Source organism: Aristolochia californica, unplaced genomic scaffold (genome assembly GCF_029961685.1).
Source record: "Aristolochia californica isolate CCGP_79_NKW_82.1479 unplaced genomic scaffold, dmAriCali1.0.hap1 SCAF_5, whole genome shotgun sequence".
Taxonomy (NCBI): domain Eukaryota; kingdom Viridiplantae; phylum Streptophyta; class Magnoliopsida; order Piperales; family Aristolochiaceae; genus Aristolochia; species Aristolochia californica.
This window is the reverse complement of record NW_027182214.1, coordinates 13,538,405-13,682,583: the sequence shown is the minus strand read 5'-3', so window position 1 is coordinate 13,682,583 and position 144,179 is coordinate 13,538,405.

The following is a 144,179-nucleotide window of genomic DNA, read 5'->3' as shown; positions in this document are numbered from 1 at the left end:
AAAGAGATAAAAGGCAAATAGATCACATCAAAATGAAAATTTTAAAGTTTATGTATGGAAAAAATTTAATGCTATAGAAAATGTAAGTAAAGAAAATTTATCCACATACCACAAAAGAACAAAAAAGTTTTGTTATCCGACTTTGGGAAATTCCACTAGTTCATCCCTAATAGCTTGGAATTTTACAAGAAAGAGATTTTTCTACACAATTTTTAAAAAATGGATTTGCATGCTAGAAACATGTTAAAGATGCAAATGACCTATGGATCGAAACCTTTTAAAGAGAATTACATTAAATTCTCAAATGAACTTGCGGTGGGATATTTACCTGAGTGAAACAAGTCATTATTTTTCCCATTTACAAAAAGCTGACCTAACGATTGTAGATGATTGTAAAGTGATTTATATTGCATAACGGGCTATATTTTTGTAAGGAATGACTTATGGATTGGGAGTCAACAATCCCCCGCCACTATAAAAACTAAAAAGAGTTTACAATCCCTAAAAATTACAGACACTTTTTGTAATTATCCCTTTGTACATTTGTCCATTGTGCATTTCCATTTTAGATGTTTACTTTTTTTCTTCAGTCAAATCTTGAGTTTTCACTTTCCCTTCATCTCGTAAACAAAAAAATAGATAAAAGTCAAAAAGATAAAAACAAAATGAAAATTTTAGAGTTTATGTATGGAAAATTATTAAAGAAATAACAAATGTAAGTAAAGAAAATTTAATCACACACCACAAATGAACACAAAAGTTTTGTTATCCGAGTTTGGGAAATTCTACTAGTTCAACCCTAATAGCTTTGAATTTTATAAGAATGAAATTTTATACTCATGTTTTAAAAAATGGATATGCATGCTTGAAACATGTTAAAGATGGAAATGACCAATGATCTAAATGATTTAAGGAGAATAACATTAAATTCTAGTGTGAACGTGCGGTGGGATATTTACCCGAGTGAAACAAGCCTTTATTTTGCCCATTTACAAAAAGCTAATCTAACTATCATAGATGATTTTAAAGTGGTTTATCATGTGTAACGGCTATATTTTTTAAAGGAATGACTTATGGGTTGGGAGTCAACACTTGGTCAACAATCCCCCGCCAACCCCCTTTTCCCGACGATTGCAAAACCTGATATATAAAAACTAAAAAGAGTTTACAATCCCTAAAAATTACATACACTGTTTGGAATTATCACTCTCTAGATTTATGCATTGTGTATTTCAATTTTAGAAGTGAACTTTTTTTTCTTAAATCAAAACTTGAGTTTTCATTTTCCTTTCATCTCGTAAACAAAAAAAAGAGAAGAAAACCAAATAAATCACAACAAAATGAGAATTTTAGAGTTTATGCATGGAAAATTTTAAAGCAATAAAAAATGTAAGTAAAGAAAATTTATTCCACACCACAAAAGAACACAAAATTTTTGTTATCCAAGTTTGGGAAATTCCTCTAGTTCAACCCTAATAGCTTGGAATTTTATTAGAAAAAGATTTTTCTGCACATGTTTTAAAAAATGGATATGCATGCTTGAAACATGTTAAAGATGCAAATGACAAATGGATTCAAACCTTTTAATGAGAATAACATTAAATTCTCAAGTGAACGTGCGGTGGGATATTTACCCAAGTCAAAGAAGCCATTATATTGCCCATTTACAAAAAGTTGACCTAATGATCATAGATGATTGTAAAGTGATTTATCATGCATAACGGGCTATATTTTTGTCAGGAATGACTTGTTTATTGGGAGTCAACACTCGGTTAAAAATCCCATGCGTCCCCTTTTTCCCGACGATTGCAAAACCTGATATATAAACATTAAAAATAGTTTACAATCCCTAACAATTACTGACACTTTTTTAAATTATCCTTCTCTGTATTTTTTCATTGTGCATTTCCATTTCATATGTGTACTCTTTTTTCTAAAATATAAACTTGAGTTTTCACTTTCCCTTCATCTCCTAAATAAAAAAAGTGATAAAAAGGCAAATAGATGACATCTAAATGAAAATTTTAGAGTTTATGTATGGAAAAAATTTAAAGAAATAACAAATGTAAGTAAAGAAAATTTATTCACACACCACGAAGGAACATAAAGGTTTTGTTATCCAAGTTTGGGAAATTCCACCAGTTCAACCCTAAAAGCTTGCAATTTTAGAAGAAAGAGATTTTTCTACACATGTTTTAAAAAATGGATATTCATTCTTGAAACATGTTAAAGATGAAAATGACCTAAGGATCCAAACCTTTTAAATGGATTAACATTAAATTCTCAAGTGAATGTGCAGTGGGATATTTAACCGAGTCAAACAAGCCATTATTCTGCCTATTTACAAAAAGCTGACCTAATGATCATAGATGATTGTAAAGTGATTTATCATGCGTAACGGGATATATTTTTATAAGGAATGACTTATGGATTGGGAGTCAACACTCGGTTAAAAATCCCCCACCTCCCTTTTCCCGATGATTGCAAAGCCTCATATTTAAAAACTAAAAAGAGTTTACAATCACTAAAAATTGGAGACACTTTTTGGAAGAATCACTCTCTACATTTGTGCATTGTGTATTTCCCTTTTTTATGTGTATATTTTTTTCTTAAATCAAAACTTGAGTTTTCACATTCCCTTCATCTCGTAAACATAAAAAGAGATAAAAGGCAAATAGATCTCAACAAAATGAAAATTCTAGAGTTTATGTATGGAAAACATTTTAAGCAATCACAAATGTAAGTAAAGAAAATTTATTCACACACCATAAAATTAACACAAAAGTTTTGTTATCCAAGTTTGGGAAATACCACTAGTTCAACCCTAATAGCTTGGAATTTTATAAGAAAATGATTTTTCTACACATGTTTTAAAAAATGGAGATGCATGCTTGAAACATGTTAATGACGCAAATGACCTATGGATCCAAACCTTTTAAAGAGAATAACATTAAATTCTCAAGTGAACGTGCGGTGGGATATTTACCCGAGTCAAACAAGCCTTTATTTTGCCCATTTACAAAAAGCTGACCTAACAATCATAGATGATTGTAAAGTGATTTATCATGCGTAAAAGGCTATTTTTCTAAGGAACGACTTATGGATTGGGAGTCAACACTCGGTTAAAAATCCCCTGTCTCCCCCTTTTCCCCACGATTGAAAAACCTGATATATAAAAACTAAAAAAAGTTTACAATCTATAAAAATTACAGACACTTTTTGGAAGTATCACTCTCTACACTTGTGCATTGTGCATTTCCATTTTAGATGTGTACTTTTTTTTATTCTATCAAAACTTGAGTTTTCACTTTCCCTTCATCTCGTAACAAAAAAAAAGAGATCAAAGGCAAATAGATCACAACAAAATGAAAATTTTAGAGTTTATGAATGGTAAAAATTTAAAGCAATAAAAAAATTAAGTAAAGAAAATTTATTCACACACCTCAAATGAACAGAAAAGTTTTGTTATCCGAGTTTGGGAAATTCCACTAGTTCTTCACTAATCGCTTTTAATTTTATAAGATAGAGATTTTTTTACACATGTTTTAAAAAATGGATATGCATGCTTGGAACATGATAAATATGCAAATGACCAATGGATCCAAACCTTTTAAAGAGAATAATATGAAATTCTCAAGTGAAAGTACGGTGGGATATTTACCCGAGTCAAACAGGCCTTTATTTTGCCCATTTACAAAAAGCTGACCTAGCGATCATAGATGATTGTAAAGTGATTTATCAGACGTAATGGGCTATATTTTCGTAAGGAATGACTTATAGATTGGGATTCAACACTCGGTTAAAAATCCCCCGCCTCCCCTTTTCCCCACGACTGCAAAACCTCATATATAAAAACTAAAAAGAGTTTACAATTCCTGAAAATTACATACATTTTTTGGAATTATCTCTCTCTACATTTCAGATGTGTACTTTTTTTGCTTAAATCAAAACTTGAGTTTTCACTTTCCCTTTATCTCGTAAACAAAAAAAGAGATAAAAGGCAAATAGATCACAGAAAAACGAAACTTTTAGATTTTATGTGTGGAGAAAATTTAAAGCAATAGAAATTGTAAGTAAAGAAAATTTGTTCACAGCCTACAAATAAACACAAAAGTGTTGTGATCCAAGTTTGGCAAATTCCACTAGCGCAACCCTAATAGCTTGGAATTTTATAAGAAAGAGATTTTTTTACACATGTTCTAAAAAATGGATATGCATGCTTAAAACATATTAAAGATGCAAATAACCAATGGATTCAAACCTTTTAAAGAGAATAACATTAAATTCTCAAGTGAGTGTGCGGTGGGATATTTACCCGAGTCAAACAAGCCTTTAATTTTCCCATTTAAAAAAAGTTGACCTAACAATCATAGATGATTGTAAGGTGATTTATCATGCGTAACAGGCTATATTATTGTGTGGAATGAGTTATGGATTGGGTGTCAACACTCGATTAAAAATCCCTCGCCTCCCCCTTTTCCCCATGATTGCTAAACCTGATATATAAAAACTCAAAAGAGTTTACAATCCCTAAAAATTACAGACACTTTTTGGAATTATCACTCTCTACATCTGTGCACTGTGCATTTCCATTTTAGATGTGTACTTTTTTTGCTTAAATCAAAACTTGAGTTTTCACTTTCCCTTTATCTCGTAAACAAAAAAATAGATAAAAAGTAAAGAGATTAGAAAAAAATGAAAATTTTAGATTTTATGTATTTAAAAAAAATTTAATGCAATAACAAATGTAAAGAAAGAAAATTTATTCAAACACCACTAATGAACATAAAAGTTTTGTTATCCAAGTTTGAGAAATTCCACTAGTTCAACCCTAATAGTATGGAATTTTATAAGAAAGAGATTTTCTACACATGTTTTAAAATATGGATATGCCTACTTGAAACATAAAAAAGATGCAAATGACCTATGGATCTAAACCTTTTAAAGATTATAACATTAAATTCTCAAAGGAATGTGGGGTGGGATATTTACTCGAGTCAAACAAGCCATTATTTTGCCCATTTACAAAAAGCTAACCTAATGATCATAGATGATTGTAAAGTGATTTATCATGCGTAACGGGCTATATTTTTTTAAGGAATGACTTATGGATTAGGACTTAACACTCGTTTAAAAATCTCCCACCTCCCACTTTTCCCGACGATTGTAAAACCTGATATATAAAAACTAAAAAGAGTTTTCAATCCCTAAACATTACAACAACTTTTGGGAAATATCACTCTCTACATTTGTGCATTGTGCATTTCCATTTTAGATGTGTACTTTTTTTTCTTAAATCAAAACTTGAGTTTTCACATTCCCTTCATCTACTAAACAAAAAAAGAGATAAAAGGCAAGTAGATCATAGCAAAATGAAACTTTTAGAGTTTATGTATGGAAAAGATATAAAGCAATCACAAATGTAAGTAAAGAAAATTTATTCACACACCACAAATGAACTCAAAAGTTTTGTTATTCGAATTTGGGAAATTCCACTAGTTCAACCCTAATAGCTTGGGCTTTTATAAGAAAGAGATTTTTCTACACATGCTTTAAAAAATTGATATGCATGCTTGAAACATGCTAAAGATGCAAATGACCTATGGATACAAAACTTTTAAAGAGAATAACTATAAATTCTCTAGTGAACGTGCAGTGGGTTATTTACCCGAGTCATACAAGCCTTTATTTTGCGTATTTACAAAAAGATGACCGAACGATCATAGATGATTGTAAAGTTATTTATCATGTGGTACGGGCTATATTTTTTTAAGGAAAGACTTATGGATTGTGAGTGAACACTCGGTTAAAAATCCCCTGTCTCCCCCTTTTACCCACTATTGCAAAACTTTATATATAAAAACTAAAAATAGCTTACAATCCCTAAAAATTACAAACAATTTTTTGGAATTATAACTCTCTGCATTTGTGCATTGTGCATTTCAATTTTGGATGTGTACTTTGTTTTCTTAAATTAATACTTTAGTTTTCACTTTCCCGTGATCTTTTAAAAAAAAAAGAGATAAAAAGGCAAATAGATCACAACAAAATGAAAATTTTAGAGTTTATGTATGGGAAAAATTTAAAGCAATCACAAATGTAAGTAAAGAAAATTTATTCACACACCACAAATGAACACAAAATTTTTGTTATCCGAGTTGGGGAAATTCCACTAGTTCAACCTTCCTAGCTTGGAATTTTATAAGAAAGATATTTTTCCACACAAGTTTTAAAAAAAGGATATGCATGGAATTTTATTAGAAAGAGATTTTTGTACACATGTTTTAAAAAATGGATATGCATGCTTGAAACATGTAAAAGATGCCAATAACCAATGGATCCAAACGTTTTAAAAAGAATAACATTAAATTCTCAAGTGAACGTGCGGTGGGATATTTACTCGAGTCAAACAAGCCATTATTTTGCCCATTTACTAAAAGCAGAGCTAACGATCATAGATGATTTTAAAGTGATTTATCATGTTTAATGGGCTATATTTTTGTAAGGAATGACTTATGGATTGGGAGTCAACACTTAGATAAAAATCCCCCGCCTCCCCCTTTTCCCGACGATTGCAAAACCTGATATATAAATACAAAAAAGAGTTTATAATCCGTAAAGATTATAGATACTTTTGGGAATTATCACTCACTACATTTGTGGATTGTGCATTTCCATTTTAGATGAGTTTATTATCACTCACTACAAAATGAAAATTTTAGAGTTTATGTATGAAAAAAATTTAAATTAATCACAAATGTAAGTAAAGAAATTTTATTCACACATCACAAAAGAACACAAAAGTTTTGTTATCTGAGTTTGGGAAATTCCACTAGTTCAACCCTAATAGCTTGGAATTTTATAAGAAAGAGACTTTTCTAGACATGTTTTAAAAAATGGATATGCATGCTTGAAACATGTTAAAGATGCAAATGACCTATGGATCCAAACCTTTTAAAGAGAATAACATTAAATTCTCAAGTGAACGTGCGGTAGGATATTTACCAGAGTCAAACAAGCCTTTATTTTGCCCATTTACTAAAAGCTGAGCTAATGATCCTAGATTATTGTAAAGTGATTTATCTTGCGTAACGGGCTATATTTTTGTAAGGAATGATTTATGGATTTCGGAATAAAAAGTGTTTACAATCCCTTAAGATTACAGATACTTTTTGCAATTATAACTCTCTACATTTGTTTATTGTGCTTTTCCATTTTAGATGTGTACTTTTTTTCCATAAATCAAAACTTGAGTTTTCACTTTCCATTCATCTAGTGAACAAAAAAAGAGATAAAAGGCAAATATATCACAACAAAATGAAAATTTTAGAGTTTTTGTATGGAAAAAATTTAAAACAATAACAAATGTAAGTTAAGAAAATTTCTTCACACACAAAAAATGAACACAAAAGTTTTGTTATCCAAGTTTGGGAGATTCCACTAGTTCAACCCTAATAGCTTGGAATTTTATAAGAAAGAGATTTTTCTACACATGTTTTAAAAAATGGATATGCATGCTCAAAACATGTTAAAGATGAAATTGACCTATGGATCCAAATCTTTAAAAGAGAATAACATTAAATTCTCAAGTGAATGTGTGGTGGGATATTTACTCGAGTAAAAAAAGCCATTATTTTTCCCATTTACAAAAAGCTGACCTAACAATCATAGATGATTGTAAAGTGATTAATCATGCATAACGGGCTATTTTTTTGTAAGGAATACTTTATGGATTGGGAGTCAACACTCGGTTAAAAATCCCCTGCCTCCTTTTTTCGACGATTGTAAAACCTGATATATAAATACTAAAAAGAGTTTACAATCCCTAAAGATTACAAACACTTTTTGGAATTATCACTCTCTATATTTGTGCATCGTGCATTTCCATTTTAGACGAGTACTTTTTTTTCTTAAATCAAAACTTAAGTTTTCACTTTCCCTTCATCTCGTAAAATAAAAAAAGAGATAAAAGGCAAATAGATCACAAAAAAATAAAAATTTTAGAGTTTATGTATGGAAAAAATTTAAAGCAATCAAAATGTAAGTAAAGAAAATTTATTCCACACCACAAATGAACACAAAAGTTTTTTTATCCGAGTTTATGAAATTCCTCTAGTTCAACCCTATTAGATTGAAATTTTGTAAGAAAGAGATTTTTCTTCACAAATTTTAAAAAATGGATATGCATGCTTGAATCATGTTAAAAATGCAAATGACCTATGGATCCAAACCTTCTAAAGAGAGTAACATTATATTATCAAGTGAATGTGCGGTGGGATATTTACCTGAGTCAAATAATCCATTATTTTTCCCATTTACAAAAAGCTGACCTAACGATCATAGATTATTGTAAACTGATTTATCATGCATAACTGGCAATATTTTTGTAAGGAAATACCTATGGATTGGTAGTCAGCATTCGGTTAAAAATCCCCCGCCACCCCCTATTCCCGACGATTGTGAAACTTGATATATAAAAACTAAAAAGAGTTTACAATCCCTAAAGATTACAGACACTTTTTGGAATTATCACTCTCTACAATTTTGCATTGTACGTTTCCATTTTAGTTGTGTACTATTTTTTCTTAAATCAAAACTTGAGTTTTCACTTTCCCTTCATCTCGTATACAATAAATGAGATAAAAGGCAAATAGATCACAACAAAATAAAAATTTTAGAGTTTATGTATGGAAAAAATTTAAAGCAATCACAAATGTAAGTAAAGAAAATTTATTCACACACCAAAAATGAACACAAAAGTTTTGTTATCCGAGTTGGGGAAATTCCACTAGTTCAACCTTCCTAGCTTGGAATTTTATAAGAAAGATATTTTTCCACACAAGTTTTAAAAAAAGGTTATGCTTGTTTGAAACATGTTAAAGATACAAATGACCTATCGATCCAAACCGTTTAAAGAGAATAACATTAAATTCTCAAGTGAAAGTTCGGTGAGATATTTACCCAAGTCAAACAAGCCTTTATTTTTCCAATTTACAAAAAGCTGACCTAACCATCATAGATGATTGTAAAGTGATTGATCATGCGTAACGGGCTATATTTTTGTAAGTAATGACTATTGGATTGGGAGCCAACACTCAGTTAAAAATCCCTCGCCTCCACTTTTCCCGACGATAGAAAAACTTGATATAGAAAAACTAAAAATAGTTTACAATCCCTAAAAATTACAGACACTTTTTGGAATTATCACTCTCTGCATTTATGCATTGTGCATTTCCATTTTAGATGTGTACTATTTTTTCTTGAATCAAAAAATGTGTTTTCACTTTCCCTTCATCTCGTAAACAAAAAAAGAGATAAAAGGCAAATAGATCAAAACAAAATGAAAATTTTAGAGTTTAAGTATGGAAAAAATTTAAAGCAATCACAAATTTATGTAAAGAAAATTTATTCACACACCACAAATGATCACAAAAGTTTTGTTATCCGAGTTTGGGAAATTCCACTAGTTCAACCCTATTAGCTTGGAATTTTATTCGAAAGAGATTTTTCTACACATGATTTAAAAAATGGATATGCATGCTTTAAACATGTTAAAAATTCAAATGACCTATGGATCCAAACCTTTTAAAGAGAATAAAATTAAATTCTCAAGTGAATGTACGGTGGGATATTTACCTGTGTCAAACAAGCCATTATTTTGCTCATTTAGAAAAAGTTGACCTAATGATCATAGATGATTGTAAAGTGAATGATCATGCGTAACGGGCTATATTTTTTTAAGGTATCACCTTTGGATTGGGAGTCAACACTCAGTTTAAAATCCCCCGCCTCCCTCTATTCCCGACGATTGTAAAACCTGATATAAAAAAACTAAAAAGAGTTTACAATCCCTACACATTACAGACTCTTTTTGGAATTATCACTCTCTAGATTTGTGCATTGTGCATTTCTATTTTAGAAGTGCACTAGTTTTTCTTAAATCAAAACTTGACTTTTTTATTTCGCTTCTTCTTGTAAACAAAAAAAGAGATAAAAGGCAAATAGGTCACAACAAAATGAAAATTTTAGAGTTTATATAAGGAAAAAATTTAAAGCAATCACAAATGTAAGTAATAAATTTATTCACATACCACAAATGAACACAAAATTTTTGTTATCCGAGTTTGGGAAATTCTACTAGTTCAACCCTAATAGCGTAGAATTTCATAAGAAAGAGATTTTTCTACAGATGTTTTAAAAAATGGATATGCATGTTTGAAACATATTAAAGATTCAAATGACATGTGGATCCAAACCTTTTAAAGGGAATAATATTAAATTCTCAATTGAACGTGCGGTGAGGTTTTTACCCCAGTCAAACAAGCCTTTATTTTGCCCATTTACAAAAAGCTGACCTAACGATCATAGATCATTGTAAAGTGTTTTATCATACATAACATGCTATATTTTTGCAAGGAATGACTTATGGATTGGGAGTCAACACTCTGTTAAAAATCCCCCGCCTCCCCCTTTTCCCGACGATTGTAAAACCTGATATAGAAAAACTAAAAAGAGTTTACAATCCCTAAACATTACAGACACTTTTGGAAGTATCACTCTCTACATTTGTGCATTGTGCATTTCCATTTTAGATGTGTACCAGTTTTTCTTAAATCAAAACTTGAGTTTTCAATTTCCCTTCTTCTCGTAAACAAAAAAAGAGATAAAAGCTAAATTGGTCACAACAAAATGAAAATTTTAGAGTTTATGTAAGAAAAAAATTTAAAGCAATCACAATTCTAAGTAATAAATTTATTCACATACCACAAATGAACACAAAAGTTTTGTTATCCGAGTTTGGGAAATTCTACTAGTTCAACCCTAATAGCGTAGAATTTTATAAGAAAGAGATTTTTCTACAAATGTTTTAAAAAATGGATATGCATGTTTGAAATATGTTAAAGATTCAAATGACTTGTGGATCCAAACCTTTTAAAGGGAATAACATTAAATTCTCAATTGAACGTGCAGTGAGATATTTACCCGAGTCAAACAAGCCTTTATTTTGCCCATTTAAAAAAAGCTGACTGAACGATAATAGATGATTATAAAGAGATTTATCATGCATAACATGCTATAATTTTTTAAGGAATGACTTATGGAGTCAACACTCTGTTAAAAATCCCCCGCCTCCCCCTTTTCCCGACGATTATAAAACCTGATATATAAAAACTAAAAGAGTTTACAATCCCTAAAAATTACAGACATATTTTGGAATTGTCACTCTGTACAACTCGGCATTGTGCATTTCCATTTCAGATGTGTACTTTTTTTTATTAAATCAAAACTTGAGTTTTCACTTTCACTTCATCTAGTAAACAAAAAAAGAGATAAACGGAAAATAGATCACAACAAAATGAAAATTTTAGAGTTTATGTATGGAAAAGAGATAAAGAAATCACAAATGTAAGTAAAGAAAATTTATTCAAAAACAACAAATGAACGCAAAAGTTTTGCTATCCAAGTATGGGATATTCCACTAGTTCAACCCTAAAATGGATATGCATGCTTGAAACATGTTAAAGAGGCAAATGACCTATGGACCATACCTTTTAAAGAGAATAACATTAAATTCTCAAGTGAATGTGTGGTGGGATATTTACCCGAGTCAAACAAGCCATTATTTTGCCCATTTACAAAAAGCTGACCTAACGATCATAGATGATTGTAAAGTGATTTACAATGCGTAACGGGCTATATTTTTGTAAGGAATGACTTATGGATTGGGAGTCAACAATCGGTTAAAAATCCCATGCTTCCCCCTTTTCCCGATGATTGTAAAACCTGATATATAAAAACTAAAAAGAGTTTATAATCCCTAAAAATTAAAGACACTTTTTGGTATTATCTCTATCTACATTGGTTCCTTGTGTATTTCCATTTTAGATATGTACTTTTTTTTCTTAAGAAATAAACATGAGTTTTCACTTTCCCTTGATCTCGTAAACAAAAAATGATATAAAAGGCAAATAGATCACAACAAAATGAAAATTTTAGAGTTTATGCATGGAAAAAATTTGAATTAATAAAAAATGCACGTAAAGAAAATTTATTCACAAATCACAAAAGAACACAAGTTTTGTTATCCGAGTTTGGGAAATTCCACTAGTTCAACCCTAATAGCTGGGAATTTTATAAGAAAGAGATTTTTCTACCCATGTTTTAAAAAATGGATATGCATGCTTGAAACATGTAAAAGATGCAAATGACCAATGGATCCATACCTTTTAAAGTGCATAACATTAAATTCTGATGTGAACGTGCAGTGGGATATTTACCTGAGTCAAAAGCGCCTTTATTTTGCCCATTTACAAAAAGCTGACCTAATGATCATAGATGATTGTCAAGTGATTTATCATGTATAACGGGCTATATTTTTTTAAGGAAAGACATGTGGATTTGGAGTCAACACTCGGTTAAAAATCCCCCACCTCCCCATTTTTTCGACAATTGCAAAACTTGATATATAAAAACTAACAATAGTTTACAATCGCTAAAAATTATAGAAGCTTTTTGGAATTATCACTTTCTACATTTGTGCATTGTGCATTTCCATTTTAGATTTGTACTTTTTTTCTTAAATTAAAACTAGAGTTTTCACTTTCCCTTGTTCACGTAAACAAAAAAAACAAATAAAAGGCAAATAGATCACAACAAAATGAAAATCTTTGAGTTTATGTATGGAAAAAATTTTAAAAAATCACAAATGTAAGTAAAGCAAATTTTTTCACACACCACAAATGAAAACAAAAGTTTTGTTATCCGAGTTTGGGAAATTCCACTAGTTTAACTCTAATAGCTTGGCATTTTATAATTAAGAGATTTTTTAACACATGTTTTAAAAAATGGATATGCATACTTCAAACATGTTAAAGATGCAAATGACCAATGGATCCAAACCTTTCAAAGAGAATAAAATTAAATTCTCAAGTGAACGTGCGGTGGGATATTTACCTGAGTAAAAAATGCCTTTATTTTGCCCATTTACAAAATGGTGACCTAAGGATCATATATGATTGTAATGTGATTTATCATGCGTAACGGGCTATATTTTTTTAAGGAATGACTTATGGATTGGAAGTCAACACTCGGTTAAAAATCCCCCGCCGATTGCAAAACCTGATATAAAAAAACTAAAAAGAGTTTACAATCCATAAAATATACAAACACTTTTTTGAATTACCACTCTATAAATTTGTGCATTATGCATTTCCATTTTAGCTCTGTACTTTTTTTTCTTAAATCGAAACTTCAGTTTTTAGTTTCCCTTCATCTCATCAACAAAAAAAAGAGATAAAAGGCAAAAGGATCACAACAAAATGAAAATTTTAAAGTTTATGTATGGAAAATATTTAAACAAATAACAAAATAAATTAGAGAGAATTTATTCACACACCACAAATGAACACAAAATTTTTGTTATACGAGTTTGGAAAATTTCAGTAGTTCATCCCTAATAGCTTGGAATTGTATTTGAAAGAGAGTTTTCTACACATGTTTTAAAAAATGGATATGCATGCTTAAAACATGTTAAAGATTCAAATGACCAGTGGATCCAAAACTTTTAAAGAGAATAAAATTAAATTCTCAAGTGAACGTGCGGTGGGATATTTAAAAGAATCAACCAAGCCATTATTTTGCCCATTTAAATATAGCTTACTTAACGATCATAGATGATTGTAAAATAATTTTTCATGCATAACGGGCTATAGTTTTGTAAGGAATGCTTTTTGGATTGGGAGTCAACACTCGGTTAAAAATCCCCCGCCTCCCCCTTTTCCCAACGATTGCAAAACCTGATATATAAGAACTAAAAAGAGTTTACAATCCATAAAAATTACAGAAACTTTTGGAATTATCACTCTCTAAAATTGTGCATTTTTCTTTTCCATTTTAGATGTGTACTTTTTTTCTTAAATCAAAAGTTGAGTTTTCACTTTCCCTTCATGTCGTAAACAAAAAAAGAAATAAAAGGCAAATAGATCACAAAAAAATAAAATTTTTTGAGTTTATGTATGGAAAAAATTTAAAGCAATCACAAATGTAAGTAAAGAATATTTGTTCACACTCCACAAATGAACAAAAAATTTTGTTATCTGAGTTTGGGAAATTCAACTAGTTCAATCCTAATAGCTTGGAATTTTATAAGAAAGAGATTTTTTAACACATGTTTTAAAAAATGGATATGCATGCTTTAAACATGTTAAAGATGCAAGTGACCTATGGATCCAAACCTTTTAAAGAGAATAATATTAAATTCTCAAGTGAATGTGCAGTGGGATATTTACCCGAGTCAAACAAGCCATTATTTTGCCCCTTTACAAAAAGCTGACCTGCCGATCATAGATGATTGTAAAGTGATTTATCATGCGTAACATGCTATATTTTTGTAAATAATGACCAAGGGATTGGTAGTCAACAATTGGTTATAAATCCATCGCCTCCTCCTATTCCTGACGTTTGTAAAACTTGATATGTAACAACTAAAAAGAGTTTACAATCCCTTAAAATTACAAACACTTTTTGGAATTATCACTTTCTACAATTGTGCATTGTGCATTTCCATTTTACAAGTGTACTTATTGTTCTTAAATCAAAACTTGAGTTTTCACTTTACCTTCATCTCGTAAACAAAAAAGAGATATAAGGCAAATAGATCACAACAAAAAGAAAATTATAGAGTTTATGTATGAAGAAAATTTATTGACACACAACAAATGAACACAAAAGTTTTTTTATCCGAGTTTAGGAAATTCCACTAGTTCAACCCTCCTATCTTGGAATTTTATAAGAAAGAGATTTTTACACACGGGTTTTAAAAAATGGATATGCATGTTTGAAACATGTTAAGACTCAAATGACCTATGGATCCAAACCTTTTAAAGAGAATAACATTAAATTCTCAAGTGAACGTGCGATGGGATATTTTCCAGAGTCAAACAAGCCCTTATTTTGCCCATTCACAAAAAGCTTACCTAACGATCATAGATGATTCTAAAGTGATTTATCATGTATAACGGGCTATATTTTTGTGAGGAATGACTTATGGATTGGGAGTCAACACTTAGTTAAAAATCCCCCGCCTCCCCCTTTTCCCGACGATTGCAAAACTTGATATAGAAAAACTAAAAAGAGTTCACAATCCCTAAAAATTACACCCTTTTTGGAAGTATCTCTATCTACATTTTTGCATTGTGCATTTCCATTTTACATGTATACTATTTTTTCTTAAATCAAAACTTGAGTTTTCACTTTCCTTTCAGCACGTAAATAAAAAATGTGATAAAAGGCATATAGATCACAAAAAAAATGAAAATTTTAGAGTTTATGTATTGAAAAAATTTAAAGCAATCACAAATATAAGTTAAGAAAATTTATTCACACACCACAAATGAAAACAAAAGTTTTGTTATCAGAGTTTTTGAAATTCCACTAGTTCAACCCAATTAGATTGGAATTTTATAAGAAAGAGATTTTTCTACACATGTTTTAAAAAATGGATATGCATGCTTGAAACATATTAAAAATGCAAATGACCTATGGATCCAAACCTTTTAAAGAGAATAACATTAAATACTCAAATGAATGTGCGGTGGGATATTTACCTGAGTCAAACAATCCATAATTTTGCCCATTTACAGAAAGCAGACCTAACAATCATAGATGATTGTTAAGTGATTGATCATGCCTAATGGGCTATATTTTTGTAAGAAATCACCTATGGATTGGGAGTCAACACTCAGTTAAAAATCCCCCGCCTCCCTCTATTTCCGACGATTGTAAAACCTTATATAGAAAAACTAAAAAGAGTTTACAATCCCAAAAAATTATAGACTATTTTTGGAATTATCACTCTCTACATTTATGCATAGTGCATTTCCATCTTAGATGTGTACTTTTTTTTCTTAAATCAAAACTTGAGTTTTCACTTTCACTTCATCTAGTAAACAAAAAAAAGAGATAAAAGGCAAATAGATCACAACAAAATGAAAATTTTAGAGTTTATGTATGGAAAAAATTTAAAGCAATCTTAAATGTAAGTAAATAAAATCTATTCGCACACCAAAAATGAACACAAAAGTTTTGTTATCCGAGTTTGGGATATTCCACTAGTTCAACCCTAATAGCTTAGAATTTTATAAGAAAGTGATTTTTCTACACATGTTTTAAAACATGGATATGCATGCTTGAAACATGTTAAAGATGCAAATGACCTATGGATCCAAACCTTTTCAAGACATTAAATTCTCAAGTGAATGTGTGGTGAGATATTTACTCGAGTCAAATAAACAATTATTTTGTCCATTTACAAAAAGCTGACCTAACGATCATAGATGATTGTAAAGTGATTTATCATCCGTAACGGGCTATATTTTTGTATGGAATGACTTATGGATTGGGAGTCAACACTCGGTTAAAAATGCCCCCCTCCCCCTTTTCCCGACTATTGTAAAACCCGATATATAAAAACTAAAAAGAGTTTACAATCCCTAAAAATTACAGACACTTTTTGGAATTATCACTTTGTACATTTGTGGTTTGTGCATTTCCATTTCAGATGTTTACTTTTTTTTCTTAAATCAAAACTTGTGTTTTAACTTTCACTTCATCCAGTAAACAAAAAAAGAGGTAAAAGGCTAATAGATCACAACAAAATGAAAATTTTAGAGTTTATGTATTGAAAAGACATAAAGCAATCACAAATGTAAGTAAAGAAAATTTATTCAAACACAACAAATGTACGCGAAAGTTTTGTTATTCGAGTTTGGGAAATTCCACTAGTTCAACCCTAATAGCTTGGAATTTTATAAGAAAGAGATTTTTCTACACATATTTTAAAAGATGGATATGCATGCTTGAAACATGTTAAAGATCGAAATGACCCATGGATCCAAACCAATTAAAGAGAATAAAATTAAATGCTCAATTGAACATGCGGTTGGATATTTACCCAAGTCAAATAAGCCTTTATTTTGCCCATTTACAAAAAGCTGACCTAACGATCATAGATGATTGTAAAGTGATTTATCATGCGTAATGGGCTATATTTTTCTAAGGAAAGACTTGTGGATTTGGATTCAACACTTGGTTAAAAATCCCCCGCCTTCCCATGTTCTTGACGATTGCAAAACTTGATATATAAAAACTAAAAATAGTTTACAATCGCTAAAAATTATAGACACTTTTTGGAATTATCACTCTCTATATTTTTGCATTGTGCATTTCCATTTTAGATTTGTTCTTTTTTTCTTAAATTAAAACTTCAGTTTTCACTTTCCCTTGATCTCGTAAACAAAAAAAGAGATAAAAGGCAAATAGATCACAACAAAATGAAAATTTTTGAGTTTATGTATGGAAAAAATTTAAAACAATCACAAATGTAAGTAAAGAAAATTTATTCACACTCCTCAAATGAACACAAAAGTTTTGTTATCCGAGTTTGGGAAATTTCACTAGTTCAACTCTAATAGCTTGGAATTTTATAAGTGAGAGATTTTTCAACACATGCTTTAAAAAATGTATATGCATGCTTGAAACATGTTAAAGATGCAAATGACCAATGGATCCAAACCTTTTAAAGAGAATAACATTAAATTCTCAAGTGAACGTGCGGTGGGATATTTACTAGAGTCAAACAAGACTTTATTTTGCCCATTTACAAAAGGGTGACCTAACGATCATATATGATTCTAAAGTGATTTATCATGAGTAACGAGCTAAATTTTTGTAAGGAATGACTTATGGATTGGGAGTCAACACTCGGTTAAAATTCCCCCACCTCCACCTTTTCCCGACGATTGCAATACATAAAAACTAAAAAGAGTTTAAAATCCCTTACATTTACAAAAACTTTTCTAAATTATCACTTTCTACATTTGTGCATTGTGCATTTCCATTTTAGATGTGTACTTTTATTTCTTAAATCAAAACTTGAGTTTTCACTTTCCAATCTCGTAAACAAAAAAAGAGATAAAAGGCAAAAAGATCACAACAAAATGAAAATTTTAGAGTTTATGTATGGAAAAATATTTAAAGAAACAACAAAACAAAGTAAAGAAAATTTATTAACACACCACGAATGAACAAAAAAAATTTGTTATACGAGTTTAGAAAATTCCAGTAGTTCATCATCCATAACAGCTTGGAATTTTATTTTAAAGAGATTTTTTCTACACATGTTTTAAAAAATGGATATGCATGTTTGAAAAATGTTAAAGATGCAAATGACCAATGGATCCGTACCTTTTAAAGAGAATAACAATAAATTCTCAAGTGAACGTGCGGTGGGATATTTAACCGAGTCAAAGAAGCCATTATTTTGCCCATTTACAAAAAGCCTACCTAATGATCATAGATGATTGTAAAATAATTTATCATGTGTAGCTGGCTATATTTTTTTAAGGAATGACTTATGGATTGGGAGTCAATGCACGGTTAAAAATCCTCCGCGTCCCCCTTTTCCCGACGATTGCAAAACCTGATATATAAAAACTAAAAAGAGTTTACAATCCATAAAAATTACAGACACTTTTGGAATTATCACTCTGTACATTTTTGCATTATCCATTTCCAATTTACATGTGTACTTTTTTTTCTTAAATCAAAACTGAGTTTTCCCTTTCCCTTCATCTCATAAACAAAAAAAGAGATAAAATGCAAATAGATATAAAAAAAATTAAAATTTTAGAGTTTATGTTGAAAAAATTTAAATCAATCACAAATGTAAGTAAAGGAAATTTATTCACACACCACAAATGAACACAAAAGTTTTGTTATCCGAGTTTGGGAAATTCCACTAGTTCAACCCTAATAGCTTGGAATTTTATAAGAAAGAGATTTTTCTACACATATTTTAAAAACTAGTTATGCATGCTAGAAACTTGTTAAAAATGCAAATGACCAATGGATACAAACCATTTAAAGAAAATAACATTAAAATCTCATGTGAACGTGCGATGGGACATTTGCCAGAGTCAAACAAGCCTTTATTTTGTCCATTTACAAAAAGCTGACATAACGATCGTAGATGATCCTAAAGTGATTTATCATGCATAACGGGCTATATTTTTGTGTGGAATGACTTATGGATTGGGAGTCAACACTCGATTAAAAGTCCCCCGCTTCCCCCTTTTCCCTATGATTGCAAAAACTGATATATAAAAACTAAAAAGAGTTCACAATCCCTAAAAATTACAAACACTGTTTGGAATTATCACTCACTACATTTGTGCACTGTGCATTTCAATTTTAGATGTGTCCTTTTTTTTCTTAAATCAAAACTTGACTTTTCAGTTTCCCTTGATCTCGAAAACAAAAAATGGTATGAAAGGCAAATAGATCACAACAAATTGAAAATTATAGAGTTTATGTATGGAAAAAATTTAAAGCAATCACAAATGTAAGTATAGAAAATTTATTCACACACCACAAATGAATACAAAAGTTTGGTTATCCGATTTTGGGAAATTCCACTAGTTCAACCCTAATAGCTTGGAATTTTAAAAGAAAGAGATTTTTCTACACGTGTTTTAAAAATTGGGTTTGCATGTTAGAGACATGTTAATGATGCAAATCACCTATGGATCCAAACCTTTTGAAGAGAATAACATTAACTTCTCAAGTGAACGTGCGGTGGGATATTTACCTGAGTCAAACAAGCCTTTATTTTGCCCATTTCCAAAAAGCTGACCTAACGATCATAGATGATTGTAAAGTGATTTCTCATGTGTAACGGGCTACAATTTTGTAAGGAATGACTTATGGATTGGGAGTCAACACTCGGTTAAAACTCCCCAGCCTCCCCCTTTTCCCCACTATTGCAAAACCTGATATTTAAAAACTAAAAAGAGTTTACAATCCCTAAAAATTACAGATAATTTTTTGAATTATCACTCTCTACATTTGTGCATTGTGCATTTTCATGTTAGATGTGTACTTTTTTTTCTTCAATCAAAACTTGAGTTTTGACTTTCCCATCATCTCGTAAACAAAAAAAGAGATAAAAGTCAAAAAGATAACAACAAAATAAAAAATTTAGAATTTATGTATGCAAAATATTTAAAGAAATAACAAAATAAAGTAAAGAAAATTTATTAACACACTACAAATGACAACAAAAGTTTTGTTATCCGAGTTTGGCAAATTCCACTAGTTCATCCGTTATAACTTGGAATTTTATTTGAAGGAGATTTTTCTACACATGTTTTAAAAAATTGATATGCATGCTTGAAGCATGTTAAAGATGCAAATGACCAATGGAACCAAACCTTTTAAAGAGAACAAAATTAATTTTGCAAGTGAACGTGTGGTGGGGCCCGAGTGAAACAAGCCTTTATTTTGCCCAATTACAAAAAGCTGACCTAACGATCATAGATGATTGTAAAGCGATTTTTCATGCTTATCTGGCTATATTTGTGTTGCAAGGAATGAATTATGGGTTGGGAGTCAACACTCGGTTAAAAATCCCCAGCCTCCCCCTTTTCCCCACGATTGTAAAACCTGATATATAAAAACATAAAAGAGTTTACAATCCCTAAAAATTATAGAAAATTTTTGGAAATATCACTCTCTACATTTGTGCATTGTGCATTTCGATTTTAGATGTGTACTTTTTTTCTTAAATCAAAACTTGCGTTTTCATTTTCCCTTCATCTCGTAAAAAAAAAGAGATAAAAGGCAAATAGATCACAAAAAAATGAAAATTTTAGAGTTTATGTGTGGAAAAAAATTAAAGCAATAACAAATGTATGTAAAGAAAATTTATTCACACAACACAAATGAACACAAAAGTTTTGTTATCCAAGTTTGGGAAATTCCACTAGTTCAACCCTACTAGCTTGGAATTTTATAAGAAAGAGATTTTTCTACACAAGTTTTAAAAAATGGATATGCATGCTTGAAACATGTGAAAGATGCAAATGACCTATGGATCCAAACTTTTTATAGAGAATAACATTAAATTCTCAAGTGAATGTGCGGTGGGATATTTACCCGAGTCAACAAGCCATTATTTTGCCCATTTACAAAAAGCTGACCCAATGATCATAGCTGAATGTAAAGTGATTTATCATGCATAACGGGCTATATTTTTTTAAAGAATGACCTATGGATTGGGAGTCAACACTCGGTTAAAATCCCCCTCCTCCCCTGTTCCCGACGATTGTAAAACTTGATATATAAAAACTACAAAGAGTTTACAATCCCTAAAGATTACAGAAAGTTTTTGGAATTATCACTCTCTACATTTCTGCATTGTGCAATTCCATTTTAGAGTTTCACTTTTTGTTCTTAAATCAAAACTTGAGTTTTCACTAATCCTTCATCTCGTAAATTAAAACAGAGATAAAAGGCAAATAAATCACTACAAAATGAAAATTTTAGAGTTTAGGTATGGAAAAACTTTAAAGCAAGAAAAAATGTAACTAAAGAAAATTTATTCACACACTTCAAATGAACACAAAAGGTTTGTTATCCAAGTTTGGGAAATTCCACTAGTTCAACCCTAGAAACTTGGAATTTTATAAGAAAGAGATTTTTCTACACATGTTTTAAAAAATGGATATGCATGCTTGGAACATGTTAAAGATTCAAATGACCTATGGATCCAAACCTTTTAAAAAGAATAACACTAAATTCTCAAGTGAACGTGCGGTGGGATATTTAACCAAGTCAAACAAGCCATTATTTTGCCCTTTTACAAAAAGCTTACCTAATGATCATAGATGATTGTAAAGTGATTTATCACGTGTAACAGGCTATATTTTTGTAAGGAATGACTTATGGATTGGGAGTCAACACTCCGTTAAAAATCCCCCGCCTCCCCATTTTCCCGAAGATTTTAAAACTTGATATATAAAGACTAAAAAGAGTTTACAATCCCTCAAAATTACAGACACTTTTTGGAATTATCATTCTCTACATTTGTGCATTGTGCAATTCCATTTTAGATGTGTACTTTTTTTTTTCAGAAATCAAAACTTGAGTTTTCACTTGCTCTTCATCTCGTAAACAAAAAAAGAGATAAAAGGGTAATAGATTGCAACAAAATAAAAATTTTAGAGTTTATGTATGGACAAAATCTAAAACCAAAAAAAAATGTTAGTAAATAAAATTTATTCACATGCTACAATTGAACACAAAAGTTTTATTATCTAAGTTTGGGAAATTCGACTTGTTCAACCCTAATAGCTTCGAAGTTTTTAAGAAAGAGATTTTTCTACAAATCTTTAAAAAAATGGATATGGATGCTTGAAACATGTTAAACATGCAAATGACCAATGGATCCAAACCATTTAAAGAGAATAACATTAAATTCTCAAGTGAACGTGCGGTGGGATATTTACTTGAGTCAAACAAGCCTTTATTTTACCCATTTACAAAAAGCAGACCTAACGATCGTAGATGATGGTAAAGTGATTTTTCATGCATAACGGGCTATATTATTGTAAGGAATGACTTATGGATTGCGAGTCAACACTTAGCTAGAAATCCTCCACCTCCCCCTTTTCCCGATGATTGCAAAACCTGATATATAAAAACTAAAAAGAGTTTACAATCCTAAAAATTGAAGACACTTTTTGGAATTATCACTCTATTCAATTTTGTATTGTGCATTTCCATTTTAGATGTGTACTTTTTTTTCTTAAATAAAAACTTGACTTGTCACTTTCCCTCCATGTCATACACAAAAAAAGAGATAAAAGGCAAATAGATCACAACGAAATGAATATTTTAGAGTTTATGTATGGAAAAAATTTAAAGAAATAACAAATGTATGTAAAGAAAGTTTATTCACACACCACAAATGAACAGAAAAGTTTTGTTATCCAAGTTTGGGAAATTCCACTAGTTCAACCCTAATAGCTTAGATTTTTATAAGAAAGAGATTTTTCTACACATGTTTTAAAAAATGGATATGAATGGTTGAAACATATTAAAGATGAAAATGACCTATAGATCCAAACCTTTTAAAGAGAATAACATTATAATTTTAAGTTAACATGCGGTGGGATATTTACCCGATTCAAACAAGCCATTATTTTTTCCATTTACAAAAAGCTGACCTAACGAACATAGATGATTGTCAAGTGATTTATCAAGTGTAATAGGATATATTTTTGTCAAGAATGACTTATGGATTGTGAGTCAACACTCAGTTAAAAATCCCCCGCCTCCCCCTTTTCCCGACGATTGCAAAACCTGATATATAAAAACTAAAAAGAGTTTAAAATCACTAAAAATTACAAATTTTTTTAGGAATTATCACTCTCAACATTTATGCATTCTGAATTTCCATTTTAGATGTGTATTTTTTTCTTAAATCAAAACTTTATTTTTCACTTTCCCATCATCTCGTAAACAAAAAAAAGGAGATAAAAGGCAAATAAATTACAACAAGATGAAAATTTTAAGAGTTTATGTATGGAAAAAATTTGAAACAATCAAAAATGAAAGTAAAGAAAATTTATTCACACACCACAAATGAACACAAAAGTTTTGTTATCCGAGTTTGGGAAATTCCACTAGTTCAACCCAACTAGCTTGAAATTTTATAGGAAAGAGATTTTTCTTCATATTGGTAAAATATCCCCCGCCTCCCCTTTTTCCCGACGATTGTAAAACCAGATATATAAAAACTAAAAAGAGTTTAAATCCCTAAAAATTACAGAAAATTTTTGGAATTATCACTCTCTACATTAGTGCATTGTGCATTTCGATTTAAGATGTGTACTTTTTTTTCTTAAATCAAAACTTGAGTGTTCACTTTCCCTTTATCTCGTAACAAAAAAAGAGATAAAGGCAAACAGATCACAACAAAATGAGAATTTTAGAGTTTGTGTATGGAAAAAATTTTAAGCAATAACAAATGTAAGTAAAGAAAATTTATTCACATAGCACAAATGAACACAAAAGTTTTGTTATCCAAGTTTTGGAAATTCCCCTAGTTCAACACTAATAGCTTGGAATTTTATAAGAAAGAGATTTTTTGACACATGTTTTAAAAACTGGAAATGCATGCTTGAAACATGTTAAAGATGCAAATGACCTATGGATCCAAACCTTTTAAAGAGAATAACATTAAATTCTCAAGTGAACATGCGGTGGGATATTTACCCGTGTCAAACTAGCCATTTTTTTGCCCATTTAAAAAAAACTGACCTAATGATCATAGATGATTGTAAAGTGATTTATCATGCGTGACAGGTTACATTTTTGTAAGGAATGACTTATTGATTGAAAGTCAACACTCGGTTAAAAGTCCCCTACCTCCCCCTTTTCCTGACGATTGCAAAACCTGATATATAAAAACTAAAAAGATTTTACAATCCCTAAAAATTATAGACACTTTTTGGAATTATCACTCTCTACATTTGTGCATTGTCAATTTCCATTTTAGATGTGCACTTTTTTTTCTTAAATCAAAACTTGAGTTTTCACTTTCCCTTCATCTCGTAAAAAAAAAAACAGAGAGATAAAAGGCAAATATAACAGAACAAGAAGAAAATTTTAGAGTTTAGGTATGGAAAAATTTTAAAGCAATTAAAAATTAAAGTTAAGAAAATTTATTCACACACCACTAATGAACACAAAAGTTTTGTTATCCAAGTTGGGAAATTCCTTTAGTTCATTGCTAATGACTTAAAATTTTATAAGAAAGTGATTTTTCTCCACATGTTTTAAAAAATGGATATGCATGCTTGAAACATTTTAAAGATGCAAATGACCTATGGATCCAAACCTTTTAAAGAGAATAACATTAAATTCTCATGTAAACGTGCGGTGGGATTATTACCCAAGTCCAACAAGCCATTATTTGGCCCATTTACAAAAAGTTGAACTAATGATCATAGATGATTGTAAAGTGATTTATCATGCGTAACGGGCTATATTTTTGTGAGGAATGACTTATGAATTGGGAGTCAACACTCGGTTAAAAATCCCCCGCCTCCCCCTTTTCCCAACGATTGCAAAACCTGATATAGAAAAACTAAAAAAGAGTTTACAATCCCTAAAAATTACAGACACTTTTTCGAATTATACATGTCTACATTTGTCCATAGTGAATTTCCATTTTAGCTTTGTACTTTTTTTCTTAAATCAAAACATGAATTTTCACTTACCCTTCATCTCGTAAAAAAAATAAAAAAATCAAAGGCAAATAGATCACAACAAAATGAAAGTTTTAGAGTTTTTGTATGGAAAACATTTCAAGAAATAACATATGTCTGTAAAGAAAGTTTATTCACACACCACAAATGAACATAAAAGTTTTGTTATCCAAATTTTGAAAATTCCACTTGTTCAACCCTAATGGCTTAGAATTTTATAAGAAAGAGATTTTTCTGCACATGTTTTAAAAAACGGAAATGCATGCTTGAAACATGTTAAAGATGCAAATGACCTTTGGATCCAAACTTTTTAAAGAAAATAACATTAAATTCTCAAGTGAACGTGCGGTGGGATATTTACCCAAGTCAAACAAGCCATTATTTTGCCCATTGACAAAAAGATGACCTAAGGATCATAGAAGATTGTAAAGTGATTTATCATGCATAACGGGCAATAATTTTGTAAGGAATGACTCATGGACTGAGAGTAAACACTTGGTAAAAAATCCCCCGCCTCCCCCTTTTCCCTACAATTGCAAAACCAGATATATAAAAACTAAAAAGAGTTTAAAATCCCTAAAAATTACAGAATTTTTTTGGAATTATCACTCTCTACATTAGTGCATTGTGCATTTCGATTTAAGATGTGTACTTTTTTTTCTTAAATCAAACTTTGAGTGTTCACTTTCCCTTTATCTCGTATAAAAAAAAGAGATAAAGGCAAACAGATCACAACAAAATGAGAATTTTAGAGTTTGTGTATGGAAAAAATTTTAAGCAATAACAAATGTAAGTAAAGAAAATTTATTCACATAGCACAAATGAACACAAAAGTTTTGTTATCCACGTTTTGGAAATTCCCCTAGTTCAACACTAATAGCTTGGAATTTTATAAGAAAGAGATTTTTCGACACATGTTAAAGATGCAAATGACCTATGGATACAAACATTTAAAGAGAATAACATTAAATTCTCAAGTGAACGTGCAATGGGATATTTACCCGAGTCGAACTAGTCATTATTTGGCCCATTTTAAAAAAGCTGACCTAACGATCATAGAAAATTGTAAAGTGATTTATCATGCGTAACGGTCTATATATTTTTAAGGAATGACTCATGGATTAAGAGTAAACACTTGGTTAAAAATCCATCGCCTCCCCCTTTTCTCGACGATTGCAAAACCAGATATACAAAAACTAAAAAAAGTTTACTATCCCTAAAAATTACAGAAACTTTTTGGAATTATCACACTCTACATTTGTCCATTGTGCATTTCCATTTAAGATGTGTACTTTTTTTTTCTTAAATTAAAACTTGAGTGTTCACTTTCCCTTTATCTCGTAAACAAAAAAAGAGATAAAAGGCAAACAGATCACCACAAAATGAAAATTTTAGAGTTTATGTATGGAAAACATTTAAAGCATTAACAATTGTAAGTAAAGAAAACTTATTCACACACCACAAATGAACACAACAATTTTGTTATCCAAGTTTGGGAAATTCCACTAGTTCAACCCTAATAGCTTGTAATTTTATAGGAAAGAAATTTTTCTCCACGTGTTTTAAAAATTGGAAATGCATGCTTGAAACATGTTAAAGATGAAAATGACCTATGGCTCCAAAACTTTTAAATAGAATAACATTAAATTATCAAGTGAACGTGCGGTGGGATATTTACCCGACTCAAACTAGCCCTTATTTTGCCCATTTACAAAAAGCTGACCTAACGATCATAGGTGATAAAGTGCTTTATCATGCATAATGGTCTATATTTTTGTATGGAATTACTTATGGATTGGGAGTCAACACTCGGTTAAAAATCCCCCACCTCCCCTTTTTCTCGACGATTGCAAAACCTTAGATATAAAAAGTAAAAATAGTTCACAATCCCTAAAATTACAGACACTTTTTGGAATTATCACTCTCTACATTTGTGCATTGTCAATTTCCATTTTAGATGTGTACTTTCTTTTATTAAATCACAACTTGAGTTCTCACTTCCCTTCATCTCGTAAAAAAATAAAAAACAGATAAAAGGCGATTAGAAAACAACAAAAAGAAAATTTTAGAGTTTAGGTATGTAAAAAATTTAAAGGAATAAAAAGTGTAAGTAAAGAAAATTTATTCACACACCTCTAATGTACACAAAAGCTTTGGCATCCAAGTTTGGGAAATTCTTCTAGTACAACCCTAATAGTTTGGATTTTTACAAGAAAGAGATTATTCTACACATCTTTTATAAAATCGATATGCATGCTTGAAACATGTTAAAGATGCAAATGACCTATGAATCCATACCTTATAAAGAGAATGACATTAAATTCTCAAGTGAACTGCGGAGGGAAATTTACCCAAGTCAAACAAGCCATTAGATGATTGTAAAGTGATTTATCATGCATAACAGGCTATATTTTTGTAAGGAATGACTTTTGGATTGGGAGTCAACACTCGATTAAAAATCCCCCACCTCCCTCTTTTCCCGACGATTGCAAAACCTGATCTATAAAAACTAAAAAAGAGTTTACAATCGCTAATAATTAAAGACACTTTTTGGAATTATCACTCTCTACATTTGTGCATTGTGCATTTCCATTTTACATGTGTACTTTTTTTCTTAAATCAAAACCTGAATGTTCACTTTCCCTTCAACTCGTAAACAAATAAATAGAGATAAAAGGCAATTAGATCACAACAAAAAGAAAATTTTAGAGTTTATGTATGGAAAAAAATTAAAGTAATAACAAATGTAAGTAAAGAAAATTTATTCACACACCACAAATGAACACAAAAGTTTCGTTATCCAAGTTTGGGAAATTCAACTAGTTCAACCCTAATAGTTTGGAATTTTATAAGAAAGAGATTTTTCTACATATGTTTTAAAAAATGGAAATGCATGCCTTAAAAATGTTAAAGATGCAAATGACCTATGGATCCAAACATTTAAAAGAGAATAACATTAAATTCTCAAGTGAACGTGCGGTGGGATATTTACCTGAGTCAAACAAGCCATTATTTTGCCCATTTACAAAAAGTTGACTTAACGATCATAAATGATTGTAAAGTGATTTATCATGCGTAATGGGCTATATTTTTTGTATGGAATGACTTATGGATTGGGATTCAACACTCGGTTAAAAATCCCCTGCCTCCCCCTTTTCCCGATGATTGCAAAACCTGATATATAAAAACAAAAAAGGAGTTTACAATCCCTAAAGCGTACAGAAACTCTTTGGAATTATCACTCTCTATATTTGTGCATTGTGCATTTCCATTTAAGATGTGTACATTTTTTCTTAAATCAAAACTTGAGTTTGCACTTTCCCTTCAACTCGTAAACAAAAAAAGACATCAGAGGCAAATAGATCACAATAAAATGTAAATTTTAGAGTTTATGAATGGAAAAATTTTAAAGCAATAAAAAATGTAAGAAAAAGAAATTTAATAACAAACCACAAATGAACATAAAAGTTTTCTTATCCAAGTTAAGGAAATTCCACTAGTTCAACCCTAATAGCTTGGAATTTTATTTGGAAGAGATTTCTCTCTGCGTGTTTTAAAAAATGGAAATGCTTGCTTGAAACATGTTAAAGATGAAAATGACCTATGGATCCAAACCTTTCAAAGAGAATAATATTAAATTCTAAAGTGAACGTGAGGTGGGATATTTACTCGAGTCAAACAAGCCATTATTTTGCCCATTTACAAAAAGCTGACCTAACGATCGTAGATGATTGTAAAGTGTTTTTTCATGTGTAACGGGCTATATTTTTGTAAGGAATGACTTATGGCTTGGGAGTCAACACTCGATTAAAAATCCCCCACCTCCCCCTTTTCCCGATGATTACAAAACCTTATATGTAAAAACTAAAAAGAGTTTACAATCCCTAAAAATTACAGACACTTTTTGGAATTATCTCTTTCTACATTTGTGTGTTGTGCATTTCCATTTAAGATGTATACTCTTTTTTCTCATATCAAAACTTGAGTGTTCACTTTCCCTTTATCTCGTAAACAAAAAAAGAGATAAAAGGCAAAAAAATCACAATAAAATGAAAATTTTAGAGTTTATGTATGGAAAAATTTTAAAGCAATAAAAAGTGCAAGTAAAAAAATTTATTCACACCCCACAAATGAACACAAATGTTTTCTTATCCAAGTTTAGTAAATTCCACAAGTTCATCCCTAATAGCTTGGAAATTTATAAGTTAGAGATATTTCTACACATGTTTGAAAAATTGGAAATGCATGCTTGGAACATGTTAAAGATGAAAATGACCTATGGATCCAAACCTTTTAAAGAGAATAACATTAAATTCTCAAGTGAAGGTGCGGTGGGATATTTACCCGTGTCAAACTAGCCATTATTTTGCCCATTTAAAAAAATCTGACCTAATGATCATAGATGATTGTAAAGTGATTTATCATGCGTGACAGGCTAGATTTTTGTAAGGAATGACTTATGGATTGAAAGTCAACACTCGGTTAAAAATCCCCTACCTCCCCCTTTTCTTGACGATTGCAAAACCTGATATATAAAAACTAAAAATATTTTACAATCCCTAAAAATTACAGACACTTTTTGGAATTATCACTCTCTACATTTGTGCATTGTCAATTTCCATTTTAGATGTGCACTTATTTTTTTTTAATCAAAACTTGAGTTTTCACATTCCCTTCATCTCGTAAAAAAAAAAAAGACTGATAAAAGGCAAATAGATCACAACAAGAAGAAAATTTTAGAGTTTAGGTAGGGAAAAATTTTAAAGCAATTAAAAATTTAAGTAAAGAAAATTTATTCACACACCACTAATGAACACAAAAGTTTTGGTATCCAAGTTGGGAAAATTCTCTAGTTCATTGCTAATGGCTTAAAATTTTATAAGAAAGTGATTTTTCTACACATGTTTTAAAAAATGGATATGCATGCTTGAAACATTTTAAAGATGCGAATGACCTATGGATCCAAACCTTTTAAAGAGAATAACATTAAATTCTCATGTAAACGTGTGGTAGGATTATTACCCGAGTCCAACAAGACATTATTTGGCCAATTTACAAGAAGCTGAACTAATGATCATAGATGATTGTAAAGTGATTTATCATGCATAATGGGATATATTTTTGTGAGGAATGACTTATGGATTGGGAGTCAACACTCGGTTAAAAATCCCCTGCCTTCCTTTTTCCCAACGATTGCAAAACCTGATATATAAAACCTAAAAAAGAGTTTAAAATCCCTAAAAATTACAGACACATTTTTGAATTATCCCTGTCTACATTTGTGCATAGTGAATTTAAATTTTAGATTTGTAATTTTTTTCTTAAATCAAACATGAATTTTCACTTTCCCGTCATCTCGTAAACAAAAAAAAATATCAAAGGCAAATAGATCACAACAAAATGAAAGTTTTAGAGTTTGTGTATGGAAAAAATTTCAAGCAATAACATATGTCTGTAAAGAAAATTTATTCAGACACCACAAATGAACATAAAAGTTTTGTTATCCAAATTTTGAAAATTCCACTTGTTCAACCCTAATAGCTTGGAATTTTATAAGAAAGAGATTTTTCTACACATGTTTTAAAAAACGCAAATGCATGCTTGAAACATGTTAAAGATGCAAATGACCTATGAATCCAAACATTATTAAGAGAATGACATTAAATTCTGAAGTGAACGTGCGGTGGGATATTTACCCAAGTCAAACAAGCCATAATTTTGCCCATTTACAAAAAGTTGACCTAATGATCATAGATGATTGTAAAGTGATTTATCATGCATAACGGGATATATTTTTGTAAGGAATGACTTTTGTATTAGGAGTCAACACTCGGTTAAAAATCCCCCGCCTCCCCCTTTTCACGACGATTGCAAAACCTGATCTATAAAAACTAAAAAAGAGTTTACAATCGCTAATAATTAAAGACACTTTTTGGAATTATCACTCTCTACATTTGTGCATTGTGCATTTCCATTTTAGATGTGTACTTTTTTTGTTAAATCAAAACCTGAATTTTCAGTTTCCCTCCAAGTCGTAAACCAAAAAATGGAGATAAAAGGCAATTAGATCACAACAAAAAGAAAATTTTAGAGTTTAGGTATGGAAAAAATTTTAAGCAATAAAAAATGTAAGTAAAGAAAATTTATTCACACACCACTAATGTACACAAAAGCTTTGTTATCCAAGTTTGGGAAATTCTTCTAGTTCAAACCTATTAGTTTTGAATTTTAAAAGAAAAAGATTTTTCTACACATCTTTTAAAAAATAGATATGCATGCTTGAAACATGTTAAAGATGCAAATGACCTACGAATCCAAACCTTATAAAGAGAATGACATTAAATTCTCAAGTGAACGTGCGGTGGGATATTTACCTGAGTCAAACAAGCCATTATTTTGCCCATTTACAAAAAGTTGACCTAACGATCATAGATGATTGTAAAGTGATTTATCATGCATAACGAGCTATATTTTTGTAAGGAATAACTTATGGATTGGGAGTCAACACTCGGTTAAAAATCCCCGCCTCCCCCTTTTCCCGACGATTGCAAAACCTCATCTATAAAAACTAAAAAAGAGTTTACAATCGCTAATAATTCAAGACACTTTTTGGAAGTATCACTCTCTACATTTGTGCATTGTGCATTTCCATTTTAGATGTGCACTTTTTTTCTTAAATCAAAACCAGAATTTTCACTTTCCCTTCATCTCGTAAACAAAAAAATAGAGATAAAAGGCAAATAGATTACAACAAAATGAAAAATTTAGAGTTTATGTATGGAAAAAATTTAAAGCAATAACATATGTTAGTAAAGAAATTTTATTCACACACCACAAATGAAATAAAAGTTTTGTTATCCAAATTTTGGAAATTCCACTTGGTCAACCCTATTAGCTTGGAATTTTATAAGAAAGAAATTTTTCTACACATTTTAAAAAAAATGGAAATGCATGCTTGAAACATGTTAAAGATGCAAATGACCTATGTATACAAACATTTTAAAGAGAATAACATTAAATTCTGAAGTGAACGTGCGGTGGGATATCAACAGTCGGTTAAAAATCCCTCACCTCCCCCTTTTTTCGACGATTGCAAAACCAAATATATAAAAAGTAAAAAAGAGTTTGCAATCCCAAAAAATTATAGACACTTTTTGGAATTATCACCCTAAATTTGTGCATTGGGAATTTCCATTTTAGATGTTTACTTTTTTTTCTTAAATCAAAACTTGGATTTTTACTTTCCCTTCATCTCGTAAACAAAAAAAGAGATCAAAGGCAAATAGATTACAACAAAATGAAAATTTTAGAGTTTATGTATGGAAACAATTTAAATCAATAAAATATGTAAGAAAAGAAAATTTATTCACACACCACAATTGAAAACAAAAGTTTTGTTATCAAAATTTTGGAAATTCCACTAGTTGAATCCTAATAGCTTGGAATTTTAAAAGAAAGAGATTTTTCTAAACATGTTTTGAAAAATGGAAATGCATCCTGGAAACATGCTAAATATGCAAATGACCTATGGATCCAAACCTATTAAAGAGAATAAAATTAGGTGGGATATTGACCCGAGTCAAACAAACCATTAATTTGCCCATTGACAAAAAGCTGACCTGACGATCATAAATGATTGTAAAGTGATTTATCATGCGTAATGATCGATATTTTTGTAAGGACTGACACATGGATTGAGAGTAAACACTCGGTTAAAAATCCACCGCCTCCCCCTTTTCCCGACGATTGCAAAACCAGATATATAAAAACTAAAAAGAGTTTACTATCCCTAAAAATTACAAACACTTTTTGGAATTATCACACTCTACATTTGTCCATTGTGCATTTCCATTTAAGATGTGTACTTTTTTTTCTTAAATAAAAACTTGAGTATTCACTTTCCCTTTATCTCATAAACAAAAAAAATAGATAAAAGGCAAACAGATCGCCACAAAATGAAATTTTTAGAGATTATGTATGGAAAACATTTAAAGCAATAACAAATGTAATTAAAGAAAATTTATTCACACAGCACAAATGAACACAAAAATTTTGTTATCCAAGTTTGGGAAATTCCACTAGTTCAACCCTAATAGCTTGAAATTTTATAAGAAAGAGATTTTTCTCCACGTGTTTTAAAAATTGGAAATGCATGCTTGAAACATGTTCAAGATGAAAATGACCTATGGATCCAAAAATTTTAAAAACATTTAATTCTCCAGTGAACGTGTGGTGGGATATTTACCCGAGTCAAACTAGCCCTTATTTTGCCCATTTACAACAAGCTGACCTAACGATCATAGATGATTGTAAAGTGATTTATCATGCGTACAGGCTATATTTTTGTAAGGAATGACTTATGGATTGGGAGTCAACAATCGGTTAAAAATCCCCCGCCTCCCCCTTTTCCTGACGATTGGAAAACCCGATATAAAAAAATTAAAAAGAGTCTACAATCCCTAAATGTTATAGTCACTTTTTGGAATTATCACTCTCTACATTTGTGTATTGTGAATTTCCATTTTAGATGTGTACTTTTTTTTCTTAAATCAAAACTTGAGTTTTCACTTCCCCTTCATCTCGTGAACAAAAAAATAGAGATAAAAGGCAAATAAATCACAAAAAAAAAGAAAATTTTAGAATTTAGGTATGTAAAAAATTTAAAGCACTAACATATGTAAGTAAAGAAAAATTTTTCACACACCACAAATGAACACAAAATCTTTTTTATCCAAGTTTGTGAAATTCCACTAGTTCAACCCTAATTGCTTGGAATTTTATAAGAAAGAGATTTTTTTACAGATGTTTTAAAAAATGGAAATGCATGCTTGAAACATGTTAAAGTTGCAAATGACCAATGGATCAAAACCTTTTAAAGAGAATAACATTAAATTCTCAAGTGAACGTGCGGTGGGAAATTTACCCGTGTCAAACAAGCCATTATTTTTCCCATTTACAAACAGATGACCAAACGATCATAGATGATCGTAAAGTGATTTATCATGCGTAACAGGCTATATTTTTTTAAGAAATGTCTTACGGATTGGGAGTCAACACTTGGTTAAAAATCCCCCGCCTCGTCTTTTTCCTAATGATTGGAAAACCTGATATATAAAAACTAAAAAGACTTTACAATCCTTTAAAAGTACAAACACTTTTTGGAATTATCACTCTCTACATTCGTGCATTGTGAGTTTCCATTTTAGATGTGTACATTTTTTACTTAAATCAAAACTTTTGTTTTCACTTTACCTTCATCTTGTAAACAAAAAAAGAGTTAAAAGGAAAATAGATCACTAATAAATGAAATTTTAGAGTTTATGTATGGAAAAAATTTTAAGTAATAACAAATGTAAGTAAATAAAATTTATTCACACACCACAAATGAACATAAAAGTTTTGTTATCCAAGTTTGGGAAATTCCACAAGTTCAACCCTAATAGCTTGGAATTTTATAAGAAAGAGATTTTTCAACACAAGTTTTAAAAAATGGAAATGCATGCTAGAAACATGTTAAAGATGCAAATGACCTATGGATCCAAACCTTTTAAAGAGAATAACATTAAATTCTCAAGTGAACGTGAGGTGGGATATTTACCCGATTCAAACAAGCCATTATTTTGCCCATTTACAAAAAGCTGACCTAACGATCGTAGATGATTGTAAAGTGATTTATCTTGCGTAACGGGCTATATTTTTGTAAGGAATGACTTATGGCTTTGGAGTCAACACTTGGTTAAAAATCCCCCGCCTCTCCCTTTTCTAGAAGATTGCAAAACCTTATATATAAAAACTAAAAAGAGTTTACAATCCCTAAATATTACAGACACTTTTTGGAATTATCACTTTCTACATTTGTGCGTTGTGTATTTCCATTTAAGATGTATACTTTTTTGTCTTAAATCAAAATTTGAATGTTCACTTTGCCTTTATCTCGTAAACAAAGAAAGAGATAAAAGGCAAACAGATCACAACAAAATGAAAATTTTATAGTTTATGTATGGAAAAAATTTAAAGCAATAAAAAAAGTAAGTAAATAAATTTTTTTCTCACCCCACAAATGAACACAAATGTTTTCTTATCCAAGGTTGGGAAATTTCGCCAGTTCATCCCTAATAGCTTGGAAATTTATAAGAAAGAGATTTTTCTACACATGTTTAAAAAATTGGAAATGCATACTTGGAACTTGTTAAAGATGCAAATGACCTATGGATGCAAACCTTTTAAAGTGAATACCATTAAATTCTCAAGTGAACATGCGATGGGATATTTACCTGTGCAAACTTGCATTATTTTGCCCATTTAAAAAAGCTGAACTAATGATCATAGATGATTGTAAAGTGATTTATCATGCGTGACGGGCTATATTTTACTAAGGAATGACTTATGGATTGAAAGTCAACACTCGGTTAAAAATCCCCTACCACCCCCTTTTCCAGTCGATTGCAAAACCTGATATATAAAACTAAAAAGATTTCACAATCCCTAAAAATTACAGACACTTTTCTGAATTATCACTCTCTACATTTGTGCATTATCAATTTCCATTTTAGATGGGCACTTTTTTTCTTAAATAAAAACTTGAGTTTTCACTTTCCCTTCATCTCGTAAACAAAAAAACAAAAAAGAGATAAAAGGCAAATAGATCACAACAAAAATAAAATTTTAGAGTTTAGGTATGGAAAAATTTTAAAGCAATAAAAAATGAATGTAAAGAAAATTTATTCACACAACACTAATGAACATAAAAGTTATGTTATCCAAGTTGGGAAATTCCTCTAGTTCAAAGCCAATGGCTTAAAATCTTATATGAAAGTGATTTTTCTACACATGTTTTAAAAAATGGATATGCATGCCTGAAACATTTTAAAGATGCAAATGACCTATGGATCCAAACCTTTTAAAGAGAATAACATTAAATTCTCATGTGAACGTACGGTGGTATATTTACCCGAGTGAAATAGACCATTATTTGGCTCATTTACAAAAACCTGACCTAATGATCATAGATGATTGTAAAGTGATTTATCATGCATAACAGGCTACATTTTGTGGAAGAATGACTTATGGATTGGGAGTCAACACTCGGTTAAAAATCCCCCGCATCCCCCTTTTCCCAACGATTGCAAAACCTGAAATATAAAAACTTAAATAAGAGTTTACAATCCCTAAAAATTATAGACACTTTTTGGAATTATCCCTGCCTATATTTGTACATTGTCCATTTCCATTTTAGATGTGTACTTTTCTTCTTAAATCAAAACTAGAATTTTCACTTTCCCTTCACCTCGTAAACAAAACAAAAAAAAGATCACAAGCAAATAGATCACAACAAAAAGAAAATTTTAGAGTTTGTGAATCAAAAAATTTCAAGCAATAACATATGCTTGTAAACAAAATTTATTCACACACCACAAATGAATATAAAAGTTTTGTTATCCAAATTTTGGATATTCCACTTGTTCAACCTTAATAGCTTGGAATTATATAAGAAAGAGATTTTCAACACATGCTTTAAAAAACGGAAATGCATGTTTGAAACATGTTAAAGATGCAAATGACCTATGGATCCAAACCTTTTAAAGAGAATAACATTAAATTCTCAAGTGAACGTGCAGTGGGATATTTACCCAAGTCAAACAAGCCATTATTTTGCCCTTTGACAAAAAGCTGACCTAACAATCATAGATGATTGTAAAGTGATTTATCATGTATAACGAGCTATATTTTTGTAAGGAATGACTCATGGATTGAGAGTAAACACTTGGTTAAAAATCCCCCGCCTCCCCCTTTTCCCGACGATTGCAAAACCTGATATATATAAACTAAAAAGAGTTTACAATCCCTAAAAATTACAGACACTTTTTTGAATTGTTACTTTCTAAATTTGTGTATTGTGCATTTCCATTTAAGATGTGTACTTTTTTTTTAAAATCAAAACTTGAGTGTTCACTTTCCCTTTGTCTCGTAAACAAAAAAAAGAAGTAAAAGACAAACAGATCACAACAAAATGAAATTTTTAGAGTTTATGTACTGAAAAAATTTAAAGCAATAACAAATGTAAGTAAAGAAAATTTATTCACACAGCACAAATGAACACTGAAGTTTTGTTATCCAAGTTTGGCAAATTCCACTAGTGCAACACTAATAGCTTGGAATTTAATAAGAAAAAGATTTTTCTACACATGTTTTAAAAATTGAAAATGCATGCTTGAAACATGTTAAAGATGCAAATGACCTATGCATCCAAACCTTTTAAAGAGAATAACATTAAATTGTCAAGTAAACGTGCGGTGGGATATTTACCCGAGTCAAACAGACCATTATTTGGCTCATTTAAAACAAGTTGACCTAACGATCATAGATGATTGTAAAGTGATTTATCATGCATAACAGGCTACATTTTGTGGAAGAATGACTTACGGATTGGGAGTCAACACTCGGTTAAAAATCCCCCGCCTCCCCCTTTTCCCAACGAATGCAAAACCAGATATATAAAATCTAAAAAAGAGTTCACAATCCCTAAAAATTACAGACACTTTTTGGAATTATCAGTCTGTACATTAGTGCACTGTGCATTTCAATTTTAGATGTGTACTTTTTTCATAAAAAAACCGGAATTTTCACTTTCCCTTCATCTTGTAAACAAAAAAAAAGAGATCAAAGGCAAATAGATCACAAAAAAAAGGAATATTTTAGAGTTTATGTATGGAAAAATTTTCAAACAATAACATATGTATGTAAAGAAAATTTATTCACGCACTACAATTGAACATAAAAGATTTTTTATCCAAATTTTGGAAATTCCACTTGTTCAACCCTAATAGCTTGGAATTTTATAAGAAAGAGATTTTTCTACACATGTTTTAAAAAAAAGGAATGCATGCTTGAAAGATGTTAAAGATGCAAATGACCTATGGATCCAAACCTTTTAAAGAGAATAACATTAAATTCTTAAGTGAACGTGCGGTGGGATATTTACCCGAGTCAAACAAGCCATTATTTTGCCCATTGACAAAAAGCTGACCCAACAATCATAGATGATTGTAAAGTGATTTATCATGCATAACGGGCTATATTTTTGTAAAGAATGACTCATGGATTGGGAGTAAACATTTGGTTAAAAATCCCCCGCCTCCCCCTTTTCCCGACGATTGCAAAACCTGATATATAAAAACTAAAAAGAGTTTACAATCCCGAAAAATTACAGACACTTTTTTGAATTGTCACTTTCTAAATTTGTGCATTGTGCATTTCCATTTAAGATGAGTACTTTTTTTTTCTTAAATCAAAACTTGGGTGTTCACTTTCCCTTTATCTCATAAACAAAAAAAAGAGATAAAAGACAAACAGATCACAACAAAATGAATTTTTTAGAGTTTATGTATGGAAAAAATTTAAACAAATAACAAATGTAAGTAAAGAAAATTTATTCACACAGCACAAATGAACACTGAAGTTTTGTTATCCAAGTTTGGGAAATTCCACTAGTTCAACACTAATAGCTTGGAATTTTATAAGAAAGAGATTTTTCTACACATGTTTTAAAAATTGGAAATGCATGCTTGAAACATGTTAAAGATGCAAATGACCTATTGATCCAAACCATTTAAAGAGAATAACATTAAATTCTCAAGTAAACGTGCGGTGGGATATTTACCCGAGTCAAACAGACCATTATTTGGCTCATTTACAAAAAGGTGACCTAACAATCATAGATGATTGTAAAGTGATTTATCATGCATAACAGGCTACATTTTGTGGAAGAATGACTTATGGATTGGGAGTCAACGCTCGGTTAAAAATCCCTCGCCTCCCCCTTTTCCCAACGATTGCAAAACCAGATATATAAAATCTAAAAAAGAGTTCACAATCCCTAAAAATTACAGACACTTTTTGGAATTATCCGTCTCTACATTAGTGCATTGTGCATTTCAATTTTAGATGTGTACTTTTTTCATAAAAAAAAACCTGAATTTTCACTTTCCCTTCATCTCATAAAAAAAAAAAAAAGAGATCAAAGGCAAATAGATCACAAAAAAAATTAATATTTTAGAGTTTATGTATGGAAAAATTTTCAAGCAATAACATATATATGTAAAGAAAATTTATTCACACAGCACAATTGAACATAAAAGATTTTTTATCCAAATTTTGGAAATTCCACTTGTTCAACCCTAATAGCTGGGAATTTTATAAGAAAGAGATTTTTCTACACATGTTTTAAAAAACAGGAATGCATGCTTGAAAGATGTTAAAGATGCAAATGACCTATGAATCCAAACCTTTTAAAGAAAATAACATTAAATTCTCAAGTGAACATGCGGTGGGATATTTACCCGAGTCAAACAAGCCATTATTTTACCCATTGACAAAAAGCTGACCTAACGATCATAGATGATTGTAAAGTGATTTATCATGCATAACGGGCTATATTTTTTGTAAGGAATGACTCATGGATTGAGAGTAAACACTTGGTTAAAAATCTCCCACCTCCCCCTTTTCCCGACGATTACAAAACCAGGTATATAAAAACTTAAAAGTGGTTACAATCCCTAAAAATTACAGACACTTTTTTGAATTATCACTCTCTACATTTGTGCATTGTGCATTTCGATTTAAGATGTGTACTTTTTTTTCTTAAATAAAAACTTGAGTGTTCACTTTCCCTTTATCTCATAAACAAAAAAAGAGATAAAAGGCAAAGAGATCACAACAAAATAAAAAATTTAGAGTTTATGTATGGAAAAAAATTTCAGCAATAACAAATGTAAGTAAACAGAATTTATTCACACAGCACAAATGAACACAAAAGTTTTGTTATCCAAGTTTGGTAAATTCCACTAGTTCAATCCTAATAGCTTGGAATTTTATAAGAAAGAGATTTTTCTTCACATGATTTGAAAAATGGAAATGCATGCTTGAAACAGGTTAAAGATGCAAATGACCTTTGGATCCAAACCTTTTAAAGAGAATAACATTAAATTCTCAAGTGAACGTGCGGTGGGATATTTATCTGAATCAAACAATCCATTATTTTGCCCATTTACAAAAGGTTGACCAAACAATCATAGATGATTGTAAAGTGATTTATCATGCGTAACAGGCTATATTTTTTTAAGGAATGACTTTTGGATTGGGAGTCAACACTGAGTTAAAAATCCCCCGCCTCCCCCTTTTCCCAACGATTGCAAAACCTGATATATAAAAACTAAAAAAGAGTTTACAATCCCTAAAAATTAAAGACACTTGTTGGAATTATCACTCTCAACATTTGTACATTGTGCATTTCCATTTTAGATGTGTACTTTTTTTCTTAAATCTAAACTTGAATTTTTACTTTCCGTTGATCTCATAAACTAAAAAAGAGATAAAAGGAAAATAGATGACAACAAAATCAAAATTTTAGAGTTTATGTATGGAAAAAATTTAAAGAATTAACATATGTAAGTAAATAAAATTTATTCACTCACCACAAATGAACACAAATTTTTGTTATCCAAATTTTGGAAATTCCACTAGTTTACACTAATAGCTTGGAATTTTATTAGAAAGAGATTTTTCTACACATGTTTTAAAAAATGGAAATGCATGCTTGAAACATGTTAAAGATGCAAATGACCTAAGGATCCAAATATTTTAAAGAGAATAACATTAAATTCTCAAGTGAACGTGCGGTGGGATATTTACCCGAGTCAAAGTAGCCATTATTTTGCCCATTTAAAAAAAGTTGCCTAATGATCATCGATGATTGTAAAGTGATTTATCATGTGTAATGGGTTATATTTTGGTAAGGAATGAGTAATGGATTGGGAGTCAACACTCGGTTAAAAATGCCTCGCCTTCCCTTTTTCCCGATGATTACAAAACCTGATATATAAAAACTAAAAAGAGTTTACAATCCCTAAAACTTACAGACACTTTTTGGAATTATCACTCTCTATATTTGTGCATTGTGAATTTCCATTTTAGATGTGAAATTTTTTTGTTAAATCAAAACTTGAGTATTCACTTTCCCTTCATCAGGAAAAAAAAAAGGAGATAAAAGGAGAGTAGATCACAACAAAAAGAAAATTTAGAGTTTAGGTATGGAAAAAATTTTAAGAAATAAAAATATAAGTAAAGAAAATTTGTTCAAACACCACTAATGAACACAAAAGCTTTGTTATCCAAGTTTGGGAAATTCCTCTAGTTCAACCCTAATAGCTTGGAATTTTATAAGAAAGAGATTTTTCTAAACATAGTTTAAAAAATGGATATGCATGTTTGAAACATGTTAAAGACGCAAATGACCTATTGATCTAAACCTTTTAAATAGAATAACATTAAATTCTCAAGTGATCGTGCGGTGGGATGTTTACCCGAGTCAAACAAGCCATCATTTTGCCCATTTACAAAAAGTTGACCTAACAATCATAGATGATTGTGAAGTGATTTATCATGCATAACGGGCTATATTTTTGTAAGGAATAACTAATGGATTGAGAGTAAACACTCGGTTAAAAATCCCCCGCCACCCCCTTTTCCCGATGATTGCAAAACCATATATATAAAAACAAAAAAGAGTTTACGTTCCCAAAAAATTACAGACTCTTTTTGGAATTATAACTCTCTACATTTTTGCAATGCACATTTCCATTTAAGATGTGTTCTTTTTTTCTTAAATCAAAACTTGAGTGCTCACTTTCCCTTTATCTCATAAAAAAAAAAAGAGATAAAAGGCAAACAGTTCACAACAAAATGAAAATTTTAGAGTTTATGTATAGAAAAATTTTAAAGCAATAAAAAATGTAGGAAAAGAAAATTTATTCACATACCACAAATGAACACAAAAGTTTCGTTATCCAAGTTTGGGAAATTCCATTAGTTCAACCCTAATAGCTTGGAATTTTATAAGAAAGAGATTTTTCAACGCTTGTTTTAAAATTTTGAAATGCATGCTTGAAACATGTTAAAGATGCAAATGACATAAGGATCCAAATTTAAAGAGAATAACATTAAATTCTCAAGTGAACGTGCGGTGGGATATGTACCCGAGTCAAACTTGCCATTATCTAGCCCATTTACAAAATGCTGACCAAACGATCATAGATGATTGTAAAGTGATTTATCATGCGTAATGGGCTATATTTTTGTAAGGAAAATGTGGACTGGGAGTCAACACTCGGTTAAAAATTCCCGTTCCCCTTTTTCCCAACGATTGTAAAACCTGATATATAAAAACTAAAATAAGTTTACAATCCCTAAAAATTATAGACATTTTTTCGAATTATCACTCTCTACAATTGTGCATTGTGAATTTCCATTTTAGATGTGTACCTTTTTTTCTTAAATCAAAACTTGAGTTTTCACTTTCCCTTCATCTCGTAAACAAAAAAAAAGATGAAAAACAAATAGATCACAAAAAAATGAAAATTTTAGAGTTTTGGTAAAGAAAAAATTTTAAGCAATAAAAAATGTAAGTAAAGAAAATTTATTCACACAGCACTAATGTACCCAAAAGTTTTGTTATCCAATTTTGGGAAATTCCTCTAGTTCAACCCTAATGACTTATGGATCCAAACCTTTTAAAGAGAATAACATTAAATTCTCAAGTGAACGTTCGATTGGAAATTTACCGGAGTCAAACAAGCCATTATTTTGCAGATTTACAAAAAGTTGACCTAACAATCATAGATGATTGTAAAGTGATTTATCATGCGTAACGGGTTATATTTTTGTAAGGAATAACTTATGGATTGGGAGTCAACAATCGGTTAAAAATTCCTCGCCTCCCCCTTTTTCTGACGATTGCAAAACCTGATATAGGAACTAAAAAGAGTTTACAATCCCTAAAATTTACTGACACTTTTTCAAATTATCACTCTCTACATTTGTGTGTTGTGCATTTCCATTTTAGATGTGTACTTTTTTTTCTTAAATCAAAACTTGAGTTTTCACTTGCCCTTCATCTCGTTAATAAAAAAAGAGCTAAAAGGCAAAGGGATCAGAACAAAATGAAAATTTTAGAGTTTATGTATGGAATAAATTTAAAGAAATAACAAATTTAAGTAAAGAAAATTTATTGATGCACCACAAATGAACACAAAATTTTTGTTATCGTAGTTTGGGAAATTCCACCAGTTCTACCATAATAGCTAGGAATTTTATATGGAAGAGACTTTTCTACATATGTTTTAAAAAATATATATGGAAGCTTGAAACTTGTTAAAGATGCAAATGACCTATGAATCCAAACCTTTTAAAAAGAATAACATTAAATTCTCAAATGAACGTGCAGTCAGATATTTACCCGAGTCAAACAAGCCATTTTTTGCCCATTTAGAAAAAGCAGACCTAACGATCATAGATGATTGTAAAGTTATTTATCAAGCATAACTAGCTATATTTTTGTAAGGAATGACTTATGGATTGGGAGTCAACACTCGGTTAAAAATCCCCCGCCTCCCCCTTTTCCCTTCGATTACAAAACCTGATATATAAAAACTAAAAAGAGTTTACAATCCCTAAAAATAACAGAAACTTTTTGGAATTATCACTCTTTACATTTGTGCATCGTGCATTTCCATTTTAGTTGTGTACTTTTCTTTCCTAAATCAAACTAGAGTTTTCACTTTCCCTTCATCTCGTACCAAAAAAAAGAGATAAAAAACAAATAGATCGCAACACAAAGAAAATTTTAGGGTTTAGGTATGGAAAAAATTTAAACCAATAACAAATGTAAGTAATGAAAATTTATTCACACACCACAAATGAACACAAAATTTTTGTTATCCAAGTTTGGGAAATTCAACTAGTTCAACCCTAATAGCTTGGAATTTTATAAGAAAGAGATTTTTCTTCACATGTTTTGAAAAATGGAAATGCATGCTTGAAACAGGTTAAAGATGCAAATGACCTTTGGATCCAAACCTTTTAAAGTGAATAACATTAAATTCTCAAATGAACGTGCGATCGGATATTTACTCGAGTCAAACAAGTCATTATTTTGCCTATTTACAAAAAGCTGACCTAACGATCATAGATGATTGTAAAGAGATTTATGTTGCGAAATGTGCTACATTTTTGTAAGGAATGACTTATAGATTGGGAGTCAACAGTCTTTGAAAAATCTCTCGCCTCCCCCTTTTCCCTACGATTGCAAAACCTGATTTATAAATACTAAAAAGTGTTTACAATCCCTAAAAATTATAGACACTTTTTGGAATTGTCACTCTATACATTTGTGCATTGTGCATTTCCATTTTAGATGTGTACTTTTTTTTCTTCATTCAAAACTTGAGTTTTCACTTTTGCTTCATCTCATAAACAAAAAAAGAGATAAAAGGCAAATAGATCACAGCTAAATGAAAATTTTAAAGTTTCTGTATGGAATAAATTTAAAGCAATAAGAAATGTAAGTAAAGAAAATTTATTCACACACAAGAAATGAACACAAAAGTTTTCTTATCCAAGTTTGGGAAATTTCACTAGTTCAACCCTAATAGCTCTGAATTTTATAAGAAAGAGATTTTTATACACATGTTTTAAAAAATGGATATGCATGCTTCAAACATGTTAAAGACGCAAATGACCTATGGATCCAAACCTTTTAAAGAGAATAACATTAAATTCTCAAGTGAACGTGCTTCGGGATATTTACCCGAATCAAACAAGCCATTATTTTTCCCATACTTCAAAAAGCTGACCTAACGATCATAGATGATTGTAAAGTGATTTATGATGAGTAATGGTCTTTATTTTTGTAAGGAATGACTAATGGATTGGTAATCAACACTCGGTTAAAAAATCCCCCGCAACCCCTTTTCCCAATGATTGCAAAACCTGATATATAAAAAATAAAAAGATTTTACAATCCCTGAAAAGTATAGACACTTTTTGGAATTATCACTCTCTAAATTTTTGTGTTGTGCATTTCCATTTTTTATGTGTACTTTTTTTTCTTAAATCAAAACTTGTGTTTTCACTCTCCCTTGTTCTCGTAAACAAAAAAAGAGATAAAAGGAAAATTGATCACAACTAAATAAAAATTTTATATTTTATGTATGGAAAATATTTAAATCAATAACAAATGTACGTAAAGAAAATTTATTCACACACCACAAATGAACACAAAATTTTTGTTATTCAAGCTTGGGAAATTCCCCAAGTTCAACCCTAATAGTTTGGAAGTTTATATGAAAGAGATTTTTCTACACATGTTTTTAAAAAATGGAAATACATGCTTGAAACATGTTAAAGATGCAAATGACCTATGGATCCAAACCTTTTAAAGAGAATAACAATAAATTTTCAGTTGAACGTGCGGTGGGATATTTATCCGAGTAAAACAAGGCATTATTTTACCCATTTACAAAAAGCTGACCTAACGATCAAAGATGATTCTAAAGTGATTTATCATGCGTGATGGGCTATATTTTTGTAAGGAATGATTTATGGATTGGGAGTCAACACTCAGTTAAAAATCCCCCGACTCCCTCTTTTCCTGATGATCACAAAACCTGATATATTAAAACTAAAAAGGGTTTACAATCCCAAAAATTTACTAACACTTTTTGGAATTATCACTCTCTACATTTTTGCATTGTGCATTTCCATTTTAGATGTGTACTTTTTTTTCTTAAATCCAAAATTGTGTTTTCACTTTCACTTCATATCGTAAACAAAAAAAGAGATAAAAGGCAAATAGATCACAACAAAATGAAAATTTTGGAGTTTTATGTATGGAAAAAATTTAAACCAATAAAAAATGTAAGTAAAGAAATTTTTTTCACACCACAAATGAACACAAAAGTTTTGTTATTCGAGTTTGGGAAATTCCACTAGTTCAACCTTTTTTGCTTGGAATTTTATAAGAAAGAGATTTTTCTACACATGTTTTAAAAAATGGAAATGCATGTTTGAATCATGTTAAAGATGCAAATGACCTATGGATCCAAACCTTTTAAAAAGAATAACATTAAATTCTCAAGTGAACGTGTTGTGGGATATTACCCGAGTTGAACAAGCCATTATTTTGCCAGTTTACAAAAAGTTGTTCTAACGATCATAGAAGATTGTAATGTGATTTATCATGTGTAACAGGCTATATTTTTAGTAAGGAATGACTTATGGATTGAGAGTCCACACTCGGTTAAAAATGCCCAACCTCCCCCTTTTCTTGGCGATTCCAAAACCTGATATATAAAAATTTACAAGAGTTTACAATCCCTAAAACTTACAGACAATTTTGGGAATTATCACTCTCTACATTTGTGCATTGTGCATTTCCATTTAAGATATGTATTTTTTTTCTTAAATCAAAATTTGAGTTTTCACTTTCCCTTCATCTCGTAAACAAAAAAAGAGATGAAAGGAAAATAGATCACAACAAAATGAAAATTTTAGAGTTTATGTTTGGAAAAAATTTAAAGCAACAACAAATGCAAGTATAGAAAATTTATTCACACACCACTACTGAATACAAAAGTTTTGTTATCCAAGTTTCGTAGATTCCACTAGTTCAACCCTAATAGCTCTGAATTTTATAAGAAAGAGATTTTTCTACACATGTTTTAAAAAAAGGATATGCATGCTCGAAACTTGTTAAACATGCAAATGACCTATGAATCCAAACCTTTTAAAGAGAATAACATTAAATTCTCAAGTGAACGTGCGGCGGGATATTTACCCTAGTCAAACCCGCCATTATTTTGCCCATTTACAAAAAAGATGACCTAACGATCGTAGATGATTGTAAAGTGATTTATCATACGTAACGGGCTATATATTTTTTAACTAATGACTTATGCATTGGGAGTCAACACTCGGTTAAAAATCCCCCGCCTCTCTCTTTTCTCCACGATTGCAAAACCTGATATATAAAAACTAAAAAGAGTTTACAATCCCTATAAATTATAGAAAATTTATGCATTGGAAAATTTTTTAAGCAATAACAAATGTAAGTAAAGAAAATTTATTCACACACAAAAAATGAACACAAAAGTTTTGTTATCCAAGTTTGGGATTTCCACTAGTTCAACCCGATTAGCTTGGAATCATGTTTTAAACAATGGAAATGCATGCTTGAAACATGTTAAAGATGCAAATGACCTAAAGATCCAAACCTTTTAAAGAGAATAACATTAAATTCTCAAGTGAACGTGAGGTGGATGTTTACCTGAGTCAAACAAGCCATTATTTTTCCCATTTAAAAAAAGTGGACCTAACGATCGTAGATGATTGTAAAGTGATTTATCGTGCAAAAAGAGCTATATTTTTGTAAGGAATGACTTATGGATTGGGATTCAACACTCGGTTAAAAATCTCACGCCTCCCTCTTTTCTCCATGATTGCAAAACCTGATGTATAAAAACTAAAAAGAGTTTACAATCCCTATAAATTGTAGACATTTTTTTGGAATTATCTCTCTCTACATTTGTGCATTGTGCATTTCCATTTTAGATGTGTACTTTTTTTTCTTAAATCAAAACTTGAGTTTTCACTTTCCCTTCGTCTCGTAAAAAAAAAGAGATAAAAGGCCAATAGATCACAACAAAATGAAAATTTTAGAGTAGACGTATGGCAAAAATTTAAAGAAAAAACAAATTTAAGAAAATAAAATTTATTCACACACCACAAATGAACACAAAAGTTTAGTTATCCAAGTCATGGAAATTCCACTAGTTCAACCCTAATAGCTTGAAATTTTATAAGAAAGAGATTTTTCTACACATGTTTTAAAAAATGGAAATGCAAGCTTGAAACATGTTAAACAATCAAATAACCTATGGATCCAAACCTTTTAAAGAGAATAACATTAAATTCTCAAGTGAATGTGCGGTCGAATATTTTCCCGAGTCAAACAAGCCAGTACTTTGCCCATTTACAAAAAGCAGACCGAACGATCATAGATGATTGTAAAGTGATTTATCATGAGTAACAAGCTATATTTTTTATAAGGAATGACTTATGGATTGGGAGTCAACACTCGGTTAAAAATCCCCCGCCTCCCCCTTTTCCCGACGATTGTAAAACCTGATATATAAAATCTAAAAAGAGTTTACAATCCCAAAAAATTTCAGACACTTTTTGGAATTATCACTCTCTACATTTGTGCATTGTGCATTTCCATTTTAGATGTGTACTTTTTTTTCTTAATTCAAAACTGGAGTTTTCACTTTTCCTTCATCTCGTAAATAAAACAAGAGATAAAAGCCAAATAGATCACAACTAAAAGAAAATTTTAGAGTTTATGTATCAAAAATATTTAAAGCAATAACAAATGTAAGTAAAGGAAATGTATTCACACACCACAAATGAACACAAAAGTTTTGTTATCCAAGTTTGGGAAATTCCACTAGTTCAACCCTAATAGCTTGGAATTTTATAAGAAAGAGATTTTTCTACACATGTTTTAATAAATGGATATGCAAGCTTGAAACATGTTGAAGATGCAAATGACCTATGGATCCAAACCTTTTAAAGAGAATAACATTAAATTCTCAAGTGGACGTGCGGTGGGATATTTACCTGTGTCAAACAAGCCATCATTTTGCCCATTTACAAAAACCTGACCTAACGATCGTAGATGATTGTTAAGTGATTTATCATGCGTAATATGCTATATTTTTGTAAGGAATGACTTATGGATAGGAAGTCAACAGTTGGTTAAAAATCCCCCCCTCCCCCTTTTCCCGACGATTGCAAAACCTGATATAGAAAAACAAAAAAGATTTTACAATCCCTAAAAATTACAAAAACTTTTTCGAATTACCACTCTCTACATTTGTGCATTGTGCATTACCATTTTTTATATGTACTTTTTTTCTTAAGTATAAACTTGAGTTTTCACTTTCCCATCATTACTTAAACAAAAAAAAGAGATAAAAGGCAAACAGATCACAACAAAATGAAAATTTTAGAGTTTATGTATGGAAAAAATTTAAAGCAATAACAAATGTAAGAAATGAAAATTTATTCTCACACCACAAATGAACACAAAAGCTTTGTTATCCAAGTTATGGAAATTCCACTAGTTCAACCCTAATATCTTGGAATTTTATAAGAAAGAGATTTTTCTACACATGTTTTAAGAAATGGATATACATGATTGAAACATGTTAAAGATGCAAATGACCTGTGGATCCAAACCTTCTAAAGAGAATAACATTAAATTTTCAAGTGAACGTGCGGTGGAATATTTACTTGAGTCAAATAAGTCATTATTTTGCCCATTTACAAAACGCTGACCTAACGATCTTAAATGATTGTAAAGTGATATGTCAAGCGTAACAGGTTATATTTTTGAAAGGAATGACTTATGGAATGGGAGTCAACACCCGGTTAAAACCCCCCGCCTCCCCCTTTTCCCCACGATTGCAAAACCTGATATATAAAAACTAAAAAGAGTTTACATTCCCAAAAAATTACATAAAATTTTTGAAATTATGACTCTAAAAATTGGTGCATTTCCATTTTAGATGTGTACTTTTTTTTCTTAGATTAAAACTTGAGTTTTCACTTTTCCTTCATCTCGTAAAAAAAAAAGAGATAAAAGCCAAAATGATCACAACTAAATGAAATTTTAGAGTTTATGTTTGGAAAAAATTTAAAGCAATAACAAATGTAAGTAAAGAAAATTTATTCACACACCACAAATTAACTCACAAGTTTTGTTATCCATGTTTGGGAAATTCCACTAGTTCAACCTTAATGGCTCGAAATTTTATAAGAAAGAGATTTTTCTACACATATTTAAAAAAATGGATATCGATGCTTGAAACATGTTAAAGATGCAAATTACCTATGGATCCAAACAATTTAAAGAGAATAAGATTAAATTCTCAAGTGAACGTGCTGTGGGATATTTACCTGAGTCAAACAAGCCATTATTTTTCCCATTTACAAAAAGCTAACAAAACAATCATAGATGATTGTAAAGTGATTTATCTTGCGTAACGGGCTATATTTTTCTAAGGAATGACTTATGGATTGGGAGTCAACACACAGTAAGAAATCCCCCACCTCCCCCTTTTCCCAATGATTGCAAAACCTAAAATATAAAAACTAAAACAGAGTTTACAATCCCTAAAAATTACAGACACTTTTTGGAATTATCTCTCTCTACATTTGTGCATTGTGCATTTCCCTTTTAGAAGTGTACTTTTTTCTCTTAAATCAAAACTAGAGTTTTCACTTTTCCTTGATCTTGTAAAAAAAAGGAGATAAAAGGCAAATAGATCACAACATAATGAAAATAATAGAGATAATCTATGTGAAAAATTTAAAGCAATAAAAAATGTAAGTAAAGAAAATTTATTCACACACCTCAAATGAACACAAAGTTTTGTTATCCAAGTTTAGGAAATTCCACTAGTTCAACCCTAATAGCTTGGAATTTTATAAGAAAGAGATTTTTCTACACATGTTTTAAAAAAGTGAATGCATGCTTGAAACATGTTAAAGATGCAGATGACCTATGGATCCAAACCTTTTAAAGAGAATAACATTAAATTCTCAAGCGAACGTGCGGTGGGATATTTACCTGAGTCAAACAAGTCATTTTTTTCCCATTTAAAAAAAGCTGACCTAACAATCAGAGATGATTGTAAGGTTATTTATCATGCGTAACGGGCTATATTTTTGTAAGGAATGACTTATGGATTGGTAGTCAACACTCCGTTAAAAATCCCTCACCTCCCCCTTTTCCCGACGATTGCAAAACCTGATATATAAAAACTAAAAAGAGATTACTAACCCTAAAAATTACAGACACTTTTTGGAATTATAACTCTCTACATTTGTGCATTGTGCATTTGTTTTTAAGATGTGTACTTTTTTCTTAAATCAAAACTTGAGTTTTCACTTTCCCTTCATCTTGTAAACAAAAAAAGAGATGAAAGGAATATAGATCACAACAAAATGAAAATTTAAGAGTTTATGTATAGAAAAAATTTAAAGCAATAACAAATGTAAGTAAAGAAAATTTATTCACACACAACAAATGAACACAAAATTTTTGTTCTCTAACTCTTGGATTTTCCACTAGTGCAACCCTATTAGCTTGGAATTTTATCAGAAAGAGATTTTTCTACACATGTTTTAAACAATGGAAATGCATGCTTGAAACTTGTTAAAGATTCAAATGACCTATGGATCCAAACCTTTTAAAGAGAATAACATTAAATTCTCAAGTGAACGTGCGATGGGATATTTACCCGAGTCAAACAAACCATTATTTTGCCCATTTACAAAAAGTTGACCAAACGATCATTGATGATTGTAAAGTGATTGATCATGTGTAACAGGATATATTTTTTTAAGGAATGACTTATGGATTGGGAGTTAACAGTTGGTTAAAATTCCCCCGCCTCCCCTTTTCCTGACGATTGTAAAACCTGATATATAAAAACTAAAAAGTGTTTACAATCCCTTAAAATTACACACACTTCTTGGAATTATCACTCTCTACTTTTCTACATTGTGCATTTTAATTTTAGATGTGTACTTTTTTTCTTAATTCAAAACTCGATTTTTCACTTTCCCTTAATCTCGTAAACCAAAAAAGATATAAAAGGCAAAAAGATCACAACTAAATGAAAGTTTTAGTGTTTATGTATGGAAAAACTTTAAATCAATAACAAATGCAAGTAAAGAAAATTAATTCTCACACCACAAATGAACACAAAAGTTTTGTCATCCATGTCTGGCAAAATTCCACTAGTTCAACCCTAATAGCTTAGAATTTTAAATGAAAGAGATTTTTCTACACATGTTTTAAAAAATGGAAATGCATGCTTGAAACATGTTAAAGTTGCTAATTACCTATGGATCCAAACCTTTTAAATAGAATAACATTAACAACTCAAGTGAACGTGCGGTGGGATATTTACCCGAGTCAAACAAGCCATTATTTTGCCCATTTACAAAAAGCTGACCTAACGATCATAGATGATTGTAAAGTGATTTATCTTGCGTAATGGGCTATATTTTTATAAGGAATGACTTATGCATTGGGAATCAACACTCGGTTAAAAATCCCCCGCCTCCCCCTTTTCATGACGATTGCAAAACTTGATATATAAAAACTAAAAGGAGTTTACAATCCCTAATAATTAAAGACACTTTTTGGAATTATCACTTTCTACATTTGTGCATTGTGCATTTCTATTTTATATGTGTACTTTTTTTTCTTAAATCAAAACTTGAGTTTTCGCTTTCCCTTCATCACGTCAACCAAAAAAGAGATAAAAGGCAAATATATCACAACAAAATAAAAATTTTAGAGTTTATATATGGAAAATATTTAAAGAAATAAAAAATTTATGAAAATAAAATTTATTCACACACCCCCTAATGAACACAAAAGTTTTTTTATCTGAGTTTGGGAAATTCCACTAGTTCAACCCTAATAGCTTGGAATTTTAAAAGCAAGAGATTTTTCTACACATGTTTTAAAAAATGGATATGCATGCTTGAAACATGTTAAAGATGGAAATGACCTATGGATCCAAACCTTTTAAAGAGAATAACATTAAAGTCTCAAGTGAACGTGCGGTGTGATATTTACCCGAGTCAAACAAGCCATTAATTTGTGCATTTACAAAAAGCTGACCTAACGATCATAGATGATTGTAAAATAATTTATCATGAGTAACGGGCTATATTTATTGAAGGAATGACATATGGATTGGGAGTCAACACACAGTTACAATTCCCCCGCCTCCCCCTTTTCCCGACGATTCTCAAACCTGATATATAAAAACAAAAAAGATTTTACAATCCCTAAAAATTATAGACACTTATTGGAATTATCACTCTCTACATTTGTGCGTTGTGCATTTCCATTTTGAATGTGTACTTTTTTTCTTAAATCAAAACTTGACTTTTCACTTTCCCTTCATCTAGTAAAAAAGAAAGTGATAAAAGGCAAATAGATCACAATAAAATGAAAATTTTAGAGTTTATGTATGGAAAAATTTAATGAAATAATAAATGTAAGAAAATAAAATTTATTCACACACCCTAAATGAACACAAAAGTTTTGTTATCCAAGTTTTGGAAATTCCTCTAGTTCAACCGTTATAGTTTGGAATTTTATAAGAAAGACATTTTTCTACACTTGTTTTAAAAAATGGTTATGCATGCTTGAAACATGTTAAAGATGCAAATGGCCTATGGATCCAAACCTTTTAAAGAGAATAACATTTAATTCTCAAGTGAACATGCAGTGGGATATTTATCCAAGTCAAACAAGCCATTATTCCTCCCTTTTACAAAAATCTGACGAAACAATCATAGATGATTGTAATGTGATTTATCATGCGTAATGGGCTATATTTTTGTAATAAATTAGTTATGGTTTGGGAGTCCACACTCAGTTAAAAATCCCTCGCCTCCCCATTTTTCCCGACGATCGGAAAACCCTGATATATAAAAACTAAAAAGAGTTTACAATCCCTAAAAATTACAGACACTTTTTCGAATTATCACTCTCTACATTTGAGCATTATTCATTTCCATTTTAGATGTGTAATTTTTTTTCTTAAATAAAAAATTGAGTTTTCACTTTCCCCTCGTAAACAAAAAAATGAGAAAATAGGCAAATAGCTCACAACAAAATGAAAATTTTAGAGTTTATGCATGGAAAAAATTTAAACCAATAACGAATGTAAGTAAAGAAAATTTATTCCACAAATGAGTGATAGATGCCATATTCTAACATGAGAACTAGGTTAATTATAATAGAATAACCTTTATAATTGTGTTATAGGTGGTTATTTATCGGTTTTCAAATGAAATGAGCATTTATTGAATTTGGCATTAATCACTGTCGATATTGCATATTTTTCTCTCCTGAATTATATTTCATTGTTTTTAAGGTTTATTTCTTCCTGAAATGCTTTTTATAGATTTAATTATGGAATTTCAGGAGAATTTTGGTGGAGAAGGAGATATTTACCAAAATGCCCTTAGTGAAATGGAGGTGATTTTTAGGTCAAATCATTTTAAAATAAATAAGAAGGTATTAAAGAAGAGAGGAGGCATCGAACGAAGGGAGGGGAGCGTGAAGAGAAAACAGGGTCCTCGACCAAAACAGAGGACCGAAAACAGGGGAGGACCCGAGAGGAGTCTCCCACTGTCGTTCGCCGGGCCACTGCCTTTCGCCGCGCCACCGTCGTCCACCACCGTCCACCGCCGTCCAGCAACCGAGAACAAACCCGAGGAGAGCTCGAGAGAGTCTCCATCGAGGTGATTTCGACAGTGCTATTTTCTGCTCGCCAAGTCGGGAGGGGATCCGAGAGGGCTTCTCCGGTGCCAATTCCGCTTTCCGACCATCCTCCGGCGTCTATTACATATTTTCGACCATTCCCGGAGCTATTCTGACTCCGACCGAGACTCGAGAGAGCCGGTTAGAGAACGTCAGCTTTGTTTCATTCTTCATCGGACATTACCTCCATCTGTCGGCTTCTATCCGTCGTCACCAGCGTCGTCTCTACCTCCGGCCACTCACTCTTGTCAACCCGAAGCCATTAATGTCGGGAAATTTCAGCACCCGTGAGAACGAGTTGCTGCCCGAGCGAGAGGAAGGAGAAGGCGAGTAATTCGTCATTTTTGAATTTTATTTTTTATATAGTTTGAACTTAGGTTTTGAATGTTTATTGAATCTGATTTGATAATTAATGTTTATTGAATATTTGTTTTCCGGATATTTGATTAAATTAGCTAATTAGGGTAGGATTATAATTGAGGTTGGATTTTGGTATTTTAATCCGATTTTTGTCTTTCACTCTATGCGCCCGAGAGGGGCTAGACGCAAGGATTGAGAAATCGGATCCGTGGTTACGTGGCGCTCGTGAGAGGCATGACTCACCGTAAAATTCAGAATTGACGTTTCCTATTGTGCAAGTAGTTAACCAGATGATTGCTTGATAATTTAGGATATAATTAGTGTTGAGTTCATATTAATTCATCATATTTAGTTAGGCTAGTTCACTGAAGAATACACAAAATTCAGTCGTCCTTGTGGATATGACCCTCGCTTCCCGCAAAATTAGATGAATGATTCATACGCTTGCGAGGTATTAAAGCTGATGTAACTAAATTCTACATCAATGAGCACAAAAGATTTTTTATCCAAGTTTGGGAAATTCCACTAGTTCAACCCTAAGAAAGAGATTTTTTTACACATGTTTTAAAAAATGGATATGCATGCTTGAAACTTGTTAAAGATGTAAATGACCTATGGATCCAAGCATTTTAAAGAGAATAACATTACATTCTCAAGTGAACATGCGGTGGGATATTTACCCGAGTCAAACAAGCCTTTATTTTGCCCATTTACAAAAAGTTGACCTAACGATCATAGATGATTGCAAAGTGATATATCATTCTTAACGGGCTATATTTATGTAAGGAATGATTTATTTATTGGGAGTCAACACTCAATTAAAAATCCCCCGCCTCCCTCTTTTCCCAACGATTGCAAAACCTGATATATATAAACTCAAAAGAGTTTACAATCCCTATAAATTACAGACACTTTTTGAAATTATTACTCTCTACAATTGGGCATTGTGCATTACCATTTTAGATCTGTACTTTTTTTTCATAAATCCAAACTTGATTTTTCACATTCCCTTCATCTCGTAAACCAAAAAAGAGATAAAAGGCAAATAAATCACAATAAAATGAAATTTTTAAAGTTTATGTATGGAAAAAATTTAAAGCAATAACAAATGTAAGTAAAGAAAATTTATTCACACACCCCAAATGAACACAAAAGTTTTGTTATTCAAGTTTGGAAAATTCCACTAGTTCAACCCTAATAGCTCGGAAATTTATAAGAAATAGATTTTTCTACAAATGTTTTAAAAAAATGGATATGCATGCTTGAAACATTTTAAAGATGCAAATGACATATGGATCCAAACCTTTTAAAGTGAATTACATTAAATTCTTAAGTGAATGTGCGGTGGGATATTTACCTGAGTCAAACAATCCATTATTTTGCCCATTTACAAAAAGCTGACCTAACGATCGTAGATGATTGTAAAGTGATTTATCATGTGTAACAGGTAATATTTTTGTTTGGAATGACTGATGGATTGGGAGTCTACACTAAGTTAAAAAAAAGCCTGCCTCCCCCTTTTCCTGACAATTGCAAAAACCTATTTATAAAAATTATAAATAATTTTTAATCACTAAAAATTACAACCACTTTTTGGAATTATCTCTCTCTACATTTTTGTATTGTGCATTTCCATTTTAGATGTATACTTTTTTCTTAAATCAAAACTTGCGTTATCACTTTCCCATCATCTCATAAACATAAAAAGAGATAAAAGGCAAATATATCACAAAAAATGAAAATTTTAGAGTTTATCTATGGAAAATTTTTAAAGCAATAACAAATGTAAGAAAATAAAATTTATTCACATTCCAAAAATGAACACAAAAGTATTGTTATCTATGTTTGGGAAATTCCACTACTTCAACCTTAATAGCTCGAAGTTTTATAAGAAAGTGATTTGGGCTCCACATGTTTTAAAAAAAGGATATGCATGCAAGAAACATGTTAAAGATGCAAATGACCTACGGATCCAAACTTTTTAAAGAGAATAACATTAAATTCTCAAGTGAACATGAGGTGGGATATTTGCCAGAGTCAAACAAGCCATTTTTTTGCCCATTTACAAAAAGCTGACCTAATGATCATAGATGATTGTAATGTGATTTATCATGCATAACATGCTATATTTTAGTAAGGAATGACTTATGGATTGAGAGTCAACACTCGGTTAACAATCCCCAGCCTCCTCCTTTTCCCGACGATTGGAAAACCTAATATATAAATACTTAATAAAGTTTAAAGTCCCTAAAAATTACAGAAATGTTTTGTAATTATCACTCTCTACATTTGTCCATTGTGCATTTCCATTTTACATGTATACTTTTTCATAAATCAAAAATTGAATTTACACTTTCCCTTCGTCTCTTAAAAAAAAAAAGAGATAAAAGGTAAATAGATCACAACAAAATAAAAAATTTAGAGTTTATGTATGGAAAAAATTTAAAGCAATAACAAATGTGAGTAAAGAAAATTTATTCACACACCAAAAATGAACACAAAAGTTTTGTTATCCAAGTTTGGGAAATTCCACTATTTCAACACTAATAGCTCAAAATTTGTAAGAAAGAGATTTTTCTACACATGTTTTAAAAAATGGATATGCATGCTTGAAACATGTTAAAGATGCAAATGACCTATGGATCCAAACCTTTAAAAAGAGAATAAAATTAAATTCTCAAGTGTACGTGCAGTGGGTTATTTACCCTAGTAAAACAAGCCATTATTTACCCCATTTAGAAAAAGCCGGCTTAAACATCATAGATGATTGTGAAGTGATTTATCATGCATAATGGGCTATACTTTTGTAAGGAATGACTTATGGATTTGGAGTCAACACTCAGTTAAAAATCCCCCGCCTCTCCCTTTTCTTGACGATTGCAAAACCTTGCATATAAAAAGTAAAAAGAGATTACAATCCCTAAAAATTACACATTTAAAAATCCCCCGCTTCTCCCTTTTCCCAACGATTGCAGAACCTGATATATAAAAACTAAAAAGAGTTTACAATCCCTAAATATTCTAGAAATTTTTTGGAATTATCTCTCTCTACATTAGTGCATTGTGCAATTCCATTTTAGAAGTAAACTTTTTTCTTACATCAAAACTTGAGTTTTCACTTTCCCTTCATCTCGTAAAAAAAAAAAAGAGATAAAAGGAAAATAGATCACAACAAAATGAAAATTTTAGAGTTTATTTATAGAAATTTTTTTAAGAATTAACAAATTTAAGTGAAAAAAATTTATTCACACACCACAAATGAACACAAAAAATTTGTTATCCAAGTTTGGGAAATTCCACTAGTTCAACCCTTATGGCTTGGAATTTTATAAGAAAGAGACTTTTCCACACATGTTTTAAAAAATGGAAATGCATGCTTGAAACATCATAAAGATGCAAATGACAAATGGATCCAAACCTTTTAAAAAGAATAACATTAAATTCTTAAGTGAATGTGGCGTGGGATATTTACCCGAGTCAAACAAGCCATTATTTTGCCCATTTACAAAATACTGACCAAATGATCATAGATGATTGTAAAGTGATTTATCATGCGTAACGGGCTATATTTTTGAAAGGAACGACTTATGGATTGGGATTCTACACTCAGTTAAAAATCCCCCACCTCCCCTTTTCCCGACGATTGCAAAACCAAATATATAAAAACTAAAAAGAGTTTACAATCCCTAAAAATTACAGATACATTTATGAATTATCTCTCTCTGCATTTGTGCATTGTGTGTTTCCAATTTAGATGGATACTTTTTTCTTAAATCAAAACTTGAATTTTCACTTTCCCTTCATTTCGTAAACAAAATAAGAGATAAATTTCAAATAGATCACAACAAAATGAAAATTTTAGAGTTTATGTATGGAAAAAATTTAAAGCAAAAACAAATGTAAGTAAAGAAAATTTATTCACACACCACAAATGAACACAAAAGTTTTCTTATCCAAATTTGGGAGATTCCACTTGTTCAACCTTAATAGCTTAGAATTTCATAAGAAATAAATTTTTCTACACATGTTTTAAAAAATGGAAATGCATGCTTGAAACAAGTTAAAGAAGCAAATGACCTAAGAATCCAAACCTTTCAAAGTGAATCACATTAAATTCTCAAGTGAACAGGCGGTGAGATATTTACCCGTGTAAAACAAGCCATTATTTTGCCCATTTACAAAAAGGTGACCTAACGATCGTCGATGATTGTAAAGTGATTCATCATGTGTAACAGGCTATATTTTTTTAAGGAATGACTTATGGATTGGGAGTCTACACTCAATTAAAAATTCCCTCGCTCCCCCAATTCCCGATGATTGCAAAACCTAATATATAAAAACTAAAAAGAGTTTACAATCCCTAAAAATTACAAACACTTTTTGGAATTATCTTTCTCTAAAATTGTGCAGTGTGCATTTCCATTTTAGATGTATACCTTTTTCCTCAATCAAAACTTGAGATTTCACTTTCCCTTCAACTCGTAAACAAAAAAAGAGAGAAAAGGCAAATAGATCACAACAAAATCAAAATTTTAGAGTTTAAGTATGGAAAAAATTTTTAGCAATAACAAATGTAAGTAAAGAAAATTTATTCACACATCACAAATGAACACAAAAGTGTTGTTAGCCAAGTTTGGGAAATTCCACTTGTTCAACCCTAATAGCTCGGAATTTTATAAGAAACAGATTTTTCTACACATGGTTTAAATAATGGATATGCATACTTGAAACATGTTAAAGATGTAAATGACCTAAGGATCCCAACCTTTTAAAGAGAATAACATTAAATTCTCAAGTGAACGTGCGGAGGGATATTTACCTGAGTCAAACAAGCCATTATTTTGATCATTTACAATAACCTCACCTAATGATCATAGATGATTGTAAAGTGATTTATCTTGCATAACGGGCTACATTTTTGTAAGGAATGACTGATGGATTGGGAGTCAACACTCAGTTAAAAATCCCCTGCCTCCCCCTTTTCCCAATGATAACAAAACCTTATATATAAAAACTAAAAAGAGTGTACAATCCCCAAAAATTTCAAATTTTTTTTGGAATTATCTCTTTCTATATTTTTGCATTGTGCATTTGCATTTTAGATGTATACTTTTGCTTAAATCAAAACTTGAGTTTCACTTTCCCTTCATCTCGTAAACAAAAAAAGAGATAATAGGCAAATAGATCACAACAAAATAAAAATTTTAGAGTTTATGTATGGAAAAAAATTAAAGCAATAACAAATCTAAATAAAGAAAATTTATTCACACACCACAACTGAACACAAAAGTTTTGTTATCCAACTTTGGGAAATTCCTCTAGTTCAACCCTAATAGCTCGGAATTTTATTAGAAAGAGAGCTTTCTACACATGTTTTAAAAAATGGATGTGCATGCATGAAACATGTTAAAGATGCAAATGACCTATGGATCTAAACCTTTTAAAGAGAAAAACATTAAATTCTAAAGTGAATGTGCGGTGGGAGATTTACCCGAGTCAAACAAGCCATTACTTTGCCCATTTGCAAAAAGTAGACATAACAATCGTAGATGATTGTAAAGTGATTTATCATGCGTAATGGCTATACTTCGGTACGGAATGACTTATGGGTTGGGAGTCTATACTCAGTTAAAAATCCCACGCCTCCCCCTTTTCCCGACGATTGCAAAGCCTAATATATTAAAACCAAAAAGAGTTTACAATCCCTAAAAATTACAACCACTTTTTGAAATTATCTCTTTCTACATTTGTGCATTGTGTATTTCCATTTTAGATGTATACTTTTTTCTTAAATCAAAAATTGAGTTTTCACTTTCCCTTCATCTTGTAGACATAAAAAGAGATAAAAGGCAAATAGATAACAACAAAATGAAAATTTTAGAGATTATGTATGGAAAAAATTTAAAGCATTAACAACTGTAAGTAAAGAAAATTTATTGACAAACCACAACAATAAAGAAAATTTATTCACAAACCACAACAAAACACAAAAGTTTTGTTATCCAAGTTTAGCAAATTCCACTAGTTCAACCCTAATACCTCGGAGTTTTATAAGAAAGAGATTTTTTTCCACATGTTTAAAAAAATGGATATGCATGCATGTAACATTTTACAGATGCAAAGGACCTACGACTCCAAACTTTTTAAAGAGAATAACATTAAATTCTCAAGTGAACATGCGGTGGGATATTTACCTAAGTCAAACAAGCCATTATTTTGGCTATTTAAAAAAGGATGACCTAACGATCATAGATGATTGTAAAGTGATTTATCATGCATAACGAGCTACTTTTTTTAAAGGAATGACTTATGGATTTGGTGTCAACAACTAGTTAAAATTTCCCCGCCTCCCCGATTTCCTAACGATTGCAAAACCTGATATATAAAAACTTAAAAGAGTTTAAAATCCATAAAAATAACAGACACTTTTTGAAATTATCTCTCTCTACATTTGTGCATTGTGCAATTCAATTTTAGATGTATAGTTTTTTCTTAAATTAAAACTTGAGTTTTCACTTTCCCTTCATCTCGTAAACAAAAACAGTGATAAAAGGCAAATAGATCACAACAAAATGAAAATTTTAGAGTTTATGTATCAAAAAAATTTAAAACAATAACAAATGTACGTAAAGAAAATTAATTCTCATGCCACAAAAGAACCCAAAAGTTTTGTTATCCAAGTAAGGAAAATACCACTAGTTCAGCCCTAAAAGCTCGAAATTTTATAAGAAAGAGATTCTTCCACACATGTTTTAAAAAATGGATATGCATGCTTGAAACAAGTTAAAGATGCAAATGACCTAGGGATCAAAACCTTTTAAAGAGAATAACATTAAATTCTTAAGTGAATGTGCGGTGGGATATTTACCCGAGTCAAACAAGCCATTATTTTGCCCATTTACAAAAAGCTGACATAGCGATTGTAGATGATTGTAAAGTGATTTATCATGTGTAGTGGGCTGTATTTTTTTAAGGAATGACTTATGGATTGGGAGGCTACACTCACTTAAAAATCCCCCACCTCCCCCTTTTCTCGACGATTGTAAAACCTGATATATAAAAGCAAAAAAGAGTTTACAATCCCAAAAAAATACAACCACTTTTTGGATTATCACTCTCTACATTTGTGCATTGTGCATTTCCATTTTAGATGTATACTTTTTTTTTAAATCAAAACTTGAGTGTTCACTTTCCCTTCATCTCGTAAACATAAAAAGAGATAAAAGGCAAATAGATCACAACAAAATAAAAATTTTAGAGTTTATATGTGGAAAAAATTTAAAGCAATAACAAATGTAAGCAAAGAAAATTTATTCACACACCACAAATCAACAAAAAAGTTTTGTTATTTAAGTTTGGGAAATTCCACTAGTTCAACCCTAATAGCTCGGAGTTTTATAAGAAAGAGATTTTTCTCCACATGTTTGTAAAAATGGATATGCAGGCAGGAAACATGTTCAAGATGAAAATGACCTATGGATCCAAACCTTTTAAAGAGAATAACATTAAATTCTCAAGTAAACATGCGGAGGGATATTTATCCGAGTTAAAAAAGCCATTATTTTGTCCAAAAAAAAAAGGTGACCTAACGATCATAGATGATTGTAAAGTGATTTATCATGCATAACGGGCTATGTTTATGTACTGAATGACTTATGGATTGGGAGTCAACACTCAGTTAAAAATCCCTCGCCTCCCCCTTTTCCCAACAATTTCAAAACCTAAAATATAAAAACTTAAAAGAGTTAACAGTCCCCAAAAATTACAGACACTTTTTTTAATCATCTCTCTCTATATTTGTGCATTGTTCATTTCCATTTTAGATGTATACTTTTTTCTTAAATCAAAACTTGAGTTTTCATTTTCCTTTAATCTCGTAAAAAAAAAAGAAATAAAAGGCAAAAAGTTCATAACAAAATGAAAATTTTAGAGTTTATGTATGGAAAAAATTTAAAGCAATAAAAAATATAAGTAAAGAATATTTATTCACACACCACAAATAAGCACAAAAGTTTTGTTATCAAAGTTTGGAAAATTCCACTAGTTCAACACACTGAATTTTATAAGAAAGGGATTTTTCCACACTTGTTTTAAAAAATGGATATGCATGCTTGAAACATGTTAAAGATGCAAATGACCTATGGATCCAAAACTTTTAAAGAGAATGACATTAAATTTTTAGGTGAATGTGCGATGGGATATTTAACCGAGTCAAACAACCCCATTATTTTGCCCATTTACAAAAAGATGACCTAACGATCGTAGATGATTGTAAAGTGATTTATCATGCGTAATAGGCTATATTTTTTGTAAGGAATGAGTTATGGATTGGTGTGTCTACACTCAGTTAAAAATCCCCACCTCCCCCTTTGCCGACGATTGCAAAACCTGATATATAAAAACTAAAAAGAGTTTACAATCCCTAAAATTACAGTAACCTTTTGGAATTTTCTCTCTCTTCATTTGTGCATTTTTCATTTCCATTTTACATGTATATTTTTTTCTTAAATGAAAACTAGATTTTTCACTTTCCCTTCATCTAGTAAACAAAAAAAGAGGTAAAAGGCAAACATATCACAACAAAATGAAAATTTTAGATTTTATGTATGGAAAAAATTTAAAGAAATAACTAATGTAAGTAAAGAAAATTTATTCACAACCACAAATGAACACAAAAGTTTTGTTATCCAAGATTGGGAAATTCCACTAGTTCAACCCTAATAGCTCACAATTTTATTAGAAAAAGATTTTTCTACATATGTTTTAAAAAATGGATATGCATGTTTGAAACATGTTAAAGATGAAAATGACCTATGGATCCAAACATTTGAAAAGAGAATAATATTAAATTCTCAAGTGAATGTGCGGTGGGATATTTATCTGAGTCAAACAAGCCATGATTTTGCCCAGTTACGGAAAGGTCACCTAAAGATCATAGATTGTTGTAAAGTGATTAATCATGCGTAATGGGCTATATTTTTTTACGGAATGACTTGTGGATTGGGAGTCAACACTCAATTAAAAATCCCTTGGCTCCCCCTTTTCCTGACGATTGGAAAACCAGATATATAAAAAATAAAAAGAGTTTACAATCCCTAAAAATTATAAACACTTTTTATAATTATCTCTCTCTACATTTGTGCATTGTGCATTTCCATTTTACATGTATACTTTTTCTTTAAATCAAAACTTGAGTTTTCACTTTCCCTTTATCTTGTAAATCAAAACAGAGATAAAACGCAAATAGATCACTACAAAATAAAAATTTTAGAGTTTAAGTATGGAAAAAATTTAAAGCAATAAAAAATGTAAGTAAAAGAAAATTCACACACCACAAATGAACACAAAAGCTTTTTTATCCAAGTTTGGGATATTCCATTAGTTCAACACTAATAACACTAAATTTTATAAGAAAGAGATTTTTCTACACATGTTTTAAAAAATGGATATGCATGCTTAAAACATCATAAAGATGCAAATGACAAATGGATCCAAACCTTTTAATGAGAATAACAATAAATTCTCAAGTGAATGTGCTGTGGAATATTTACCCGATCCAAACAAGCCATTGTTTTGCCCATTTACAAAAAGCTGACCTTACGATCGTAGATGATTGTAAACTGATTTATCATGTGTAACGGGCTATATTTTTGAAAGGAAAGACTTATCGATTGGGATTCTACACTCAGTTAAAAATCCCCTGCCTCCCCCTTTTCCTGACGATTGCAAAACCTGATATATAAAAACTAAAAAGAGTTTACAATCCCTAAAAGTTGCAGACACTTTTTGGAATTATCTCTCTCTACATTTGTGCATTGTGCGTTTCCATTTTAGATGTATACTTTTTTCTTAAATTAAAACTTGAATTTTCACTTTCCCTTCATTTCGTAAACATAAAAAGCGATAAGTTGCAAATAGATCACAACAAAATGAAAATTTTAGAGTTTATGTATGAAAAAAATTTAAAGAAAAAAAATTTAAGTAATGAATATTTATTCACACACCACAAATGAACACAAAAGTTTTATTATCCAAGTTTGGGAAATTCCACTTGTTCAACCCTAATAACTCGGAATTTCATAAGAAATAAATTTTTCTACACATGTTTTAAAAAATGGAAATGCATGCTTGAAACATGTTAAAGATGCAAATGATCTATGGATCCAAACCTTTTAAAGAGAAAAACATTAAATTCTAAAGTGAATGTGCGGTGGGAGATTTACCCGAGTCAAATGAGCCATTACTTTGCCCATTTGTAAAAAGCTGACATAACGATCGTAGATGATTGTAAAGTGATTTATCAAGCGTAACGGGCTAAATTTTGGTAAGGAATGACTTATGGATTGGGATTCTACACTCAGTTAAAAATCCCTCGCCTCCCCCTTTTCCCTACAATTGCAAAGCCTTATATATAAAAACTGAAAAGAGTTTACAATCCCTAAAAATTACAACCACTTTTTGGAATGATCTCTTTGTACATTTCTGCATTGTGCATTTCCATTTTAGATGTATACTTTTTTCTTAAATAAAAAATTGAGTTTTCACTTTCCCTTCATCTCTTAGACATAAAAAGAGATAAAAGACATAGATAACAACTAAATGAAAATTTTAGAGTTTATGTATGGAAAAAATTTAAAGTATTAATAAATGTAAGTAAAGAAAATTTATTCACAAACCACAACAGAACACAAAAGTTTTGTTATCCAAGTTTACAAATTCCACTAGTTCAACCCTAATAGCTTGGAGTTTTATAAGAAAGATAATTTTCTCCACATGTTTTAAAAAATAGATATGCATGCATGTAACATGTTACAGATGCAAATGACCTACGGATCAAAACTTTTTAAAGACAATAACAATAAATTTTCAAGTGAACATGCGGTGGGATATTTACCTAAGTCAAACAAGCCATTATTTAGGCTATTTAAAAAAAGGTGACCTAACGATCATAGATGATTGTAAAGTGGTTTATCAAGCAAAATGGGCTATATTTTTGTAAGGAATGACTCGACGATTGCAAAACCTGATATATAAAAACTTAAAAGAGTTTACAGTCCCTAAAAATTACAGACACTTTTTGAAATTATCTCTCTCTACATTTATGCATTGTGCAATTCCATTTTAGATGTATACTTTTTTCTTAAATTAAAACTTGAGTTTTCACTTTCCCTTCATCTCGTAAACAAAAACAGTGATAAAAGGCAAATAGATCACAAGAAAATGAAAATTTTAGAGTTTATGTATGAAAAAATTTAAAACAACAACAAATGTTAGTAAAGAAAATTAATTCTCACATCACAAATGATCAGAAAAGTTTGTTATCAAAGTTACGAAAATTCCACTAGTTCAGCCCTAATAGCTTGCAATTTTATAAGAAAGAGATTTTTCCACACATGTTTTAAAAAATGGATATGCATGCTTGAAACATGTTAAAGATGCAAATTACCTAGGGATCCAAACCTTTTAAAGAGAATAACATTAAATTCTTAAGAGAATGTGCTGGGGGATATTTACATGAGTCAAACAAGCCATTATTTTTCCCATTTACAAAAAGCTGACATAGCGATTGTAGATGATTGTAAAGTGATTTATCAAGCGTAACGGGCTATATTTTTGAAAGGAACGACTTATGGATTCAGGTTCTACACTCAGATAAAAATCCCCTGCCTCCCCCTTTTCCCGATGATTGTTAAACCTGATATATAAAAACTAACAAGAGTTTACAATCCCTAAAAATTATAGACACTTTTTGGAATTATCTCTCTCTAAAGTTCTGCATTGCGCATTTCCATTTCAGATGTATACTTTTTTCTTAAATCAAAACTTGAATTTTCACTTTCCCTCCATCTTGTAAACATCAAAAAGGGATAAATTGCAAATAGATCACAACTAAATGAAAATTTTACAATTTTTGTATGGAAAAAATTTAAAGCAATAACAAATGTAAGTAAAGAAAATTTATTCAGACACCACAAATGAAGACAAAAATTTTGTTATCCAAGTTTGGGAAATTCCACTTGTTCAACCTTAATAGCTCGGAATTTCATAAGAAATAAATTTTTCTACACATGTTTCAAAAAATTGATATGCATGTCTGAAACATGTTAAAGATGCAAATGACCTATTGATCCAATCCATTTAATGACAACAACATTAAATTCTTAAGTAAATGTGTGGTGGGATATTTACCCGAGACAAACAAGCAATTATTTTGCCCATTTACAAAAAACTGACCTAACGATCGTAGATGATTGTAAAGTGATTCATCATGCGTAATGGGCAGTATTCTTTTATGGAATGACTTATGGATTGGGAGTCGACAGTCAGTTAAAAATCCCCTGTCTCCCCCTTTTCAGATGATTGCAAAACCTTATATATAAAAGAAAAAAAGAGTTTACAATCCCTAAAAATTACAAACACTTTTTGGAATTTTCTCTCTTGTGCATTGTCCATTTCTATTTTAGATGTATACTTTTTGCTTAAATCAAAACTTGAGTTTTCACTTTCCCTTCATCTCGCAAACAAAAAAATAGATAAAAGGCAAATAGATCACAACAAAATGAAAATTTTAGAGTTTATGTATGGAAAAAATTTAAAGCAATAACAAATGCAAGTAAAGAAAATTTATTAATACACCACAAATGAACACAAATTTTTGTTATCCAAGTTTGGGAAACTTCACTAGTTCAACCCTAATAACTCGGAATTTTATAAGAAAGAGATTTTTCCACACATGTTTTAAAAAAGGATATGCATCCTTGACATATGTTAAAGATGCAAATGACCAAAGGATCAAAACCTTTTAAAGAGAATAACATTAAATTCTTAAGAGAATGTACGATGGGTTATTTACCCGAGTCACACAAGCCATTATTTTGCCCATTTACAAAAAGGTGACATAGCGATCGTAGATGATTGTAAAGTGATTTATCATGTGTAACGGGCTATATTTTTGCAAGGAATGATTTATGGATTGGGAAGCTACACTCAGTTAAAAATCCCCCGCCTCCCCCTTTTCCCGACGATTGTAAAACCTGATATATAAAAGCTAAAAAGAGTTTACAATCCCTAAAAATTACAACCACTTTTTGGAATTATCTCTCTCCACATTTGTGCATTCTGCATTTCCATTTTAGATGTATCTTTTTTCTTAAATCGAAACTTAAGTTTTCACTTTCCCTTCATCTCGTAAACATAAAAAGAGATAAAAGGCAAATAGATCACAACAAATGAAAATTTTAGAGTTTATGTATGGAAAAAATTTAAAGCAATAACAAATGTAAGTAAAGAAAATTTATTCACACACCGCAAATCAAAAAAAAAGTTTTGTTATCCAAGTTTGAGAATTTCCACTAGTTCAACCCTAATAGCTCGGAGTTTTATAAGAAAGAGATTTTTCTCCACATGTTTGAAAAAATAGATATGCATGCAGGAAACATGTTCAAGATGCAAATGACCTATGGATCCAAACCTTTTAAAGAGAATAACAATAAATTATCAAGTGAACAAGCCTACGGATATTTACCTGAGTCAAAAAAGCCATTATTTTGGTCAATTAAAAAAAGTTGACCTAACGATCATAGATGATTTTAAAGTGATTTAACATGCATAATGGGCTATATTTATGTACGAAATGATTTATGGATTGGGAGTCAACACTCAGTTAAAAATCCCCCACCTCCCCCTTTTCCCGATGATTGCAAAACCTAAAATATAAAAACTTAAAAGAGTTTACAGTCCCCAAAACTTACATACACTTTTTGTAATTATCTCTCTTTACATTTGTGCATTGTTCATTTTCATTTTAGATGTAAAATTTTTTTCTTAAATCAAAACTTGAGTTTTTACTTTCCTTTAATCTTATAAACAAAAAAAGAAATAAAAAGCAAAAAGTTCACAACAAAATGAAAATTTTAGAGTTTATGTATGGAAAAAATTTAAACCAATAACAAATATAAGTAAAAAATATTTTTTTACACACCACAAATGAGCACAAAAGTTTTTTTTATCAAAGTTTCAGAAATTCCACTAGTTCAACGCTCGGAATTTTATAAGAAAGGGATTTTTCTACACATGTTTTAAAAAATGGATATGCATGCTTGAAACATGTTAAAGATGCAAATGACCTATGGATCCAAACCTTTTAAAGAGAATGACATTAAACTCTTAGTTGAATGGACGTTGGGATATTTAACCGTGTCAAACAAGCCATTATTTTGCCCATTTATCAAAAGCTGACCTAAAGATCGTAGATGATTGTAAAGTGATTTACCATGTGTAACGGGCTATATTTTTGTAAGGAATGAGTTATAGATTGGTGTGTCTACACTCAGTTAAAAATCCCCGCCTCCCCCATTGCCGACGATTGCAAAACCTGATATATAAAAACTAAAAAGAGTTTACAGTCCCTAAAAATTATAGAAACTTTTTGGAATTTTCTCTCTCTACATTTATGCATTTGGCATTTCCATTTTACATGTATATTTTTTTCTTAAATCAAATCTAGAGTTTTCTCTTTCCCTTCATCTCGTAAACAAAAAAAAGAGGTAAAAGGCAAACATATCACAACAAAATGAAAATTTTAGAGTTTATGTATGGAAAAAATTTAAAGCAATCACTAATGTAAGTAAAGAAAATTTATTCACACACCACAAATGAACACAAAAGTTTTGTTATCCAAGATTGGGAAATTCCACTAATTCAACCCTAATAGCGCAGAATTTAATAAGAAAAATATTTTTCTACACATGTTTTAAAAAATGGATATGCATGCTTGAAACATGTTAAAGATGAAAATAACCTATGGATCCAAAAGTTTGAAAAGAGAATAATATCAAATTCTCAAGTGAACGTGCGGTGGGATATTTACCCCATTCAAACAAGCCATTATTTTGCCCATTTGAAAAAAGCTAACCTTACGATCGTTGATGACTGTAAAGTGATTTATCATGCGTAACAGGCTATATTTTTTAAAGGAACGACTTATGGATTGGGATTCTTCACTCAGTTAAAAATCCCTTGCCTCCCCCTTTTCCCGACGATTGCAACACCTAATATTTAAAAACTAAAAAGAGTTTACAATCCCTAAAAGTTACCAACAATTTTTGGATTTATCTCTCTTTACATTTGTGCATTGTACATTTCAATTTTAGATGTATACTTTTTTCTTAAATCAAAACATGAATTTTCACTTTTCCTTCATTTTGTAAACATAAAAAGAGATAAATTGCAAATAGATGACAACAAAACAAAAAATTTATAGTTTTTCTATGAAAAATATTAATAGCAAAAACAAATGTAAGTAAAGAATATTTATTCACATACCTCAAATGAACACAAAAGTTTTGTTATCGAAGTTTGGGAAATTTCACTTGTTCAACCCTAAGAGCTCGGAATTTCATAAGAAATAAAATTTTCTACACATGTTTTAAGAAATGGAAATGCATGCTTGAAACATTACTAAGATGCAAATGACCTACGGATCCAAACCTTTTAAAGTGAATAACATTAAATTTTCAAGTGAACATGCGGTGGGATATTTACCCGAGTCAAACAAGCCATTATTTTGCCCATTTACAATAAGCAGACCTAACGATCATAGATGATTTTAAAGTGATTTATCATGCATAACGGGCTATATTTTTGTAAGGAATGACTCAAGGATAGAGAATCAACACTCAATTAAAAATCCCCCGCCTCCCCCTTTTCCTGACAATTGCAAAACCTTATATATAAAAACTAAAAAGATTTTACAATCTCAAAAAATTGCAGAATTTTTTTGGAATTATCTCTCTCTATATTTGTGCATTGTGCATTTCCATTTTAGATGTATACCTTTTGCTTAAATCAAAACTTGAGTTTTCACTTTCCCTTCATCTCGTAAACATAAAAAGAGATAAAAGGCAAATAGATCACAAAAAAATGAAAATTTTAGAGTTTATGTATGGAAAAAATTTAAAGCAATAACAAACGTAAGTAAAGAAAATTTATTCACACACCACAAATGAAGACAAAAGTTTTGTTATCCAACTTTGGGAAATTCCTCTAGTTCAACCCTAATAGCTCGGAATTTTATGAGGAAGAGATTTTTCTACACATGTTTTAAAAAATGGAAATGCATGCTTGAAACATGTTAAAGATGCAAATGATCTATGGATCCAAACCTTTTAAAGAGAAAAACATTAAATTCTAAGGTGAATGTGCGGTGGGAGATTTACTAGATTCAAACAAGCCATTACTTTGCCTATTTGTAAAAAGCTGACATAACGATCGTAGATGATTGTAAAGTGATTTATCATGAGTAACGGGATAAATTTTTTAAGGAATGATTTATGGATTGGGATTCTACACTCAGTTAAAATTTCCCTGCCTCCCTTTTCCCGACGAGTGCAAAGCCTTAAATATAAAAACTAAAAAGAGTTTACAATCCCTAAAAATTACAACCACTTTTTGGAATGATCTCTTTGTACATTTCTGCATTGTGCATTTCCATTTTAAATGTATACTTTTTTCTTAAATCAAAAATTGAGTTTTCACTTCCCTTCATTTCTTAGACATAAAAAGAGATAAAAGGCAAATAGATAACAACTAAATGAAACTTTTAGAGATTATGTATGGAAAAAATTTAAAGTATTAACAAATGAAAGTAAAGAAAATTTATTCACACACCACAACAGAACACAAAAGTTTTGTTATCCAAGTTTAGGAAATTTCACTAGTTCAACCGTAATACCTCAGAGTTTTATAAGAAAGAGATTTTTCTCCACATGTTTTAAAAAATTGATATGCATGCATGTAACATGTTAAAGATGCAAATGACCTACGGATCTAAAATTTTTAAAGAGAATAACATTAAATTCTCAAGTGAACATGCGGTGGGATATTTACCTGAGTCTAACAAGCCATTATTAGGCTATTTAAAAAAAGGTGACCTAACGATCATAGATGATTGTAAAGTGATTTATCAAGCATAATGGGCTATATTTTTGTAAGGAATGACTTATGGATTGGGAGTCGACAATCAGTTAAAAATCTCTTGCCTCATCCTTTTCCCAACGATTGCAAAACCTTATATATAAAAACTTAAAAAGTTTACAGTCCCTAAAACTTACAGACACTTTTTGAAATTATCTCTCTCTAAATTAGTGCATTGTGCAATTCCATTTTAGATGTATACTTTTTTCTTGAATCAAAAATTGAGTTTTCACTTTCTCTTCATCTCTTTGACATAAAAAGAGATAAAAGGCAAATAGATCACAACAAAATGAAAATTTTAGAGTTTATGTATGGAAAAATTTTTAAAAAATAAAAAATGTAAGTAAAAAAAATTAATTCACACACCACAAATGAACACAAAAGTATTGTTATCCAAGTTTGGAAAATTCCACTAGTTCAGCCCTAATAGCTCGAAATTTTATAAGAAAGAGTTTTTTCCAGACATGTTATAAAAAATGGATATGCATGCTTGAAACATGTTAAAGATGCAAATGACCTATGGATCCAAACCTTTTAATGACAATAACATAAAATTCTTAAGAGAATGTGCGGTGGGATATTTACCCGAGTGAAACAAGCCATTATTTTGCCCATTTACAAAAAGCAGACATAGCGATTGTAGATGATTGTAAAGTGATTTATCAAGCGTAACGGGCTATATTTTTGAAAGGATCAACGTATGGATTGGGATTCTACCCTCAGATAAAAATCGCCTGCCTCCCCCTTATCCCGATGATTGCAAAACTTGATAGATCAAAACTTGAATTTTTCACTTTCCCTTAATCTCGTAAACATAAAAAGAGATAAAAGGCAAATAGATCACAACAAAATGAAAAATTTAGAGTTTATGTATGGAAAAAATTTAAAGCAATAAAAAATGTAAGTAAATAAAATTTATTCCCACACCACAAATGAACACAAAAGTTTTGTGAACCATGTTTGGGAAATTCCACAAGTTCAGCCCTTATAGCTCGGAATTTTATAAGAAAGAGATTTTTTCACACATTTTAAACAAATGGATATGCATGCTTGAAACATCTTAAACATGGAAATGACCAATTGAACCAAACCTTTTAAAGAGAATAACATTAAATTCTTAAGAGAATGTGCGATGGGATATTTTCCCGAATCAAACAAGCCATTATTTCACCCATTTATAAAAAGCTGATATAGCGATCGTAGATGATTGAAAAGTGATTTATCATGTGTAACGGGCTATATTTTTTGTAAGGAATGACTTATGGATTGGGAGTCCACACTCAGTTAAAAATCCTCCGCCTCCCCCTTTTCCCGATGATTGCAAAACCTGATATATAAAAACTAAAAAGAGTTTACATTCCCTAAAAATTACAACCACTTTTTGGAATTATCTCTCTCAACATTTGTGCATTGTGCATTTCCATTTTAAATGCATTCTTTTTTCTTAAATCAAAACTCGAGTTTTCACTTTCCCTTCATCTCATAAACATAAAAAGAGATAAAAGGCAAATAGGTCACAACAAAATGAAAATTTTAGAGTTTATGTATGGAAAAAATTTAAAGCAATAAAAAATGTAAGTAAAGAAAATTTATTCACACACCACAAATGTACACAAAAGTTTTGTTATACAAGTTTTGGAAATTCCAAGTTCAACCCTTATAGCTCAAATTTTTATAAGAAAGGGATTTTTCTCCACATGTTTGTAAAAATGGATGTGCATGCAGGAAACATGTTAAAGATGCAAATGACCTATGGATCCAAAACCTTTTAAAGTGAATAACATTAAATTCTCAAGGGAACATGCGGTGGGATATTTACCCGAGTCAAAAAAGCCATTATTTTGGCCAATTAAAAAGAGCTGACCTAACGATCATAGATGATTGTAAAGTGATTTATCATGCATAATTGGCTATATTTATGTACAGAATACCTTATGGATTGGGAGTAAGCACACAGTTAAAAATCCCCCGCCTCCCCCTTTTCCCGACGATTGCAAAACCTGAAATATAAAAACTTAAAAAAGTTTACAGTCCCCAAAAATTACATAAATTTTTTTTAATTATCTGTCTCAACATTTTTTCATTGTTCATTTCCATTTTAGATGTTTATTTTTTTCTTAAATCAAAACTTGAGTTTTTTCTTTCCTTTCATCTTGTAAACAAAAAAAGAAAAAAAAGGCAAAAAGATCACAACAAAATGAAAATTTTAGAGTTTATCTATGGAAAAATTTAAAGAAATAACAAATATAAGTGAAGAATATTTATTCACACACCACAAATGAGCACAAAATTTTTGTTATCAAAGTTTGGGAAATTCCACTAGTTCAACGCTCGAAATTTTATAAGAAAAGGATTTTTCTACACATGTTTTAAAAAATGGATATGCATGCTTGAAACATGCTAAAGATGCAAATGGCCTATGGATCCAAACCTTTTAAAGAGAATAACATTAAATTCTTAAGTGAATGTGCGGTGGGATAATTAACCGAGTCAAACAAGCCATTATTTTGCCGATTTACAAAAAGCTGACCTCACGATCGTAGATGATTGTAAAGTGATTTATCATGCGTAACGGGCTATATTTTTGTAAGGAATGACTTGTGGATAGGTGTGTCTACACTCAGTTCAAAAACCTCGCCTCCCTCTTTCTCGACGAAAACAAAACCTGATGTATAAAGACTAAAAAGAGTTTACAATCCCTCAAAATTACAGAAATATTTTGGAATTTTCTCTCTCTACATTAGTGCATTGTGCATTTCCATTTTACATGTATAGTTTTTTCTTAAATCAAAACTTGAGTTTTCACTTTCTCTTCATCTCGTAAATAGAATAAGAGGTAAAAGGCACACAGATCACAACAAAATGAAAATTTTAGACTTTATGTATGGAAAAAATTTAAAGAAATAACTAATGTAAGTAAAGAAAATTTATTCACATACCACAAATGAACACAAAAGTTTTGTTATCCAAGATTGAGAAATTCCACTAGTTCCACCCTAATTGTTCGGAATTTTATAAGAAACAGATTTTTCTAAATTTTTTTAAAAAAATGGATATGCATGCTTGAAACATGTTAAAGATGCAAATGGACTATGGATCCAAAACTTTAAAAACAGAATAATATTAAATTCCCAAGTCAAGGTGCAGTGGGATATTTACCTGAGTCAAACGAGCCATGATTTGCGCATCAACAAAAAGTTCATCTAACGATCATAGATGAATTTAAAGTGATTTATCATGCGTAATGTTCTATATTTTTGTATGGAATGACTTCTGGATTGGGAGTCAACACTCAGTTAAAAATCCCACGCCTCCCCTTTTCATGACGATTGGAAAACATGATATATAAAAAGTAAAAAGAGTTTACAATCCCTAAAAATTACAAACACTTTTGTGAAATATCTCTCTCTACATTTGTGCATTGTGCATTTCCATTTTAGATGTATATATTTTTTTTAAAACAAAACTTGAGTTTTCACTTTCCCTTCATCTCATAAACAAAAAAAAGAGATAAAAGGCAAATAGATCACAAAAAAATGAAAATTTTAGAGTTTTTGTATGGAAAAAATTTTAAACAATAAAAAATGTAATTAAAGAATATTTATTCACACACCACAAATGAACACAAAAGTTTTGTTATCCAAGTTTGGGAAATTCCACTAGTTCATCCTTAATAGCCCGAAATTTTATAGGAAACAGATTTTTCTACACATGTTTTAAAAAATGGATATGCATGCTTGAATCATGTTAAAGATGCAAATGACCTATAGATCAAAACCTTTTAAAGAGAATAACATTAATTTCTTAAGTGAATGTGTGGTGGCATATTTACCCTAGTCAAACAAGCCATTATTTTGCCCATTTACAAAAAGCTGACCTGATTATCGTAGATGATTGTAAAGAGATTTATCATGTGTAACGGGCTACATTTTTGTAAGGAATGACTTATGGATTGGGAGTCTACACTCAGTAAAAAATCCCCCGCCTCCCCCTTTTCCCGACGATTGCAAAACCTGATATATAAAAACTAAAAAGAGTTTACAATCCCTAAAAATTACAACCACTTTTTGGAATTATCTCTCTCTACATTTGTGCATTATGCATTTCCATTTTAGATGTATTCTTTTTCTTAAATCAAAACTTGAGTTTTCACTTTCCCATCATATCGTAAACTTAAAAAGAGATAAAAGACAAATAGATCACAACAAAATGAAAATTTTAGAGTTTATGTATGGAAAAAATTTAAAGCAATCACAAATGTAAGTAAAGAAAATTTATTCTCACACCACAAATGAACACAAAAGTTTTGTTATATAAGTTTGGGAACCCTAATAGCCTGGAGTTTTATAAGAAATAGATTTTTCTCCACATGTTTAAAAAAATGGATATGCGTGCATGAAACATGTTAAAGATGCAAATGACCTAGTGATCCAAACATTTTAAAGAGAATAACATTAAATTCTCAAGTGAACATGGCGTGGGATATTTACCTGAGTCAAACTACCCATTATTTTGGCCATTAAAAAAAAGCTGACCTAATGATCATAGATGATTGTAAAGTGATTTATCATGCGTAACGGGCTATATTTTTGTAACGAATGACTTATGGATTGGGAGTCAACACAGTTAAAAATCCCCTACCTCCCATTTTTCCCGACGATTGCAAAACCTGATATATAAAAACTTAAAAGTGTTTATTGTCCCTAAATATTAAAGACACTTTTTGTAATTATCTCTCTCATTTTTTGTGCGTTGTGCATTGTGCATTTCCATTTTTGATGTATTCTTTTTTCTTAAATCAATACTTGAGTTTTCACTCTCCCTTCAACTCGTAAAAAAAAAAAGAGATTAAAGGCAAAAAGATCACAACAAAATGAAAATTTTAGAGTTTATGTATGGAAAAAATATAAATAAATAAAAAACGTAAGTAAAGAAAATTTATTCACACACCACAAATGAACGAAAAAAGTTTGTTATCCATGTTTTGGAAATTCCAGTAGTTCAACCCTAATAGCTTGGAAATTTTATAAGAAAGAGATTTTTCTAAACACGTTTTAAAAAATGGATATGCATGTTTGAAACATATTAAATATGCAAATGACCTATTGATCAAAATCTTTTAAAGAGAATAACATTAAATTCTTAATTGAATGTGTGGTGGGATATTTATCCGCGTCAAACATACCATTATTTTGCCCATTTACAAAAAGCTCAACTTACGATCGTCGATGATTGTAAACTCATTTATCATACATAACGGGCTATATTTTTGAAAGGAATGACTTATGGATTGGTAGTCTCCACTCTGTTAAAAATCCCCCGCCTCCCCCTTTCCCGACGATTGCAAAACCTTATATATAAAAACTAAAAAGAGTCTTCAATCCCTACAAATTACAGACACTTTTTTTAATTTTTCTATCTATACATTTGGGCATTGTGCATTTTGATTTTACAAGTACACTTTTTTCTTCAATCAAAACTTGAGTTTTCACTTTCCCTTCATCTCGTAAACAAAAAAAGAGATAAAAGGCAAATAGTCTCAACAAAATGAAAATTTTAGAGATTATGTATGGAAAAAATTTAAAGAAATAAAAAATTTAAGTAAAGAAAATTTATTCACACACCACAAATGAACACAAAAGTTTGTTATCCAAGATTGGGAAATTCCACTAATTCAACCCTAAGAGCTCGGAATTTTATAAAAAAAAGATTTTTCTACACATGTTATAAAAAATGGATATGAATGCTTGAAACATGTTAAAGATGCAAATGACCTATGAATCCAAACCTTTAAAAAGAGAATAACATTAAATTCTCAAGTGAACGTGCGGTGGGATATTTACCCGAAACAAACAATCCATTATTTTGACCATTTACAAAAAGTTGACCTAACGATCATAGATGATTGTAAAGTGATTTATCATGCGTAACGGGCTATATATTTGTAAGGAATGACTTATGGATTGGGAGTCAACACTTGGTTAAAAATCCCCCACCTCCCCCTTTTCCCGAGATTGCAAAACCTGATATATAAAAACTAAAAACTGTTTACAATCCCTAAAAATTACAGACACTTTTTGGAATTATCTCTCTCTACATTTGTGCATTGTGCATTTCGATTTTAGATGTATACTTTTTATTAAGTCAAAACTTGATTTTTCGCTTTCGCTTCATCTTGTAAACAAAAAAAGAGATCAAAGGAAAATAGATCACAACTAAATGAAATTTTTAGAGTTTATGTTTGAAAAATATTTAAAAGCAATAACAAATATAAATAAAAAAATTTATTCACACCATAAATGAGCACAAACGTTTTGTTATCCATGTTTGGGAAATTCCACTAGTTCAACGCTCAGAATTTTATAAGAAAGAGTTTTTCTACACATGTATTAAATAAAGGATAGGCATGGTTGAAACATGTTAAATATGAAAATGACCTATGGATCAAAACCTTTAAAAGAGAATTACGTTAAATTCTCAAGTGAACTTGAGGTTGGATATTTAGCCGAGTTAGACAAGCCATTATTTTGCCCATTTAAAAAAAGCTGACATAACGATCATACATGATTGTAAAGTGATTTATCTTGCGTAACGGGCTATATTTTTGTAAGAAATGACGTATGGATTGGGAGTCAACACTCGGTTAAAAATCCCCCGCCTCCCCCTTTTCCCGACAATTGTAAAACCAGATATAGAAAAACTAAAAAAAGTTTACAAGCCCTAAAAATTATAGACACTTTTTGGAAGAATCACTCTCTACATTTGTGCATTGTGCATTTCCATTTTAGATGTGTACTTTTTTTTCTTCAATCAAAACTGGAGTTTTCACTTTCCCTGCATCTCGTAAACAAAAAAAGAGATAAAAGGTAAATAGATCACAAAAAAAATAAAAAATTTAGAGTTTATGTATGGAAAAAATTTAAAGAAATAAAAAATGTAAGTAAAGAAAATTTATTTACACACCACAAATGAACACAAAATTTTTGTTATCTGAGTTTGGGAAATTCCACTAGTTCAACCCTAATAGCTTGGAATTTTATAAGAAAGAGATTTTTCTACACAAGTTTTAAAAAATTGATATACATGATTGAAACATGTTAAAGATGCAAATGACCTATGCATCCAAACCTTTAAAAGAAAATAACATGAAATTCTCAAGTGAACGTGTGGTGGGATATTTACCGAAGTCAAGCAAGCCATTATTTTGCCCATTTTCAAAAAGCTGACCTAACGATCATAGATGATTGTAAAGTGATTTATCATGCGTAACGGGCTTTATTTTTGTAAGGAATGACATATAGATTGGGTGTCAACACTCGGTTCAAAATTGCGCACCTCCCCCTTTTCTCGACAATTGCAAAACCTAATACATAAAAACTAAAAAGAGTTTACAATCCCTAAAATTTACAGACACTTTTTGGAATTATCGCTCTCTGCATTTGCGCATTGTGGACTTCCATTTTATATGTGTACTTGTTTTTCTTAAATCAAAACTTGAGTTTTAACTTTCCCTTCATCTCATAAACAAAAAAAGAGATAAAAGGCAAATAGATCTCAACAAAGTGAAAATTTTAGAGTTTAAGTATGGAAAAAATTTCAAGCAATAAAAAATGTAAGTAAAGAAAATTTATTCACACACCACAAATGAAGACAAAATTTTTGTTATCCAAGTTTGGGAAATTCCACTAGTTCAACCCTAGAAGCATGGAATTTTATAAGAAAGAGATTTTTCTACACATGTTTTAAAAAATGGATATGCATGAATGAAACATGTTAAATATGCAAATGACCTCTGGATCCAAACATTTTAAAGAGAATAACATTAATTTCTCAAGTGAATGTGTGGTGGGATAAATTACCTTAGTCAAACAAGCCATTATTTTGCCCATCTAAAATAAGCTGACCTAACAATCATAGATGTTTGTAAAGTGGATTATCATGCATAACGGGCTATATTTTTGTAAGCAATGACTTATGGATTGGGAGTCAACACTCGGTTAAAAATCCCTCGCCTCCCCCTTTTCCCGACGAATGTAAAACCTGAAATATAAAAACTAAAAAGAGTTTACAATCCCAAAATATTACAGAAACTTTTGTGAATTATCACTCTCTACATTTGTGCATTCTGCATTTCCATTTTAGATGTGTACTTTTTTTGCATATATCAAAACTTGAGTTTTCACTTTCGCGTCATCTCATAAACAAAAATTGAGATAAAAGGCAAATAAATCACAACAACATGAAAATTTTAGAGTATATGTTTGAAAAAATTTAAAGCAATAACTAATGTAAGTAAAGAAAATTTATTAACACACCACAAATGAACACAAAAGTTTTGTCATCCAAGTTTTTGAAATTCCACTAGTTCAACCCTAATAGCTTGGAATTTTATAAGAAAGAGATTTTTCTACACATGTTTTATAATTTTGATATGCATAATTCAAACATGTTAAAGATACAAATGACTTATGGATCCAAACCTTCTAAAGAGAATAACATTAAATTCTCAAGTGAATGTGCGGTGGGATATTTACCCGAGTCAAACCAGCCATTATTTTGCCCATTTACAAAAAGTTGACCTAATGATCATAGATGATTGTAAAGTGATTTATCATGCGTAACAGGCTATATTTTTGTATGGAATGACTTATGGATTGGGAGTCAACATTCGGTTAAAAAACCCCCGCCTCCCCTTTTCCCAACGATTGCAAAACCTGATATGTAAAAACTAAAAAGAGTTCAAAATCCCTAAAAATTAAAGACACTTTGTGGAATTATCACTCTCTACATTTGTGCATTGTGCATTTCAATTTTAGATGTATACCTTTTTTTTCTTATATCAAAACTTGAGTTTTCACTTTCCCTTCATCTCTTCAATGAAAAAAGAGATAAAACGCAAATAGATCACAACAAAATGAAAATTTTAGAGTTTATGTATGGAAAAAATTTTAAGCAATAAGAAATGTACGTAAAGAAAATTTATTCACTCCGCAAATGGAGACAAAAGTTTTGATAACCAAGTTTGAGAAATTCCACTAGTTCAACCCTACTAGCTTGGAATTTTACAAGAAAGAGATTTTTCTATACATGTTTTAAAAAATGGATATGCATGCTTGAAAGATGTTAAAGATGCAAATGACCTATGGATCCAAACCTTTTAAAGAGAATAACATTAAATTCTTAAGCGAACGTGCGGTGGGATATTTGCACGAGTCAAACTAGCCATATGTTTGCCCATTTACAAAAAGCTGACCTAATGATCATAGATGATTGTAAAGTGATTTATCATGCTATATTTTTTTAAAGAATGACTTATGGATTGGGAGTCAACACACAGTTAAAAATCCCCCACCTCCCCCTTTTGCCAACGATTGGAAAACCTGATATATAAACACTAAAAAGAGTTTACAATCCCCAAAAATTACAAACATTTTTTGGAATTATCACTCTCTACATTTTTGAATTGTGCATTTCCATTTTAGATGTGTACTTTTTTTTCATCAATAAAAAGTTGAGTTTCCACTTTTCCCTTCATCTCGTAAACAAAAAAAGAGATAAAAGGCAAACAAGTTACAAAAAAATGAAAATTTTAGATTCTATGTATGGAAAAAATTTCAGGCAATAAAAAGTGTAAGTAAAGAAAATTTATTCACACACCACAAATGAACACAAAAGTTTTGTTATCCAGGTCTGGGAAATTCCACTAGGTCAACCCTAATAGCTTGGAATTTTATAAGAAAGAGATTTTTCTACACATGTTTTAAAAAATGCATATAAACGCTTGAAACATGTTCAAAATGCAAATGACCAAAGGATCCAAACCTTTTAAGAAGAATAACATTAAATTCTCAAGCGAACATGCGGTGGGAAATTTAATCGAGTCAAACATGCCAATATTTTGCCCATTTTCAAAAACCTTACCTAACGATCATAGATGATTGTCAAGTAATTTTTCATGCGTAACGGGCTATATTTTTGTAAGGAATGACTTATGGATTGGGTGTCAACACTCGGTTAAAAATCCCCTGCCTCCCCCTTTTCTAGACGATTGCAAAACCCGATATATAAAAACTTAAAAGAGTTTGCAATCCCTCAAAATTACAGATACTATTTGGAATAATCTCTCTGTACATTCATGCATTGTGCATTTACATTTTAGATGTGTACTATTTTTTATTAAATCAAAACTTGATTTTTCACTTTCCCTTCATCTCCTAAACAAAAAAAGAGATAAAAGGCAAATAGATCAAAACAAAATGAAAATTTTCGTCTTTATGTATGGAAAAAATTTAAAGCAATAACTAATGTAAGTAAAGAAAATTTATTCACACACAACAAATGAACACAAAAGTCTTGTTATCCAAGTTTTGGAAATTCCTCTAGTTCAACCCCAATAGCTTGGAATTTTATAAAAAAGAGTTTTTCTACACATGTTTTAAAAAATGGATATCCAATCTTGAAACATGTTAAAGATGCAAATGACCTATGGATCCAAACCTTTTAAAGAAAATAACATTAAATTGTCAAGTGAACTTGCGGTGGGATATTTATCCGAGTCAAACAAGCCATTATTTTGACCATTTACAAAAGCTGACCTAACGATCATAGATGATTGTAAAGTGATTTATCATGCGTAACGGGCTATATTTTTGTAAGGAATGACTTATGTATTGGGATTCAACACTCGATTAAAAATCCCCCGCTTCCCCCTTTTCCTGTCAATTGTAAAACTTGATATATAAAATCTAAAAAGAGTTTACAATCCGTAAATATTTCAGACATTTTTTGGAATTATCACTCTGTACATTTGTGCATTGTGCATTTCCATTTCTGAAAATTTATTCACACACCACAAATAAACACAAAAGTTTCGTTATTTGAGTTAGGGAAATTCCACTAGTTCAACCCAAATAGCTTGGAATTTTATAACATAGAGATTTTATGAAAAAGGGATATGCATGCTTGAAGCATGTTAAAGATGCAAATGACCTATGGATCCAAACCTTTTAAAGAGAATAACATTAAATTCTTAAGTGAACATGCGGTGGGATATTTACCCGAGTGAAACATGCCTTTATTTTGCCCAATAAAAAAAGTTGACCTAACGATCCTAGATGATTGTAAAGTGATTTATAATGAGTAACGGGCTATATTTTTTTAAGGAATGACTTATGGATTCAGAGTCAACACTCCGATAAAAATTCCCCGCCTCCCCCTTTTCCCGACGATTGTAAAACCAGATATAGAAAAAATAAAAAGATTTACAATCCCTAAAAATTACAGACACTTTTTGGAAGAATCATTCTCTACATTTTTGCATTGTGCATTTCCATTTTAGATGTGTACTTTTTTTTCTTAAATCAAAACTTGAGTTTTCACTTTCCTTTCATCTCGTAAACAAAAAAGGAGATAAAAAGTAAATAGATCAAAACAAAATGAAAATTTTAGAGTTTATGTATGGAAAAAATTTAAAGCAATCCCAAATGTAAGTAAAGAAAATTTATTCACACACCACAAATGGACACAAGAGTTTTGTTATCCGAGTTTGGGAAATTCCACTAATTTAACCCTAACAGCTTGGAATTTTAAAAGAAAGAGAATTTTATACACATGTTTTAAAAAATGGATATGCATATTTGAAACATGTTAAAAATGCAAATGACCAATGGATCCAAACCTTTTAAAGAGAATAACATTAAATTCTCAAGTGAACGTGCGGTGGGATATTTACTCGAGTCAAACAAGCCAATATATTGCCCTTTTACAAAAAGCTCACCTAACGATCATAGATGATTGTAAAGTGATTTATCATGTGTAATGGGCTATATTTTTTTAAGGAATGACTTATGGATTGGGAGTCAACACTGTTATATATAAACTAAAATGAGTTGAGAATCCCTAAAAATTACAAACACTGTTTGGAATTTTCACTCTCTAAAATTGTGCATTATGCATTTCCATTTAAGATGTGTACATTTTTTTGTAAAATCAAAACTTGAGTTTTCACTTTCCCTTCATCTCGTAAACAAAAAAAGAGATAAAAGGCAAATAGATCACAACAAAATGAAAATTTTAGAGTTTTTGTATGGAAAAATTTTAAAGCTATAAAAAATGTAACTAAAGAAAATGAATCACCCACATAAAATGAACACAAAAGTTTTGTTATCCAAGTTTGGAAAATTCCTCTAGTTCAACCCTAATAGCTAGGAATTTTATTAGGAAAAAGATTTTTCTGCACATGTTTTAAAAAATTGATATGCATGCTTGAAATATGTTAAAGATGCAAATGACCAATGGATCCAAACCTTTTAAAGAGAATAACATTAAATTTTCAAGTGAACGTGCAGTGGGATATTTACTCGAGTCAAACAAGCCAATATATTGCCCTTTTACAAAAAGCTCACCAAACGATCATAGATGATTGTAAAGTGATTGATCATGCGTAACGGGCTATATTTTTGTAAGGAATGACTTATGGATTGGGTGTCAAGACACGGTTAAAAATCACCCGCCTCCTCCATTTCCCGACGATTGCAAAACCTGATATATAAAAAAAAAAAGAGTTTACAATCCCTAAAAATAACAGACACTTTTTGGAACTACCACTCTCTACATTTGTGCATTGTGCATTTCCATTTTAGATGTGTACTTTTTTTCTTAAATCAAAACTTGAGTTTTTGCTTTCCCTTCTTCTCGTAAATAAAAAAAAGAGATAAAAAGGAAATAGATCACAACTTAATGAAAATTTTAAAGTTTATGTATGGAAAAAAATTAAAGAAATCAAAAATGTAAGTAAAGAATATTTATTCACACACCATGATTGAACACAAAAGTTTTGTTATCCAAGTTGGGGAAATTCCTCTTGTTCGACCCTTATAGCTTGGAATTTTATAAGAAAAAGATTTTTCTACACATGTTTTAAAAAGTGGATATGCATGCTTGAAACATTTTAAAGATACAAATGACCTTTGGATCCAAACCTTTTAAGGAGAATAACATTAAATTCTCAAGTGAATGTGCGGTGGGATATTTACCCTGCTCAAACAAGCCATTATTCTGCCCATTTAAAATAAGATGGCCTAAGGATCGTAGATGCTTGTAAAATGATTTATCATACGTAATAGGCTATATTTTTAATAGGTCTTACTTATGGACTGGGAGTCAACACTCGGTTAAAAATCCCAGCCTCCCCCTTTTCCCGACGATTGCAAAACTTGAATTTTAAAAACTGAAAGGAGTTTACAATCCCGAAAAATTGCAGACACTTTTTTGAATTATCACTCTCTACATTTGTGCATTGTGCATTTCCATTTTAGATGTCTAGTTTTTTTTCTTAAATCAAAACTTGAGTTTTCACTTTCCCTTCATCTCATTAACAAAAAAAGAGATAAAAGGCAAATAGGTCACAACAAAATGAAAATTTTAGAGTTTATGTATGGAAAAAATTTAAAGAAATAACAAATGTAAGTAAAGAAAATTTATTCACACACCACAAATGAACACAAAAGTTTTGTTATCCAAGTTTGGGAAATTCCACTAGTTCAACACTAATAGCTTTGAATTTTATAAGAAAGAGATTTTTCTACACATGTTTTAAAAAAGGGATATGTATGCTTGAAACATGTTAAAGATGCAAATGACCTATCGATCCAAACCTTTTAAAGAGAATAACATTAATTTCTATAGTGAAAGTGAGGTGGTATATTTACCCGAGTCAAACAAGGAATTATTTTGCCCATTATCAAAAAGTTGACTAATCGATCATGGATGATTTTAAAGTGATTTATCATGCATATCGGGCTATATTTTTTTAACGAATGACCTATGGATTGGGAGTCAACACAGGGTTAAAATTCCCCCGCCTCCCCCTTTTCCCGATTATTGCTAAACCTGATACATAAAAACTAAAAAAAATTTACAAACCCTTAAAAATATATACAATTTTTGGAATTATCTCTCTCAACATTTGTGCATTGTGCATTTCCATTTTAGATATGTACTTATTTTTCTTAAATCAAAACTTGAGTTTTCACTTTCCCTTCATCTCGTAAACAAAAAAAGAGAAAAGGCAAATAGATCACATCAAAATGAAGATTTTAATGTTTATGTATGGAAAAAATTTAATAAAATAACAAATGTAAGTAAAGAAAATTTATGCACACACCACAAATGAACAAAAAAGCTTTGTTATCTGAGTTTGGGAAATTCCACTAGTTCATCCCTAATAGCTTGGAATTTTATAAGAAAGAGATTTTTCTACACAAGTTTTAAAAAATGGATTTGCATGCTTGAAACATGTTAAAGATGCAAATGACCTATGGATCCAAACCTTTTAAAGAGAATTACATTAAATTCTCAAATGAACTTGCGGTGGGATATTTAGCCGAGTGAAACAAGCCATTATTTTGTCCATTTACAAAAAGCTGACCTAACGATCATAGATGATAGTAAAGTGATTTATCATGCATAATGGGCTATATTTTTGTAAGGAATGACTTATGGATTGGGAGTCAACAGTTGGTTAAAAATCCTCCGCCACACCCTTTTCCCCATGATTGAAAAACCTGATATATAAAAACTAAAAAGAGTTTACAATCCCTAAAAATTACAGACACTTTTTGAAATTATCCCTTTGTTCATTTGTGCATTGTGCATTTCCATTTTTGATGTGTACTTTTTTTTCTTCAATCAAATCTTGAGTTTTCACTTTCCCTTCATCTCGTAAACAAAAAAAGAGATAAAAGTCAAAAAGATAAAAACAAAATGAAAATTTTAAAGTTTATGTATGGAAAAATTTTTAAAGCAATAACAAATGTAAGTACAGAAAATTTAATCACACACCACAAATGAACACAAAAGTTTTGTTATTCGAGTTAGGGAAATTCTACTAGTTCAACCCTAATAGCTTTGAATTTTTTAACAAAGAAATTTTATAGACATGTTTTAAAAAAAAGGATATGCATGCTTGAAACATGTTAAAGATGGAAATGGCCGATCGATCAAAATGATTTAAAGAGAATAACATTAAATTCTCAAGTGAACGTGCGGTGGGATATTTACTCGAGTGAAACAAGCATTTATTTTGCCCATTTACAAAAAGCTAATCTAACAATCATAGATGATTGTAAAGTGGTGTATCATGTGTAATGGCTATATTTTTGAAAGGAATGACTTATGGATAGGGAGTCAACACTTGGTCAACAATCCCCCGCCTCCCCCTTTTCCTGACGATTGCAAAACCTGATATATAAAAACTAAAAAGAGTTTACAATCCCTAAAAATTACATATACTGTTTGGAATTATCACTCTCTATATTTATGCATTGTGCATTTCCATTTTAGATGTGAACTTTTTTTCTGAAATCAAAACTTAAGTTTTCATTTTCCTTTCATCTCGTAAACAAAAAAAGAGATAAAAACCAAATAAATTACAACAAAATGAAAATTTTAGAGTTTATGTATGGAAAATTGTAAAGCAATAAAAAAATGTAAGTAAAGAAAATTTATTCACACACCACAAATGAACACAAAATTTTTGTTATCAAAGTTTGGAAAATTCCACTAGTTCAACCCAAATAGCTTGGAATTTTATTAGAAAAAGATTTTTCTGCACATGTTTTAAAAAATAGATATGCATGCTTGAAACATGTTAAAGATGCAAATGACAAATGGATTCAAACCTTTTAATGAGAATAAAATTAAATTCTCAAGTGAACGTGCGGTGGGATATTTACCCGAGTCAAACAAGCCATTATATTGCCCATTTACAAAACGCTGACCTAACGATCATAGATGATTGTAAAGTGATTTATCATGCATAACGGGCTATATTTTTGCCAGGAAGACTTATGGATTGGGAGTCAACACTGGGTTAAAAAGCCCATGCATCCCCTTTTCCCCGACGATTGCAAAACCTGATATATAAAAATTAAAAATAGTTTAAAATCCCTAAAAATGACTGACACTTTTTGGAATTATCATTCTCTACATTTTTTCATTGTGCATTTCCATTTCATATGTGTTCTTTTTTTCTAAAATATAAACTTGAGTTTTCACTTTCCCTTCATCTCCTAAATAAAAAAAGTGATAAAAGGCAAATAGATCACATCTAAATGAAAATTTTAGAGTTTATGTATGGAAAAAATTTAAAGAAATAACAAATGTAAGTAAAGAAAATTTATTCACACACCACGACGGAACATAAAAGTTTTGTTATCCAAGTTTGGGAAACTCCACTAGTTCAACCCTAATAGCTTGTAAGTTTTCTTAAAAAGAGATTTTTCTACGCATGTTTTAAAAAGTGGATATTCATGCTTGAAACATGTTAAAGATGCAAATGACCTAAGGATCCAAACCTTTTAAATGGAATAACATTAAATTCTCAAGTGAATGTGCAGTGGGAAATTTAATAGAGTAAAACAAGCCATTATTCTGCCTATTTACAAAAAGCAGACCTAACTATCATAGATGATTGTAAAGTAATTTATCATGCGTAACGGGTTATATTTTTATAAGGAATGACTTATGGATTGGTAGTCAACACTCGGTTAAAAATTCTCCACCTCCCTTTTCCCGATGATTGCAAAACCTCATATTTAATAACTAAAAAGAGTTTACAAGCCGTAAAAATTGCAGACATTTTTTGGAAGAATCACTCTCTACATTTGTGCATTGTGCATTTCCCTTTTTGATGTGTATATTTTTTTCTTAAATCAAAACTTGAGTTTTCACATTCCCTTCATCTCGTAAACATAAAAAGAGATAAAAGGCAAATAGATCACAACAAAATGAAAATTCTAGAGTTTATGTATGGAGAACATTTTAAGCAATCACAAATGTAAGTAAAGAAAATTTATTCACACACCATAAAATTAACACAAAAGTTTTGTTATCCGAGTTTGGGAAATTCCACTAGTTCAACCCTAATAGCTTGGAATTTTATAAGAAAAATATTTTTCTACACATGTTTTAAAAGATGGAGATGCATGCTTGAAACATGTTAATGATGCAAATGACCTATGAATCCAAACCTTTTAAAGAGAATAACATTAAATTCTCAAGTGAACATGCGGTGGGATATTTACCCGAGTAAAACAAGCCTTTATTTTGCCCATTTACAAAAAGTTGACCTAACAATCATAGATGATTGTAAAGATATTTATCATGCGTAAAAGGCTATTTTTCTAAGGAACGACTTATGGATTGGGAGTCAACACTCGGTTAAAAATCCCCAGTCTCCCCCTTTTCCCCACGATTGAAAAACCTGATATATAAAAACTAAAAAGAGTTTACAATCTATTAAAATTACAGACACATTTTTGAAGTATCACTCTCTACATTTGTGCATTGTGTATTTCCATTTTAGATGTCTACTTTTTTTTCTTCTATCAAAACTTGAGTTTTCACTTTCCCTTAATCTCATAACCAGAAAAAAGTTATCAAAACAAATAGATCACAACAAATGAAAATTTTAGAGTTTATGAATGGGAAAAATTTAAAGCAATAAAAAAATTAAGTAAATAAAATTTACTCACACACCTCAAATGAACAGAAATGTTGTGTTATCCGAGTATGGGAAATTCCATTAGTTATTCACTAATCGCTTTTAATTTTATAAGAAAGAGACTTTTCTACACATGTTTTAAAAAATGGATATGCATGCTTGAAACATGTTAAATATGCAAATGACCAATGGATCCAATCCTTTTAAAGAGAATAATATGAAATTCTCAAGTGAACATGCGGTGTGATATTTACCCGAGTCAAACAAGCCTTTATTTTGCCCATTTACAAAAAGCTGACCTAACGATCATAGATGATTGTAAAGTGATTTATCATGCGTAATGGGCTATATTTTTGTAAGGAATGACTTACGGATTGGGAGTCAACACTCGGTTAAAATTCCCCCACCTCCCCCTTTTCCCCACGACTGCAAAACTTGATATATAAAAACTAAAAAGAGTTTACAATCCCTGAAAATTACATACATTTTTTGGAATTATCTCTCTCTACATTTGTGCATTGTGCATTTCCATTTCAGATGTGTGCTTAAATCAAAACTTGAGTTTTCACTTTCCCTTTATCTCGTAAACAAAAAAAGAGATAAAAGGCAAATAGATCACAGAAAAATGAAACTTTTAGAGTTTATGTGTGGAAAAAATTTAAAGCAATAAAAAATGTAAGTAAAGAAAATTTGTTCACACCTCACAAATGAACACAAAAGTATTGTGATCCAAGTTTGGGAAATTCCACTAGTGCAACCCTAATAGCTTGGAATTTATAAGAAAGAGATTTTTCTAAACATGTTTTAAACAATGGATATGCATGCTTAAAACATGTTAAAGATGCAAATGACCAATGAATTCAAACCTTTTAAAGAGAATAACATTAAATTCTCAAGTGAACGTGCGGTGGGATATTTACCCGAGTCAAACATGCCTTTATTTTGCCCATTTAAAAAAAGTTGACCAACAATCATAGATGATTGTAAAGTGATTTATCATGCATAATAGGCGATATTATTGTATGGAATGAGTTGTGGATTGGGTGTCAACACTCGATTAAAAATCCCTCGCCTCCCCCTTTTTCCCATGATTGCAAAACGTGATATATAAAAACTCAAAAGAGTTTACAATCCGTAAAAATCCTAGACACTTTTGGGAATTATCACTCTCTACATTTGTGCACTGTGTATTTCCATTTTAGAATTGTACTTTTTTTGCTTAAATCACAACTTGAGTTTTCACTTTCCGTTTATCTCGTAAACAAAAAAAGAGATAAAATGGAAAGAGATCAGAACAAAATGAAAATTTTAGAGTTTATGTATTTTAAAAAATTTAATGCAATAACAAATGTAAGTAAAGAAAATTTATTCAAACACCACTAATGAACATAAAAGTTTTGTTATCCAAGTTTGAGAAATTCCACTACTTCAACACTAATGGCATGGAATTTTATAAGAAAGAGATTTTTCTACACATGTTTAAAATATGGATATGCCTACTAGAAACATGTTAAAGATGCAAATGACCTATGGATCTAAACCTTTTAAAGATAATAACATTAAATTCTCAAAGGAATGTGGGGAGGGATATTTACCCAAGTCAAACAAGCCATTATTATGCCCATTTACAAAAAGTTGACCTAACGATCATAGATGATTGTAAAGTGATTTATCATGGGTAACGAGCTATATTTTTTTAAGGAATGACTTATGGATTAGGAGTCAACACTCGTTTAAAAATCTCCCACCTCCCCCTTTTCCCGACGATTGTAAAACCTGATATATAAAAACTAAAAGAGTTTGCAATGCCTAAACATTACAGAAACTTTTTGGAAATATCACTCTCTACATTTGTGCATTGTGCATTTCCATTTTAGATGTGTAGTTTTTTTTCTTAAATCAAAACATGATTTTTCACTTTCCCTTCATCTCGTAAACTAAAAAAGAGATTTAAGGCAAATAGATCACAACAAAATGAAAATTTTAGAGTTTATGTATGGAAAATTTTTTAAAAAATCACAAATGTAAGTAAATAAAATTTATTCACACACGACAAATGAACACGAAAGTTTTGTTATCCGAGTTTGGGAAATTCTACTAGTTCAAACCTAATAGCTTGGAATTTTCTAAGAAAGAGATTTTTTTACACATGTTTTAAAAAATGGATATGCATGCTTGAAACATGTTAAAGATGCAAATGATCTATGGATCCAAACCTTTTAAAGAGAATAACATTAAATTCTCAAATGAATGTGCGGTGGGATACTTACCCGAGTCAAACAAGCCATTATTTTGCCCATTTACAAAAAGCTGACCTAACGATCATAGATGATTGTAGAGTGATTTATCATGTGTAAAGTGCTATATTATTGTAAGGAATAACTTATGGATTGGGAGTCAACACTCGGTAAAAAATCCCCCGCCTCCCCCTTTTCCCGACGATTGGTAAACCATATATATAAAAACTAAGATGAGTTTACAATCCATAAAGATTACAGAAACTTTTTGGAATTATCTCTCTCTTCATTTGTAAAATTTGCATTTCCATTTTAGAAGTGTACTTTTTTTCCTTAAATCAAAACATGAGTTTTCACTTTCCCTTCATCTCATAAACAAAAAAAGTGATAAAAGGCAAATAGATCACAACAAAATGAAATTTTTTGAGTTTATGTACGTAAAAAATTTAAAGCAATCACAAATGTAAGTAAAGAAAATTTATTCAATGACCACAAATGAACACAAAAGTTTTGTTATCCGAGTTTGGGAAATTCCACTAGTTCAACCCTAATAGCTTGGAATTTTATAAGAAAGAGATTATTCTACACATGTTTTAAAAAATGAATACACATGCTTGAAACATGTTAAAGATGCAAATGACCTACGGATCCAAACCTTTTAAAGTGATTAACATTAAATTCTCAAGTGAATGTGCGGTGGGATATTTGTCCGAAACAAACAAGCCATTAATTTACCCATTTACAAAAAGCTGACCTAACGATCATAACTGATTGTAAAGTGATTTATCATGCATAATGGGCTATATTTTTGAAAGGAATGACTTATGGATTGGGAGTCAACACTCGGTTAAAAATCCCCTGCCTCCCCCTTTTTTTGACAATTATAAAACCTGATATATAAAAACTAAAAAGAGTTTACAATCCCTAAAAATTTCAGAAACTTTTTTGAATTATCACTCTGTACATTTGTGCATTGTATATTTCCATTTTAGATGTGTATTTTTTTTCTTAAATCAAAACTTGAGTTTTCACTTTCCCTTCATCTAGTAAACAAAAAAAGAAATAAAAGGCAAGTAGATCATAGAAAAATGAAATTTTTAGAGTTTATGTATGGAAAAGATATAAAGCAATCACAAATTTAAGTAAAGAAAATTGATTCACACACCACAAATGAACTCAAAAGTTTTTTTATCCGAATTTTGGAAATTCCACTAGTTCAACCCTAATAGCTTGGACTTTTATAAGAAAAAGATTTTTCTACACATGTTTCAAAAAATGGATATGCATGCTTGAAAAATGCTAAAGATGCAAATGACCTATGGATACAAAACTTTTAAAGAGAATAACATTAAATTCTCAAGTGAATGTGCGGTCGGATATTTACCCGAGTCATACAAGCCTTTATTTTGCCCATTTACAAAAAGCTGACCTAACGATCATAGATGATTGTAAAGTTATTTATCATGTGTAACGGGCTATATTTTTTTTAAGGAAAGACTTATGGATTGTGAGTGAACACTCGGTTAAAAATCCCCCGCCTCCCCCTTTTCCCCACGATTGTAAAACTTTATATATAAAAACTAAAAATAGTTTACAATCCCTAAAAATTACAGATAATTTTTGGAATTATCACTCTCTACATTTGTGCATTGTGCATTTCAATTTTAGATGTGTACTTTTTTTTCTTAAATTAAAACTTGAGTTTTCACTTTCCAGTGATCTTGTTAAAAAAAAAAATAGATAAAAAGGCAAATAGATCACAACAAAATGAAAATTTTAGAGTTTATGTATGGAAAAAATTTAAAGCAATCACAAATGTAAGTAAAGAAAATTTATTCACACACCACAAATGAACACAAAATTTTTGTTATCCGAGTTTGGCAAATTCTACTTGTTAATCCCTAATAGCATGGAATTTTATTAGAAAGAGATTTTTGTACACATGTTATAAAAAATGGATATGCATGCTGGAAACATGTTAAAGATGCCAATAACCAATGGATCCAAACGTTTTAAAAAGAATAACATTAAATTCTCAAGTGAATGGTGCGGTGGGATATTTACTCGAGTCAAACAAGCCATTATTTTGCCGATTTATAAAAAGCTGAGCTAACGATCACAGATGATTGTAAAGTGATTTATCATGTCTAATGGGGTTATATTTTTGTAAGGAATAACTTATGGATTGGGAGTCAACACTTAGTTAAAAAACCTCTGCCTCCCCCTTTTCCCGACGATTGCAAAACCTGATATATAAAAACTAAAAAGAGTTCACAAACCCTAAAAATTACAGACAATTTTTGGAATTATCACTCTCTACATTTGTGCATTGTGCATTTCCATTTTTTATGTGTACTTTTTTTCTTTAATCAAAACTTGAGTTTTCACTTTCCCTTCATCTCGTAAACAAAAAAAGAGATAAAAGGCAAATAATAGATCACAACATAATAAAAATTTTAGAGTTTATGTATGGAAAAAATTTGAAGAAATAAAAAATAAAGTAAAGAAAATTTATTCACACACCACAAATGAATGAAAAAGTTTTGTTATCCGAGTTTCAAAAATTGCACTTGTTCAACCCTAATAGCTTGGAATTTTATTAGAAAGACATTTTTCAACACATGTTTTAAAAAATGGATATGCATGCTTGAAACATGTTAAAGATGCAAATGACCAATGGATCCAAACCTTTTAAAGACAATAACATTAAGTTCTCAAGTGAACGTGCGGTGGGATATTACCCGAGTCAAACAAGACTATATTTAGATGATTGTAAAGTGATTTATCATGCGTAAAGGGCTATATTTTTGTAAGGAATGACTTATGGATTGGGAGTCAACACTTGGTTAAAAATCCCATGCCTCTTCCTTTTCCCTACGATTGCAAAACCTGATATATAAAAACTAAAAAGAGTTTACAATCCCTAAAAATTACAGACACATTTTGGAATTATCACTCTCAATATTTGTGCATTGTGCATTTCCATTTCAGATGTGTAGTTTTTTTGCTTAAATCAAAACTTGAGTTTTGACTTCCCTTCATCTCGTTAACAAAAAAAGAGAAAAAAGATAAATAGATTACAACAAAATGAAAATTTTAGAGTTTAGGTATAGAAAAAATTTAAAGCAAGAAAAAATATAAGTAAAGAAAATTTATTCACACACCTCAAATGGACACAAAAGGTTTGTTATTCAAGTTTGGGAAATTCCACTTGTTCAACCCTAATAGCTTTAAATTTTATAAGAAAGATATTTTTCTACACATTTTTAAAAAAATGGATATGCGTGCTTGAAACATGTTAAAGATGCAAATGACCTATGGATACCTTTTAAAAAGAATAACAATAAATTCTCAAGTGAACGTGCGGTGGGATATTTAACTGAGTCAAACAAGCCATTATTTTGCCCATTTACAAAAAGCTTACCTAACAATCATAGATGATTATAAAATGTTTTATCATGCGTAAAGGGCAATTTTTTTGTGAGGAATGACTTATGGATTGGGATTCAACACTCGGTTAAAAATCCCCCACCTCCCCATTTTCCCTACGATTGCAAAATCTAATATATAAAGACTAAAATGAGTTCACAATCCATAAAAATTACATGCACTTTTTGGAATTAACACTATAAATTTGTGCATTGTGAAATTCCATTTTAGATGTGTACTTTTTTTTAAAAAATCCAAACTTGAGTTTTCACTTTTCCTTCATCTCGTAAACAAAAAAAGAGATAAAAGGCAAATAGATCGCAACAAAATGAAAATTTTAGAGTTTATATAAGGAAAAAAATTATTGAAATACAAATGTAAGTAAAGAAAATTTATTCACACACCACGAATGAACACAAAATTTTTGTTATCCAAGTTTTGGAAATTCGACTAGTTCAACCCTAATAGCTTGGAATTTATAAGAAAGAGATTTTTCTATACATGTTTTAAAAAATATATATGCATGCTGGAAACATGTTCAAGATTCAAATGACCTATGGATCCAAACTTTTTAAAGAGAATAACATTAAATTCTCAAGTGAACTTGCGGTGGGATATTTACCCAAGTCAAACAAGCAATTATTTTGCCCATTTACAAAAGCTGACCTAACGATAATAGATGATTCTAAAGTTATTTATCTTGCATAACGGGCTATATTTTTGTGAGGAATGACTTATGGATTGGGAGTCAACACTCAATTAAAAATCCACCCCTCCCCCCCCCCCCCTCTCCCTTTTTTTGACGATTGAAAAACTTGATATATAAAAACTAAAAAGAGTTTACAATCCCTAAAAATTAAAAACACTTTTGGAATTATCACTATATATATTTGTGCATTGTACATTTCCATTTTAGATGTGTACTTTTTTTTCTTAAATAAAAACTTGAGGTTTCACATACCCTTGATCTCATAGAAAAAAAAGAGATAAAAGGCAAATTGATCACAACAAAATTAAAATTTTAGAGTTTATGTTTGGAAAACATTTAAAGTAATACCAAATGTAAGTGCAGAAAATTTATTCACACATCACAAAAGAACACAAAAGTTTTGTTATCCGAGTTAGGGAAATTCCACTAGTTCAACACTAATAGCTTGGAATTTTATAAGAAAGAGATTTCTCTACACATGTTTTAAAAAATGGATATGCATGCTTGAAACATGTTAAAGATGCAAATGACCTATGGATCTAAACCTTTTAAAGAGAATAACATTAAATTCTCAAGTGAAAGTGTGGTGGTATTTTTACCCGAGTCAAACAATCCTTTATTTTGCCCATTTACAGAAAGTTAACCTAACGATCATAGATGATTGTAAAGTGATTTATTATGCACGATGGGCTACATTTTTTTAAGGAATGACATATGGATTGGGAGTCTGCACTCGGTTAAAAATCCCCCGCCTCCCCCTTTTCCCCACGATTGTGAAACATGATATACAAAAACTAAAAAGAGTTTACAATCCCTTAAAATTACTGACACTTTTTTCAATTATCACTCTCTATATTTGTGTATTGTGCATTTCTATTTTAGATGTATACTTTTTTTTTCTTAAATCAAAACTTGAGTTTTCACTTTCTCTTCATCTCGTAAACAAAAAAAGAGATAAAAAGCGAATAGAATACAACAAAATGAAATTTTTAGAGTTTATGTATGGAAAAAATTTAAAACAATTAAAAATGTAAGTAAAAAAAATTTCTTCACACACCAAAAATGAACACCAAAGTTTTGTTATCCTAGTTTTGGAAATTCCACTAGTTCAACCCGAATAGCTTGGAATTTTATAATAAAGAGATTTTTCTACACATGTTTTAAAAAATGGATATGCATGCTTGAAACATGTTAAAGATGCAAATGACCTATGGATCCAAATCATTTAAAGACAATAACATTAAATTCTCAAGTGAATGTGCAGTGCGATATTTACCCGAGTAAAACAAGCCATTATTTTGCCCATTTTCAAAAAGCTGACCTAACGATCAAAGATGATTGTAAAGTGATTAATCATGCGTAACGGGCTATATTTTTTTAAGGAATGTCTTATGGATTGGGTGTCAACACTCGATTAAAAATCCCTTGCCTCCCCCTTTTCCCGACGATTGTAAAACCTGATATATAAATACTAAAAAGAGTTTACAATCCCTAAAGATTACAGACACTTTTTTGAATTATCACTCTCTATATTTGTGCATTGTGCATTTCCATTTTAGATGTGTACTTTTTTTCCAAAATCAAAACTTGAGTTTTCACTTTCCCTTCATCTCGTAAACATAAAAAGAGATAAAAGGCAAATAGATCACAATATAATGAAAATTTTAGAGTTTATGTTTGGAAAAAATTTAAAGCAACCACAAATGTAAGTAAAGAAAATTAATTCCACACCACAAATGAACACAACAGTTTTGTTATCCGAGTTTGGGAAATTCCACTAGTTCAACCCTATTAGCTAGGAATATTTTTAAAAAGAGATTTTTCTACACTTATTTTAAAAAATGGAGATGCATGTTTGAAACTTGTTAAAAATGCAAATGAACTATGGATCCAAACCTTTTAAAGAGAATAACATTAAATTCTCAAGTGAATGTGCGGTGGGATATTTAGCTGAGTCAAACAATCCATTATTTAGCCCATTTACAAAAAGTTAACCTAACGACCATAGATGATTGTAAAGTGATTAATCATGCGTAAAGGGCTATTATTTTGTAAGGAATGAATTATGGATTCGGATTCAACACTCGGTTAAAAATCCCCTACCTCCCCCTTTTCCCATCGATTGTAAAACCTGTTATATAAATACTAAAAAGAGTTTATAATCCCTAAAGATTACAAAATTTTAGGAATTATCACTCTCCACATTTGTGCATTGTGCATTGCCATTTTACATGTGTACTTTTTCTTTTTTACATCAAAACTTGAGTTTTCACGTTCCCTTCATCTCGTAAACAAAAAAAGAGATAAAAGGCAAATAGATCACAACAAAATGAAAATTTTAGAGTTTATGTATGGAAAAAATTTAAAGCAAGAAAAAATGTAAGAAAAGAAATTTGATTCACACACTTCAAATGAACACAAAAGGTTTTGTTATCCAAGTTTGGGAAATTCCACTAGTTCAACGCTAATAACTTTGAATTTTATAAGAAAGAGTTTATCTACACATGTTTTAAAAAATGGATATGCATGGTTGAAACTTGTTAAAGATGCAAATGACCTTTGGATCCAAACCTTTTAAAAAGAATAACATGAAATTCTTAAGTGAACGTGCGGTGGGATATTTAACCGAGTCAAACAAGCCATTATTTTGCCCATTTACAAAAAGCTTACCTAATGATCTTAGATGATTATAAAATGATTTATCATGCGTAATGGGCTATATTTTTGTGAGGAATGACTTATGGATAGGGATTCAACACTCGGTTAAAAATCCCTCGCCTCCCCCTTTTCCCGACGATTGCAAAACCTGATATATAAAAACTAAAAAGAGTTTACAATCCATAAAAATTACAGAAACTTTTTGGAATTATCACTCTGTACATTTTTTCATTGTGCAACACCATTTTAGATGTGTACTTTTTTTCCTTAAATCAAAACTTGAGTTTTCACTGTCCCTTCATCTAGTAAACAAAAAAAGAGATAAAAGGCAAATAGATTGCAACAAAATGAAAATTTAGAGTTTATGTATGGAAACAATTTAAAGAAATAACAAATGTAAGTAAAGAAAAAATTTTCACACACCACAAATGAACACAAAATTTTTGTTATCCAAGTTTTGGAAATTCCACTAGTACAACCCTAATAGATTCGAATTTATAAGAAAGAGATTTTTCTACACATATTTTTAAAAATGGATATGCATGTTTGAAACATGTTAAAGATTCAAATGACCTAAGGATCCAAACCTTTTAAAGAGAATAACATGAAATTCGCAAGTGAACTTGCGGTGGGATATTTACCCGAGTCAAACAAGCAATTATTTTGCCCATTTAGAAAAGCAGACCTAACGATCATAGATGATTTTAAAGTTATTTATCATGCGTAACGGGAAATATTTTTGTAAGGAATGACTTATGGATTGGGAGTCAACACTCGGTTAAAAATCTTTCGCCTCCCCCTTTTTTCGAATATTGTAAAATCTGATACATAAAAATTAAAAAGAGTTTACAATCCCTAAAAATTAAAGACACTTTTTGGTATTATCTCTATCTACATTTTTTCATTTTTCATTTCCATTTTAGATGTGTCCTTTTTTTTCTAAAATAAAAACCTTGAGTTTTCACTTTCATTTGATCGCGTAAACAAAAAATGAGATAAAAGGCAAATAGATCACAACAAAATGAAAATTTTAGAGTTTATGTATGGAAAACATTTATAGTAATCACAACTGTAAGTAAAGAAAATTTATTCACATATCACAAAAAAACAAAAAAGTTTTGTTATCTGAGTTTGGGAAATTCCACTAGTTCAACCCTAATAGCTTGGAATTTTATAAGAAAGAGATTTTTCTACACATGTTTTAAAAATGGATATGCATGCTTGAAACATGTTAAAGATACAAATGACCTATGGATCCAAACCTTTTAAAGAGAATAACATTAAATTCTCAAGTGAGCGTGCGGTGGGATATTTACTCGAGTCAAAGAAGCCTTTATTTTGCTCAATTTCAAAACGCTGACCTAATGCTCCAAGATGATTGTAAAGTGATTTATCATGCGTAATGGGCTATATTTTTGTAAGGAATGACTTACGGATTGGGAGTCAACACTCGGTTAAAAATCCCCTGCCTCCTCCTTTTCCCTATGCTTGCAAAACTTTATATAGATAAACTAAAAAGAGTTAACAAATCCTAAAAATTCCAGGTTGTTTCTTGAATTATCACTCTCTACATTTGTGCATTGTGCATTTTAATTTAAGACATGTACTTTTTTTTCTTGAAACAAGTAGATCACAACAAAATGAAAAATTTAGAGTTTATGTATGAAAAAAATTTAAACAAATAAAATAAGAAAGTAAAGAAAATTTATTCACACACCACAAATGAACACAAATGTTTTGTTATCCGAGTTTGGCAAATTCCACTAGTTCATCCCTAATAGCTTGAAATTTTATTTGGAAGAGATTTTTCTTCACAAGTTTTAAAAAATGGATATGCATGCTTGAAACATGTTAACACATGCAAATGACCAATGGATCCAAACCTTTTAAATAGAATAACTTTAAATTCTCAAGTGAACATGCGGTGGGATATTTACTCGAGTCAAACAAGCCATTATTTTGCCCTTTTACAAAAAGCTTACTTAACGATCATAGATGAATGTAAAATGATTTATCATGTGTAACGGGCTATATTTTTTTATGGCATGACTTATGGATTGGGAGTCAACACTCGGTTAAAAATCCCCCGCCTCCCCCTTTTCCCGACGATTACAAAACATGATATATAAAAACTAAAAGGAGTTTACAACTCATAAAAATTACAAACACTTTTGGAATTATCACTCTGTACATTTGTGCACTGTGCATTTCCATTTTATATGTGTACTTTTTTTTCTTAAATCCAAACTTGAGTTATCCCTTTCCCTTCATCTCAGAAAAAAAAAAAGAGATAAAAGGCTAATAGATCGCATCAAAATAAAAAATTTAGAGTTTATGTATGGAAAACATTTAAAGCATTCAAAAATTTAAGTAAAGAAAATTTATTCACACACCAGAAATGAACACAAAAGTTTTGTTATCCGAGTTTGGGAAATTGCACTAGTTCAACCCTAATAGCTTGGAATTTTATAAGAAAAAGATTTTTCTACACATATTTTAAAAAATGGTTATGCATGCTTGAAAATATTAAAAATGCAAATGACCAATGCATCCAAACCATTTAAAGAGAATAACATTAAATTTTCAAGTGGACGTGCGGTGGGATATTTAGCTGAGTCAAACAAGCCTTTATTTTGTCCATTTCCAAAAAGCTGACCTAACGATCATAGATGATTGTAAAGTGATTTATAATGCGTAACAGGCTATATTTTTGTAAGGAATGACTTATGGATTCAGAGACAACACTCGGTTAAAAATCCCCTGCCTCCCCCTTTTCCCGATGATTGTAAAACCTAATATATAAAACTAAAAAGAGTTTATAATCCGTAAAGATTAGAGACACTTTTTGGAATTATCACTGTCTATTTTTGTGCATTGTGCATTTCCATTTTGGATGTGTATTTTTTTTTCTTAAATCAAAAGTTGAGTTTTCACTTTCCCTTCATCTCGTAAACAAAAAAAGAGATAAAAGGCAAATAGATTACAACAAAAATGAAAATTTTAGAGTTTATGTATGGAAAAAATTTAAAGCAATCACAAATGTAAGTAAGGAATATTTGTTCACACACCACAAATAAACATAAAAGTTTTGTAATCCGAGTTTGGGAAATTCCACTAATTCAATCCTAATAGCTTGGAATTTTATAAGAAAGAGATTTTTGTACACATGTTTTGAAAAATGGATATGCATGCTTGAAACATGTTAAAGATGCAAATGACCTATGGATCCAAACCTTTTAAAGAGAATAACATTAAATTCTCAAGTGAATGTGAGGTGGGATATTTACCCGAGTCAAATAAGCCATTATTTTGCCGCTTTACAAAAAGTTGAACTAACGATTATAGATGATTGTAAAGTGATTTATCATGTATAACAGGCTATATTTTTGTCAAGAATGACCTATGGATTGGGAGTCAACACTCGGTTAAAAATCCAGCGCCTCCCCCTATTCCTGACGATTATAAAACTTGATATATAAAAACTAAAAAGAGTTTATAATCCCTAAAGATTACAGACACTTTTTTGAATTTTAACTCTCTACAATTATGCATTGTGCATTTCCATTTCACAAGCGTACTTATTTTTCTTAAATCAAAACTTGAGTTTTCATTTTACCTTCATCTCGTAAACAAAAAAAGAGATATAAGGCAAATAGTTCACAAAAAAAATGAAAATTATAGAGTTTATGTATGGAAAAAATTTTAAGCATTCACAAATTTAAGTAAAGAATATTTATTCCACACCACAAATGAACACAAAAGTTTTGTTATCCGAGTTTTGGAAATTCCTCTAGTTCAACCCTATTTGATTTGAATTTTATAAGAAAGAGATTTTTCTACACATATTTTAAAAAATGGATATGGATGCTTGAAAATTGTTAAAAATGCAAATGACATATGGATCCAAACCTTTTAACGAGAATAACATTATATTCTCAAGTGAATGTGCAGTGGGATATTTATCTGAGTCAATTAATCCATTATTTTTCCCATTTACAAAAAGCTGACCTAACGATCATAGATGATTGTAAAGTGATGTATCATGCGTAACTAGAAATATTTTTGTAAGGAAATACCTATGGATTAGGAGTCAACACTCGGTTAAAAATCCCCCGCCTCCCCCTATTCCCAACGATTGTAAATCTTGATATATAAAAACTAAAAAGTGTTTTCAATCCCTAAAAATTACAGACACTTTTTGGAATTATCATTCTCTATAATTGTGCATTGTGCATTTCCATTTTAGATGTGTACTATTTTTTCATAAATGAAAACACTAGTTTTCACTTTCCCTTCATCTCGTAAACAAAAAATGAGATAAAAGCAAATTGATCACAAAAAAATAAAAATTTTAAAGTTTATGTATGGAATAAATTTAAAGAAATCTCAAATTTAAGTAACAAAATTTATTCACACACCACAAATGAACACAAAAGTTTTTTTATCCGAGTTGGGGAAATTCCACTAGTTCAACCCTCCCAGCTTGGAATTTTATAAGAGAAAGATTTTTCCACACAAGTTTTAAAAAATGGATATGCATGTTTGAAACATGTTAAATATTTATATGACCTATGGATCCAAACCTTTTAAAGAGAATATAATTAAATTCTCAAGTGAACGTACGGTGAGATATTTACCCAAGTCAAACAAGCCTTTATTTTTCCCATTTACAAAAAGTTGACTTAACGATCATAGATGATTGTAAAGTGATTGATCATGCATAACGGGCCTATATTTTGTAGGGAATGACTACTGGATTGGGAGTCAACACTATTAAAAATCCCCCCCCCCGCACCCCCCCCCCCCCCCCCCCCCCTCCCCCCCACTCCCCTTTTTCCCGACGATTGCAAAACTTGATATAGAAAAACTAAATAGAGTTTACAATCCATAAAAATTACAGACCCTTTTTGGAATTATCACTCTCTACATTTATGCATTGTGCATTTCCATTTTAGATGTGTACTATTTTTTCTTAAATCAAAACTTGAGTTTTCACTTTCCCTTCATCTCGAAAATAAAAAAAGAGATAAAAAGGCAAATAGTTTACAACAAAATGAAAATTTTAGAGTTTAAGTATGGAAAATATTTAAAGCAATCACAAATGTAAGTAAAGAAAACTTATTCACACACCACAAATGAACACAAAAGTTTTGTTACCCGAGTTTGGGAAATTCCATTAGTTCAGCCCTATTAGCTTGGAATTTTATAAGAAGGAGATATTTCTACACATGTTTCAAAAAATGGATATGCATGCTTGAAACATGTTAAAAATGCAAATAACCTATGGATCAAAACCTTTTGAAGAGAATAACATTAAATTCTCAAGTGAATGTGCGGTGGAATATTTACCTGAGTCAAACAAGCCATTATTTTGCCCATTTACAAAAAGGTGACCTAACGATTATAGATAATTGTAAAGTTATTGATCATGTAACGGGCTATATTTATGTAAGGAATCACCTATGGATTGGGAGTCAACACTCAGTTAAAAATCACCCGCCTCCCTCTATTTCCAACGATTGTAAAACCTGATATAGAAAAACTTAAAAGAGTTTACAATCCCTAAAAATTAGACTCTTTTCAGAATTATCACTCTCTACTTTTGTGCATTGTGCATTTCAATTTTAGATGTGTACTTTTTTTTCTTAAATCAAAACTTGAGTTTTCACTTTCCCTTCTTCTCGTAAACAAAAAAAGAGATAAAAGAAAAAAAGGTCACAACAAAATAAAAATTTTAGAGTTTATGTATGGAAAAAATTTAAAGGAATCACAAATGTAAGTAATAAATTTATTCACATCCCACAAATGAACACAAAATTTTTGTTATCCGAGTTTGGGAAATTCTATTAGTTCAACCCTAATAGCCTAGAATTTTATAAGAAAGAGATTTCTCTACAGATGTTTTAAAAAATTGATATGCATGTTTTAAACATATTAAAGATTCAAATGACCTATGGATCCAAACCTTTTAAAGAGAATAACATTAAATTCTCAAGTGAACGTGCGGTGGGATATTTACCCGAGTCAAACAAGCCTTTATTTTGCCCATTTAAAAAAAGCTGACCTAACGATCATAGATGATTGTAAAGTGATTTATCATGCAAAACAGGCTATATTTTTGTAAGGAATGACTTATGGATTGGGAGTCAACACTCTGTTAAAAATCCCCCGCCTACCCCTTTTCCCGACGATTGCAAAACTTGATATAGAAAAACTAAAAAGAGTTTACAATCTCTAAAAATAACAGACTCTTTTTGCAATTATCACTCTCTAAATTTATGCATTGTGCATTTCCATTTTATATGTGTACTATTTTTTCTTTAATCAAAACTTGAGTTTTGTCTTTCCCTTCATCTCGTAAACAAAAATAGAGATAAAAGGCAAATAGATCGCAACAAAATGAAAATTTTAGAGTTTATGTATGGAAAAAATTTAAAGAATTAACAAATGTAAGTAATGAAAATTTATTCACACACCACGAATGAACACAAAATTTTTGTTATCCAAGTTTGGGAAATTCCACTAGTTCTACCCTAATAGATTCGAATTTATAAGAAAGAGATTTTTCTGCACTTGTTTTAAAAAATGGATATGCATGCTTGAAACATGTTCAAGATTCAAATGACCTATGGATCCAAACCTTTTAAAGAGAGTAACATTAAATTCTCATGTGAACTTGCGGTGGGATATTTACCCAAGTCAAACAAGTCATTTTTTTGCCCATTTACAAAAGCTGACCTAACGATCATAGATGATTGTAAAGTTATTTATCATGCATAACGGGCTATATTTTTGTAAGCAATGACTTATGGATTGGGAGTCAACACTCGGTTAAAAATCCCCAGCCTCCCCCTTTTTTCGACAATTGTAAAACCTGATATATAAAAACTAAAAAGAGTTTACAATCCCTAAAAAGCAAAAACTCTTTTTTGAATTATCACTATCTACATTTGTGCATTTTGTATTTCCATTTTAGATGTGTACTTTTTTTTCTTAAATCAAAACTTGAGTTTTCACTTTTTGTTGATCTCGTAAACAAAAAATGAGATAAAAGGCAAATAGATTACAACAAAATGAAAATTTTAGAGTTTATGTATGGAAAAAATTTAAAGTAATCACAAATGTAAGTAAAGAAAATTTATTCACACATCACAAAAGAACACAAAAGTTTTGTTATCCGAGTTTGGGAAATTCCACTAGTTCAACCCTAATAGCTTGGAATTTTATAAGAAAGAGACTTTTCTACACAAGTTTTAAAAAATGGATATGCATGGTTGAAACATGTTAAAGATGCAAATGACCTATGGATCCAAACCTTTGAAAGAGAATAACATTAAATTCTCAAGTGAACGTGTGGTGGGATATTTACCCGAGTCAAACAAACCTTTATTTTTCCCATTTACTAAAAGCTGAGCTAATGATCCTAGATGATTGTAAAGTGATTTATCTTGCGTAACGGGCTATATTTTTGTGAGGAATGTTTTATGGATTCGGAGTCAACACTCAGTTAAACCCCACCTAGCCCCCCCACCCACCCCCCCCCCCCCCCCCCCCCCCTCCCCCTTTTCCCGACGTTTGCAAAACTTTATATATAAAAACTAAAAAGAGTTTACAATCCCTTAAGATTACATACAATTTTTTAGCAATTATAACTCTCTACATTTGTGTGTTGTGCATTTCCATTTTATATGCGTACTTTTTTTTCGTAAATCAAAACTTGAGTTTTCACTTTCCATTCATCTGGTGAACAAAAAATGAGATGAAAGGCAAATAGATCACAACAAAATGAAAATTTTAGAGTTTATGTATGGAAAAAATTTAAAACAATAACAAATGTAAGTAAATAAAATTTCTTCACACACCAAAAATGAACACAAATGTTTTGTTATCCAAGTTTGGAAAATTCCACTAGTTCAACCCTAATAGCTTGGAATTTTATAAGAAAGAGATTTTTCTACACATGTTTTAAAAAATGGATATGCATGCTTGAAAAATGTTAAAGATGCAATTGACCTATGGATCCAAATCATTAAAAGAGAATAACATTAAATTCTCAAGTGAATGTGCGGTGGGATATTTACTCGAGTCAAAAAAACCATTATTTTACCCATTTACAAAAAGTTGACCTAACAATCAATCATAGATGATTGTAAAGTGATTAATCATGCATAACTGGCTATATTTTTGTAAGGAATGCCTTATGGATTGGGAGTCAACACTCGGTTAAAAATCCCCTTCCTCCTTTTTCGACGATTGTAAAACCTGATATATAAATACTAAAAAGAGTTTACAATCCCAGAAGATTACTAACACTTTTTGGAATTATCACTCTCTACATTTGTGCATTGTGCATTTCCATTTTAGACGAGTACTTTTTTTTCTTAAATCAAAACTTGAGTTTTCACTTTCCCTTCATCTCGTAAAATAAGAAAAAAGAAAAAAGGCAAATAGATCACAGCAAAATGAAAATTTTAGAGTTTATGTATGAAAAAAATTTAAAGCATTCAAAATGTAAGTAAAGAAAATTTATTCCACACCACAAATGAACACAAAAGTTTTTTTATTTGAGTTTTGGAAATTCCTCTAGTTCAACCCTATTAGATTGGAATTTTATAAGAAAGAGATTTTTCTACACATATTTTAAAAATTGGATATGCATGCTTGAAATATGTTAAAAATGCAAATGACCTGTGGTTCCAATCCTTTTAAAGAGAATAACATTAAATTCTCAAGTGAATGTGCGGTGAGATATTTACCTGAGTCAAACAATCCATTATTTTTCCCATTTACAAAAAGTTGACCTAACGATCATAGATTATTGTAAAGTGATTTATCATGCGAAACTGGCTATATTTTTGTAAGGAAATACCTATGGATTGGGAGTCAACACTCGGTTAAAAATCCCCCGCCACCCCCTATTCTCGACGATTGTAAAACTTGATATATAAAAACTAAAAAGAGTTTACAATCCCTAAAGATTACAGACACTTTTTGGAATTATCACTCTCTACAATTGTGCATTGTGCATTTCCATTTTAGTTGTGTACTATTTTTTATTAAATCAAAACTTGAGTTTTCACTTTCCCTTCATCTTGTAAACAATAAATGAGATAAAAGGCAAATAGATCACAACAAAATAAAAGTTTTAGAGTTTATGTATGGAAAAAATTTAAAGCAATCACAAATGTAAGTAAAGAAAATTTATTCACACACCACAAATGAACACTAAAGTTTTGTTATCCGAGTTGGGGAAATTCCACTAGTTCAACCCTCCTAGCTTGGAATTTTATAAGAAAGATATTTTTCCACACAAGTTTTTAAAAAAGGATATGCTTGTTTGAAACATGTTAAAGATACAAATGACCTATCAATCCAAACCATTTAAAGCGAATAACATTAAATTCTCAAGTGAACGTGCGGTGGGATATTTACCCAAGTCAAACAAGCCTTTATTTTCCAGATTTACAAAACGCTAACCTAACGATCAGAGATGATTGTAAATTGATTGATCATGTATAATGGGCTATATTTTTGTAAGGAATGACTATTGGATTGGAGCAAATACTCAGTTAAAAATCCCTCGCCTCCCCCTTTTCCCGATGATTGCAAAACTTGATATAGAAAAATTAAAAATAATTTACAATCCCTAAAAATTAAAGACACTTTTTGAAATTATCACTCCCTAAATTTATGAGTTGTACATTTCCATTTTAGATGTGTACTCTTTTTTCTTAAATCAAAAAATGTGTTTTCAGTTTCCCTTCATCTCGTAAACAAAAAAAGAGATAAAAGGCAAATAGATCACAACAAAATGAAATTTTAGAGTTGAAGTATGGAAAAAATTTAAAGCAATCACAAATATAAGTAAAGAAAATTTATTCACACACCACAAATGATCACAAAAGTTTTGTTATCCGAGTTTGGGAAATTCCACTAGTTCAACCCTATTAGCTTGGAATTTTATAAGGAAGAGATTTTTCTACACATGATTTAAAAAATGGATATGCATGCTTTAAACATGTTAAAAATTCAAATGACCTATGGATCCAAACCTTTTAAAGAGAATAAAATTAAATTCTCAAATGAATGTGCAGTGGGATATTTACCTGAGTCAAACAAGCCATTATTTTGCCCATTTAGAAAAAGCTGACCTAACGATCATAAATGATTGTAAAGTGATTGATCATGCGTAACAGGCTATATTTTTGTAAGGAATTACCTTTGGATTGGGAGTCAACACTCAGTTAAAAATTCCCCTCCTCCCTCTATTCCCGATGATTGTAAAACCTGATATAGAAAAACTAAAAAGAGTTTACAATCCCTAAACATTATAGACTCTTTTTGGAATTATCACTCTCTACATTTGTCCATTGTGCATTTCCATTTTAGACGTGTACCAGTTTTTCTTAAATCAAAACTTGACTTTTCAATTTCCCTTCTTCTCGTAAACAAAAAAAAGAGATAAAAGGCAAATAGGTCACAACAAAATGAAAATTTTAGAGTTTACTTAAGGAAAAAATTTAAAGCAATCACAAATGTAAGTAATAAATTTATTCACATACCACAAATGAATACAAAAGTTTTGTTATCCGAGTTTGGAAAATTCAACTTGTTCAACCCTAATAGCGTAGAATTTTATAAGAAATAGATTTTGCTACAGATGTTTTAAAAAATGGATATGCATGTTTGAAACATGTTAAAGATTCAAATGACCTGTGGATCCAAACCTTTTAAAGAGAATAACATTAAATTCTCAATTGAACGTGCGGTGAGATATTTACCCAAGTGAAACAAGCCTTTATTTTGACCATTTAAGAAAAGCTGACCTAAGGATCATAGATGATTGTAAAGTGATTTATCATGCATAACATGCTAAATTTTTTTAAGGAATGACTTATGGATTGGGAGTCAACACTCGGTTAAAAATCCCTCGCCTCCCCCTTTTCCCGATGATTGTAAAACCTGATATATAAAAACTGAAAAGAGTTTACAATCCCTAAAAATTACAGACACTTTTTGGAATTATCACTCTGTACATTTCTGCATTGTGCATTTCCATTTCAGATGTGTATTTTTTTTTATTTAATCAAAACTTGAGTTTTCACTTTCACTTCATTTAGTAAACAAAAAAAGAGATAAACGACAAATAGATCACAACAAAATGAAAATTTTAGAGTTTATGTATGGAAAAGAGATAAAGAAATCACAAATGTAAGTAAAGAAAATTTATTAAAAAACAACAAATGAATGCAAAAGTTTTGCTATCCGAGTTTGGGAAATTCCACTAGTTCAACCCTAACAGATTGGAGTTTAAAAGAAAGATATTTTTCTACACATGTTTTAAAAAATGGATGTGCATGCTTGAAACATGTTAAAGAGGCAAATGACCTATGGATCCATACCTTTTAAAGAGAATAACATTAAATTCTCAAGTGAACTGTGTGGTGGGATATTTACACGAGTCAAACAAGCCATTATTTTGCCCATTGACAAAAATCTGACCTAACGATCATAGATGATTGTAAAGTGATTTATCATGCGTAACGGGCTATATTTTTGTAAGGAATGACTTATGGATTGGGAGTCAACAATCGGTTAAAAATCCCCTGCTTCTCCCTTTTCTTGTTGATTGTAAAACCTGATATATAAAAACTAAAAAGAGTTTACAATCCCTAAAAATTAAAGACACTTTTTGGTATTATCTCTATCTACATTTTTTGATTGTGCATTTCCATTTTAGATCTGTACTTTTTTTCTTAAGTAATAAACTTGAGTTTTCAATTTCCCTTGATCTCGTAAACAAAAAATGACATAAAAGGCAAATAGATCACAACAAAATGAAAATTTTAGAGTTTATGTATGGAAAAAATTAAAGCAATAACAAATGTATGTAAAGAAAATTTATTCACACAGCACAAATGAACACAAAAGTTTTGTTATCCAAGTTTGGGAAATTCCACTAGTTCAACCCTAATAGCTTGGAATTTTATAAGAAAGAGATTTTTCTACACTTGTTTTAAAAAATGGATAAGCATGCTTGAAACATGTTAAAGATGTAGATGACCTATGGATCCAAAAATTGTAAAGAGAATAACATTAAATTCTCAGGTGAACGTGCGACGAGATATTTACCCGCGTCAAAAGCGCCTTTATTTTGCCCATTTACAAAAAGTTGACCTAATGATCATAGATGATTGTCATGTGATTTATCATGCATAACGGGCTACATTTTTGTAAGGAAAGACTTGTGGATTGGGAGTCAACCCTCGGTAAAGAATCCCCCGCCTCCCCATTTTTCCGAAAATTGCAAAACTTGATATATAAAAACTAACAATAGTATACAATCGCTAAAAATTATAGACACTTTTTGGAATTATCACTCTCTACATTTGTGCATTGTGCATTTCCATTTTAGATTTGTACTTTTTTTTCTTAAATTAAAACTAGAGTTTTCACTTTCCCTTGATCTCGTAAACAAAAAAAGAGATAAAAGGCAAATAGATCACAACAAAATGAAAATTTTAGAGTTTATGTATGGAAAAAATTTAAAACAACCACAAATTTAAGTAAAGCAAATTTATTCACACACCACAAATGAACACAAAATTTTTGTTATCCGATCTTGGGAAATTCCACTAGTTCAACTCTAATAGCTTGGAATTTTATAATTAAGAGATTTTTCAACACATCTTTTAAAAAATGGATATGCAAACTTCAAACATGTTAAAGATGCAAATTACCAATGGATCCAAACCTTTCAAAGACAATAAAAATAAATTCTCAAGTGAACGTGCGGTGGGATATTTACCCGAGTCAAAAATGCCTTTATTTTGCCCATTTACAAAAAGGTGTCCTAACGATCATATATGATTGTAATGTGATTTATCATGCATAATGGGCTATATTTGTTTTAATGAATGACTTACGGATTTAAGAGTCAACACTCGGTTAAAAGTCCCCCGCCTCCCCCTTTTCCCAACGATTGCAAAACCTGATATATAAAAACTAAAAAGAGTTTACAATCCATAAAATTTACAAACACTTTTTTGAATTATCACTCTATACATTTGTGCATTATGCATTTCCTTTATAGCTATGTACTTTTTTTTCTTAAATCGAAACTTCAGTTTTCACTTTCCCTTCATCTCATCAACAAAAAAATGATAAAAGGCAAAAAGATCACAACAAAATAAAAATTTAAAGGTTTATGTATGGAAAATATTTTAAAAAATAACAAAATAAATTAGAGAAAATTTATTCACACACCACAAATGAACACAAAATTTTTCTTATACGAGTTTGGCAAATTTCAGTAGTTCATCCCTGCTAGCTTGGAATTTTATTTGAAAGAGAGTTTTCTACAAATGTTTTAAAAAATGGATATGCATGCTTGAAACATGTTAAAGATGCAAATGACCAATGGATCCAAACCTTTTAAAGAGAATAAAATTAAATTCTCAAGTGAACGTGCGGTGGGATATTTAACCGAGTCAAACATGCCATTATTTTGCGCATTTACAAAAAGCTTACTTAATGATCATAGATGATTGTAAAATAATTTATCATTCATAACGGGCTATATTTTTGTGAGAAATGACTTATGGATTGGGAGTCAACACTCGGTTAAAAATCCCCAGCCTCCCCCTTTTCCTGACGATTGCAAAACCTAATATATAAAAACTAAAAAGAGTTTACAATCCATAAAAATTATAGACACTTTTGGAATTATCACTCTCTACAATTTTGCATTTTGCATTTCCATTTTAGATGTATACTTTTTTTTCTTAAATCAAATGTTGAGTTTTCACATTCTCTTCATCTCGTAAACAAAAAAAAAGATAAAAGGCAAATAGATCACAACAAAATAAAAAATTTAGAGTTTATTTATGGAAAAAATTTAATGCAATCACAAATGTAAGTAAAGAATATTTTTTCACACACCAAAAATGAACACTAAAGCTTTGTTATCCGAGTTTGGGAAATTTGACTAGTTCAATCCTAATCGCTTAGAATTTTAGAAGAAAGAAATTTTTTACACAAGTTTTAAAAAATGGATATGCAAGCTTGAAACATGTTAAAGATGCAAATGACCTATGGATCCAAACATTTTAAAGAGAATAACATTAAATTCTTAAGTGAATGTGCGGTGGGATATTTACCCGAGTCAAACAAGCCATTATTTTGCCCCTTTACAAAAAGCTGACCTACCGATCATAGATGATTGTAAAGTGAATTATCATGCGTAACAGGCTATATTTTTGTAAAGAATGACCTATGGATTGGGAGTGAACACTCGGTTATAAATCCACCGTCTCCCCCTATTCTCGACGATTGTAAAACTTGATATGTAAAAACTAAAATGAGTTAACAATCCCTAAAGATTACATACACTTTTTGGAATTATCACTCTCTACAATTATGCATTGTCCATTTCCATTTTACAAGTGTACTTATTGTTCTTAAATCAAAACTTGAGTTTTCACTTTACCTTCATCTCGTAAACAAAAAAAGAGATATAAGGCAAATAGATCACAACAAAATGAAAATTATAGAGTTTATATATGGAAAAAATTTAAAGCAATCACAAATGTAAGTAAAGAAAATTTATTGACACACAAAAAATGAACGCAAAAGTTTTGTTATCCGAGTTTGGGAAATTCCACTAGTTCAACCCTTATAGCTTGGAATTTTATAAGAAAGAGATTTTTCCTCACAGGTTTTAAAAAATGGATATGCATGTTTGAAACATGTTAAAGATTCAAATGACCTATATATCCAAACCTTTTAAAGAGAATAACATTAAATTCTCAAGTGAACGTATATGGGATATTTTCCAGAGTCAAACAAGCCTTTATTTTGCCCATTTACAAAAAGTTGACCTAACGATCATAGATGATTCTAAAGTGACTGATCATGCATAATGGGATATATTTTTTTAAGGAATGACTTATGGATTGGGAGTCAACACTCAGTTAAAAATCCCCGGCCTCCCCCTTTTCCCGATGATTGCAAAACTTGATATAGAAAAACTAAAAAGAATTTACAATCCCTAAAAATTACACTCTTTTTGAAATTATCACTATCTACATTTATGCATTGTGCATTTCAGTTTTAGATGTGTACTATTTTTTCTTAAATCAAAACTTGAGTTTTCACTTTCCCTTCATCTCGTAAACAAAAAATGATATAAAAGGCATATAGATCACAACAAAATGAAAATTTTAGAGTTTATCTATTGAAACAATTTAAAGCAATCACAAATTTAAGTAAAGAAAATTTATTCACACACCACAAATGAACACAAAAGGTTTTTATCCGAATTTGGGGAAATTTCACTACTTCAACTTTCTTACCTTGGAATTTTATAAGAAAGAGATTTTTCCACACAGGTTTAAAAAAATAGATATGCATGTTTGAAACATGTTAAATATTCAAATGACCTATGGATCCAAACCTTTTAAAGAGAATAACATTAACTTCTCAAGTGAACGTGCGGTGGGATATTTACCCGAGTCAAACAAGCATTTTCTTTTCCCATTTACAAAAAGCTTACCTAACGATCATAGATGATTGTAAAGTGATTTATCATGCATAACGGGCTATAGTTTTGTAAGGAATAACTAATGGATTGGGAGTCAACACTCAGTTAAAAATCCCTCGCCTCCCCCTTTTCCGGACGATAGCAAAACTTGATATAGAAAACTAAAAAGAATTTACAATCCCTAAAAATTACAGACACTTTTTTGAATTATCACTCTCTACATTTATGCATTGTGCATTTCCATTTTAGATGTGTACTATTTTTTCTTAAGTCAAAACATGAGTTTTCACTTTCCCTTAATCTCGTAAATAAAAAATAAAAAAATAAAAGGCAAACAGATCACAAAAAAATGAAAATTTTAGAGTTTAAGTACAGAAAAAATTTAAAACAATCACAAATGTAAGTAAAGAAAATTTATTCACACACCACAAATGAAAGCAAAACTTTTGTTATCCGAGTTTTGGAAATTCCACTAGTTCAACCCTATTAGCTTGAAATTTTATAAGAAAGAGATTTTTCTACACATGTTTTAAAAAATGGATATGCATGCTTGAAACATGTTAAAAATGCAAATGATCTATGGATCCAAACCTTTTAAAGAGAATAACATTAAATACTCAAATGAATGTGCGGTGGGATATTTACTTGAGTCAAACAATCCATTATTTTGCCCATTTACAGAAAGCTGACTTAACGATCATAAATGATTGTTAAGTTATTGACCATGCGTAACGAGCTATATTTTTGTACGAAATCACCTATGGATTGGGAGTCAACACGCAGTTAAAAATCCCCGGCCTCCCTCTATTCCCGACGATTGTAAAACCATATATAGAAAAACAAAAAAGATTTTAGAATCCCAAAACATTACAGACAATTTTTGGAAATATCACTCTCTACATTTGTGCATTGTGCATTTCCATTTTAGATGTGTACTTTTTTTTCTTAAATCAAAACCTGAGATTTCACTTTTACTTCATCTAGTAAACAAAAAAAGAGATAGTAGGCAAATGGATCACAACAAAATGAAAACTTTAGAGTTTATGTATGGAAATGATACAAAGCAATCTCAAATTTAAGTAAAGATTATTTATTCAAACACAACAAATGAACGCAAAAGTTTTGTTATCCGAGTTTGGGAAATTCCATTACTTCAACCGTAATAGCTTGGAATTTTATAAGAAAGATATTTTTCTATACACATTTAAAAAATTGGATATGCATGCTTGAAACATGTTAAAGATGAAAAAAACCTATGGATCCAAACATTTTAAAGAGAATAACTTTAAATTTTCAAGTGAACGTGCGGTGGGATATTTAGCCGAGTCAAACAAGCGTTTATTTTGTCCATTTCCAAAAAGTTGACCTAACGATCATAGATGATTGTAAAGTGATTTATAACTTGTAACGGGCTATATTTTTGTGAGGAATGACTTATGGCTTGGGAGTCAACACTCGGTTAAAAATCCCCCACCTCCCCCTTTTCCCAACGATTGCAAAACCTAATATATAAAAACTAAAACGAGTTCACAATCCCTAAAAAATACAAACATTGTTTGGAATTATCACTCACTACATTTTTGCATTGTGCATTTCCATTTTAGATGTTTCTTTTTTTAAATCAAAACTTGACTTTTCATTTTCCCTTGATCTTGTAAAAACAAAATGGTATAAAAGGCAAAAAGATCACAACCAAATCAAAATTTTAGAGTTTCTCTATGGAAAAAAAATTAAAGCAATCACAAATGTAAGTAAAAAAAATTTATTCACACACTAAAAATGAACACAAAAAGTATTGTTATCCGAGTTTTGAAAATTCCACTAGTTCAACCATAATAACTTTGAATTTTATAAGAAACAGATTTTTCTACACAGGATTTAAAAAATGGATATGCATGCTTGAAACATGTTTAAGATGCAAATGACCTATGAATTCATACCTTTTAAATCGAATAATATTAAATTTTTGAGTGAATGTGCGGTGGGATATTTACCCGAGTCAAACAAGCCATTATTTTGCCCATTTACAAAAAGCTGACCTAACAATCATAGATGATTGTAAAGTGATTTGTCATACATAACGGGCTATTTTTTGTAAGGAATGACCTATGGATTGGGAGTCAACACTCGGTTAAAAATCCACCGCCTCCCCCTATTACCGACGATTGTAAAACTTGACATATAAAAAATAAAAAGAGTTTAAAATCCCTAAAGATTACAGACACTTTTTGGAATTATCACTCTCTACAATTGTGCATTGTGCATTTCCATTTTACAAGTGTACTTATTGTTCTTAAATCAAAACTTGAATTTTCACTTTACCTTCATCTCGTAAACAAAAAAAGAGATATAAGGCAAATAGATCACAACAAAATAAAAATTATAGAGTTTATGTATGGAAAAAATTTAAGGGAATCACAAATGTATGTAAAGGAAATTTATTGACACACAACAACTGAACACAAAAGTTTTTTTATCCGAGTTTAGGAAATTTCACTAGTTCAACCCTCCTAGCTTCGAAATTTATAAGAAAGAGATTTTTCCACACAGGTTTTAAAAAATGGATATGCATGTTTGAAACATGTTAAGTCTCAAATGACATATGGATCCAAACGTTTTAAAGAGAATAACATTAAATTCTCAAGAGAACGTGCGATGGGATATTTTCCAGAGTCAAACAAGCCTTTATTTTGCCCCTTCACAAAAAGCTTACCTAGCGATCATAGATGATTCTAAAGTGATTTATCAAGCATAACGGGCTATATTTTTGTAAGGAATGACTTATGGATTGGGAGTCAACACTCAGTTAAAAATACCCCACCTCCCCCTTTTTCCGACGATTGCAAAACTTGATATAGAAAAACTAAAAAGAGTTTACAATCCCTAAAAATTACACCCTTTTTGGAATTATCACTATCTACATTTTTTCATTGTGTATTTCCATTTTAGATGTGTACTTTTTTTTCTTAAATCAAAACTTGAGTTTTCACTTTCCCTTCATCTCGTAAACAAAAAATGAGATAAAAGCCATATAGATCACAACAAAATGAAAATTTTAGAGTTTATGTATTGAAAAAATTTGAAGCTATCACAAATGTAAGTAAAGAAAATTTATTCACACACGACAAATGAAAACAAAAGTTTTGTTATCTGAGTTTTGGAAATTCCACTAGTTCAACCCTATTAGTTTGGAATTTTATAAGAAAGAGATTTTTGTACACATGTTTAAAAAATGGATATGCATGCTTGAAACATGTTAACAATGCAAATGACCTATGGATCCAAACCTTTTAAAGAGAATAACATTAAATACTCAAATGAATGTGCAGTGGGATATTTATCTGAGTCAAACAATCCATTATTTTTCCCATTTACAGACAGCTGACCTAACGATCATAGATGATTGTTAAGTGATTGACCATGCGTAACGGGCTACATTTTTGTAAGAAATCACCTATGGATTGGGAGTCAACACTCAGTGAAAAATCCCTCGCCTCCCTCTATTCCCGACGATTGTAAAACCTTATATAGAAAAACTAAGAAGAGTTTACAATCCCAAAAAATTAAAGACAATTTTTGGAATTATCACTCTCTACATTTGTGCATTGTGCATTTCCATTTTAGATGTGTACTTTTTTTTCTTAAATCAAAACTTGAGTTTTCACTTTCACTTCATCTAGTAAACAAAAAAAGAGATAAAAGGCAAATAGATCACAAAAAAATGAAAATTTTAGAGTTTATGTATGGAAATGATATAAAAAAATCACAAATGTAAGTAAAGAAAATTTATTCAAACACAACAAATGAACTCAAAAGTTTTGTTATCCGAGTTTGGAAAATTCCATTAGTTCAACCCTAATAGCTTGGAATTTTATAACAAAGAGATTTTTTTATACATATTTTAAAAAATGGATATGCATGCTTGAAACATGTTAAAGATGAAAAAGACATATGGATCCAAACCTTTTAAAGAGAATAACATTAAATTTTCAAGTGAACGTGCGGTGGGATATTTAGCCGCAAGCCTTTATTTTGTCCATTTCCAAAAAGTTGACCTAATGATCATAGATGATTGTAAAGTGATTTATAACGTGTAACGGGCTATATTTTTGTAAGGAATGACTTATGGATTGGGAGTCAACACTCGGTAAAAATCCCCCACCTCCCCCTTTTCCCGACGATTGCAAAACCTGATATATAAAAACTAAAAAGATTTCTCAATCCATAAAAATTACAAACACTGTTTGGAATTACCACTCACTACATTTGTGCATTGTGCATTTCCATTTTAGATGTGTCCTTTTTTTTCTTAAATCAAAACTTGACTTTTCACTTTCCCTTGATCTCGTAAAGAAAAAATGGTATAAAAGGCAAAAAGATCACAACCAATTGAAAATCTTAGAGTTTATTTATGGAAAAAAAATTAAAGCATCACAAATGTAAGTAAAGAAAGTTTATTCACACACTACAAATGAACAGAAAAGTTTTGTTATCCGAGTTTTGGAAATTCCACTAGTTCAACCCTAGTAACTTTGAATTTAATAAGAATGAGATTTTTCTACAAAGGATTTAAAAAATGGATATGCATGCTTGAAACATGTTTAAGATGCAAATGACCTATGGATCCATACCTTTTAAATATAATAACATTAAATTCTAAAGTGAATGTGCGGTGGGATATTTACCTAAGTCAAATAAGCCATTATTTTGCCCATTTACAAAAAGCTGACCTAACGATCATAAATGATTGTATAGTGATTTATCATACGTAACGGGCTATATTTTGTAAGGAATTACTTATGGATAAGGAGTCAACACTCGTTAAAAAAAGTGATAAAAGGCAACTAGATCACAACAAAATGAAAATTTTAGAGTTTATGTATGGAAAAGACGTCAAGCAATCACAAATGTAAGCAAAGAAAATTTATTCAAACACAACAAATGAACCCTAAAGTTTTGTTATCCGAGTTTTGGAAATTCCACTAGTTATCCAAATAGCTTGGAATTTTATAAGAAAGAGATTTTTCTATACATGTTTTAAAAAAGGGATATGCATGCTTGAAACATGTTAAAGATGCAAATGACCTATGGATCCAAACCTTTTAAAGAGAATAACATTAAATTCTCAAGTGAACGTGCGGTGGGATATTTACCTGAGTCAAACAAGCCTTTATTTTACCCATTTACAAAAAGTTGACCTAACTATCATAGATGATGGTAAAGTAATTTATAATGCAAAACAGTTTATATTTTTTTAAGAAATGATTTATGGATTGGGAGTCAACACTCAGTTAAAATTCCCCTGCCTCCCCCTTTTCCTGATGATTGTAAAACTTGATATAAAAAAACTAAAAAGAGTTTACAATCCCTAAAAATTATAGAAACTTTTTGGAATTATCACTCTCTACATTTGTGCATTGTGCATTTCCATTTAAGATGTGTAATTTTTTTTCTTAAATCAAAACTTGAGTGTTCACTTTCCCTTTATCTCGTAAACAAAAAAAAGAGATAAAAGGCAAACAGATCACAACAAAATGAGAATTTTAGAGTTTGTGTATGGAAAAAATTTTAAGCAATAACAAATGTATCTAAAGAAAATTTATTCACACAACACAAATGTACACAAAAGCTTTTTTATCCAAGTTTTGGAAATTCCACTAGTTCAACATTAATAGCTTGGAATTTTATAAGAAAGAGATTTTTCCACACATGTTTTAAAAATTGGCAATGCATGCTTGAAACATGTTCAAGATGCAAATGACCTATGGATCCAAACCTTTTAAAGAGAATAAAATTAAATTCTCAAGTGAACGTGCGGTGGGATATTTACCCGAGTCAAATTATTCATTATTTGGCCCATTTTCAAAAAGCTGACCTAACGATCATAAGAGATTGTAAAGTTATTTATCATGCGTAACGGTCTATATTTTTTTAAGGAATAACTTATGGATTGAGAGTAAACACTAGTTTAAAAATCGACCGTCTCCCCCTTTTCCCGACGATTGCAAAACAAGATATATAAAAACTAAAAAGAGTTTACTATCCCTTAAAATTACAGACACTTTTTGGAATTATCACACTCTACATTTGTCCAATGTGCATTTCCATTTAAGATGTGTACTTTTTTTTCTTAAATAAAAACTTGAGTATTCACTTTCCCTTTATCTTGTAAACAAAAAAAGAGAAAAAAGGCAAACAGATCACCACAAAATGAAAATTTTAGAGTTTATGTATGGAAAACATTTAAAGCATTAACAAATGTAAGTAAAGAAAACTTATTCACACACCACAAATGAACACAAAAGTTTTGTTATCCAAGTTTGGGAAATTCCACTAGTTCAACCCTATTAGCATGGAATTTTATAAGAAAGAGATTTTTCTCCACGTGTTTTAAAAAGTGGAAATGCATGCTTGAAACATGTTAAAGATGAAAATGACCTATGGATCCAAAACTTTTAAAGAGAATAACATTAATTCTCAAGTGAACGTGCGGTGGGATATTTACCCGAGTCAAACTAGCCCTTATTTTGCCCTTTTACAAAAAGCTGACCTAATGATCAGAGGTGATAAAGTGATTCATCATGCGTAACAGGCTATATTTTTGTACGGACTGACTTATGGATTGAGAGTCAACACTCGGTTAAAAATCCCCCACCTCTCCCTTTTCCTGACGATTGCAAAACCTGAGATATAAAAACTAAAAAGAGTTTACAATCCCTAAAAATTACAGACACTTTTTGGAATTACCACTCTCTATATTTGTGCATTGTGAATTTCCATTTTAGATGTGTACTTTCTTTTCTTAAATCACAACTTGAGTTCTCACTTCCCTTCATCTAGTAAACAAAAAACAAAAAGAGATAAAAGGCAATTAGATCACAACAAAAAGAAAATTTTAGGGTTTAGGTATGGAAAAAATTTAAAGCAATAAAAAATGTAAGTAAAGAAAATTTATTCACACAAAAGCTTTGTTATCCGCGTTGGGGAAATTCTTCTAGTTCAACCCTAATAGTTTGGAATTTTACAAGAAAGAGATTTTTCTACACATCTTTTAAAAAATGGATATGCATGCTTGAAACATGTTAAAGATGCAAATGACCTATGAATCCAAACCTTATAAAGAGAATGACATTAAATTCTCAAGTGAACGTGCGGTGGGATATTTACCCAAGTCAAACAAGCCATTAGTTTGCCTATTTACAAAAAGTTGACCTAACGATCATACAAGATTGTAAGATGATTTATCATGCATAACGGGCTATATTTTTGTAAGGAATGACTTATGGATTGGGAGTCAACACGGTTAAAAATCCCCCGCCTCCCCCTTTTTCCCGACGATTGCAAAACCTGATCTATAAAAACTAAAAAAGAGTTTAAAATCGCTAATAATTAAAGACACTTTTTGGAATGATCACTCTCTACATTTGTGAATTGTGCATTTCCATTTTATATGTGTATTTTTTTTCTTAAATCAAAACCTGAATTTTCACTTTCCCTTCAACTCGTAAACAAAAAAATAAAAGATAAAAGGCAATTAGATCACAACAAAGAGAAAATTGTAGAGTTTAGGTATGAAAAAAATTTAAAGCAATAAAAAATGTAAGTAAAGAAAATTTATTCACACACCACTAATGAACACAAAAGCTTTGTTATGTAGGTTTGAGAAATTCTTCTAGTTCAACCCTAATAGTTTGGAATTTTACAAGAAATAGATTTTTATACACATCTTTTAAAAGATGGATATACATGCTTGAAACATGTTAAAGATGAAAATGACCTATGAATCCAAACCTTATAAAGAGAATGACATTAAATTCTCAAGTGAACGTGCGGTGGGATATTTACCCGAGTCAAACAAGCCATTTACAAGAAGTTGACCTAACTATCATAGATGATTGTAAAGTGATTTATCATGCATAACGGGCTATATTTTTGTAAGGAATGACTTATGGATTGGGAGTCAACACTCGGTTAAAAATCCCCTGCCTCTCCCTTTTCCCGACGATTGTAAAACCTGATCTATAAAAACTAAAAAAGAGTTTACAATCGCTAATAATTAAAGACACTTTTTGGAATTATCACTCTCTACATTTGTGCATTGTGCATTTCCATTTTAGATGTGTACTTTTTTTCTGAAATCAAAACCTGAATTTTCACTTTCCCTTCATCTCGTAAACAAAAAAATAGAGATAAAAGGCAAAAAGATTACAACAAAATGAAAATTTTAGAGTTTCTGTATGGAAAAAATTTAAAGCAATAACATATGTAAGTAAAGAAAATTTATTCACACACCACAAATGAAAATAAAATTTTTGTTATCCAAATTTTGGAAATTCCACTTGTTCAACCCTATTAGCTTGGAATTTTATAAGAAAGAAATTTTTCTACACATTTTTAAAAAAATTGAAATGAATGCTTGAAACATGTTAAAGATGCAAATGACCTATGGATCCAAACATTTTAAGAGAGAATAACATTAAATTCTCAAGTTAACGTGCGGTGGGATATTTACCTGAGTCAAACTAGCCATTATTTTGCCCATTTACAGAAGGCTGCCTAACGACTATAGAAGATTGTAAAGTGATTTATCATGCACAACGGGCTATATTTTTGCATGGATTTACTAATGGATTGGGTGTCAACACTCGATTAAAAATTCCCCGCCTCCCCCTTTCCCCACGATTGCAAAACCAAATATATAAAAACTAAAAAAGAGTTTACAATCCCTAAAAATTACAGACACTTTTTGGAATTATCACCCTAAATTTGTGCATTGGGAATTTCCATTTAAGATGTTTACTTTTTTTCTTGAATCAAAACTTGAGTTTTCACTTTCCCATCATCTCGTAAACAAAAAAAAAGAGATAAAAGGCAAATAGATCACAGCAAAATAAAAATTTTAAGAGTTTATGTGTGGAAAAAATTTAAAACAATCTCAAATGTAAGTAAATAAAATTTATTCACACACCACAAATGAACACAGAATTTTTGTTATCCGAGTTTGGGAAATTCCACTAGTTCAACCCTACTAGCTTGAAATTTTATAGGAAAGAGATTTCACATGTTGTAAAAAATGGATATGCATGCATGAAACATGTTAAAGATGCAAATGACCTATGGATCCAAACCATTTAAAGAGAATAACATTAGATGGGATATCTACCCGAGTCAAACAAGCCATTAATTTGCCCATTGACAAAAAGTTGACCTGACGATCATAAATGATTGTAAAGTGATTTATCATGCGTAACGGTCTATATTTTTGTAAGAAATGACTCATGGATTGAGAATAAACACTCAGTTAGAAATCCACCGCCTCCCCCTTTTCTCGACGATTGCAAAACCAGATATATAAAAACTAAAAAGAGTTTACTATCCCTAAAAGTTACAGACACTTTTTGGAATTATCACACTCTACATTTATCCATTCTGAATTTCCATTTAAGCTGTGTACTTTTTTTCCTTAACTAAAAACTTGAGTGTTCACTTTCCCTTTATCTCGTAAACAAAAAAAGAGATAAAAGGCAAACAGATCGCCACAAAATGAAAATTTTAGAGTTTATGTATGGAAAACATTTAAAGCAATAAAAAATGTAAGTAAAGAAAATTTATTCACACACCACAAATGAACACAAAAGTTTTGTTATCCAAGATTGGGAAATTCCACTAGTTCAACCCTAATAGCTTGGAATTTTATAAGAAAGAGATTTTTCTCCACGGGTATTAAAAATTGGAAATGCATGCTTGAAACATGTTAAAGATGCAAATGACCTATGGATCCAAAACTTTTAAAGAGAATGACATTAAATTCTCAAGTGAACGTGCGGTGGGATATTTACCCGTGTCAAACTAGCCCTTATTTTGCCCATTTACAAAAAGCTGACCTAACGATCATAGATGATTGTAAGTAATTTATCATGCGTACATGCTATATTTTTGTAAGGAATGACTTATGGATTGGGAGTCAACACTCGGTTAAAAATCCTCCGCTTCCCCCTTTTCCCGACAATTGCAAAACCCAATATAAAAAAAATAAAAAGAGTTTACAATCCCTAAATGTTACAGACACTGTTTGAATTATCACTCTCTACATTTGTGTATTGTGAATTTCTATTTTAGATGTGTACTTTTTTTTCTTAAATCGAAACTTGAGTTTTCATTTTCCCTTCATATTGTAAACAAAAAAATAGAGATAAAGGAAAATAGATCACAAAAAAAAGAAAGTTTTAGAGTTTAGGTATGAAAAAAATTTATTCACACACCACAAATGAACACAAAATTTTTGTTATCCAAGTTTGCGAAATTCCACTAGTTCAACCCTAATAGCTTTTAAATTTTATAAGAAAGAGATTTTTTTACAGATGTTTGAAAAAATGGAAATGCATGCTTGAAACATGTTAAAGATGCAAATGACCAATGGATCAAAACCTTTAAAAGATAATAACATTAAATTCTCAAGTGAACGTGCGGTGGGAAATTTACTCGTGTCAAACAAGCCATTATTTTTCCCTTTTACAAACAGATGACAAAACGATCATAAATGACTGTAAAGTGATTTATCATGCGCAACAGGCTATATTATTTTAAGAAATGTCGTACGGATTGAGAGTCAACACTTGGTTAAAAATCCCCCGCCTTGTCCTTTTCCCAACGATTGCAAAACCTAATATATAAAAACTAAAAAGAGTTTACAATCCCTCAAAATTACAGACACTTTTTGGAATTATCATTATTTACATTTGTGCATTGTGCATTTCCATTTTAGATGTGTACTTTTTTTTTCTGAAATCAAAACTTGAGTTTTCACTTTCTCTTCATCTCGCAAACAAAAAAAGAGATAAAAGGGTAATAGATCGCAACAAAATGAAAATTTTAGAGTTTATGTATGGAAAAAATCTAAAGCAAAAACAAATGTTAGTAAAGAAACTTTATTCACACGCCATAATTGAACACAAACGTTTTGTTATCTGAGTTTGGGAAATTCCACTAGTTCAACCCTAATTCCTTCAAAGTTTATAAGAAAGAGATTTTTCTACATATCTTTTAAAAAAATGGATATGGATGCTTGAAACATGTTAAAGATGCAAATGACCAATGGATCCAAACCATTTAGAGAGAATAACATTAAATTCTCAAGTGAACGTGAGGTGGGATATTTACCCAAGTCAAACAAGCCATTATTTTGCCCATTTACAAAAAGCTGACCTAACTATTGTAGATGATTGTAAAGTGATTTATCTTGCGTAACGGGCTATATTTTTAGAAGGAATGACTTATGGCTTGGGAGTCAACACTCGGTTAAAAATCCCCCGCCTCCCCCTTTTCCCGATGATTGCAAAATCTTATATATAAAAACTAAAAAGAGTTTACAATCCCTAAAAATTACACACACTTTTTGGAATTATCACTTTCTAAATTTTGCGTTGTGCATTTCCATTTAAGATGTATACTTTTTTTTCTTAAATCAAAACTTGAGTGTTCACTTTCCCTTTATCTCGTAAACAAAAAAAGAGATAAAAGGCAAACAAATCACAACAAAATGAAAATTTTAGATTTTATGTATGGAAAAAATTTAAAGCAATAAAAAAAGTAAGTAAAAACATTTATTCACACCCCACAAATGAACACAAATGTTTTCTTATCCAAGGTTGGGAAATTTCACCAGTTCATCCCTAATAGCTTGGAAATTTATAAGCAAGAGATTTTTCTACACATGTTTAAAAAATCAGAAATGCATGCTTGAAACTTGTTAAAGATGCAAATGACCTATGGATGCAAACCTTTTAAAGAGAATACCATTAAATTCTCAAGTGAACGTGCGGTGGGATATTTACCCGTGCAAACGTGCATTATTTTGCCCATTTAAAAAAACTAAACTAATGATCATAGATGATTGTAAAGTGAATTATCATGCATGACGGGCTATATTTTTGTAAGGAATGACTTATGGATTGAAAGTCAACACTCGGTTAAAAATCTCCTACCTCCCTCTTTTCCGTACGATTGCAGAACCTGATATATAAAAACTAAAAACTGTTTACAATCCCTAAAAATTACAGACACTTTTTGGAATTATCACTCTCTACATTTGTGCATTGTCAATCTCCATTTTAGATGGGCACTTTTTTTCTTAAATCAAAACTTGAGTTTTCACTTTCTCTTTATCTCGTAAACAAAAAAAAAAAGAGATAAAAGGCAAATAGATCACAACAAAAAGAAAATTTTAGAGTTTAGGTATGGAAAAAATTTAAAGAAATAAAAAATCAAAGTCAAGAAAATTTAATCACTCACCACTAATGAACATAAAAGTTATGTTATCCAAGTTGGGAAATTCCTCTAGTTCAACGCTGATGGCTTAAAATTTTATACCAAAGTGATTTTTCTACACATGTTTTAAAAAATGGATATGCATGCTTGAAACATTTTAAAGATGCAAATGACCTATGGATCCAAACCTTTTAAAGAGAATAACATTAAATTCTCATGTGAACGTACGTTGGGATATTTACCCGAGTCAAACAAACCATTATTTGGCTCATTTACAAAAAGCTGACCTAACAATCATAGATGATTGTAAAGTGATTTATCATGCGTAACAGGCTATATTTTGTTGAGGAATGACTTAGGATTGGGAGTCAACACTAGGATAAAAATCCGTCGCCTCCCCCTTTTCCCAACAATTGCAAAACCTGATATATAAAAACTTAAAAAGAGTTTACAATCCCTAAAAATTACAGACACTTTTTGGAATTATCCCTGTCAACATTTGTGCATTGTGCATTTCCATTTTAGATGTGTACTTTTTTTCTTAAATCAAAACTAGAATTTTCACTTTCCCTTCATCTCATAAACAAAAAAAAAAAAAAAGATCAAAGGCAAATTGGTCACAATAAAATGAAAATTTTAGAGTTTGTGAATAAAAAAATTTCAAGCAATAACATATATATATATATATATAAAGAAAATTTATTCACACACCATAGATGAACATAAAAGTTTTGTAGTTTATGTTTGGAAACAATTTAAAGCATAACAAATGTAAGTAAAGAAATTTATTCACACACTATAAATGAACACAAAAGTTTTGTTATCCAAGTTTGGTAAATTCCACTAGGTCAAACCTAATAGCTTGGAATTTTATAAGAAAGAGATTTTTCTACACATGTTTTAAAGAACGGAAATGCATGTTTGAAACATGTTAAAGATGCAAATGACCTATGGATCCAAACCTTTTAAAGAAAATAAAATTAAATTCTCATGTGAACATGCGGTGGGATATTTTCCCGAGTCAAACAAGCCATTATTTTCCCCATTGACAAAAAGCTGACCTAACGATCATATATGTTTGTAAAGTGATTTATCATGCATAACGGGCAATATTTTTGTAAGGAATGACTCATGGATTGAGAGTAAACACTTGCTTAAAAATCCCTTGCCTCACCTTTTTCCTGACGATTGCAAAACCTGATATATAAAAACTAGAAAGAGTTTACAATCCCTAAAAATTACAGACACTTTTTGGAATTGTCACTTTCTAAATTTGTACATCGTGCATTTCCATTTAAGATGTGTACTATTTTTTTTTAAATCAAAACTTGAGTGTTCACTTTCCCTTTATCTCGTAAACAAAAAAAGAGATAAAAGACAAACAGATCACAACAATATGAAAATTTTAGAGTTTATGTGTGGAAAAAATTTAAAGCAATAACAAATGTAAGTAAAGAAAATTTATTCACACAGCACAAATGAATACAAAAGTTTTGTTATCCAAGTTTGGGAAATTTCACTAGTTCAACACTAATAGCTTAGAATTTTATCAGAAAGATTTTTCTACACATGTTTTAAAAATTGGAATTGCATGCTTGAAACATGTTAAAGATGAAAATGACTTATGGATCCAAACCTTGTAAAGAGAATAACATTAAATTCTCAAGTGAACATCCGATGGGATATTTACCCGAGTCAAACTAGTCATTATTTGGCCCATTTTCAAAAAGCTGACCTAAAGATCATAGATGATTGTAAAGTGATTTATCATGCGTAACGGGCTATATTTTTGTGAGGAATGACTTATGGATTGGGAGTCAAGACACGGTTAAAAATCTCCTGCCTTCCTCTTTTCCCAACGATTGCAAAACAAGATATATAAAATCTAAAAAAGAGTTCACAATCCGTAAAAATTACAGACACTTTTTGGAATTATCCCTCTCTACATTAGTGCATTGTTCATTTCCAATTTAGATGTGTACATTTTCTCTTAAAAACAAAATTGAATTTTCACTTTCCCTTCATCTTGTAAACAAAAAAAAAAGAGATAAAAGGCAAATAGATCACAAAAAATGAATATTTTAGAGTTTATGTATGGAAAAAATTTCAAACAATAACATATGTATGTAATTAAAATTTATTCATACACCACAATTGAACATAAAATATTTTTTATAAAATTTTTGGAAATTCCACTTGTTCAACCCTAATAGATTGGAATTTTATAAGAAAGAGATTTTTCTACACATGTTTTAAAAAATAGGAATGCATGCTTGAAACATGTTAAAGATGCAAATGACCTATGGATCCAAACCTTTTAAAGAAAATAAAATTAAATTCTCAAGTGAACGTGCGGTGGGATATTTACCCGAGTCAAACAAGCCATTATTTTGCCCTTTGACAAAAAGTTGACCAAACGATCATAGATGATTGTAAAGTGATTTATCATGAATAACGGGCTATATTTTTTTGTAAGGAATGACTCATGGATTGAGAGTAAACACTTGGTTAAAAATCACCTGCCTCCCCCTTTTCCCGACGATTGCAAAACCAGATATATAAAAACGTAAAAGAGTTAACAATCCCTAAAAATTACAGACACTTTTTTGAATTATCACTCTCTACATTTGTGTATTGTACATTTCAATTTAAGATGTGTACTTTTTTTTCTTAAATCAAAACTTGAGTGATCACTTTCCCTTTATCTCGTAAACAAAAAAAGAGATAAAACACAAATAGATCACAACGAAATGAAAATTTTAGAGTTTATGTATGGAAAAAATTTTAAGCAATAACAAATGTAAGTAAATAAAATTTATTCACACAGCACAAATGAACACAAAAGTTTTGTTATCCAAGTTTGGGAAATTCCACTAGGGTTAAACCCTAATAGCTTGGAATTTTATAAGAAAGAGATTTTTCTTCACATGTTTTGAAAAATGGAAATGCATGCTTGAAACAGGTTAAAGATGCAAATGACCTTTGGATCCAAACCTTTTAAAGAGAATAACATTAAATTCTCAAGTAAACGTGCGGTGGGATATTTACCCGAGTCAAACAAGCCACTATTTTGCCCATTTACAAAATGTTGACCAAACGATAATAGATGATTGTAAAGTGATTTTTGGAAGGAATGACTTTTGGATTGGGAATCAACACTCGGTTAAAAATCCCCCGCCTCCCCCTTTTCCCGACGATTGCAAAACCTGATATATAAAAACTAAAAAAGAGTTTACAGTGCCTAAAAATTAAAGACACTTATTGGAATTATCACTCTCAATATTTGTGCATTGTTCATTTCCATTTTAGATGTGTACTTTTTTTCTTAAATCCAAACTTGAATTTTCACTTTCCCTTCATCTCGTAAACTAAAAAAGAGATAAAAGGAAAATAGATGACAACAAAATGAAAATTTTAGAGTTTATGTATGGAAAAAATTTAAAGCAATAACATATGTAAGTAAATAAAATTTATTCACTCACCAAAAATGAACACAAAAGTTTTGTTATCCAAATTTTGGAAATTCCACTAATAGGTTAGAATTTTATTAGAAAGAGATTTTTCTACACATGTTTTAGAAAATGGAAATGCATGCTTGAAACATGTTAAAGATTCAAATGACCTATGGATCCAACTCTTTTAAAGAGAATAACATTAAATTCTCAAGTGAACGTGCGGTGGGATATTTACCCGAGTCAAACTTGCCATTATTTTTTCCATTTAAAAAAAGTTGCCTAATGATCATCGATGATTGTAAATTGATTTATCATGCGTAACGGGCTATATTTTTTTAAGGAATGAGTAAAGGATTGGGAGTCAAAACTCGGTTAAAAATCCCTCGCCTCCCCTTTTTCCTGACGATTGTAAAACCTGATATTTAAAAACTAAAAAGAGTTTACAATCCCTATAAATTAAAGACACTTTTTGGAATTATCACTCTCTACATTTGTGCATTGTGAATTTCCATTTTAGATGTGTACTTTTTTTCTTAAATCAAAACTTGAGTATTCATTTTCCCTTCATCACGTAAAAAAAAAAAGAGAGATAAAAGGCTAGTTGATCACAACTAAAAGAAAATTTAGAGTTTAGGTATGGAAAAAATTTAAAGCAATAAATGTAAGTAAAGAAAATTTGTTCACACACCACTAATGAACACAAAAGCTTTGTTATCCAAGTTTGGGAAATTCCTCTAGTTCAACCCTAATAGCTTGGAATTTTATAAGAAAGAGATTTTTCTACACATAGTTTAAAAAATGGATATGCATGTTTGAAACATGTTGAAGATGCAAATGACCTATCGATCCAAACCTTTTAAAGAGAATAACATTAAATTCTCAAGTGATCGTGCGGTGGGATATTTTCCCGAGTCAAACAAGCCATCATTTTGCCCATTTACAAAAAGCTAACTTAACGATCATAGATGATTGTAAAGTGATTTATCATGCGTAATGGGCTATATATTTTTAAGGAATGACTAATGGATTGAGAGTAAACACACGGTTAAAAATCCCCCGCCACCCCCTTTTCCCGACGATTGCAAAACCATATATATAAAAACAAAAAAGAGTTTACATTCCAAAAAAAATACAGACACTTTTTGGAATTATAACTCTCTACTTTTGTGCAATGTACATTTCCATTTAAGATGTGTTCTTTTTTTCTTAAATCAAAACTTGAGTGTTCACTTTCCCTTTATCTCGTAAATATAAAAAGACATAAAAGGCAAACAGATCACAACAAAATCAAAATTTTAGATTTTATGTATATAAAAATTTTAAAGCAATAAAAAATGTAAGTAAATAAAATTTATTCACACACCACAAATGAACACAAAAGTTTCATTATCCAAGTTTGGGAAATTCCATTAGTTCAACCCTAATAGCTTGGAATATTGTAAGAAAGATATTTTTCAACGCATGTTTTAAAAATTTGAAATGCATGGTTGAAACATGTTAAAGATGCAAATGAGCTAAGGATCCAAACCTTTTAAAGAGAATAACATTAAATTTTCTAGTGAACATGCGGTGGGATATTTACCCGAGTCAAACTTTCCAATATTTGGCCCATTTACAAAAAGCTGACCAAACGATCAAAGACGATTGTAAAGTTATTTATCATGCGTAATGGGCTATATTTTTGTAAGGAAAATATGGATTGGGAGTCAACATTCAGTTAAAAATTCCCCTCCTCCCCCTTTTCCCAACAATTACAAAACCTGATATATAAAAACTAAAATAAGTTTACAATCCCTAAAAATTACAAATACTTTTTTGAATTATCACTCTCTAAATTGTGCATTGTGAATTTCCATTTTAGATGTGTACCTTTTTTTCTTAAATCAACACTTGAGTTTTCACTTTCCCTTCATCTCGTAAACAAAAAAGAAGAGATGAAAAGCAAATAGATCACAACAAAATAAAAATTTTAGAGTTTAGGTCAAGAAAAAACTTTAAGCAATAAAAAATGTAAGTAAAGAAAATTTATTCACACAGCATTATTGTACCCAAAAGTTTTGTTATCCAAGTTTGGGAAATTCCTCTAGTTCAACCCTAATAGCTTGGAATTTTATAAGAAAGATATTTTTTTACACATGTTTTAAAAAATGGATATGCATGCTTGAAAGAGATTTCTCTACACATGTTTTAAAAAACAGGAATGCATGCTTGAAACATGTTAAAGATGCAAATGACCTATGGATCCAAACCTTTTAAAGAGAATAACATTAAATTCTCAAGTGAACATTGGATGGGAAATTTACCCGAGTCAAACAAGTCATTATTTTACTGATTTATAAAAAGTTTACCAAAAGATCATAGATGTTGGTTAAGTGATTTATCTTGCGTAACGTGCTATATTTTTGTAAGGAATGACATATGGATTGGGAGTCAACAATCGGTTAAAAATCCCCCGCCTCCCCCTTTTCCTGACGATTGCAAAACCTGATATAGGAACTAAAAAGAGTTTACAATCCCTAAAAATTACTTACACTTTTTTGAATTATCACTCTCTACATTTGTGTGTTGTGTATTTCTATTTTAGATGTGATACTTTTTTTTCTTAAATCAAAACTTGAGTTTTCACTTTCCCTTCATCTCGTTTATAAAAAAAGAGATAAAAGGCAAAGGGATCAGAACAAAATGAAAATTTTAGAGTTTATGTATGGAATAAATTTAACGAAATAACAACTGTAAGTAAAGAAAATTTATTGATGCACCACAAATGAACACAACATTTTTGTTATCATAGTTTGGGAAATTCCACTTGTTCTACCCTAATAGCTTGGAATTTTATATGAAAGAGACTTTTCTACCCATGTTTTAAAAAATGCATATGGAAGCTTGAAACTTGTTAAAGATGCAAATGACTTATGAATCCAAACCTTTTTAAAAGAATAATATTAAATTCTCAAGTGAACGTGCGGTCGGATATTTAACCGAGTCAAACAAGCCATTATTTTGCCCATTTAGAAAATTTAGACCTAACGATCATAGATGATTATAAAGTTATTTATCAAACATAACGGTCTATATTTTTTTAAGGAATGACTTATGGATTGGGAGTCAACACTCGGTTAAAAATCCCCCGCCTCCCCCTTTTCCCTTCGATTGCTAAACCTCATATATAAAAACTAAAAAGAGTTTACAATCCCTAAAAATAACATACACTTTTTGGAGTTATCACTATCTACATTTGTGCATCATGCATTTCCATTTTAGATGTGTACTTTTTTTTCCTAAATCAAACTAGAGTTTTCACTTTCCCTTCATCTCATACAAAAAAAAAGAGATAAAAAACAAATAGATCACAACACAAAGAAAATTTTAGAGTTTAGGTATGGAAAAAATTTAAACCAATAACAAATGTAAGTAATGAAAATTTATTCACACACCACAAATGAACACAAAATTTTTGTTATCGAAGTTTGGGAAATTCCGCTAGTTCAACCCTAATAGCTTGGAATTTTATATGAATGAGATTTTTCTTCACAAGTTTTGAAAAATGGAAATGCATGCTTGAAACAGGTGAAAGATGCAAATGACCTTTGGATCCAAACCTTTTAAAGTGAATAACATTAAATTCTCAAATGAACGTGCGACCGGATCTTTACTCGAGTCAAACAAGTCATTATTTTGCCTATTTACAAAAAGCTGAACTAAGGATCATAGATGATTGTATAGAGATTTATCTTGCGAAACGTGCTACATTTTTATAAGGAATGACTTATAGATTGGGAGTCAACAGTCTATTGAAAATCCCTTGCCTCCCCCTTTTCACAACTATTGCAAAACCTTATATATAAGAACTAAAAAGAGTTTACAATCCCTAAAAATTACAGACACTTTTTGGAATTATCACTCTCTACATTTATGCGTTGTGCATTTCCATTTTAGATGTTTACTTTTTTTCTTATATCAAAACTGAAGTTTTCACTTTCCCTTCATCTCATAAAAAAAAAAACAAGAGATAAAAGGCAAATAGATCACAACAAAATGAAAATTTTCAAGTTTATATATGGAAAAAATTAAAGGCAATAAAAATTATAAGTAAGAAAATTTATTGACACACCAAAAATGAACACAAAAGTTTTTTATCATAGCTTGGGAAATTCCACTAGTTCAACCCTAACAGCTTGGAATTTTATAAGAAAGAGATTTTTCTACACATGTTTTAAAAAATAAAAATGCAGGCCGGAAACATGTTAAAGATGCAAATGACCTATGGATCCAAACCATATAAAGAGAATAACGTTAAATTCTCAAGTGAACGTGCGGTGGGATATTTATCATAGTCAAACATGCCATTATTTTTCCCCTTTACAAAAGGCTGACCTTATGATCATAGATGATTTTAAAGTGATTTATCATGCGTAACAGGCTATATTTTTGTAAGGAATGTCCTATGCATTGGGAGTCAACACTCGATTAAAAATCCCCCGCCTCCCCCTTTTCCCGACGATTGTGAAAACTGATATATAAAAGCTAAAAAGAGTTTACAATCCCTAAAATTACAGCCACTTTTTGGAATTATCACTCTGTACAATTGTGCATTGTGCATTTCCATTTTAGATGTGCACTATTTTTTCATAAATCAAAACTTGAGATTTCATTTTCCCTTCATCTTGTAAACAAAAAAAGAGATAAAAGGCAAATAGATCACCACAAAATGAAAATTTTAGAGTTTAGGTATGGAAAAAATTTAAAGCAATATCAAATGTTAGTAAAGAAAATTTTTTCACACACCACAAATGAACACAAAAGTTTTGTTATCCAATTTTGGGAAATTCAACTAGTTCAACCCATATAGCTTGGAATTTTATAAGAAAGAGATTTTTCTACACATGTTTTAAAAAATGGATATGCATGCTTGAAACATGCTAAAGATGCACATGACCTATGGATCCAAAACTTTTAACGAGAACAACAATAAATTCTCAAGTGAACGTGTGGTGGGATATTTACCTGAGTCAAACAAGCCATTATTTTGCCTATTTACAAAAAGCCAACCTAACGATCATAGATGATTGTAAAGAGATTTATCATGTGTGATGGGCTACATTTTTGTAAGGAAAGACTTATGGATTGGGAGTCAACAGTCAGTTAAAAATCCCTCGCCTCCCCCTTTTCCCGATGATTGAAAAATCTGATATATAAGAACTAAAAAGAGTTTACAATACCTAAAAATTACAGACACGTTTTGGAATTTTCACTCTGTACATTTGTGCGTTGTGCATTTTCATTTTAGATGTGTACTTTTTTTGTTAAATCAAAACTTGACTTTTCACTTTCCCTTCATCTCGTAAACAAAAAAAGAGATAAAAGGCAAATAGATCACAAAAAAATAAAAATTTTATAAAAATTTAAGCAATAAAAAATGTAAGTAAAGAAAATTTATTGACACACCACAAATGAACACAAAAGTTTTGTTATCCTAGTTTGGAACATTCCACTAGTTCAACCCAAATAGCTTGGAATTTTATAAGAAGGAGTCTTTTATACACATCCTTTGAAATAAGGAATTGCAGGCTTGAAACATGTTAAAGATGCAAATGACCTAAGGATCCAAACCTTTTAAAGGGAATAACATTAAATTCTCAAGTGAACGTGTGGTCGGATATTTACCTGAGTCAAACAAGCCATTATTTTGCCCATTTACAAAAAGCAGACCTAACGATCATAGATGATTATAAAGTGATTTATCAAGCGTAACGAGCTATATTTTTTGTAAGGAATGACTTATGGATTGGGAGTCAACACTCGGTTAAAAATCCTACGCCTCCCCCTTTTCCCTTCGATTGCAAAACCTGATTTTTTGAAACTAAATAGAGTTTACAATCCTTAAAAATTAAAGACACTTTTTTGGAATTATCACTCTGCACATTTGTGCATCGTGCATTTCCATTTTAGATGTGTACTTTTTTTTTCTTAAATCAAAACTTGAGTTTTCACTTTCCCTTCTTCTCGTAAACAAAAAAAGAGATAAAAGGCAAATAGATCTCAACTAAAAGAAAATTTTAGAGTTTAGGTATGGAAAAAATTTAAACCAATAACAAATTTAAGTAATGAAAATTTATTCACACACCACAAATGAGCACAAAAGTTTTGTTATCCAAGTTAGGGAAATTCCACTAGTTCAACCCTAATAGCTTGGAATTTTATAAGAAAGAGATCTTTCTACACATGTTTTAAAAAATGGAAATGCATGCTTGAAACAGGTTAAAGATGCAAATGACCTATGGACCCAAACCTTTTAAAAAGAATAACATTAAAATCTCAACTGCAAGTGCGGACGGATATTTACCCGAGTCAAACAAGCCATTATTTTGCCCATTCAACAAAAGCAGCCCTAACGATCATAGATGATTATAAAGTGATTTATCAAGCATAACGGGCTGTATATTTGTAAGGAATGACTTATGGATTGGGAGTCAACACTCGGTTAAAAATCCCCCGCCTCCCCCTTTTCCCTTCGATTGCAAAACCTGATATATAAAAACTAAAAAGAGTTTACAATCCCTAAAAATTACAGACACTTTTTGGAATTATCACTCTCTACATTTGTGCATCGTGCATTTCCATATAAGATGTATACTTTTTTCTTAAAACAAAACTTGAGTTTTCACTTTTCCTTCATCTCGTAAGCAAAGAAAAAAGAGATAAAAGGCACATAGATCACATGAAAAAAGAAAATTTTTGAGTTTAGGTATGGAAAAAATTTAAAGCAATAACAAATGTAAGTAAAGAAAATTTATTCGCACACCACAAATGAACACAAAAGTTTTGTTAACCATATTTGGGAAGTTCCACTAGTTCAACCCTAATAGCTTGGAATTTTATAAGAAAGAGATTTTTCTACACTTGTGCATGCCTGAAACTTGTTGAAGATGCAAAAGACCTATGGATCCAAACCTTTTAAAGAGAATAACATTAAATTCCCAAGTGAACGTGCGGTGGGATATTTACCCGAGTCAAACAAGCCATTATTTTGCCCATTTACAAAAAGCTGAACAAACAATCATAGATGATTGTAAAGTGATTTATCATGCGTAACGGGCTATATTTTGTAAGGAATGACGCATGGATTGGGAGTCAACACAGGGTTAAAAATCCCCCCCTCCCCCTTTTCCCGACGATTGCCAAACCTGGTATATAAAAAATAAAAAGAGTTCACAATCCCTAAAAATTACAGACACTTTTTGCAATTATCACTCTCTACATTTGTACGTTGTGCATTTTCATTTTAGATGTTTACTTTTTTTTTCCTTAAATCAAAACTAGAGTTTTCACTTTCCCTTCATCTCATAAACAAAAAAAGAGAAAAAAGGCCAATAGATCACAACAAAATGAAAATTTTAGAGTTTATATAAGGAAAAATTTAAAAGCAATAACAAAATTAAGTAAAGAAAATTTATTCACACACCACAAATGATTACAAAAGTTTTAAAATCCAAGTTATGCAAATTCCAATAGTTCAACCCTATTAGCTTTATATTTTATAAGAAAGAGACCTTTCTACACATGTTTTAAAAAATGGATACGCAATCTTGAAACATGTTAAAGATGCAAATGACCTATGGATCCAAACCTTTTAAAGAGAATAACAATAAATTCTCAAGAGAACGTGCGGTGGGATATTTACCAGAATCAGACAAGCCATTATTTTGCCCATTAACAAAAGGCTGACCTAACGATCATAGATGATTGTAAAGTGATTTACCATGCGCAACTGGCTATAGTTTTGTAAGGAATGACCTATGGATTTGGTGTCAACACTCGGTTAAAACACCTCCGCCACCTCCTTTTTTCGACGATTGCAAAACCTGATATATTAAAACTAAAAATAGTTTACTATCCCTAAAAATTACTCACACTTTTTGGAATTATCACTCTCAACATTTGTGCGTTGTGCATTTCAATTTTAGATGAGTTCTTTTTTATCTTAAATCAAAACTTAAGTTTTCACTTTCCCTTCATCTCATAAAAAAAAAGAGATAAAAGGCAAATAGATCACAAAAAAAAAAAAATTTAGAGTTTATGTATGGAAAAACTTTAAAGAAATAACAAATGTAAGTAAAGAAAATTTATTCACACTCAAAAAAAGAACATAAAGGTTTTTTTATCCAAGTTTGGGAAATTCCACTAGTTCAACCCTAATAACTTGGGATTTTATAAGAAATAGATTTTTCTACACATGTTTAAAAAAATAAATATGCATGCTTGAAACATGTAAAAGATGCAAATGACCTATGGATCCAAACCTTTTAAAGAGAATAACATTAAATTCTCAAGTGAATATGCGGCGGGATATTTACCCAAGTCAAACAAGCCATTATTTTGCCTATATACGAAAAGTTGACCTAATGATCATACATGATTGTAAACTAATTTATCATGCGTAACAGCCTATATTTTTGTAAGGAATGACTTATGGATTGGGCGTCAACACTCGGTTAAAAATCCCCCGCCTCCCTCTTTTCCCAACAATTCCAAAGCCTAATATTTATAAAATAAAATAAGTTTACAATCCCAAAAAATTACTGACACTTTTTGGAATTATCACTCCCTACATTTGTGCAATGTGCCTTTCCATTTTAGATGTGTACTTTTTTTTCTTAAATCAAAACTTGAGTTTTCACTTTCCCTTCATCTCGTAAACAAAAAAAGAGATAAAAGGCAAACAGATCACAACAAAATGAAAATTTTAGAGTTTATGTATGGAAAAATTTTTAAGCAATAACAAATGTAAGTAAATAAAATTTATTCACACAGCACAAATGAACACAAAAGTTTTGTTATCCAAGTTTGGGAAATTCCACTAGTTCAACCCTAATAGCTTGGAATTTTATAAGAAAGAGATTTTTCTTCACATGTTTTGAAAAATGGAAATGCATGCTTGAAACAGGTTAAAGATGCAAATGACCTTTGGATCCAAACCTTTTAAAGAGAATAACATTAAATTCTCAAGTGAACCTGCGGTGGGATATTTACCCGAGTCAAACAAGCCATTATTTTGCCCATTTACAAAAGGTTGACCAAACGATCATAGATGATTGTAAAGTGATTTATCATGAGCAAAGGGCTATATTTTTGGAAGGAATGACTTTTGGATTGGGAGTGAACACTCGGTTAAAAACCCCCCGCCTCCCCCTTTTCCCGACGATTGAAAAACCTGATATATAAAAACTAAAAAAGAGTTTATAATCCCTAAAAATTAAAGACACTTGTTGGAATTATCACTCCCAACATTTGTACATTGTGGATTTCCATTTTAGATGTACTTTTTTTCTTAAATCCAAACTTGAATTTTCATTTGCCCTTCATCTCGTAAACAAAAAAAGAGATAAAAGGAAAATAGATGATAACAAAATGAAAATTTTAGAGTTTTTGTATGGAAAAAATTTAAATCAATAACATATGTAAGTAAATAAATTTTATTCACTCACCACAAATGAACACAAAATTTTTGTTATCCAAATTTTGGAAATTCCACTAGTTTACCCTAATAGCTTGGAATTTAATTAGAAAGAGATTTTTCTACACATGTTTTAGAAAATTGGAGTGCATGCTTGAAACATGTTAAAGATGCAAATGACCTATGGATCCAAATCTTTTAAAGAGAATAACATTAAATTCTCAAGTGAACGTGCGGTGGGATATTTACCATAGTCAAACTAGCCATTATTTTGCCCATTTAAAAAAAGTTGCCTAATGATCATCGATGATTGTAAATAGATTTATAATGTGTAATGGGCTATATTTTTTTAAGGAATGAGTAATGGATTGGGAGTCAACACTCGGTTAAAAATCCCTCGCCTCCCCTTTTTCCTGACGTTTGCAAAACCTGATATATAAAAACTAAAAAGAGTTTACAATCCCTAAAAATTACAGACACTTTTTGGCATTATCACTCTCTACATTTGTGCATTGTGAATTTCCATTTTAGATGTGTACTTTTTTTCTTAAATCAAAACTTGAGTATTCACTTTCCCTTCTTCATGTAAAAAAAAAGAGAAAAAAGGCAAGTAGATCACAACTAAAAGAAAATTTAGAGTTTAGGTATGGAAAAAATTTAAAGCAATAAATGTAAGTAAAGAAAATTTATTCACACACCACCAAGGAACACAAAAGCTTTGTTATCCAAGTTTGGGAAATTCCTCTAGTTCAACCCTAATAGCTTGGAATTTTATAACAAAGATATGTTTCTCCACAAAGTTTAGAAAATGGATATGCATGTTTGAAACATGTTAAAGATGCAAATGACCTATTGATCCAAACCTTTTAAAGTGAATAACATTAAATTCTCAAGTGATCTGCGGTGGGATATTTACCCGAGTCAAACAAGCCATCATTTTGCCCATTTCAAAAAAGTTGACTTAACGATCATAGATGATTGTAAAGTGATTTATCATGTGTAATGGCCTATATTTTTGTAAGGAATGACTAATGGATTGAGAGTAAACACTCGGTTAAAAATCCCCCGCCACCCCCTTTTCCCTTCGATTGCAAAACCTGATTTATTGAAACTAAATAGAGTTTACAATCCCTAAAAATTAAAGACACTTTTTTGGAATTATCACTCTGCACATTTGTGCATCGTGCATTTCCATTTTAGATGTGTACTTTTTTTTCTTAAATCAAAACTTGAGTTTTCACTTTCCCTTCTTCTCGTAAACAAAAAAAGAGATAAAAGGCAAATAGATCTCAACTAAAAAAAAATTTTAGAGTTTAGGTATGGGAAAAATTTAAACCAATAACAAATTTAAGTAATGAAAATTTATTCTCACACCACAAATGAGCACAAAAGTTTTGTTATCCAAGTTTGTGAAATTCCACTAGTTCAACCCTAATAGCTTGGAATTTTATAAGAAAGAGATTTTTCTACACATGTTTTAAAAAATGGAAATGCATGCTTCAAACAGGTTCACGAAGCAAATGACCTATGGATCCAAACATTTTCAAAAGAATTAAATTAAAATCTCAAGTGCACGTGCGGGCAGATATTTACCCGAGTCAAACAAGCCATTATCTTGCCAATTCACAAAAAGCAGCCCTAACGATCATAGATGATTATAAAGTGATTTATTAAGCGTAACGGGCTGTATTTTTTGTAAGGAATGACTTATGGATTGGGAGTCAACACTCGGTTAAAAATCCCCCGCCTCCCTCTTTTCCCTTCGATTGCAAAACCTGATATATAAAAACTAAAAAGAGTTTACAATCCCTAAAAATTACAGACAATTTTTGGAATTATCACTCTCTACATTTGTGCATCGTGCATTTCCATTTTAGATGTATACTTTTTTCTTAAATCAAAATTTGAGTTTTCACTTTTCCGTCACCTCGTAAACAAAAAAAAAGAGATAAAAGGCAAATAGATCACAACAAAAAGAAAATTTTTGAGTATAGGTATGGAAAAAATTTAAAGCAATAACAAATGTAAGTTAAGAAAATTTATTCACACACCACAAATGAACACAAAAGTTTTGTTAACCATATTTGGGAAGTTCCACTAGTTCAACCCTAATAGCTTGGAATTTTATAAGAAAGAGATTTTTCAACACTTGTGCATGCCTAAAACATGTTACATATGCAAAAGACCTATGGATCCAAAACTTTTAAAGAGAATAACATTAAAATCCCAAGTGAACGTGCGGTGGGATATTTACTCGAGTCAAACAAGCCATTATTTTGCCCATTTACTAAAAGCTGACCAAACAATCATAGATGATTGTAAAGTGATTTATCATGCGAAACGGGCTATATTTTTGTAAGGAATGACTTATGGATTGGGAGTCAACACTCGATTAAAAATCCCCCCCTCCCCCTTTTCCTGACGATTGCCAAACCTGGTATATAAAAACTAAAAAGAGTTTACAATCCCTAAAAATTACAGACACTTTTTGGAATCATCACTCTCTACATTTGTACGTTGTGCAGTTACATTTTAGATGTTTACTTTTTTCCTTAAATCAAAACTTTAGTTTTCACTTTCCCTTCATCTCATAAACAAAAAAAGAGAAAAATGGCCAATAGATCACAACAAAATGAAAATTCTAGAGTTTATATAAGGAAAAATTTAAAAGCAATAACAAAAGTAAGTATAGAAAATTTTTTCACACACCCCAAATGATTACAAAAGTTTTAATATCCAAGTTATGCAAATTCCACTTGTTCAACCCTATTAGCTTTATATTTTATAAGAAAGAGACTTTTCTACACATGTTTTAAAAAATGGATACGTAAGCTTGAAACATGTTAAAGATGCAAATGACCTATGGATCCAAACATTCTAAAGAGAATAACATTAAATTCTCAAGAGAACGTGCGATGGGATATTTTCCAGAGTCAAACAAGCCTTTATTTTGCCCATTCACAAAAAGCTTACCTAACGATCATAGATGATTCTAAAGTGATTTATCAAGCATAACGGGCTATATTTTTGTAAGGAATGACTTATGGATTGGGTGTCAACACTCAGTTAAAAATCCCCCACCTCCCCCTTTTCCCGACGATTGCAAAACTTGATATAGAAAAACTAAAAAGAGTTTACAATCCCTAAAAATTACACCCTTTTTGGAATTATCACTATCTACATTTTTGCATTGTGCATTTCCATTTTAGATGTGTACTTTTTTTTCTGAAATCAAAACTTGAGTTTTCACTTTCCCTTCATCTCGTAAACAAAAAATGAGATAAAAGCCATATAGATCACAACAAAATGAAAATTTTAGAGTTTATGTATTGAAAAAATTTAAAGCTATCACAAATGTAAGTAAAGAAAATTTATTCACACACGACAAATGAAAACAAAAGTTTTGTTATCTGAGTTTTGGAAATTCCACTAGTTCAACCCTATTAGCTTGGAATTTTATAAGAAAGAGATTTTTCTACACATGTTTAAAAAATGGATATGCATGCTTGAAACATGTTAACAATGCAAATGACCTATGTATCCAAACCTTTTAAAGAGAATAACATTAAATACTCAAATGAATGTGCGGTGGGATATTTATCTGAGTCAAACAATCCATTATTTTGCCCATTTACAGAAAGCTGACCTAACGATCATAGATGATTGTTAAGTGATTGACCATGCGTAACGGGCAATATTTTTGTAAGAAATCACCTATAGATTGGGAGTCAACACTTAGTTAAAAATCCCTCGCCTCCCTCTATTCCCGACGATTGTAAAACCTTATATAGAAACACTAAGAAGAGTTTACAATCCCAAAAAATTAAAGACAATTTTTGGAATTATCACTCTCTACATTTGTGCATTGTGCATTTCCATTTTAGATGTGTACTTTTTTTTCTTAAATCAAAACTTGAGTTTTCACTTTCACTTCATCTAGTAAACAAAAAAAGAGATAAAAGGCAAATAGATCACAAAAAAATAAAAATTTTAGAGTTTATGTAAGGAAATGATATAAAAAAACCACAAATGTAATTAAAGAAAATTTATTCAAACACAACAAATGAACTCAAAAGTTTTGTTATCCGAGTTTGGAAAATTCCATTAGTTCAACCCTAATAGCTTGGAATTTTATAACAAAGAGATTTTTTTATACATATTTTAAAAAATGGATATGCATGCTTGAAACATGTTAAAGATGAAAAAGACCTATGGATCCAAACTTTTTAAAGAGAATAACATTAAATTTTCAAGTGAACGTGCGGTGGGATATTTAGACGCAAGCCTTTATTTTGGCCATTTCCAAAAAGTTGACCTAATGATCATAGATGATTGTAAAGTGATTTATAACGTGTAACGGGCTATATTTTTGTAAGGAATGACTTATGGATTGGGAGTCAACACTCGGTAAAAATCCCCCACCTCCCCCTTTTCCCGACGATTGCAAAACCTGATATATAAAAACTAAAAAGATTTCTCAATCCATAAAAATTACAAACACTATTTGGAATTACCACTCACTACATTTGTGCATTGTGCATTTCCATTTTAGATGTGTCCTTTTTTTTCTTAAATCAAAACTTGACTTTTCACTTTCCCTTGATCTCGTAAAGAAAAAATGGTATAAAAGGCAAAAAGATCACAACCAATTGAAAATCTTAGAGTTTATTTATGGAAAAAAAATTAAAGCATCACAAATGTAAGTAAAGAAAGTTTATTCACACACTACAAATGAACAGAAAAGTTTTGTTATCCGAGTTTTGGAAATTCCACTAGTTCAACCCTAGTAACTTTGAATTTAATAAGAATGAGATTTTTCTACAAAGGATTTAAAAAATGGATATGCATGCTTGAAACATGTTTAAGATGCAAATGGCCTATGGATCCATACCTTTTAAATAGAATAACATTAAATTCTAAAGTAAATGTGTGATGGGATATTTACCTAAGTCAAATAAGCCATTATTTTGCCCATTTACAAAAAGCTGACCTAACGATCATAGATGATTGTATAGTGATTTATCATACGTAATGGGCTATATTTTGTAAGGAATTACATATGGATAAGGAGTCAACACTCGTTAAAAAAAGAGATAAAAGGCAACTAGATCACAACAAAATGAAAATTTTAGAGTTTATGTATGGAAAAGATGTAAAGCAATCACAAATGTAAGCAAAGAAAATTTATTCAAACACAACAAATGAACCCTAAAGTTTTGTTATCCGAGTTTT